Source organism: Loxodonta africana, chromosome 10, assembly GCF_030014295.1.
Source record: "Loxodonta africana isolate mLoxAfr1 chromosome 10, mLoxAfr1.hap2, whole genome shotgun sequence".
NCBI lineage: Eukaryota > Metazoa > Chordata > Mammalia > Proboscidea > Elephantidae > Loxodonta > Loxodonta africana.
Window position 1 is genome coordinate 88,760,779 of NC_087351.1, and position 144,179 is coordinate 88,904,957.

The following is a 144,179-nucleotide window of genomic DNA, read 5'->3' on the forward strand; positions in this document are numbered from 1 at the left end:
ATTTATCAGGGACTCCTTCACCTCTACACCAGTTCATGAGGGCAAGGGACAGAGGGAGTCGAGTGAGTCCTTGCCTGTTTTATTGGTATCTTGTGAATGGCCGCCTGCTGCCCACATTGCCACTGGGCACTGTTTGTGTGTGTGTGTGTGTGTGTGCACGACGTGGGTGACAATGGTAGCATGTGACAAAAAATAAGTGTGGGCATCAAAATTTAGGGTCAAAACTTAATGGTCTGACTGAGACTGGAGGAATCCCGGCGGCCATGCTCCCCAGACCTTCTGTTGACACAGGACAGGAACCATCCCCGAAGACAACTCATCAGAAATGAAAGGGACTGGTCAGCGGGTGGGAGAGAGACGCTGATGAAGAGTGAGCTAATTATATCAGGTGGACACTTGAGATTGTGTTGGCAACTCTTGCCTGGAGGGGGGATGGGAGGATAGAGAGAGAGGGAAGCCGGCAAAATTGTCAAGAAAGGAGAGACTGAAAGGGCTGACTCAAGACGGGGAGAGTAAGTGGGAGTAGGGAGTGAGATGTATGTAAACTTATATGTGACAGACTGATTGGATTTGTAAACGTTCACTTGAAGCTTAATAAAAGTTATTATAAAAAAAAAAAAAAAAAGATTAAAAAAAAAAAAATTTTTTGCCTAATTGTGGAACTACTTTTAGCATGTAAGGCCAAGTAATGATTACCAAATAAAAGGGTCTGAAATTGTTACTAAAAAAAAAAAAAGCCATCCACTTGTGGTATTTCTATTACAGATAACTAAGACACATGGCAATGTATAATCTTATAAATCCCTATAAATGGTGATGTTGTAAAAAAAAAAAAAAAAATTTAGGGTCAGCAGTCAGCTTCACTCATAATGTTGTTGGGAGGTCTGAATGATACAATGACATGGTACCTGGTACAGGTAAGTTCTCAATAAATACTAACCCAGTAAACCCTACGACTAATATCATTAGGAGCCCTGACGCAGCACTTAAAGTGCTCGGCTGCTAACCAAAAAAGGTCGGCAGTTAAACCCACCAGCTGCTCCGTGGGAGAAAGATGTGGCAATCTGCTTCTGTAAAGCCGTAGCCTTGGAAGCCCTATGGGGGCAGTTCTACTCAGTCCTATAGGGTCACTGTGAGTCAGAATTGACTTGATGGCAATGGGTTTGGTTTTGGTAATATCATTAGCAGGACAACCTTTAATCCTCTACTCATCCTCTCTGTGCAAATGACCTTGATTAGAATGTAAGAATAGTGTTGTTCTTATATTTTTATGCTATTATTTATTAACTAATACTATTTAAAATATAATTCTGTTTACATAATAAAATAGTATTTTGTTTTAAATAGAATTAACATAATGCCAGGCATAGAAGAGAGGCTCCATGAATGTGATATCCCGTTTTTTGTTCCCTTTACTTAAATCAAGATCTCAGTTCTCCATTAGCCCTGTTCTGAATCCATTTTGTTAAGTGAACTAATTTTAATTCCATGTCAGAAAGTGTTTACTCAACACACATTTTTTGAGCACCTGCTGTTTACTTGGTACTCTGTTATGTGCTGAGGCATGAAGAGGAATAGGCCATGGACCCTGCCCTTAAGGGGCTGATAATCCACTAGTGGAAACTGACAGAGAACAGAGGAATCGAAGTCCAACCTGTTTGGCGGTGGGGTGGGGGGTAGGTTCAGGGTGCCAGAGAGGTGAAGGGATGGACCTCCTGGCTTCACTCCCTCCAGTGCCTCAGTTTCCCCTTCTAAGGAATGGAGCTATCTTCGTTCATTGTTCCTTGGTATTTGGAAGATGTAGAACCACCTGGCTGATGGAGATTCAGTCTTGTGGGGGCCAGAAGGTTGAGCTCCTTCTTCTTCCCATTCACCTGCCCCCCAACTCCCCCCACCAGCAAGTACCCCAAGGCCTCTGCTGGAAGCCATGACATGCTGGCACATTTGAAGGGCTTTCCCACCAAAGCCCCTCCAACAAGCTACACCTTTTAACCAGATTTTTTTTCTTTTAATTTTCATTTTTTAAAACCAAATATTTATCCTAGCCCTTTCCTCTCCCCGCAAAGAAGGCTTTATAGGGACCAGAATACCTGGGCCCGAGGCTGTGCTGTAAAATCCAGAATTATATAACAGCTGGATTAGGGGGTGATTATTAGCTTTGCTTAAAGATTTTCCGTTTACACAGGGATTAGCTGCGGGGTTCCTTTAAATAGCTAGCTTTGCTAATGCCTTTTCACTGCAAAGAAAGGGCGGGTGGGAAAAAATAGGACTGGACTGTGAGGCAGAAGGCTGAGTTCTAAAGCCACTGTAGGATGGCCCTTTTATCTCTTTGAGCTTTAGTTTCCTTGTTGGTGAAAGTGAGCAGCGGCGGCCTGCCTAGCTCTGAGGATTGTTGGCCGGAGGACCATTAGGGCGGTTAGTAGCGCCGGTCTGTACACAGGTCTGAGCCGGCTGCGCACAGGTCTGAGCTAGTGGAGGCTCTGATTACGTGGTCTTGGTGGGTCAGGTGGTCTGCAGTGGTGCAGGGTGCGATTCAACCAGCCCGCAGACACTGCCAGGATAGAGAGTTTGGCCCCGCAGAGGTTCCAAAGTCCGAACTCCTTAACTTAGCACCCAGGGATTTTCTGGAGCTGATCCCTGCCCACTTCTCCATCCTGTCCTCTTCCTGGCCCCTCCCTCTGCCACAGTCCCCGTCCCAAACCTCCCTAACTACCTCCAGTTCCCCCGATGTGAACTGCTGTTTCCTACTTCTGCACTTTGTGCGTGCTGGTCCCGCTGTCTAGAATTCTCTCCCCTTCTCGCCATGGCCGACACCTACTTGGCCTTCGAGACATAGCTTAGAGGACTCCTCCTCCAGGAAGCCTTTCCTGACCCTCTTCAACTAAGGAGGGTTAGACACTGTTTCTCTGTGCTTCATGGGTTCCATGGATCTCTGTGTGTCCCTATCATAGCACTTTTGGACCCAGTATTGTCATTGTCTTTTCACTTATTTGTATCCGCTATGAGCTGCTGGAGCCCTGGTGGTGCGGTGGTTAAGAGTTAGGCAGCTAACAAAAAGGTTGGCAGTTTGACTCCACCAGCCACTCCCTGGAAACCCTGTGGGGGCAGTTCTACTCTGTCCTATAGGGATGCTATGAGTCAGAATCTGTTCGACAGCAATGGGTTTGGTTTTTTGGTTTTTGAGCTGATGAGTTTAAGAGCAGGGCCCCTGTCATGTTGACTCAATAAATGTGTGGTAAGTGAAATAAACGAATGACCATTTTTCATGTGAGATACATGCATCTCCTCACTAGGCACATGGAACACACACACACACCCCCGGCCCCCAGGAAGTGTATAGTGTTTGCTTAACAGCAAAACCCTGCTGTTAGACTAAACCAAAAAACCTAACCCATTGCCATCGAGTCAATTCAGACTCATGGTGACCCTATAGGACAGAGTAGAACTGCCCGATAGGGTTTCCAAGGCTGTAATCGTTACTATGGAAGCAGACTGCTACATCTTTCCTCCCCCCGGGGCAGCTGGTGGGTTCAAACTACCAACCTTTCATTTAGCAGCCGAACATTTAACCACTTTGCCACCAAGGCTTCTTGCTGTTAGGCTACCTGGGTCCAAATCCTGGCCCTACCCCAGCTGTGTGACCTTAGCCAAATTACTTTGCCTTCTTGGTGTCTCAGTTTCCCCATCTGTAAAAGGGGATCATAATAGTTCTGACCTCTGAGGATTGCTGTGAAAATGAAGGGAGTTAATATGTGTGCCACACTTGGAACAGTGCCTGGACACGGTAAGTTCCACGTTTGGTTGCTGTTTGTATTATTGAGGGCCCGGAATTCTAGCCCTGTGGCTCCTTCCATCCCTCCACTCCAGCCTCCCCCAGGTTGCTGCTGAGCTGGCTGTTTCTGCCTCTTTGCTTGCTCCGGTGAACCTTACTTCCCACCCACCCCAACCAGTCAGCACAGAAATAATCCAATTTTACTTGATTATTAGTCATTAATTTCTGCTGTTGTTTTTGTTGGATATTTTTTTTTTTTTAGCATTTTAGATTTAATTGAGCTGATTGATTAGCGCAATTACTGATTGGGAGGGGCGTACCCTGTAACCCTTTGCTCTCTCTGTCTACAGGCTAACTGCTGGCACCCACGGCTCAGCCCTCCCAGGGCTCATGACCTGGAAGTGAAATGCCTGGCTCGGTGGGCTGGGAGCCAGCACCTGGCCTGGATTGGCTGTGTGACCTGGCACAAGCCCTTGCCCTCTCTGAGCTTAGTTTCTTCATCTGTAAAAAGGGGATTTTTTTAGGATTGCTAAATGCGTCTTCTGATCCCTTCTTGCTCTAAAATCCCACAAAAGCTCAACATCTAAGGTCCCCACCCTCCTTGTCTGTGAATCATTCATTCATTCCTGAGAGCCTACTCTATGCCAGTCACTGAGCTGGGGGTTTGGATGTGAGCAAGTGAGCAAAGCAAGAGCCCTGACTTCTAGGAGTTAGTGGGGGACCCTATCAAGCAGCAAATCGAAACGTTTATAAGTTAAGTGTGTTCCAAGCTCAACAGGGTTTCAGAGGAGGAGTCCCTAAGTCTGGAAATTTGCAGAGGGTATGATGTTTGGGTTCAGTTTGGTGGAGAGTAGTGACGTTTATGGAGCCTTCCCATGTGCCAAGTATTGTGCTAAGCACATTCTTCTCATTTCCTCTTTAATCCTCACAGCAACCCTCTGAGTAAGGGAATGTGATATCATTTTGTGGACAAAAACCCTGAAGCCCAGAGAGGTTAAGCACCTTGCTTAAAATCACAAGGCAAGTGAGTGGGAGAGGTAGACTTTGAACAGAGATCTGAACAGTGTCAAAGCTTGTGCTCTTTACACAGTTTGACACCATGTTCCACAACACACTGCCGTCAAGCCTTGCAACCGTGTAGGACAGAGTAGAAATGCCACATAGAGTTTCCAAGGCTGGAATCTTTACAGAAGCAGACTGCCACATCTTCTTTCCCATGGAACCACTGGTGGGTTTGAACCACTGATCTTTCAGTTAGCAGCCGAGTGCTTAACCACTGCACCACCAGGGCTCCTTTCACACCATGTTATAATATTAAATACAATATTAAATAATTTGAGAAGATAGAAAACTCCAGCTAATTTCCCCACATATCACCTCTATTTTAATTTTTTGCACATTATTTTCCGTATGTAGCTTTTTCACGTGGTGTGAGCATAGTGACATGACATTTTTTGTTTTTCACTGATAGTATTTGTATTTTTTCTGGATTTCACTCATTGATTCATGAATTTATGGAGCACCTACCCTGTGTCTTGGCTGTGGAGATAAAAGTATAAGTCCAATAAAGTCCCTGCCCTCATGGTGCTTACTGTCTACTGGGTGAACAGATTAGAAACAGATAAACAGACATGTAGTATAATGACGGGTACTAAGAAGGGCTATGAAGAAGATAAAGCAGGTAACAAGGTAGAGTATATGGTGGGCGCCATTGCGGAAATAGTGGTCAGGCCGTCCTCTCTGAGGAGCTGATATCTCAACAGAGAATGGGCTGAAGTGAGGGAAGGAGCCATGTGGGTATCTGGTGGGACAGGGGAACAGCAAGGGCAAAGGCCCTGAGGTAGTAATGTGCTTGGTGTATTTGAGGAAGAATAAAGAGGCCAGTTGGCTGGAACATGGGAAGAGGGAGGAAAGTGAGGTTGGAAAGGTAGCTGGGGTCAGGTACAGAGAGTTTTGTGACCATATATGGACCAAATTTTATCCCCAGTGTGTCTCTCTGTTGTCTTCTAATTCCCATTTCAACAACTACACACACAATTCAAACCAGTGGTTGTGGTGTTATTTACCAACATTGAGGTTGCTTCCAGCTGTGCTTGTGTGCGTGGGTGTGTATGTGCACACGTGTGCATGTTGTGTATTCAAGTTAGTACTACAGGGCACATTTAAGCATGTGGCTTTGTGCTTCTGATGAATTATTTCCTTTGGCTAAACCTGTGGGAGAGAGATAACTGGTTCAAAGTGTTCAACCACTTTTATGGTTCTTGACCAGTAAGGTCTTATTGTGACTCGGGAGAGGAGTGAAATCACCCCAGGCAGTGGACCTATCCTACAAAGGTGCAGAGACAGGGAAGGGCAAGGTCTGTCCTGAGGCCCCATGCCAACAACCTCTGGCTTGAAGGAGGAGCCAGAGGTTGTAATGCAAATGTCGCCTAAGAACAGGTCAGCTGGAGGGACACACCTCATCCTCCCTTCAAGAGGCAGGGCTAGGGCTTTTATACTTTTTTTTCTCCTAGCTTTTTATTTTAGAATAGTGTTGCATGTAGTGAGAAGTTGCAGACAGTACAGAGCGTTCCTGTACGCCCCTCAGCCAGGTGTCCCTTCTGTAACATCTGACATTACCATGGTACCTTTGTCGCACTAAGAAGCTGGCATGCACGTGTCACTATTAACTGAGCTCCACACTTCATTTAGTTTGCACTTGTTTTCCTGTTAATGTCCTCTCTGCGCTCCAGGATTCAGTCCAAGATCCTGCTTTGCGTCACCTTAGTCCCCTCTGGTCTGGGGCAGTTTCTCAGACTTCCCTTGGTTTCATGACTTTGTGAATTTTGAGTACTGGGCAGGTATTTAGCTTTTGGATTTTTAAACTTTCTTTTTCCATTTGGCGTTGTGATGTAGAGAGGCTGTGAAATCCGAGTTCAGAGCTCTGGAGGTGGAAGGATCTGGATTCAAATCCTGGCTCTGTTGTCCACTGGGGAAACCCTGGTGGTGAAGTGGTTAAGTGCTATAGCTGCTAACCAAACGGTCGGCAGTTCAAATCTGCCAGGCGCTCCTTGGAAACTCTATGGGTCGCTATGAGTTGGAATCGACTCTATGGCACTGGGTTTGGTTTTTTGGGCCCTCCACTGTCTGGTGGGTGGACAGATGATAAACAGACATGTAATATAAGCTATGCTGAGCAAGGAAGCCTTCCATGCCTCAGCTCCTTCATCCGTACTGAAACCAAAACCCATTGTCATTGAGCCGATTCCAATTCATGGCAACCCCGTGTGTTTCAGGGTAGAACGGCTCCATAGGGTTTTCTTGGCTGCAATGTTTATGGAGGCAGTTTGCCAGACCTTTCTTCCATGGAGCTGCTGGGTGGGTTCAGACCTTTAGGTTGATTGTCTATTGCAAACCACTTGCACTATCCAGAGACATTTCCATTCATACCGCCCACTGCCATGGAGTCGATTCTGACTCATAATGACTCTCTAGTACAGGGTAGAACTGCCCCATAGGCTTTCCAAGGAGCACCTGGTGGATTCAAACTGCTGACCTTTTGGTTAGCAAATGTAGCTCTTAACCACTACGCCACCAGAGTTTCCTTCCATCCATACAGTGGGGGGATAGCGTTTGCTCTGGTGATCTGGTGGGAGTTAACTGGGAGGGACATGCAAGTGTTCTAAATCTGGGGTTCTTCTCATCATGTGGGTGGACACCTGGTGGCACTGAGTAGCCTGAAGACATTTCCCTTCCTCTCCTGAGCCAGGGGTGAAACGCCAGGGAGAGGATGGCCATGAGGTTGGGACAACTTTGCATGAGATGGTGGTTTACAAAAGTTTTGAAATAAGATCCTAATTTGATCCTCACAGTAATCCCAGGAGGTAGTGAAATGGGCTGTCCCTGTTTTAGAGGTGAAGAAACTGAGGCTCAGAGAAGGTAGAGAACTTGCCCAAGGTCACAGGAGAAGGAGATGGCAAAGCCAGGACTTGAACCTGAACCTTGAGAGTCCAGATTTGGTACTCATTGCAGCCTAGCCTGGCCCGAGCTGGCCGGCAGATGGGGAGGCAGCTCTAGGGGGAAGCCCCGCTCTCCTGGATCCTGGGATGGAGCGGGTGGGTCATAAGTGGCAGGAAGACTGGGGTCTGACCAGGCAGACAGATCAGAGTGGGAGACTGGAGAGTTATGGGTTCCCAGTCTTTACACGTCATATTGATCTCAGGCCATTGTATTACAATGAGGTTTTCATTTTGTAATGTGGGGTTTTTTTTTTCCCCTTTAGTTAATTTAATTTTAACCTGTGATTTACTGCTGAAACCAGCCTGAGCAAGAAGCTCAGGACAGGTGCCCAGGCTTCCTGTGCTTCCCAGTGGCATAGCCGGTAAACGTTGAGATCAGTGGTCCAGCTTTCTTCCCGAGGCCCACTGAGCTACCTCCTGCTTCCTGTCCTGGGTCTTCAGGCCTCTCTGCAGATGGGTAGAGTGGTCTCTATTTGCCAGAAAGGGAAGTAAAAAGACTGAGACCAGACAGGGCAAGCGACTGTCTCAAGGACACACAGCCTCTGAGCTGGGGCAGAAGTCTCAGCAGGTAGTGCTTGGGCTTTTTCTAGCAGGCTTAATAAGAACTCAGAAGAAACCTGTGCTGTTTTAATTCTTTTAAAGCTGCTGTGTAAGCTGGGAAGTTATAATTCCATTATCCATTTCCAAATTTCACCATCACTTTTGAGGCTGTTTTCTCTTCTGGTCCTCTTAAAATCCCACCTTAAAAGGCCAGTCTGGCCAGAAGAAGGGGGAAGCCACTGTGTTTGAGTCACCTCGCTTCTCCAGAGATGATCCTCAGTCTTCTGGGGGTACAGAAGAGTGGCTAAACCCCCAGACATTAGTGTCAGGGCGTTTGGTGTTCAAGGCAAAGTACTGTGAAGCTGTGTGACCCGTGAGACTCACCACCTATGTGCCTCGATTTTCCCATCTGTAAAATAGGGCTTAAAGTGGCAGCCCTACCTTCCAGAGCTGTTTTGAGGATTAAATACACTTACATGTATAAAGTGCTTTGCCCATGTTGTTGGCCCTGACTCATGGTGACCTCATGAACAAGGGAAGAAAATGCTGCCTGGTCCTGCGCCGCCCTCATGATTGGTCTCTGATGGGACCCTTGTGCTCCACGGGGTTCTCACTGACTACTTTTTGGAAGTAAAACACCTGGACTTTCTTCCTAGTCTGTCTTAGTCTGGCATCTCCACTGAAACCCGTTCTGCATCATAACAACACTCAAGCCGCGACCGACAGACGGGTGGTAACTGTGCATGGGGTCCATCAGCCAGGAATTGAACCCGAATCTCCTGCATGGAAGGTGAAGATTCCCCACTGAATCGCCAATGCCCCATACTTTGCTGATGCTGTTGTGGCTGTCATGTGCCACCAAATTGGTTCTGACTCATAGCGACCCTAGATGAGAGAGTACAACTTCCTTATAGGGATTCCTAGACTGTAATCTTTACAGGAGCAGATCGCCAGGCCTTTTCTCCTGCAGAGTTGTTGGTGGGTTCGAACCACTGACCTTTTGGTTAGCAGCCAAGCACTTAACCGTTGAGCCAGCGGGGCTCCTTACTTTGCTCATAAACCGGACCAAACTTGTTGCAGTCGAGTCGATTCTGACTCATAGCAACCCTGTGGGACAGAGTAGAACTGCCCCAAAGGGTTTCCAAGAAACGGCTGGTAGATTCAAACAACCAACCTCTTGGTTAGCAAGTGAATGCTTAACCACTGGCCACTAGGGCTCTACTTTGCTCATAGTAAGTGCTTAAAAAAAAGAAAGAAAGAAAAAGGGCTCCCGCATCTGTTTTCTCATGGTCTCCTTACAACAACCCTGTGAAGTAGGGCGCTTTTTCTTGGTTCCAGTCTACAGATGGAGGGAAGAGATGTAGAGGGTGCTGCTAGGTCAACTGGACCCCTATTTGGCACAACTGTGGCCACAAGGACCCTTCCTGGCAGGCATGCCGCAGCTGGGGAAGGCAGCCCCTGCCCCCACATCTGCCCTGCCAGTTCTACGCTTGTTCCCAGGATGTCTCCTCTCCTCCTCCTCCTTCCCCCTGCCTATGAACCACTGCCTTCTTGTCCACCCCTGCTCTGTCTTTCTATGGTGGAGGGAGAGCCGTAATCCAGTTTGGTGCCGGCAGAGGTGGCCCCAGCTCTCCGGCCAGTGGTGGGGTGGTGGCATCTCCAGCAGCATCTTGTCGGGATGAAGGTTGCCTTAGTGAGCAGTAATTGAAATGCAAAATAACATTTTAATCGAGCCACCAGGCTGTTTATTTATCAGATCAATAGTCAAAATGCCCCATCTGGAGAAGTCAGCGTGACAAGCGACAGCCTTTACAAGCGACAGCCTTTACAAGGGCAAGCCGTGTGGGAAGAATCTAGCCCCCACCCTCAACAGCCCAGATAAGGGGAGGGCCAAGTAGCCTGGGAGTGACCCCACCTCTGCTGCCCTTTGTAAAGCGTGTGCACACACACCCCTTTCCTCATTTCCTTCTTATACCCAGTTTGCAGAGGAGACAACTGAGACCCAAATTGTCATGGACTATCCTTACTGTAGAAAGAACCTGCACCCAAGAGAGCTGAGGAATGGTATAGTCATAGCCAATATTCATTGTCTCCCTTACTTTGGATGCATCATCAGGAGGGAGCGATCGCTGGAGATGGACATCATGTTTGGTAAAGCAGAGGGCTAGCAGAGGTGAAGGAAACCCTCAATGAGATGGATTGACACAATGGCTGCAACAATGGCATGGGACTGGGCTACCTTTTATTCTGTTATGTGTAAGGTTGCTGTGAGCCTACTCGACAGTAACGACATTCACTGAGCTCTTACTATCTGTAGGCTCTGCTTTTGGTACTTTATGTTTATTATGTCTTTAATCCTCAGAGAAAATGCCACGAGGTAGATGTTTCTATAGTACCCATTTTGCAGATGAGGAAACTGAGGCATGGAGAGGTCAAACAACTGGTTGCACAGCCGGTAAGTGACAGAGGCTGATTCAAGCCCAAGTCGGCTGATCCCGAATCCTCCTGCCAGGTCGTGTCTGCCCCCTTCCCCGCCAGCACCAGGGCGGGGAGGGCTGTGTCTGGTTTTCGTGTACACAGGGAGGCAGCACCATGGTGCTCAGAGGTTCCTGCTCTGAAGTCAGGCCACCTTTTCTTAACCCTACTTCCCACAAGTTTTCATGAATTCCATTAATTTTTGTGTTAACATATATTTTTAACATTTTGAATCCAGATTTCTCGATAAGTAGGTCTCAGACTCAACCTTTCTAAGTTGCTTGCCAAAAATATCACGTAGTTTTTGGATGCTTTAAAACAAACAGATAGAAAATAAGAAAAATCCATACACAGTTCGTACGGTCTTTAAGTTGAATTAGCAGAATTCGTTCGGAACTGATTGTGAGATTGCTCCTTTGGGGGCCTGCCCTAGGTCTCTGTGGGTTCTGCTCCTGGGCACCACCTGGCTCCCTCTCTGACGCTGGTCCTGCCCTGTGACTCAGACCTAGGGCTGTCACATCCCGAGAGGGTGTTGGGCTTGGAGGCTATCTGACGCTGGTTTTGTTGGGCATCCTCACATCCCATCCAGCTCTTGGACTTCATTCAGTACCTTTGTTGATTCAACAAATATTTATTGAGCACCTACTGTGTGCCTGGCAAGGTACTGCAGGAAACACAACAGACAAAACCATATGGGGGCAAAGACACCTCACAGGGGGCAAAGACTCCGAATGGGGAGCATGACCCGTGCAGTCAAGAAACAGCAGGAGGCCCGTGTGGCTGGAATGGAGTGACCACAGAGAGTGGGCAGGAGATGGCATCAGAGAGGTGGCAGGGTCAGATCCTAGGGGGCCTTTCAAGCTGCAGTAAGGAGGTGAGGACTCACGCTTCTACTGTGTCGTAATCTCCTAGAGCTGCTCTAACACAGATACACATGTGGGTGGCTTTGAAGAAGAGAAATTTATTTTCTCACTGTTTAGGAGGTTCAAAGTCCAAATCAGGGTCTTGGCTCCATTGAGCCAATCATATTGGTGGCATTGGGCATTCTTTGGTTCCTTGGTGGTCCTCGCATGACATCTGTCTTCCTCTGTGTGTGTGTGTGTGTGTCTAATCTGCTCCTTATATAACTCAGAAGTGATTAGGCTTATGATACAACCTACCCTGGTATGGCCTCAACCGATCAATTGACCACCTTATATTAGACGACATTATGGCAGATTACATTACACTGCATCCACAGGCATAGGGGCTAGGATTTCAATACATATTTTGGGGGACACAATGCAATCTATACCACACTGGGTGCGTGACGGGAAGCCCCTGGCAGTTTCCAGCAGAGGAGTGTGATGACTCCTTCCCCTGTGCATCATAACTTACTCCAGCACTTTCTGGCTGAGTGATCCCTTCCAAGATGCTTGCCACCTCTGGGCCTCCATTTCCTTATCTGTAAAATGGGAGAACGAAAGTATCTGCTTCAACAGGTGCTTCTCAGGACTAAACAACTTAGCACGTATAGACCCACACCTAGCATAGAGGAAGCCCTCCAGAGGTGGGCACTATTATCGTTGCAGACGTCAGGACCAGGTTCCCACTTGGCTGCAGTGCCAGGTCCCCACCTGTCCACCTGAGTTAAGATGTCTCTATGTCATCCACCCAGACTGTGCATTAACACAAAGACTGAAAAAAGGAGTCAGGAAGTGACATAGATGGTGGGGGCCCAAGCTTCCCACGTCATCCCCGCTGTGCATAAGCCCACATAGGAAGGGCCACTGTCGAGACCAGGGGGTGGATGGGAGTACTACCTCTTTACTGAGTCTGCACGCAGCCCTGTGGGAACACACATGGGGAGGGGGCAGTCAAGCTCAGCAACAACACACACCAAAGATGCTTTATCGCATTAAGGAGTGGAGTGGAAGTCAGCAGCGCTGATTCCATCTTGTGTTGCATAAATAGAAGCATAGTGTCTAGGATGAGGGAGGTGGCACCGCTCTCATGCGCTCAGTTCTGAGGCCCCTCCTTTAGAGGAGTAGGCAGGCCAGATGGATTGTTCTCCTTAGAGGACAACCAGTGTGAGGAGCAATGATTCTAGGCCCAGGGGATGTTGCTCCTGGGGAGGAGAGGGCTCACCAGGGAGCAGGAAACAGCCCGCAGCAATCTAGAGGGCTGTCAGGTGGGAGGGAGTCAGACTTGTTCCATAGGTTCTGAGGGGTAGAGGTGTATAACTATAACTGGAAGCTCCAGAAAGAAGAGTTTGGATCTAGACAAAGAAGAAAAGTTTATTTTTCCCTTTTAACAATCTGTTGTTGTCCCATGCTGTCAACCACTGTGCCATCGGGGCCCCTTTTTAACAATCTAAAGTGGTTGAAAGTTTGAGGCGCATGGAAGAAAGGCCTAGAAATCTGCTTCTGAAAAATCAGTCATTGAAAACCCTACAGAGCACAGTTCTACTCTGACATACATGGGGTTGCCATGAGTCGGAATTCAACTCGATGGCAACTTTTTAAAAAAGAAAACACAATTAAAGTTTACATCTTGCCCACATAATATTTTGGTGAGAGTGTTCAGCAGCAGCTTTTCATGAGGTAGTTTAAGGGCCCAGATTCCTTTTAATTTGTGGCTCTCCTGTCCCCCAGGACCTTGGAGTCCCCTTCTAGATCCTCTGCCTGCTGCTTGCAGATGGGGGGTAGGGGGAAGAGAGGGAGGAGGAGCATCATGGGGGATTTTTGTGGACCAGACGGGGGAGCGGCTTACATCACTCCTGCCCACATTTCATTGACGATGGCCTAGCCACATGGCCATAGCTAACTGCAAAGGTAACTGGGAAATGTAGTCTTTCTGGTGTCCAAGAAGAAAATGAAATGGCCTTTGGTGAACTCCTAACAGTCTTGCCACACTAATTTATCATATATCTTTGAGTCAATGACATCATCTATTGTAAGACACACCATTATTTTTGGATCCACTAATTAAATTAAACTATGGCATGCCATAAATTTAAGATGCATTCTGATTGCCAAGATGTTAAAATGTGAAAGATGGTGTAGCTTAGAGTCAATGAAATATGGTATTGTCTCTCCTTGAGGGCAGGGACCTTGTCCACCTTGTTCAGCAATGTGTCCCCAGGGCTAGACCAGTGTTTGTGACATGGCAGATATTCAAAGGACAATAACTGGATGAATGTGTGAGTAAGTGGGTGAAGGAATGAATGACATGGTGTATGAGTTACCGTTTTGGTCCAGTGTCAGATGCCCCCTTGTGTGAGCCAAGGCATCAGAGACAATCAGGCTGTGTGCGCTCTCCTCGACAGAGGTGCTGCTGGGGATTGAGACAATTGCCAGCAGCAGCTCAGGCTCCCAGGAGGCTCTGCCTCTGGCCGTTGCTCTTCTCTGTTGCCTTCTTCTATATTTTCCTCTCTCAGTGCACATTGATCAGCTCTTGAGTTATCCATCTTACTGTTTCTGTCCCTGAAGAGGTAGCCCTGATGCTGAAAATCTCATGGATGGGACTCAGTGACCCAGCTTGGGTCAGGTGCATACCCCTAACTAATCAGCTGGGCCAAGGGATAGAGGTCTGTAAGAATGTGGTAATTCCCGTGCAAGCTCTGTGCATCTGTGCATAGGAGAAAGACAGAGGGAATGCACTAGTGTGACTAGCGTGTACGTGTGTGTGTTCCCAGGAGACAGGTTAGTGCTGGGCAGTTTGCTTCAGTGGTGCCGGAATAAGGGACACTGGAAACTCTGGTGGCATAGTGGTTAAGAGCTACAGCTGCTAACCAAAAGGCTGGCAGTTTGAATCCACCGGGTTCTCCTTAGAAACCCTATGGGGCAGTTCTGCTCTGTCCTGCTGGGTCACTATGAGTTGGAATCAACTTGACGGCAAAGGGTTTTTTTTGTTTTTTTGTTTTGTTTTGCTTGAAAAGAGTCCCTGGGTAGTGCAAACAGTTAACACATTTGGCTGCTAACTGAAAGCTTAGAGGTTTGAGTCTACCAGAGGTGCCTTGGGTAAAAGGCTTGGTGAGCTACTTCAGAAAAATCAGCCATTGAGAACCCTATTGTCTTAACTATCTAGAGTTGCTATAACAGAAATACCACAAGTGGATGGCTTTAACAGAAATGTATTCTCTCATAAGTCCAGCAGGCTATTAGTCTGAATTCAGGGTGCCGGCTCCAAGGGAAGGCTTTCTCTCTCTGTTGGATCTGGAGGAAGGTCCTTGTCATCAATCTTCCCCTGGTCTAGGAGCTTCTCAGTGCAAGGACCCTGGGTCCAAAGGATGCGCTCTGCTGCTGGCACTACTTTCTTTGTGGTGTGAGGCCCCTCCATCTCTCTGCTTGATTCTCTCCTTTGTATCTCAAAAGAGATTGACTCAAGATACAACCTAATTTTGTAGATTGAGTCCCACTTCATTAACATAACTGCCTCTAATCTTGCCTTATTAACACCATAGAGGTGGGATTTACAACAGATAGAAAAATCACATCAGATGACAAAATGGTGGACAATCACAATATTGGGAATCATGACCTAGCCAAGTTAACACACATTTTTGGGAGACACAATTCAATCCATACCACATATGAAGCCCATTTCTACTCTGACACACATGGCATCACAATGAGTTGGAATCAACTCAATGGCAACTGGTTTTTTTTGTTTTGCCTGAAAAGAGACTTTCCAGGTGGAAGGTCCAGCACATGGAGCAGGCACGAAAATGCATGATAAAATGAGTGGATGGGTAGATGTGTGGATGGATAAATGATGGAAGGAGAGAGGGAGTAAGACACTCTGGCTTGCTGTGGGATTGAACTCTTTAAGGAATATAAATATAAACTGAATGGGAGTGCTAGTAACCATTGCTAACATTTATTGAGCACTTACTGTGTACCAGGCACTGTTCTAAGCTCTTTTCTATATTAACTCTCTAATCCTCAAGACCACCCTATGAGATGAGCACTGTAATTATCATCCCCATTTTACAGATAAGGAAACTGAGGCACAGAGAGATTAAATGGTGCAGAACTGGGATTCAAATCTAGGCAGTCCAGCTCTTAACCACTAAGCTATATGGCCTAGCACCTATGGTTACTCTGACGATTAAATGGGATCTGAAAATGGCTGAGTTTGTCCAATGAGAGTAGGTTGGATGTTTATGCCACATCACTGCTTAATATAGGATAACAATAAAGTTAGATTTAAGAAGAGTTAAGAGAGACTCAGAATCCCCGGGTGGTGTGAAAGACTAACACACTTGGTTGCTCACCAAAAGGTTGGAGGCTTGAGTCCACCCAGCGGTGCCTTGAAAGGAAGGCGTGGTGATCTACCACCAAAAAATCAGCCATTGAAAACCCTATGGAGCACAGCTGTACTTGGATACACGGAGGGTTGCCGTGCATCAGAGTCTACACAACGACAACTAGAAAGATAGATTCACAGATGTCAGATCTCCAAAAGCTATTGAGACGAAGGGTGTTAGAACTGTGTTTGGGGCATAGTCTGAATTTTTAATGCTGTCCATTCCCCAAACCCATACCTTCATGGTGATCAGAGCCCAGACCTGGCAGCGTGGGCTGAAGAGGGAGCCACCAGGTACTGTTGTGCTTTGCATGAGGGCACTTGGTGAGAAGACCAAGGGACGGGCTGAAATTCAGAACTGGTTTCCTCAGAGGGGGCATCTCTTTCTTTTTTTTAATTGTATTTTATTGTGTTTTAGGTGAAAGTTCACACAACAAATTAGGTTCCCATTTAACAATTTTTATACAAATTGCTCCACGTCATTGGTTATAATTTTTACAATGCATCAGCATTCTCATTATTTTCATTCTGTTTGTTCTATTCACATTGATCTAGCTTCCCTTCCCCTCTTTGCCTTCTCACCTTTGCTTTTTTGGGTAAATGTTGACCATTTGGTCTCGTATAGTTGATCGTTTAAGGGAGCACACCATTCACAGGTGATATTGTTTATTTGATAAGCCAATCTATTATTTGGCTGAAAGGTGACCTACAGAAATAGCTTCAGTTCCAAGTTCAAAGGTTATCTTTGGGTGATAGTTTTGAGGGTTCCTCTATGCTCTATCGGTCCAGTAGGTCTGACCTTTTTTTAGGAATTTGAATTTTGTTCTATGTTTTTCTCCCATTCTATCCGGGACCTTCTATTGTATCCCCTGAGCAGAATGGTCAGTGGTGGTAGCTGGGCACAATCTAGTTCTGGTCTCAGGCTAGAGGAGGTTGTGCTTAATGTGGGCTGTTAGTTCTGTAGCCTAGTTTCTCCTTAGAGCCTTTGATTCCCTTTGATTCTCTTTTGCTCCATAAGAGTAGAGACCAAGAGTTGTATCCTAGATGGCTGCTTGCAAGCTTTAAGACCCCAGATGCTACTCACCAAACTACGATGTAGAGCATTATCTTATGAACTCAGTTATGCCAATTGATTAAGTTTTGGGGGGCGCCTCTTTCTAATTTGCGCAAAGTGTGTCCCAGCAGTGGCCCTCCCCACGGATCTGAGCTCAGGACTTTGCTGGTGGACTGGACCCTCCCAGTTGTCCCCGGCGGCCACTCCTCACCCAGTCTGTCTCCTTCTGGTTGACAGAGCCCCTCTTCTCATTGTGATGGATGCTGCCTGGAAAATCATGGATAAAAAGCCCCGATTGAAAGGCACTAATTACCCATCATTATTTTCCATGCCGCAATTTGTGTGGAACGAGATTTCCATCAGCTGTCCGGGGTCAGCCTGGTTTTGACTAATCTTTCTAACGACAAGATGTTTAATTACCGATTTTTGCCTGAGCTCCAGTGGGCGCCGAGGGAGGCAGGCACTCAACTGAAGCCAGTTTGCTGTTGGGTCATTTTGCAGCCACGGACCCCAGAAGGGCCCCCAAAAGGAGGAAAAGAAAGAGAATATGAGGAAGGTATTTGTGAGGAAGCCAAATAAAATCCAACCACCACAGGAATATTCCTCAGCCATAAAGAGAAATGAAGTCCTGATACATGCTACAACATGGATGAACCCTGAAAACATTATGCTGAGTGAAATAAACCAGTCAGAAAAGGACAAATATTATACGATCCCACTTATATGAAATATCCAGAATAGGCAAATGTACAGAGACTAAAGTCTATTAGTGGTTACTAAGGCTGGATGGGGGGAGGGGAAAAGGAGGACTCAATGCTTAGGTGACACTGAGCTTCTGTTAAAGTGGATGGTACAATTTGGGAACAGATAAGGGTGATGGTTGAACAATGTAATGAACATAATTAATGACACTGAACTGTACATCTGAAATGTCAAATGTTTTTTACATATATACCTACCACAATTAAAAAAAAAAATTCAACCACTGCAGAGAAGGGGGCCGGGGTACCAACAGGGTGATGGACTGTGGCAGGTGGACTGCTACCCTGAGTCTCTCACTTTCTCTGAGCCGTTCTCTAACTCACTGTGTCTCTAAACCTCCAACCAGATTCTCAACCAGTCTTGCCCTTCATTTAGTGACTTTGAGGACTATGGGCTTTGGTTTCATCATCTAAAAAGACACCAGGGTACAGAGGAGAATCTCTGAAAAATTCTGACTCGAGATCCCAGCTGGCCTGGTGTGTCTGTCCAGAAAAATGTATCTATGACTGAAAGTTAAAAGGTATACATGTGCAAGATTTTAGTTATACAGAAATGATTTAAAAAAAAAAAAAGACCATTTATGAAAACAGGCAATTCAGACCACTTGGGAGAAAGGTTAATTTGAATTAGTGATATATGAATTTAGGAAAATAAATATATCACGACCGGACCTCAGATGCATAAAATTGGATTAACTGGAATCCTTGGTTCTTGACACTCTTCATCAATGAACTGCTCCTTCCTCCTTTCCTCTCTCCCTCCTTTCCGCTCTCCTTCTCTTCCTCCCCTTCATCTCTCCGTCCTTCCCTCCCTCCCTCTCTCCCATCTTCCCCCTTTCCCTCCGTCCTTCCATGTCATAGATAGATAGATAGATAAATAGCTGCCATGGAGTCAACTCTGACTTACAATGACCCTATGTACAACAGAACAAAATGTTGTCTGGACCTGTGCCATCCTCACGATCGCTGGCATATGCAAATTCATTTTTTGAGGTTACTGTGCCAATCCGTCTCAACAAAGGTCTCCCTTGCCCTCGTTGGCCCTCTAGTTCACCAAACATGATGTTCTCTAGGATTCATTCCTTCTGATAACATGTCCAAGGCAAGCGAATTAGATAATGTTCTGTTGTGAGCTATAAAGTTTTCATTGGCTAATTTTCAGAAGTAGATCACCAGGCCTTTATTCCTAGTCTCTCTTAATCTGGAAGCCCCACTGAAACCTGCCCACCATGGGTGACCCTGCTGGTATTTAAATTATTCTGGTGGCATAGCTTGTAGCATCACAGTGACATGCAAGCCACCACAGTACAACAAATTGACAGATGGGTGTTGACCTTGCATGTAATAAAACCAAAACCAAACCCATTGCTGTCAAGTCGATTTCAACTCATAGCAACCCTATAGGAAAGACTAGAACTGCCCCACAGGGCTTCCAAGGAGTGGCTGGTGGATTTGAACTGCCGACCTTTTGGTTAGCAGCCAAGCTCTTAACTACTGCTCTACCAGGGCCCCTTCCATGTAATAAATACCATGAACCCATGTTCCAACAGTAAAGCTGGAGCCTGGATATTGACTCGCATTTAGCCATATGGTCTTCCCCATCCCATCCCCCTACTAAAGAATCAGCCTGCCTTCTTTAACTCTATTTTTCAAGGAAGTTTATCTGTGTTACTTGCAGGTGCCCAGGAACTGATTTCTGACAAGATCTTGCTGGAGTATCTGAGAATCTGCTTTAACGGATAACTCTGGTGGCCCCTGGTTAGCAAATTAATTATTTAAATGTGCGTAAGAGTCTCTCAAGTGTTTAGAAACCATTTTTCTTCTGTAGAGTGGATTGCTGTCTCAGGATTGTTTGTCCTCTTCATTTGCCTATCCAGGCCCTTTCCCTCCTGGTAAATAACAGGTTCCTCTGGGAATTGTCCTCAGTTCTAAACTGGAGGAGGGAGATGTTTTGCTGGGTTTAAACACAGGCAGCCAGCTCCAGGATTTTCCAAGAGGGGTTTCTTGGTAGAATCACAAGAGCAACCAACATCCATTGAATGCTTACTTAGGGCCAGCGTGGTTGTATGCATTTTACCTACATTATCTCACTCACAGCCAGAACAGCTCCATGAGGGAAGTGCTGTGAGGAAGCCCATTTTACAGATGAGGACACTGAGACCCAGAAAGGGTACCTATTTACTCAAAGTCAACAGCCACCGATACATGGTAGAGCTGGCTTGTGTGACACTAGAGCACAAGCTCTTAACCATCACGTGTCCAGGATGCTTGTTTCTATCCTCACAGTTGCTCTGTGTGTGACCCAGATTGTTGCATGTTGTGCGTATACTCTACCCAGCAGAGGAGAGCAAACCAGGCCTTAGGCTTTCTAGGCCTGACCTTTCCTCTTTCCTCTAGGAGTGTCTGAACATCAGGAAGCTTGTCTCTTGCCTCCGTTCCCAGATAGGCCACCTCAAGGGGGACAGAGCTCTGGGATTCCAGCTTTAGTGTTTATGATTGTCTCTTGCTAGTACCCTGGAATTTCTCTTCTCCTAGAAATTCATGGTAAAATAGTTCAATAGTTTGGGTTTCTCAGAACCTCCAATGTTCTTTTGAAGGAAGAAACAAAATTTTGTTGGTCTCCGGGTAAAGAAAACTTCAACCCACATCATTTGGGCAATATACGGCAGAGGCAGGAAGAGTCCATGATAAGCTCAGGTATCCCTGCAGATCAGTCCCCTCTAGAGAACAGGGCCCCACACCGGCAGCTAAGAGGGCCAGGAGCAGAGCTGGTGGGGGCGGGGGAGGCAGGCCATGTCTAATCAGATGGTGGTGAAATTGAGGCTAGGGCAGCTCTCGCTGAGCTTGTTACGCATGGGTCAAAGGGAAAGGGATGCCTCCAGGGGCTTCGACCACTGACTATTGCTCTTTCAAAAGCTGCTTAGATGGGGCATCCCTACCCTCCTGGTAAAGTCGATAGTCATTGACCAAAGACAACTCCAGATGATTGACTCCTCTGGGGAGGAGTCACAACGTGTCCCCCTCCTCCCCAGAACACACCTGTCTGTCAGCTGCCCTCCACCCTTAACCTGAGACTTCACTCTCCCTGGACACCATCTCGGCCACTCTCCCCACGGCAACATCCTGGACTTAGCATCAAGGCTCCACCTCTGACACCTGAAGTCCCAGATTCTCAAGGCCTGACCCAATCTCCCTTCCTTCTGGCTTTCCCACTCCTTCCTCCTGCTGTCCCTCAGGCTCCACCTTCTGGAGACTTCCATGCCCTTGGCCCCTCCGTTTTCTCTATCCAGTGACTGCATAATTCATTTTGCCCAACCCTGGCTCCCATCCTCTTGCCCATCCTCTTCTCTTGACAGCTAAGTCAGTGCTTCTCAACTGAGGAGATTTTTCTCCCCCCCCTCCCCGCCCCCAGCCCCTGCCGAGGGCACATGTGATGATGTCTGGAGAAGTGTTTGGTTGTCACATCTGGGTGGAGGGGCCTTACTGGCATCTAGTGAGTAGAGGCCAGGGATGCTGCTAAACATCTTACAGTGCACAAGGTAGCCCCTCAACCAACAATTTTCCAGCCTCCAATGTCAACAGTGCTGCGTCAGAGAAACTCAGGCTCCCCGTGAGCTGTGGCCCCTGCAGAGTGTGCTAAGGTGGCCCTGATTTCTCCTCTCCCCTCCACCCGCAGTTGCTGTTTCAGACTTTCTGCCTTTTCCTAGACCTCCTGCCCTCTGGCTCTCAGCCTTCGCTTTCTGCATCTCCCACTTGAACTGAGGGGAGTGTGGAAGGTGAGGAGGGGTCTCTGCTTGTTCAGCTCTCGCCTCTACACCTACAAACTTCCCATCTGCATGTCCCATTTTCCCTCCCCTTCTTACTGCTTGAGCTCATTTCTCTACCTGCATGTCAGACTCCTTTCACATCCCAACTGGGTCCCCTACTCCATCAGGCGTTCCAGTCGTCCTCACAAGTAATGCCCACAAGAATCACAACTGGGGAGCTTAAAAACAAACAAACAAACAAACGAACAAACAATTTCTGGGTCCCACCTGCAGAAATGCATGTTCAGGTCAGGCCCAGGAAGTTACCTGTTCAACGAGTGCCTCAGCCAACTCAGATGAAGTTTGAACTACAATTTGAGAAAACCTGACTTATTTGTATTTGTTTCTTCAATCTTTCCCTCTTGGTTTGCTGGTTACCATTAGCGTTTAAAAGAGTAACTGTAATTCATTATTCACTTTGCAGAGAGAAAGAGGGAGCTCTTGGTAAAGATCCTGATTTAGTGGGTGGAACCAGGATTGCCCAGGCAAAACTGGAAAGTAAGGTTACTGTAATTTTTAAATACCTTAAATTCCATCCATTCTTAAATAACACACCTCGTCCCCATTAAAGAAGCCCACAAAACTGACAATAACACCAAAAACATTCCTTCTCCACTCCCATATCTCCCAGATCGCCCATATCACCCAAGTCCAGGGCGGGTGGCCAGAGTATACCTTGTGGATGGTGCTGCCTGGAGGGCAAAAAGAGGCACCCCACCCTCTTCGCTACACTCCAGGCCAAACTTCTCAAAAGAATTGTCTGCATTTACCATCTCTCCTGGCCTTTGCAGCATGGCTTCCATCCCCATCACTGCCCTGGTGAAGGCTACCAGTGACCTCCTGGCTGCTCAATGCAGTGGGCAGTTAAAATGTGCCAAGTGTATTCCAACTCATGGCGACCCCATGTGTGTCAGAGTAGAACTGAGTCCCATGGGATTTTCAATGGCTGATCTGTTGGAAGAGGATTGCCAAGTTTTTCTTCTGAGATGCAATGGGGTGGACTTCAGGTAGACCCCAACCTCCAACCTCCCAGTTAACAGCCAAGCGAGTTAACTGTTAGCACCACCCAGTGACTTCAGTGGGCACTTGCCCCTTCTTATTTCACCTGATCTTGTAGCCATGTGTAACCTGTTGCCTGCTCTCCATCTAGATATGCTCTCCTCATCACATTTGAGAGGCCTTCTTGGAAGAGGGGATGGCAAGACTTTGTCTCATGTACTTTGGACATGTTACCAGGAGGGACCAGTCCCTGGAGAAGGACATCATGCTTAGTAAAGTAGAGGGTCAGCGAAAAACAGGAAGACCCTCAAGGAGATGGATTGACACACTGGCTGCAACAATGGGCTCGAACATAGCAAGGATTGTGAGGATGGCGCAGGAATGGGCAGTGTTTCGTTCTGTTGTACATGGGGTCACTATGAGTTGGAACCGACTTGACGGCACCTAACAACAACATCACATTTCTAGGGCATGCTCTCTTTTTAGTCTTCTCCAATGAAGAGAATACCTCTGGCCACTTTTTGCTTCTTTCTTTTCCCCTGTTATTCTTTTAAATTTTGCCTTTGAACGAATGAATGATGGTGTCCTGGAGGTCCAGTACAGATAGAGGGAGTGGGCAGAGGGAAGATTTCCAGAGGGTCTGGGGTCTTCAGCAACTCTCCTTCTCCTGCCTGGTGAACCAAGAGCCAGGCAGTGCAGAAGGGCCCGGTGCCCTCCGCCCCGAGAGTTCTCTACTTTCACATCTTATGGGTCAGAAATGACAGTGAGGAAGGTCCCAGGGTTCGAACCTTCTGGGACAGTCAGACATTGTCTAGCCAGGGGCAGGTGGGTAGGGCCTGCATTCTTAGAGGGCTGCAAGGAGGAGGCCTCTGCCATGGCAGATCCTCCTGAAGTTTCATATCAGGGGCAGCTTGGATCTGCAGATTGACAGCCCCAGTCTGAATCCCAGCTTCTCCTACCACTCAGGTGGCCTGGGAAAAACTCCGAGCTTCAGCTTTTCTGTAAAATAGAGATAACAGTGTCTGGCAGACAGGTCATGAGGATTAAATAAGATGGTACAAAGGAAGGTGCTGGGCACGTGACCGATGCTCGATGAACGGTCACTGGTATCGCACAGCCTCATGAACAAAGGGGTAGCCGGACAGCTCCTGAGAGTGGAAAGACAAGGAGAAGACTCTGGAAGGAAATGTCAACACAGAAAAAAAGCTGTGACCTCCTGGGGGTCTTCATATGTTGATATGAATGAATGAATGAATGAATGAATGAATGAATGAAAGAAACAAGCAAGGACCAAAGGGGCACAGCAGGTGAGTGCCCACACTTCTCCTTTTGGCTCTCTGCACACTCGTGTGTGTTTAATGTCTGTCAATCCTATAGGCACAGAGCCTATGCCTGTCCTGTTACCTTTATCTGGCCAGTACTTGGCACGTCATTGTTGTTGTTAGTTGCTGTTATGGACCAAATTGTGTCCTCCAAAAATATATGTTATAAATCCTAACGTCTATGCTTGTGCTAACCAAAAGGTTGGCAGTTCGAATCCACCAGGTGCTCCTTGGAAACCCTATGGGGCAGTTCTACTCTGTCCTATAGAGTCTCTATGAGTCGGAATCAACACAACGGCAATGGGTTTTTTTGGGTTTTATGCCTGTGGTTATAATTTCATTTGTGAATGGGTTGTCTTTGTTATGTTAATGAAGCATGATTAGTGTAGAGTGTATCCTGAGTCAATCTCTTTTGAGATATAAAAGAGATTAAACAAGCAAGCAGAGGAGAGCTGGGGTAAGATAGTTGCCAAGACACATGGAGATCTCCAAGGAACCAGGAAGCAGAAGCTGAAGAGACAAGGACCTCCCTCCAGAGCCCACAGAGAGAGAAAGCTTTTCCCTAGACCCGATGCTCTGAATTTGGACGTCTAGCCTCCTAAACTCTGAGAAAATAAATTTCTGTTTGTTAAAGCCACCCACTTGTGGTATTCCTGTTATAGCAGCACTAGGTAACTAAGACAGTTGGCATTGAGTCAGCTCTGGCTTGTGGCCACCTTATGTGTAACAGAAGGAAACATTGCCCAGTCCTGTGCCATCTTCATGGTAGTTGGTATGTTTGAATCTATCGCTATGTCTGTGGTGTCATTGAGGGCTTCCCTTGTTTTTGTTGATCCTCTACCAAACATGATGTCGTCTTCTAGTGATTGGTCTTTCTCGATGACGTGTCCAAAATAAGCAAGACAAAGTCTCACCACTTTCTTCTCTAAGGAGCATTCTGGTTGTATCTTCTAAGACTGATTTGTTCATTCTCTTGGCAGTTCACAGTATATTCGATATTCTTTGCCAACACTACAGTTCGAACGCACCCACTCTTCTTCTGTTTCCTGTTTTCTTTGTCTGTTTTTCCCAAGCAGGTTAGGTGATTGAAAAGACCATGACTTGGTTCAGTTGCACCTTAGTTATCAAAGTGACATCTTTGCTTATTAAAACTTTAAAGTGGTCTTTTGCAGCAGATTTGCCCAATGCAATATGTTGATCTCTTGATTGCTACTTCCGTGGACATTGATGGTTGCCCCAAAATATGTGTAGACTATTCCCAGAAGAGATATTCTGGTGGGCCCCAAATAAGAGTCACAAAGATAAAGCTGAAGAAAATGATGTTGTTAGACACCCCTCAGCTGGGACTGGGGCACCAAGTCAGCAGCAGGCTTCCCCGGCAAGCTATGACTGAGCCAAGGTCAAACTTGCCTCTGCCTCGGCCCCAGGGTCCCTGACCAGGGGCTAGGGGCAAGGCACAGCTTGTTTACACAAGCGTGTTTCGTGTTCTCCTAAGTCAAGAAGGAGACGGACAGAGTGGGAGACCAAGGTTTGGGGACAAAACCTTGTGTCCTTCAGGGTTGGCTGAGCTATGAGGCTGGGGGAAGACAGTTGGTGAAATTATGGCTTGATCTCTCTGGGAGTGGCTATGGGGCTTTCCATCTGTGTCCTTCAGGGCAAATGCTTCTAGTATGCCCCCTCCTTCAAACAAAGGCTTGAAGGAGGGGGTATATAATACAAGCTTACAAAATAAAGGCTGTGGTAATTATTGTTTATGCCAAGTGTATCTTCTAAAATCTCTATGGCTCTCCTGAGCCTAGGGGAAAGGTGGAGATGGAAGGCCTGGGGTCTGGGAGCTGCCTGTCTTATCCCAGCCATCTTGGGCTGGTCCTGTGAATAGCGGAGTCTAAAACCACAAGCTAAAACAAAACAGAAACCAAAAGCCAGTTGCTGTAGAGCTGATTCCTACTCATGGCGACCCACCGTATGTCAGAGTAGAACTGGGCTGCGCAGGGTTTTCAGTGGCTGATTCCTACTCATGGCGACCTCGTATGTCAGAGTAGAACTGGGCTGCACAGGGTTTTCAGTGGCTGATTCCTACTCATGGCGACCCCGCGTATGTCAGAGTAGGACTGGGCTGCACAGGGTTTTCAGTGGCTGATTCCTACTCATGGCGACCCCGCGCCTCCGTATGTCAGAGTAGAACTGGGCTGCACAGGGTTTTCAGTGGCTGATTCCTACTTACGGCAACCCCCCGTATGTCAGAGTAGGACTGGGCTGCACAGGGTTTTCAGTGGCTGATTCCTACTCATGGCGACCCCATATGTCAGAGTAGAACTAGGCTGCACAAGGTTTTCAGTGGCTGGTTTTTTAGAAGTAGATCTCCAGACTTTTCTTCTGAGACTCCTCTGAATGAACTCGAACCTCCAACTTTCGGCTAGCAGGCCAGCACGTTAACGGTAGGTACCACCCAGGGCCTACAAAGCAGCAAGCAGGAGGGGATTAAAATGAAAGCGCATCTGGTCAGCTCTCCTCTTCCGGAGCTGGCAAAGGCCTTCTGGGGAGGAAATCAGAAGTGCGCTCGTCCTTGCTCTGTTAAAATTGCCTCTGGATTACGTTCTGCTAGGCTACTGGGAGAATGTTGGCATTTCCTGCAGACACACCAAGGCTCTGGTGGTTTGAGGGAAGAAGGGTAGCAGTGTGGGTATCAGGGTACTGACAGAGTACCAGCTAGAGATGTAAAAGTGCCCAGAGGAGACCCTCAAGCAGGGGACCCTCTGCCAATGCAAGGCCATCTGCAGTTGGGCCTTGTAGTGGAGATGTCTCAGAGGACAAGGGAACATTCAATTCAGAACAAAAGAGTCTTGGGGGCTACGGTCTCTAATCTTCAAACACTGCATTCCAATAGATTATAAACTTCTTGAGAGTAGGAGCCGTGTATGTATCTTTTATCTTTGTATCCAAAACACCCAGCTCAGTCTCTGGTACAGAGTCCATGCTCAATAAATGACTTTGTTAAATGAATGAATGAAACCTTTGAAGGACTGACAGGGGAGAGGACTGCAAATATGTTCTGAGTAGCCCCACGGGGCAAAACTTGGACCAATGGCTGAGAGCTCCAGAGGAAGGGAAAAAAAATGGAAAACAGGTTCTGGTTAAAACTGTCTAAACCAAACCAAACCCGTTTGCCAAGTCAATTCCGACTCCTGGCACCCCCATGTGTTACAGAGCAGAACTGCTCCATAGAGTTTTCTTGGCTATAACCTTTATAGAAGCGGATTGACAGCCTTTTTTCTGCAGTACCAGTGGGTGGCTTCAAACTGTCGACCTTTAGGTTAGTAGACAAGCATGAACTGTTTGTGCCTATAGGGCAATGAATTCCGTCACTGGACATGTTCAAGTGTAGATAGGATGACCCCTTGGGAGGTATATTAACTATGAAATCATTCATGGAACCGGAGACATTGGAGGCGCCTCCATCGTAAGAATCCAGACACATTTTGTGGTATTGGTTTGTGGCCCAGTTTGTGATGTAGAGGTCCGCTTTGAGGGTGTGGTAAGGCAGCCCCTTCCCCAGGTGGTTGCTCACAAGACAGAGACTATCATACAGCATTACTGCTACCTCTGAGCAATGTTGGAGGTAGGGCTGCTCCTTGGCTGGGTCCTCAAGCACTGAGACGCTCCCAACCATGAGTTATCTTTCCATTAATGGGGCTATACTCTCTGGGTGGCGCAAAAGGTTAACACCCTCTGCTGCTAACAGAAGGTTGGAGGTTTGAGTTTGCCCAGAGGTATCTTGGAAGAAAGGCCTGGCAATCTACTTCTGAAAAATCAGCCATTGAAAACCCTACAGAACACAGTTCTGCCCTGACACGCATGGGGTTGCCATGAATCAGAGTTGACACGAGAGCAACTGGCTTTGCTACTCCCCTCTCTAGCCCTTTGCAGTTCTCCAAGATCTTTCCCTCTTTCCTTTCACCTGCTTCTTAGTCATAAGTATTATCAACTGTCTACTCCACAGAGGAGGCTCAGAGAGTGAAGCGACCTGCTCAGGTCATGTGTCTGACACCAGATCCCAGTCCGGGCTGGCCCAGGGGCCTTGAGTTTGGTCTGTGACTAGGGCCGAGTTTTCCAAAACACATGCCTTGACCTGACTGCTATTAGCTCCTGTTGCTTTTCTTGCCCATGCTGACAGAGATACAAGCCCCCTCCCCTCACCCAGGAGGTGGTGTGTGGGAGGGTCACACCCTTCCTAGCTTTTCCACCCACCCAGCATGGTTCTGGGAGGAGGGGCTTTCATTTATGGAAATCACTTTATCCCTCTTTGCAGTGTTCCTGCCATGTTGGTAGGATCCCTCTACTGTGTAGATGAAGCAACCAGAGCTCAGAGGGGTTAAGAAATGTGCTGGGGGATGCACAGGGCTGGGGTTGAAAGGCTTACCCATGCTGCCTGATGGAGGTGGTCTCTTGAAGGGGAGGTGGAGTGGGCCAGTGGAAGATGGCCTGCTCAGGGTCTAGGAAGGGATTGAGAAAGGCAGCCAGGGAGCCGCCCTCCATATTTGCCCTCTGTTTCCAAGCCTGGGTCAGAGACAAAACCCAGAGGGCAGCCACAAGCTGCGCCTCTTGCTCTGACTAGGTTCCTTAGCACCTCTGGTTCCAATTTCGGTGATGGTGGGTTTAGAGGGGAAGTTCCAAGCTCGGGTTTACCAGAGGCCCCAGTGGGGACCCCATCAGGAATGAAGGATGCCATGAAATGGGTTATCAAGCCATTGTGAGATCCCAGGCCTGACACATCAGAAGTGTTAAATTATAGCCACCGTGTATTATTGCTGTGGAAGAAGGTTGGCCAAATATTTTGGCTGTATAAAGAGTTATCATCTTGTGTCGCTCAAGCCAGGAATTCTCAAAGTGCCTAATCTGAAGTTTATTGATCAACACATAGTTTCTTTAATGACTCTGAAGGTTCTGAAACTTATTTAGGGCTGTGCTCTTTTGTGACCCATTGGCCTTCTCAGCCATCATTCTATCCCATCAAGACCTTAGCATAGAGCCCCTCCCAGCCACTCCGCCCAGTGGGAGCCCAGAGCCACACCCACCACGCCCTCGTCAGAACTGACTCCTCCGCCTCTGTGTCCACAGGCTGCTGAACAGAATGTCCACGGACGACCGACACCTGGGCTCCAGCTGCGGCTCCTTTATCAAGACTGAGCCGTCCAGCCCATCCTCGGGCATTGATGCCCTCAGCCACCACAGCCCCAGTGGCTCGTCCGACGCCAGTGGCGGCTTTGGCATGGCACTGGGCGCCCATGCCAACGGCCTAGACTCGCCACCCATGTTTGCCGGCGCGGGTCTGGGAGGCACCCCGTGTCGCAAAAACTACGAGGACTGTGCCAGTGGCATCATGGAGGACTCGGCCATCAAGTGCGAGTACATGCTCAACGCCATCCCCAAGCGCCTGTGCCTAGTCTGCGGGGACATTGCCTCTGGCTACCACTACGGCGTGGCTTCCTGCGAGGCCTGCAAGGCTTTCTTCAAGAGAACCATCCAAGGTGCGTGTGGGTGGGGCGGGCCTTGGCTCTGGGATGTAGGTGGGGCGCCCCAGCCTGTCCTAATAGGAAGCCCAGGGGGTTCCCGTGAGCTGCCATGTCTGGGCGCCCTTGGAGCAGAGCTTCCGAAGGACCCCTTTGCTGTCAGGGTTTCTCTTTCTGGCATTCTGGACAACGACTCCGACTGCAAGACTTGTTGAAGCTGACATGCACCCCACGCATGCTCCCCACACCCACCCAAAGAAAATCCACGCAAATGCCTCACCACGTGTGTGCCTCTCACTAGTGTGGGCAACCTGGCAAATGTGCGCCTCTCAAAAAGCTTATTTTGGGGAAGGAATTGCATCATTTGCCCTGCGATTCTAGACCTGTGGAGGTATAAAGGGACCCTCGCTTTCTTTTTATCTTTTTTAATTACACAAGTAAAACGTGGATATTTTCTCACTGTAAAAGGGCCAGGCCAACGGATGAAGGGAACGCTGCTTGAGCACTCACTCCCAGTCCCAGTCTGGGCAGGTTTCCAGGCCTTATCAAGTGCGTGTGTGTATTAGCTGAGTCCCCTTCTAATGGGAATGTGGCTGGCTGCTCTTTCAATGAGTTCTAGAATGCATTATTCTGATAAAAACGCAAAAGAGCCCTAGTGGTGCCCTCTGTAAAGTCATCCCTGGGTTAATTGAGGATAATGATGGGTCGGACTTCTGGACTGGTATAAAGTGTCTGGCAGCTATGATACTTCTTGGATTGGCCGGACCAGAGCACTTGCTTCCTTCATTCATTCAGGTATCTATGAGCGTCTGCTGAGAGCCAGGCATTGTTCTAGGTGCTGGTGATCGGCAGTGAGCAAAACAGACAAGAATCCCTGCTCATGCAGTTCCCATCCCACTGGGACAGAAACTGCAAACCAGGTTGGAGAATACCCGGGAACACCTGTCCTGCTCCCTGCCCAGTCTCTCTTGGTTCAGGGCCCTGTCTGACTGTCCAGAGAGTGACCCTCCTTTTCCCTCCTTCTCCACCTCTCATTTGGAAGAGACAGACTGAGCTTGCCTGGGATGATTCGCAGTTTATTCATTCAGCAAATATCTACTTGCTTACATGTCTTCAGTTGATAGTCTATTTATTAACCTAATGGAGGCGTTAGGATTGGACTTGTCTCCAATTCTGCAATTGAGGTGGTGTCGTATAGTGGCTAATCACCTGGGCTCCTGGGTCAGACAACCGATCAGTTACCTTTGGTTAAGAGCTACGGCTGCTAACCAAAAGGTTGGCAGTATGAATCCACCAGGCGCTCCTATAGGGTCGCTATGAGTTGGAATTGACTCGACGACAACGGGTATAGTTGAATGACCTCAGGCATACTGCCTCAGCTTCTCTGTGCTTTGGGTTCCTCATCTGTAAAGTGAGACGACATTGCCCCTGCCTCCCATAGAGCAGTCAGGAGGAATTAAGTGACTTAATGTATATATTAAGCACTTAGACTGTTGCCTGTCACCCAGTAAGTGCTAAATAAATGTTTGCAATCATTATTTTCATTTTTATAATTTAAGACAAACAGTATTACTAAAGCAACAGACATATAATTTGTTTTATGTACAGAGCAAGCTGTTGTAATTTATATAGATTTAAATGGAACAGTATAATTATTATTTTGACCTGAGAGGATTTAAATTATTTTAGCCATTTTGTTATAAATAATATTTATTTTTAAAATGAACCCTTAAATGAAAATAAACATGGTGAAAAATCAGAAGTGCAGAAGAGTAAACAGCAAAAAGCAAATTTTCGTACATCTCCAGACCTGGTTCCCTATACTTGCCCCAGAAGGAGCCACGTTACCCATTTCTTTCAGCAAATACTTACTGAGCACCTGTGTCAAGCACTCTGCTAGCTTCCAGGACATAAAAATGAATTGTTCTAAAAGAGAGAATCACATTTTCGTCTGTCTAGATTGTTCTTAAAAGGACTGGAGTATTCTGGATCCAATTTTCTGAAAACAGAGGCCGATGTAGACTCAGAAACCCTACTGCACCTGTGGCAGAAGCTGGAATGTTCTCAGCAAGTCAGGAGCCACATGAAGGATTTGTAAATAATCTTAATTATTTGCTACCACGAATAGGATAATGATCTCTTCGTGGAAGTCAGAAGACAAACGGTAGTATTTAGTGCAATCAGAGCTGAACGGCTTCCACCTCTTCCCTTTCTCACAAAAAGGGGCCCATGTTTAAAACCAGACAGTGGTTTGTATCAGAGTAGATTGTTCCAGTCACATTATTAACTCCTTGGTTTGACTCTAACAAAGGTTTTCTTATTGTTGCTTTTGAACATGATAGTTGTAGAAATTTGGAAAAATAGGAAAGATATTAAGAAAAAAGAAATGCTATGCCAACTATCATTGGACAATTCCAGAGATCAGCTAGAATTGAGTGAGAGGATTTGTTGAGTCCCTGCTCCGTGTAAGATTGCCATTCTTCGGTGCCCGTTCCGACTTAGAGTGAGTCTGTGTGACAGAGCAGAACTTCCCCATAGGGTTTTCTAGGCTGTAATCTTTCTAACAGTAGATCGCCAGGCCTTTCTCCCTTGAAGACACTGAGTGGGTTTGAACCACCAACCTTTCAGTTAGCAGCTGAGCACTTAACCATTGGACCACCAGTGCTCCTCCGAGTAAAATAATGGAGGGGAAACAGGAAGGAGATACCTGCCCTCCAGGAGCAAAATTGAACGTTTGGTGCACATGGAATCGGCAGGCACAGTGTTAGACCCCAAACCAGAGTGTCTCCTAAACATCTACTCAATTAAAGAGAACATTCAGGCTACTGTTTAAAGTCCAATAACTTGGACCCAGGGCCTTTAGTCGTGGAATGATTCATTCACAAATAGACGCAAATTCTCAAGACTTGGAAAGCCTAGAAAATCATGCCAGCTTCACACCCCACCTCACTCCTTAGCTTGCTTCAGGCTGCTCAATTCAGAGGTTGTACCAATGTGGGAAAGGAGCCCTGGTGGTGCAGAGGTAAAGCTCTTGGCTGATAACCAAAAGGTTGGTGGCTCGAACTCACGCAGTGGCTCCGTGGGAGAGAAGACTTGGTGATCTGCTTGCATAAAAATTATAGCCTAGGAAACCCTATGGGGTAGTTCTGCTCTGTCATATGGACTCACTCTGAGTTAGAATTGACTGGACAGCACCTAACAACAACACTAATGTGGGAAGAAGTTTTGCAGAAACAAGGATGTTGCGTTGGGCTTAGAGAGGAAGCGCTGGTAGGCTTTCCTTCTCTGCAAATATTTATTGAGCACTCACTGTATGCTGGTCTGTGCTAGGTGCTAGCACCATGGGAGGCAAGAAGGAGGGAGGGAAGGGAAATACAGGCCACCACCTGTTTTTGTAAAGTAAGTTTTAGTGGAAAACAGCCACACCTGTATTTACATATCTGTGGCTGCTTTGGTGCCGCAGAGTTGAGTAGTTGCCACTGAGGCCACCTGGCTCTCAAAGGCTGAAACATTTACTCTCTGGTCCTTTACAGACACAGTTTACTTTTCCCTGCAATGCAGCATCCAACAGGATGCTGTCTCCCTGCCCTCTTGGGGCTTCTTTCTGATCAACCCCTCATAGTGCATTGTAAGTATTTATTATACCTTTGCCCAGTTCCCTGCTATGAAAGGGAGTTTATTGTCAGTGCTGGGGGCTCTGTGCTAGCCCAGAACAGATGAACTCAGACATAGACAAAGGCACCTTCCTGAATGGACAGAAGTCTCCCTGGCAAGGGAGATAGCCCTCAACCAGACTGAATTTACTAGCATATCAAAAGGAAAAAACTGTATCCAACCAAAGAGAATTGATCAGCCCTGGGGCATAGAAAAAGAAGGCAAACTTTGGCAATGGTCTCCTCCCTAAGAAAAAGGAGTCTTAGCCAATGAACTTAGCCTGATGCAATTAAACATTAAATTTATCTGATTAAGATCTTTCTGATTATGATCTAGTTCCCCTGTAGGTCTCCTGCAGGGAGAGAATGTACTAGTCAGGCAGACTGTGCATGGCAGATCGATTCCCGGGCTTATACATCAGGCTTCTGGATTTGGGCAATGTGAGTTTAGTCCTGAGAGACAGACCGCTTCCTGTGGCTCGCAAAGTCAGGATTCCGGATCATAGGGCTGGGTGCTGGATATGGGACTGTGGTATTGACCCCAAAGTGAAGAATATCATGTGAGGTGGCCTTTGGGGAACAGGCTGGTGGCCTTTTCCAAGCTAGACCACAAACCTTGACCGTACCACCCTGCCTCTCATTCTCAGCAATGACCTCATCTCCTGTTTCATTGAGAAACTAGAAGCCTTCAGAAATACCTCAGTTCTTTGCCACCAAACCTACCCACACTCTCCCATATCTGTGTATCTTCCACTCATCGATTCCATTGATGTTTATTGCTACCCATTCACTCCTGGAAGAGATGTCTTCCTACCCCCAACTCAGCTCTTCTCTGCTTTGAATTCCTTCTCCTCCTGCCTGCCCAGAGACCCTCTTACTGGTTATTTCCTCTCCTTTATCCCCCGCCCCGCACCCCTTCTCACTCTCTACAGCCTCCTTCCTCCCATCAGCATTTAATATCTCTAGTCTCTCTAATGATTCCGCGGTAGAATTCTCACCTTTCATGCAGGAGACCCGGGTTCGATTCCCAGCCAATGCACCTCATGTTCAGCCGCCATGTGGCTGTCATGCTGAACAGGTTTCAGCAGAGCTTCCAGGCTAAGACAGACTAGGAAGAAAGGCCTAGGGATCTACTTCTGAAAATCAGCCGATGAAAACTCGGTGGATCACAGTGATCTGAGCATGGGCGTGGTGCAGGACCGGACGGTGTTTTGGTCCTTTGTGCATGGGTTCACCATGAGTTAGGGATCGACTCAAGGGCAGCTAACAGCAACAACATTTGAGCTTATGTAGTAGTTGTTCAGGTTTTTGGTGCACTTGTATTGAGTACCAAGCATTGTGAGTTGGAGTTAGAGAAGTAGCCCAGTTTTTTTTTTGCGGGGGGTAGGGAGGCAGGTCGTGGCAGACAGTACATATGATAACAAATAAAGAAACATAATGACTGATTCTGATAGGTGCTATGAGGATAAAAACCACTGATGAGACCAAAGATGATGGGGGGATGCGGGGGAAGGTCTCCTGCATGAAAGGTGAGAATTCTACCATGGAATCGTTGGAGAGGCTGATGGAAGGAAGGAGACTGTAGAGAGTGAGAAGGGGGGATAAAGGAGAGGAAATAATCAGTAAGCGGGTGCGGGGGCGATCTCATGTAGATGGAGTGGTTAGGGAAGGCCATGCTGAGAAGGGGAAAGTTGAGCTAAGTCAAAGCGTCTAAAGAAGTCCTGGGAACAGCATTCCAAATGGAGGACTGTGTTTCAGCAAGTGTTTCAGAACCAGAAAGAGGCCCAGTGTAACTGAGTGATGAGAGCAAAGTGGAAGGAGCTGGGGCTGGCGAGGTCAGTGACACCTCGGGGCCATGGTAAGTGCAGCAGGTGAATTTTCATCTAGGTGGCATGGAAAGCTGTTGAAAATAAAGGCTGGATGATCGTGAGGGACTGTGCCGAGTCTCCTCACCTATGGCCCCCGGCGCATGGCCAGTGTTGCAGGTCACTGGGCAGCCCCTGGAGCAGCTCCCAGGTCTGTGACAGAGAAGATGAGGAAGAAGCCCTGGCACCTACTTCCTCAGTTCATTTGGGGCCCAGATGCAGGCTGGGAAGGAAACTCCAAGGAGAGGCCTGAAGATGATTGATGGGTTATCCCTGCCTTGGACTGCATCCAAGCCTTTTGTCATGGAGAACAGGATCCCAGGAGATACAGGCTTTGGTGCAGAGACAAAACCCTGGAGTGGGTGGGAGTCAGCAGGGGTGCTGGTCCCCAAGCTGCCACTCACTAACCCCCTGACCTTGAGCAGCGTCAGTTTTCTCATCTGTGCAAAAAGAGTCAATTCAGCCCACAGGGCTTTCAGGGAACGAAGGAGGACAAGTCACAATTCCTCTTTTCCGAGGCATGCATAGTGCAGAGGGAAGTCCCCTAAGGCCACAGCCAGGGTGTGTCAGCATGTGGTCTGTGACCAGGTGGGCTACAGAGCCCAGGGGAAGCTCATAGGTTCTGGAGGGCAGGGGGATTTCACAGAAGAAGGGACACGGAAGCAGGAGTTGAAGGTGAGCCTGCTTGGCAGAAAGAAGAGTGTGAACAAGGCTGCAGCTCGGTAGTAGGTGTTAGGCTGGAAATCCACCTGGGGCTAGATTACCTACTTACCTAAGGCATCAGGGGCTGGGCTCAGGAAAACGGTGCCGTAATAGTTAACATTTGGGGGCTGTGTAACCTGGTTTAGGAGTCCCTGAGTGGCACAGATGGTTAAGCGCTAGACTGTTCATCAAAGGGTTGGTAATTTGAACCCACCCAGAGGCACCTCGGAAGAAAGGCCCAGTGATCTGCTTCTGAAAGGTCACAGCCTTGAAAACCCTATGGAGTGCAGTTCTGCTCTAAAACACATGGGGTCACCATGAGTCAGAATTGACTCGATGACAACTTAATTATTTATTTATTTTTAACCTGGTTAAGAATCCAACTTTACCATTTCTTAGTTGTGTCACCTCGAGCACGTTATTTGGCTTCTCTGAACCTTAATTTCCTTATCAGTAAAATCGGGTTAGTAAATATTTCTTGCCCCAGAGTGTTATTGCAAGAGTTCAAGGAGACAGCGCATGTACAGCATTTAGCTTAGTGCCTGGTACATGATAACCCTGAAATAAATATTATTAGTGTTTATCGTTGGCAGCAGGAAGCTATTGAAGGTTTCGGAGCAACGAATTAATCAGATCTCCTTTTAGCAAGATGCTGTTGGTAGGTGCCCTTGAGTCGATTTCTACTCATAGTGACCCCATGTGACAGAGTAGAGCTCCCCATAGGGTTTTCTTGGCTGTAATCTTTACATAACAGATTGCCAGGTCATTCTCCTTCAGAGCCGCTAGGTGGGTTCAAACCACCAACCTTTCAGTTTGCAGTCAAGGGCTTAACCTTTTAAGCCATCAGGGCTCCTTTAGCAAGATAGTCTGGCAATGGTAGTTAAGGTGGTCTACCAAAAAAAAGCAAACCCACTGCCGTTGAGTCAATTCCCACTCATGGCGACCCTATAGAACAGAGTAGAACTGCCCCATAGAGTTTCCAAGGAGTGCCTGGTAAATTTGAACTGCTGACCTCTTGGTTAGCAGCCATAGCACTTAACCACCACGCCACCAGGGTTTCAGAAGGTGGTCTGGGAGGGGGAAAGTCTGGAGTGAGAGGAGTTAGGGAGACCAGTTAGGAGGAAATTTTAACAGTCCAGTTCAGGGAACTAGAACGTCCAGTTAAGGGCATCCAAACCAGGACACTGATGACCAGTTAAAAACAGCAACAACTAGTTGCCGTTGAGTAGATTCCCACTCACGGTGCTCCCACGTATGTCAAAGTAGAACTGTGCTCCGTAGGGTTTTTAATGGCTGATTTCTTAGAAATAGGTTGCCAGGCCTTTCTTCTGAGGTACATCTAGGTGGAGTTGAACCACCAACCTTGCAGTTAGCAGTTGAGTTCGTTAACCCTTTGCACCACCCAGGGAATCCAGGACAGTGATAGAAGTGTAAAAAGGTGAGGTTAGGCTTGAGAAACTTTTGAAAGTGGACGCAGTATTAAAAGGGCATAATGATTGGCTTGCGGAGACTGAGAGAAGGAGGACAGATTTCTAGTTGAGGCTGCTGGGAAGATGATGAAGCCATTAAGGGAAAAGAAAGAAGGAAGAATTTGCCAGGAGAGGAGGACGGGGCTGGGATAGTGGATAATGTTTTGGACACCTTCAGTCTGATCGGTTTACAGGACTTACTCCGTTAAGTTGGAAGTTGGGGCTAGAGGCCAGCAGTGGAATCTGATGCTTTGGGTCTATGGTAATGAGATCTTCTAGGGCAGTGGTTCTCAAAGTGTGGTCCCCAGACCAGCTTCTCTGGCTTCACCTGAGAGCTTGTTAGAAATGCAGATTTGGGGCCCCACTGCTTCCTCTCTGGGCGAGGGGGGCCTAGCATCTGTTTTAACAAGCCCTCCAGGGGAGCTTACTGCTTGCTCAAGTTTGAGAACCTGGGAAGGCAGTGCTAGAGAAAGTTCTTCTGAAGGGAAAAGGGGCAGGGAGGAGGGGCCCTGGTGAAAGAAAGGGGACAAGAGGAGCCTTCAAAGGAGACTGAGCAGCACCCTTATTCATCAGTTCTAAGATGCGCATTCTCCACGCTTTAACGTGTCCCAGTCAGTCTGCGTGTCACAGTTCCTGTTGACCAGGCAGCAGTTGTACCTTGGTCGTCATTGCCCTCACGCCCATCAAAACTTCCAGAACATCGGGGCGCTTTCCTTAAAAAACAGCATCATCAGCTTCCTTGTTAGGAGAGAAGAAGACGACAGAGAAAAAAAATGAAAATGATTAACTTTGATCAAACGCCAATTCAGGAGAGTCAGACTCCAACTGAGAAGTTTTAGCAATATCTGAAGCCGTTTGTTTTTCTTATATTTTCTATTTCATGCATGCACAAGACTAAGGTCCAGCGCTATGGTATCATGTCTAAATAAATCTAAGTCTTTTAAGTAGAATAAAATGAAAATGCTAGTGACAAGGGAACAGAGTCAAAGTTTAGTTGATGGTGTTTTTTTCTCTTGGAGGTACATCAAATAATGGCGCATCTTGCCACCGAAAGCATGTTAGAGCTGATGAAATAAATATAGACCAGAGAAGTTGCATGAGTCCCTGCAGAGAGAAGGGAGATGAACTCTAACAGGGGAGTCAGTTTAAGGGAGTGATTATCGGTGTCTGCTGCTTCAGGAAGGACCAGGAGGAAGAGGACCAAGAGGTCCAACTGGGACGTCACTGTTGCAAAATTTGAGGATTTTTTAGGGAAGGGAGGTTCTTGCTTTCAATTCATTCACTTTGATCCATCCAACAGATGCTTAATCATGTGCCAGGCACTGTGTTTTAGATACAGAAATGAAGGGCATTGCAGTCTCTATCCCTGATAAGCACGCAGTTCAGTAAGGAGAACAGCACACAAAGTCCTAATGACGGAACATTAAACTAATTGTGGGAATCCCTGGGCGGTGCACGTGGTTAACACCCTCGGCTGCTAACAGAAAGATTGGGGGTTCAAGTCAACCCAGAGGCACCTTGGAAGAAAGGTCTGACTGGAACCTTCAACCTTTCCCTTAGCAGCTGAGAGCATTAACTATTCAGGCCACCCAGAGACTCCATGAGATATTGAGTCACCTAGTTACCAGCCTCAGCTTCCCTTCTGCCCTCAGCTGGGCCCCGGGGTCCCTGAGTTGAGAACCACACCTGCTCATTTTCTCCAGAGATTAAATCCACTTCCTCGTGTGTGGGTCATGGAGGGAACCTGGTGGCCATGTGGAAGTGGGAGTGGGGATCTGGGCAGCTACCACTCCTTAAATACGCACTTTTGACAAAATTTTCCTGCTTTCAGCTCCATGCCCACCTGTGCTCCCTCTTCTGCTCCATCTTGGAGTCTTCAGTGTCTGAAGCTTTCTGATCAGGGTTCTGAAGTACAAATGACTTATTTATCTGTATACCCCTCTTTAGCCACTTACATTTCTACTTTCTCCATTTTTCTGAGGCAGTTAACACCCTTTGGGCCTTTGGAGAGCTCAAGTAGGCAGACATATGGGTTCAGTCTGCCGTGATGAGCTAGAAGTCCATCGCAGAGTTTTGCACAGGAAAGTTATTAAGGCACCTCTAGGGGCAGTGTGGGAGGTTCCTGGGTGGCACCAATGGTTTGCACTGAGCTACTAACCATTTGCATTGGGCAAATCTGCTGCAAAAGACCCCTTTCAAGTGTTAAAAAGCAAAGCTCTCACTTTGAGGGCTAAGGTGCGCCTGACCCAAGCCAGGGTATTTTTAATCGCCTCATAGGCATGCAAAAGCTGGACAATGAATAAGGAAGACCGAAGAAGAATTGATGCCTTTAAATTATGATGTTGGCAAAGAATATTGAGTATGCCGTGGACTGCCAGAAGAACAAACAAATCTGTCTTGGAAGAAGTACAGCCGGAATGCTCCTTAGAAACAAGGATGGCAAGACTTCATCTCACCTACTTGGACATGTTATCAGGAGGGACCAGTCCCTGGAAAAGGACATCATGCTTGGTAAAGTAGAGGATCAGCAAAAAAGAGGAAGACCTCTAATGAGACTGATTGACCCAGTGGCTGCAACAATGGGCTCAATCAAACATGGCAAGGATTGTGAGGATGGTGCAGGACCGGGTAGTGTTTCATTCTGTTGTACATGGGGTCACTATGAGTTGGAACCAACTCGTCAGCACTTACGACAACAACAGCACTAACCAAAAGGTTGGCCTTTCACATTCACCCGGCGATGCTGCGGAAGAAAAGCCTGGTGATCTACTTGCATAAGATTATGGAAACCTTTGAAAACCTATGGAGCCCTGGTGGTGCAGTGGTTAAGAGCTTGGCTGCTAAACAAAAGACTGGCAGTTCGAATCCACCAGCCACTCCTTGGAAACCCTGTGGGGCAGCCCTGTAGGGTCTCTATAAGTTAGAAGCAACTTGATGGCAATGGTTTGGGTTTTTTTGTTTGTTTTGAAAACCTCTGGTGCAGTTCTATTCAGTAACACATGGGGTCACCATGAGTCAGAGTTGACTTGACAGCAATGGGTTTGGTTGTTTTTTTAATTTTTTTGAAGGAGCAGTATGAGGGCATTCTCACCTTCCATGCGGGAGACCTGGGTTCGATTCCCAGTCAGTGCACCTCAAGTGCAGCCACCACCTATCTGTCAGTGGAGGCTTGCCTGTTGCTATGATTCTGAACAGGTTTCAGCGAAGCTTCCAGACTAAGACAGACTAGGAGGAAAGACCTGGAGATCTATTTCCAAAAACCAGCCAGTGAAAACCCTGTGGATCACAATGGTCCGACCTTGTCATGCATGGGGTTGCTGTGAGTTGGGGGCTGACTTAATGGCAGCTGACAATGACAACAACAGGGGAAGTGTGTGTGTGTGAGGGGGGTGGATTCAAAAGGAAGAGGAGACTAGAGGAGGCTAAGGTATTACAGTTGAGGCACGACATGAGAAGTACTGGAACTAGGAGCATGGCAGGAGGGGAAGGAGGAAGGAAATGTCCACAAAGTAGAATGAAAAGGATCTTAGGAGTAGAGGAGAAGGAAGAGACCACTGACTTAGACAGTGAGGTGGCTAGTGGTCCCTTCCCTGAGTAAGGCATGCAGTGAGAGAAGCAGGTTGGGTGAGGATAAGTCCAGTTCAAGAAAGTGTAAGGAACCCAAGGGAAACCCGGTGGAGATATCTAGCAGCCAGGTGGATCTCAGGGTGTGAAGCACAGGCAGTAGGTGGGTCTTGCTGCAGACCTTGGCCAAATACATGATTGCCAAGGCCAGTGGCACCGATGAGATCATCCAGCCAGCAGCTAAGGAGGAGGGAAGGACAGAAAGCTGAGGACAGCGGGGGCCACTGAGAGGAAAGGGACATTCTGTGTCTTTAGGAGTGAGATGAAGAAGAAAGCTTAACTGGCTGATTGCCAGCCCAGCCCTTTAACACCAGCAGCTTCAAATGGTGACTCTGCAGGCTCAGATGTTAACCAGCAAGCAGCCTTGTCGCCTGAGACCAGATTCCAGTCCTCCCTCTGAGCCCACCGGTTCCCCAAGAGCTGTTTTTGTCTAAGCTCGGCAACCCTCTTCCCTGAGCCCCAGGCCAGGGCTGCCTGCTCCCCTGCAGCTGTTCGTGGACAGCTGATGAGGATGCCCTGGGATTTCCTTCTCCTGGGACAGCCCGGGATCAAAGAGAGTTGGTGGAGGGCAGGCAGCTCGCTATAGTCACCCTCTTGGATCCTCTCCTCTCTCTATGTAGATTTCCCCTTCACCTTGCACTCACACTGAAATCCAGGGTGGGTTCTGGGCCTTTCTGCCTTCTCGCAGACACAACCACCAGCTTTGAGGTCTGACTGCGGGAAACATCTTCGTGTTTGTAATGTCAAAATGTGTTGTCCACCTCGGGTCTGACACCTAGAATGGATTTGTCCTCGTGTCTTCTGGCTGGCTGTTCCCAGGCAGCCATGGCATAGTAACCTTGATGTTACTAAGCCTTTCATGTGTTTTCTGTTACTGAATCCACACAGCTCTCTGAGATGGGCATGTACTGTACCCATTTTACAGATGAGGAAACTGAGGCTCAGAGAGATTAGATGACTTGCCCAAAGTCTATATGGTACACACTTGCAGGTTAGAACCCTGAATTTTACGACAGCCTTTAGCTATCCATGTCTTGTGAGAGCCCACTCCTAAACTTGCCACACCTCAGTTGGTGTGTATATTACTGTGCAGGTGTGTGTGTGTATGTGTGTTTGCATCACACGTGCCCCGTCCCTGCTCCTGAGCTCTCCTAGGCTGCCCTCAAGAGACCATAGGAATTCTGATGAATTAATCTCATCACTTTATCGAGGAGGCACTTACAGAAATTACACAGCAAGGCCACCAGTCTGGCCTTGCTGGCAGCCAGCCTCTGGGGCCATAAAACAAATTGAAAGGAACAAAAATAAATAAATAAAATTAGAACTCAGTCTCTCTTACGTGCACGCGCACACACACGGGTACAATCCCAAAGGGTCAAGAACATTCCTGGGGCTCTTGCTGTTAGCACTCGATGCCCTTGTTCTGATGCCAAATCCACAGACGCTGATTGACCCCTGCTCTGAGCAACAGCCCTGCAGAGCTGTGGCTCTGTCCTCCTTCCGGGGGATGACGGGCAGGCTGAGCAGCTCGGACGAGGACACATGAGAAGTTCGCGTCGTGCAGTTGGCATTCAAGGCTGCGTGAGTGACAATAGCCCAGGAACGTGGGGCCAGGAAGGGCCCTATAGCTCCCTCCCCAGCGGCTCAGAGCAGAGACTTGGGCTGGATTGCCAGGGTGCCAGTCCCTGCTCTGCTGCATCCTAGCCACTGCCTCACCTTTCTCACCTGTAAGAACTGTAGCTGTTTTATAATAAGCTCTCAGTCTTGATTCTTAATGTATTGAGCACCTGTTGTTGCTAGTTGCTGTCAAGTTGATTCCGACTCATGGTGACGCCAAGTATGCAGAGTAGAAGTGCTCCTTAGGATTTTCAAGGCTTTGACCCTTCAGAAGCAGATTGCCAGCCCTGTCTGTCCAGGCATCTCTGAGTGGTTTTGAACTGTTCGAACCTTTCAACTAGCAGTCAAGTGCTTAATCGTTTGTGCCACTCAGGGGCTCCTATAAACCTGTATATATTGACCAGTAAACCAGCTGCCATTAAGTCAGTTTTGACTTATGGCAACCCCACAACTGTCACTGTAGAACTGCTCCATAGGGTTTTCAAGGCTGTTGTCTTTTGGAAGCAGATCACCAGACCTGTCTTCCAAGGTGCCTCTGTGTGGGTTCACATCGCCAACCTTGCAGCTAGCTGTAGAGTGCTTACCTGTTTGCAGTGCACCTATTGCCTGAGACCAGGTTTCAGTCCTTCCTCTGAGCCCACAAGTTCCCCCAAGAGCTGTTTAATCTTGGCAGACCCATCCCTGAGCCCAGGCCAGGGCTTCCTGCTTCCCTGCAGCTGTTCATGAACAGCTGATGAGGAGATGTGCACTGGGATTTCCTTCTAGGACAGCCTGGGATCAAAGACAGTTGACAGATACCCATGAGCTTGCCACAGAGTTACCCTCCTCAATGTATTGAGCACCTACTGTGTGCCAACCACTTGGAACACAGAGCAGCCAGTTAGGTGAAGACAGGTACAGGGTGATGGGCAAGTGGTGGGTGGTCAACTCACCTAAGTGGGCCTTGGGGATTTAGGACTGGCCAGGCAGGGAGGTGGAGGGAGCACAGGAGGCTCGCCCAAGGCAGCAGAAGCCTGGAAGCCTGAGAGAGCTCCAGGAACTGATGGCTATGCAGAGTGACGGGGGAATGGAGGAAAAGAGGCTTGCTGAAGCTGGAGAGAGAGAAGGAGCCGGGGCAAATCCTACAGAGCCTTCTAAGCCAAGATAAGGATTTGGATGAATTAGTTCGTATGTGTTTTCCTCTCTTCTGCTTGTTTATCTTTTAAATTTTACCTCGCTTATGTGACTATTGGAATGATTTCCTGAGAAACCACACAGGCCAGAGTGACAGAAGAAATGGTTTAAAAAAAAAAAAACAAGTTGCCATCAAGTTAGCTAGGACTCATGGCGACCCATGTGTGTCAGAGTAGAACTGTGCTTCATAGGATTTTCAGTGGCTGCCTTTCTGGAAGTAGATTGCCACGCCTTTCTTCCAAGGCACCCCTGGGTGGACAACTTTTTGGTTAGTAGCCAAGCATGTTAACCCTTTAAACCATTCATGGATTCTGAGAGAAGAGTAGGGGCAATATCCTAGGGGTGTACTTCTCCCAGGTCCCTTGGGGGTCCCAGCTGGGTACAGACGGGGAGGGGGAAGATGTACTAGTTTAGAGAGTCTGCACTGGTGTTCTGGTCAGCACAGGGGGTGTTCTGTTCCAGGGATAAAATGCCAGCTCTGGGTTTTGATGTCCCAACCCAGGGTGACAGTTCTCAGAACAGTGTTTTCCCGAGTGGCTGCCTGCTTCAACCAGACCTACAGAAGAGAGTTTGAAACATTTGTTTTTGACCCTTAGGGATCGTGTGTGCGTGTAAGAGAGAGCACCTCAGAGCACCTGCTTTGAGAACCACTGCCTTAGGGGAACCCAGGGTTGGGTTGGGGGTGGGAGTTGTAGGTCCACTGGTTAATCCCCATTCAGCTTTGGACTAGCCAGTTGGCCAGCAGGGGCCCTGGGACAGTACCTGGCAACCCTCTCTGTGTCTGGTTGTAGGAAACATCGAGTACAGCTGCCCAGCCACCAACGAATGTGAGATCACGAAACGGAGGCGCAAGTCCTGCCAGGCCTGTCGCTTCATGAAATGCCTCAAAGTGGGGATGCTGAAGGAAGGTAAGAGGCCCACAGGCCCACCGAGGCTTCAAGTGGGCCCAGAGACTGGGCCAGGCTCTTCTCTTTTGGGATTTTCACACGCCAGGCAGGGTGTGGACCTGCTTCCGGGACAGTGCGTGCACACCCAGCACCGTGGGCCGCAGACCCTAGAAACCACCCACAGGTCTCAGGTTAGGATGCAGCCTCCTGGGTGAGCACCTTTCTGTTCCACTTACCCTGCAATCCGGTTTTGAGCCTGCAGCTGCATATAGCTCTCTTTTCTCCTCTATGGTAGGCGTAGCCTTAGGCAGCCAGATGTTGAAAGTTCTCCATTAAGGATCTTTTGGGAAGTGGCCTGGGGACTCCTAACCCCACTTGGGACCAAGAAAGTTGTCTTGATGTGCTGGGGAAGGCTCTCCTGGGGAAAGTCCCCTCTCCATCTTGCTGTTTTACCTCCCAGTGCTCCATAGGGTTTAGAGTGAAAAGACGTTAAGGCCCAGAAAGGTCAATAACTGACTCTTTACCTGCAAAGAGTGGCCTTTGTGTCCCCGCAGTGGACATCCCTGTCACCTTGTGAATACTTTCCCCCTTCCTCTGTTTCCTGGTCTCCCTATCTTCCCCTTTCCCTTTCCTTTCTCTCCTTTTCGCCTCTCTTTATCCCCATGAGCTGTGCTGTCCAATATGGTAGTCGCAATGCAGCTGTTGGGCACTTGAAATGTGGCAAATCCAGATTGAGATGTGCTGTGGGTGTAAAACACACGCTGGCTTTTGAAGACGTAGGAGCCCTGGTAGGGCAACGGTTAAGCGCTCGGCTGCTAACCAAAAGGTAGGCTGTTGAAACTTACCCACTGGTTCAGTGGGAGAAAGCCTGTTGATCAGCTGCCGGAAAGATTACAGCCTAGAAAACCGTGTGGAACAGTTCTACGCTGTCACATGGGGTCCCTATGCATTGAAATTGGCTCCACAGCACTCAACAAAAACAATAGAACGATTTAAAAAAAAAAAAAGACCAAACCCATTGCGGTCAAGTTGATTCCGGTTCATAGCGACCCTGTAGGACAGAGTAGAACTGTCCCATAGGGTTTCCAAGGAGCACCTGGTGGATTCGAACCACCAACTTTCTGGTTAACCACTATGCTACCATGGTTTCCAGAACAATAAAGGAAGTGTAAAATATTGCAGTAATAATTTTAAAAAATATACAACATGTTGAATTGATAATATTCTGGATATATTGGGGTAAATAAAAATATTTTGTGAAATGAATGTCACATGCTTCTTCTTACCTTTTTTTAATGAGGCTACCAGAAAATTTAAAACGAAGTGTGTGGCTTACGCTTTTGTTGAGCAGCACTGCTCTGGGGTGCCTTCCTCACCATCCGTATTCACCTGCGCAGTGTTCTGAATCCCTTTCAGGACCGCTTTGAGACGGGGAGAGTGTGTGTGTGTGTGTGTGTGCGCGCGTGTTCCTCCTCCACCAGCTTTTATGAAGAGCCAGTGGAAATTCCTACAGATTAGCTTTTATGCTTCTGGGCCCTGGGATTCTTCCAGAAATGGGAGAGGCAGGAAAAGAGGTGTGTGTGGATGAATAGAAGGAGCTGGGGGAGAAAAGAAGCCCTGGGGGCACAGTGGTTAAGTGCTCGGTTGTTAACCAAAAGGTCAGCAGTTCAAACCCATCACCTGCTCCTGGGGAGAAAGGTGTGGCAGTCTGCTCCTATAAAGATTACAGCCTTGGAAACCTTGTGGGGCAGTTCTGCTCTGTCCTGTAGGGTCACTAGGAGCCGGAATTGACTCAGTGGGACTTAGAGCAGAAGGAATCTTCACTGGCCATCAGTATACCCTGAATGTAAAAAAAAAAAAAAAAAAAAAAGAATGTGAGGGATGACAAAATTGAGTCCTGGAGGGTTGGGGCGAGGCGGCGCTCCCACCATCAGTCACACGTTGGTTTGGGCGGAGCTGGGCACAGAGCCTGGAGCTTTCCATGTTGTGCCCGTGCCCCCTCAGCCGGTGTCAGGGATGTGCCAGGCTTCTGACCCCAGGCCCTCCCCCTGCAGAAGGACTGAGCTCAGGAGCAGGGGAGGGAGAAGGAGCAGTGAGGAGAAAGCAGGGCAGGGTGAAGAGGGGAGCACTGCCCAAACCCCCTGAGCCTTCTTGCAACACTGAATAGAGAGGGACTACACAGTGCTGGGAAGAAAGCAAGGGTGCTCTCTGGTGCCCCACAGAAAGGGGGCCATGACCAGGGGATGCACTGAGGCAGGGAAGCAGCTTGCCAAGCATATGATTGATGGCTAACAGCAGCTCAGGGATCCGGCCGGGCCCCCTCTGGGAGCAGTGAGATCCACGCTGTGTCCCAGGATGATGGTGTGGGGCTGCTGGGGGCACTCGGGCCTGAGAGTGGGGCTGCCTCGTGTGGGGAGGATGGGCAGGGTGAGCCCCCGTGTTGCCCTGGATGCCCCCAACCATCCTCCGCTGTAAGTAGCCTGTGGTCAGCCCACTTGGGAGCACAGGAAGCCCTCTAACTTGGGGTGGAAGCCCGGGGGTGGTGAAGCTGTTCTAGGAGCTGGGCAGACGCTGAGGTGAACGCACTGTTCCTCTGTGGCCCAGCCTGAGGAGGCACTCTGCGGAGCTCAGCCTGGAGGAGGAAGGGATGGTCACCAGAAGACACCCCCGCCACACACACCACGAGTGCTGGCAGTCCTAAATCCAAAGGGGAAAGATGACACAAAGGCTTGAGTGAGGACAAAGCCTAGCTCCTCCATTTAGTTTCTGTCCCCCTCAGAGCCTGAGGAAGATCCTGGGATCTGAAGCTCCACAGGGACCGGCCCCTTAGGAAGTGCGAGCCTCATTCAGGAGCCTGGGTCCCTGCCAGGCAGGGGTTCTTGGCAGCTGCTGTGGCTCCTGCTTTTGTTTGGGTGTCCCCTCCCCTCCTCGTCTTGGGGGGCCCAGGCCCCCGGGACCATCTCGGGCTCCGTGCCTCCCTCTCGTCCTTCCTCTTCAGCTGACTTAACTCTGAAAGGAAAACTTCAGCCTCCCTCCAGGCCACTGCCCCTCTTTACAGGCCTCAGGCATTGGGGGTTGGGGGGTCCCGGGTCTTACAGGAGGGGGTGGGAGGCTAGGGAAGGAGAGGATGTGAATGCTATCTTCCTTCATCCCCCCTCTTCTTACCCACACATCCGCAGGCCTTGTTTCCCTCTCATCTACAGCTCTAGATATCTTTAATAATTTTTCCTTTCTTAAGTAAAACAATCAGAGGGCCTATTTCATGATTTGGGGAGCCCAGCAGCTGCTAAGGAAAACGTCAGATGTGCAGCTTCCTCTGGCTCACCCTCACCCTTGAGGCTGCTGTCCACCCAGGCATCAAAGCTTCTTCCATACTCAGAATGGCCAGCACGTCCTGTGCCACTTCTAGGACTGCTCACCCCCTGCACTGCCCTTGGCCGTTCAAGTAGTCGATGTCTAAAGTTCTGTCTTGCCTTAAGCAAATCTAGTGTATGACAATCTGTATTTTCATTAAAAAAATTATTCTCTCTACAAAAGAATTATGCACAAAATCTGAGCTGGGTTAGGAGTCGGTGCCTTGCATTCTTACTACTGGTTTTGCAGTATTCTGCTGTGTACTTTGTTCACACTTGACCTTGTGCAAAGCAGCGGTGTTTATACCTACTCAGTATCACCAGATCAAGGTGGGGATCATGTGGGACCTCTCCTTTCAGTGAATCCGCTGTGGAATTACTTTAAGATGTCAGCTTTCTGGTGTGTTAAAATATTGTTGGATTCAAAGATATTCTTGTTTGCACTTAACTTCTCAGCAGCCTGCCTGGTGTATTGGGTAAGGCACACGGTGTCCAGTGGCCCTGATTTTCTTCCTGGATTTGCTGGTGAGAATCTTAGAGGGTGGTGTCCATCTCGGGCTGGTCCCCTGTCTGGGTTCCAAAAGCAGGAAGAGAGGTTCCTCTGGGAAGACAGTGGAGAAACTCTTCCTGGGAGGTAGGCTCACAACCTGGCTAGGATGCAGACAGACTTGGCCTTGAAGTCGAGTTCCAGAAGAACCTGGAACACCATCTGCTGCATTTCACAGGGCAGGGAGTGGGGGAGGGGGTGCCCCAAGTCTTCAGGATGGCTTCGGGCTTCCAGCAGCTCTCCCCAATCAGCTTGTCCCTGCAGACCTCACCTTCTCCTTACCTCACTTCACCCCCCTCAAGGTACCAGCCTCCCAGGCCTGCTTCATTTCCCTCCCCCGCACCCCTACCTACTTTTCCCCAAGTGTTTTCTAAAAGATATTTGATTTCAGTGAAAGCTGGGCTGACATCCATGCAATATTCTCTCACTCCCTCTTTGTGCTTGTTGGGAAGGCGGAGGGCTCCTTCGGGGATTCTGGGTAATTGGGTTAGTGGCCAGCTCATGTCAGGAAATTAAAAGGAGGCCCTGATCAGGTTCCCGCTGCATGGGATTTAATGGCTTTGTATTTATAGAGTATTCTGCCTCTAGCCCATGCCAGAAATACCACTTTTGTGGCCCTGTGAATGAAGAAAGAGAATGAGAGATGACTTGCTTTTAAAACTTCTTTTTCTTTTTCAAAACACATTAGTGTTCTGAAACAAACCAACTCTCTAGCACTTCAGAGAAGAGTTTTGAACTACACTCAGGAATTCTGATGTCTGTCTATCCCCCCATTCCCCCCTCCCTGCCACACACACACACGCACACGTCTGGCAGCTCACCAGGTCTTCCCGTGTGCCTCTGGACCACTCCGCCACGTCGACCTCTGGTTGGGGAAGTGTTGATGGAATTAATACGTAGGAGATGATTCTGTCTGTTGAATCTGTATTGCCATTCGATGGGAGCTTTTGGTGTTTCAAAGCATTGGATAACAGGTTCATTGGTCATACAGATCTTGTAAAACCCCAGCTTCACCACTTATCAGCTCCTTGAGCCAATGATTTAAACCTCTTCAAGCCTTCCTTTCCTCCTCTGTAAAATGGAATAATAATGGTGGCCATTTTCAACTTGCTCCTGACTCTTCATGGAAACCCTTAGAGTTGTACCATGAAGTATGATGGTGGTCTTTGATTTGAGAGGATATTTGTCTGTGGTCCAGAGGGCAGTTTTGAATCTCCTATAGCCTCTCTCCCAACTCCTTGATTGATGACCTTTCTTCATATTTTCTTCAGAAAATAGAAACAAACGGGAAATTCCTTGCCTAGTGAATCTACAAACCCATCTGCTCGTGTGTATGTGTTTTCTGGAGACTAGTCCTTTTTCAGGTGTGTTGCAAAACTCTTCTCCCTCTTTGTGCCTTGCTTTTTCCTTTTTATTATGGGACCTTTTGATGAACAGAAGTTAGTAATTTTAATAAATTGAATTTTTCACCCTTTTCATTTATGGTTTATGCTTTTATGTCTGGTTTAAATACTCTTCCTAAACTACTATTGTAAAGCTGTTACCCTCTAGTCAATTCCAGCTCATGGTGAGCCTATAGGACAGAGCAGAACTGCCCCACAGGGTTTCCAAAGCTATAATCTTTACCACATCTTTCCTGTGGAGCATCTGGTGGGTTTGAACCACCGACTTTTTGGTTAGCAGCCTAGTGCTTTAACCACTGCACCACCAGGGCTGCCTTACATATTTAGGTGTTTAATCCTCCTGGGGTTGCTTTTTGAGTGTGATGAACTGGTCATCCCTCAGTCCAATTCATTCAGGTGTCAAACCTGACCGTACCCCTGGTCTAGACCCCCACAGCCTCTGAGTTATCAAACCCGGCACTTTTCTGTCTTCAGCTTACTCAGCCTCTTGGCAGTATTCCAAGCAGTTGACCAGTCCTCCTTATACCCCTTTTCCCTTAACTTCTGTTACATCACGTTCAGCTAGTTTTCTCCTTACTTCTCTGCCCATGCTTTATTCTCCTTTGCAGGGTCCTCCTCTTCCTTGCCTTTGTATTTTGGAGTTATTCAGAGCTTGGGATCGAGCCCACTTCTCCACCTATGCCCTGCAGATGATCTCTTCCAGACACATGAGTAGATATAGGAGACTCTTAATTTTAATCCTCCAGCCCCAACTTCTTCCCTGAACTTTAGATTCTAATATCTTATTGCTTTATTGGCATCTCCACTTGGGTTCCTTATGGAGTATCACAAATTAAACTTTTTTTTTTTTTTAGAGAGGGAAGCTGGATTTGTACCACCCCTCCCTTCCATCAGAGCCCTGGTGGTGCAGTGGTACATAGCTTGGCTGGTAACTAAAAGGCTGGCAGTTCGAATCCACCAGCTGCTCTTTGGAAACTCTATAATGCGGTTCTACTCTGTCCTATAGGGTCGCTATGAGTGGAAATTGACTCCATGGTGATGGGTTTGGTTTGGTTCTGGTTTTCCCTTCCATCACTCCCAGCCTTCGCCATCTCAGAAATCACACTTCACCCATTGCTCAAGCAAAAACCCAGACGTTATCCTTAATTCCACTCAGTTCAGTGTCCAAAATATATTGCAGATCGTCTTAACCTCTCTCCATCTCCATGGCTATGACACTGGTCCAAGGAAGCACCATCTTTCTCCTAGATCATTGCAAAAATTTTCTAACTGAACATCTGTTTCTACGCTTGGTCCTACTTAAGCCAACCCCCACAGAATTCAGAGAGATCTCTTCAAAGCAGTAATAAAATTCTTTCATTTTACTTAACCTCTGTCTTTGTTATCTAGTGCTGCTATAACTAAAATACCAAAAATCGATGGCTTTAACCAAACAAATGTATTTTCTCAAGAGTTTAGGAGGCTAGAAGTCTGAATTCAGGGTGCTGGCTCTAGAGGAAGGCTTCCTTTCTGTGTAGGCTCTGAGGAAGGTCCTTGTCTCTTTGAACTTCTGCTTCTTGGTGATCTTCATGTGATTTGGCATCTCTCTTCCCCCATTGCTGCTGCTTTTGCTTGCTTGTTTAATCCCTTTTACATCTCAAAAGAGACTGACTCAAGATATACCCTAATCCTGCCCCATTAACGTAATAAAATAACCTGATCCTCATTGACATAACCTAATCCTGCTTCATTAACATAACAAACAACCCATTCACAAATGGGATTATAACCACAGGGAGAGGTTAGGATTTACAACACACATTTTGGGGGAACAAAATTCGGTCCATAACATTCCTCCCTTTGGCCTCCCAAAATGCATGTCCTTCCCACATGCAAAACACATTCACTCCATTGCATCATCCAAAAAGTCTTAAATCAACTTTAAGTCCAATCTCATCTTCTGAATCACATGGGTGAGACTTTAGACATATTCTATCCTGGGGCAAAATTCCTCTTCATCTGTGAACCTGTGAAATCTAGACTATAAGTTTTCTGTTTCCAAGGTACAATGGTAGATTAGGCCAGGCACAAGGTAGACATTTCCATTACAAATGGGAGAAATTGGAGGGAAAGAAGAGATAACAGGCACCAAGCACGTCCAAAACCCTGCAGAACAAATTATGTTAGCTCTCTTGAAAATAATCCTTCCTTCTCTGAGACCATCTAGGCAATGGCCCTGTCCTCCAGACTCTGGGTGTTGGCCAAGCCCTCTAGATTCTGGGTGGAGGCCCCTTGGCCCTGGGCTTCAACTCAGCCCTTCAGGCCCACTGGGAGGGCAACTCAGTTCCCTCTGCTCTGGGAAGCCTCATTCTCCTAGTCCATCTGAGTGTTGGCGTGGCAGCCTCACCCCCTCAGCTTTGGGCAGCAGCGGCCCCATTCCCCAGGCACACTGTAACAGCAGCCCACACTCCAAAGATCTGACTCTTTGAAACCTAGGAGGCTATGGTCCCATCCTTTGAGACCCAGAAGACTGTGGCCCACCGCTTGAAACCAAGAAGGCCCTACTTTCCATGCTTCTTCCAACAGTTTTGCTGATCTGTGATGCTCCGGGGATGGTGCTTTTCTTAGAGGACAACCTATGTAGCTCCTTTGGCCTGTTTCCTGTCTGTAGAATTCCAAGAGGCAGACAGCATTCTCTCCTTTTGGTCTTTCTCTGTCCCATTCAGTCTAAGCTAATGGGTTTTCTGCTGTGGTAGCTGGTGAGATCCATCAGTCACAAAAGATTGTATAGTCATAGCCTTGGTAAAAATTCCAGGACACACGTCCTTAGGTTGTACAACAGAATTTTCCAAATCTTTAAGTTTTGTTTTCATTTTGTACAGTTCCTTTTTCATCCATCTCTTTCCTCTTGCATTTTACTATAAGCAGCAAGGAGAAACCACGAGGCCCTTTAAGATTTTCCTTAGAAATCTCCTTAGTCAAATATCCAAGTTCATCACTTCCAAGTTCCAGCTTCCTCCAAACATTTGAACGTAATTCAGGCAAGTTTTTTGCCACTCAGTGAAAAAGCATTGCCCTTACCCTGTTATCCAGTCACATGTTCACCATTATCTTTTAAAGTCTCACCAGAAACACATTTAAGGTCCACATTGTTAGCAACGTTCTGTTGCTAGTGCCATATGTATTCTCTAAGATGATAGAGACTTTCTCTATAGCTCTCCTCCCTTTCTCCTGAGCCCTCATCAGAATCACCTTTGACATCCATAATTCTACCAACAGTATCTTCAAGGCAATCTAAGCTTTTACTATTAATTTAAAAAACAAACAAACAAAAAAGCCAAACCCATTGCCGTCGAGTCAATTCCGACTCATAGTGACCCTATAGGACAGAGTAGAACTGTCCCATATGGTTTTCAAGGAGCAACTGGTGGATTCAAACTGCCAACCTTTTGGTTAGCAGCCTGAGCTCCTAACCACTGAGCTACCAGGGCTACCTTTTACTATGAGGCACCTTAAAATTCTTCCAGCCTTTACCCATTACCCTATTCCAAAACCGCTTCCACATTTTAGGTATCTCTTAGAGCAGCACCCCATTCTTCTGGCAGCAAACTCTGTCTTAGTTATCTAGTGCTGCTGTCATAGAAATACCACAAAGCGAATGGCTTTAACAAACAGAAATTAATTTTCTCATAGCCTAGGAGGCTAGAAGTCTAAATTCAGGGTGCCGGCTCTGAAGAGTGGCTTTTGCTCTCTGGCAGCTCTGAGGAAGGTCCCTGTCTCTCTGAGCTTCTGCTCCTGGGTGATCTTCATATGGGTTGGCATCTCTCTTCCTCTATCTCTGCTTCTCTGGCTTGCTTGTTTAATCTCTTTTATGTCTCAAAAGAGATTGACTCAAGAAACACCCTGATCCTGCCTCATTAACATGGTAAACAAAACTTAATCCTCATTGGCATAACTTAATCCTGCTTCGTTAGCATAACAAACACAACACATTCACAAATGGGATTATAACCACAGGCAGAGGTTAGGATTTACAACACATGTTTTGGGGGGGAAACAATTCAGTTCATAGCAACATACCTCAATGGCTTTTCATTGCACTTAGAGTAAAATCCAAGCACTTTAATTTACTCTGGTTTTCAAGACCCTGCATGATCTAGCCGCTCCCTACCGCTTCCGCCATCTTATACATCTCCTGACCCTCACTCACCCTTACCCGCTCTCCTCCAGGCACGCTGTCTTCAGATCCTCAAACATGGCAAACTCTTTCCCACCTTAGGACCTTCACTTGCTGTGGAATGGCTGACTCCTTCTTATCCTTCCAATCTCAACTTCAATGTCATCTTCTCAGAAACGACTTCCTGACCACCCTGGCTAAAGTTGGTCTCCCCTCCCGCTCCATTAATTTCTATCATACCCCATTGTTTACTTCCTCAGTGAACTTCTCCCAGTCTGAAATGATCTTTTTTCTTTTTTTGACTTGTTTATTCTGGTAGCCTCTAACACAGTGGTTCTTGATTTAAAAAAACAAAAGCAGCTGTTGTCAAGTTGATTTCCACTCATGGCGGCCCTGTGTGTACAGAGTAGAACTGTGCTCCCCAGGGCTTTTAAGGTTGTGACCTTTCAGGAGCAGATTGCCAGGCCTTTCCTCCAAGGTTTCTCTGGGTATGTTCAAGCCACCAACCTTTTGGTTAGCAGTCGAGTGCTTAACTGTTTGTGCTTCCCAGGGATACCTGTTCTTGATTTAGGGACTTATAAATTATCTTGTAAATCTAGTGAAAACTCTACTGAAAAATATATATGAGTACATATACACAATATTTTACAGACAGTTTCAGGAACTTCACAGGTCCCCTGAAGCCCATCTGAAAGGTTTCTGAAGAGTCAGAATTTTAGAGCTGGAAAGAACCTTAGCAACCATCCAGCCCAAGGATGGTCAAGTCTCTTTTTCTGGACCATCAGCTCTAAGGTGGGAAGTGGCTGCCTAGAGTAGGTGAAAAGACTTCTTAGGTAGCATCTGGGACCAGTAAGCAAGAGTGCTATGTTTGATTAGCACTGTCTGACACAGACTAGGTAACAGAGAGTGGTGGCACGTATGACAGGTATTTACTGTGTCTGATCTGGTCCAACTGAGTTTAAGTGATTTGCCCTAGCCACAGAGCCAGTAAGCGTCAGAGCTGTATAGAATCTTGTCTTTTCCTTCTAAGGAGCCCTGTCCAACTTCAGTGTAGATGCCTTGGCCAGTAGCAAAGCCCTTGGCTTCACTAAGGAAATTTAGGAAGGGAAGGCTAGGCTGAAATACATTTTGCCTGTAGGGTGTACAGTTTCAGGAGGCTTCCTGGCTGTTGGGAATGCAGCATACTGCAGGCTTGTAGAAATGTCCTTGGGGCCTGGGGACTTGGTGCCCTGGGTGAGAAGGTTCCAGAGGAGAGAGCAGCGTGAGAGTGGACACTCCTATAGCAGGCAGAATGCCAGGCCTCCTCACCCATTACCACCCACCTAGCCTGGTGCCCAGGGCCCACAGAGCAGTTGGTGCAGGCCCCAGATTATTAGGTGGCATGTGTATTTATCCATGCACAAGACTCTTGCTTTGGCTCTTAGCAAGTCATGCGTGAGCTACTCTTTACTCTTATGATATGTCACCAGGGAAAAGGCAGCCAAAAATAGCCATTGTGTCTGAGACAGCAAGGTGAGCTCACCTGCCACACGGAAACCCCTGCAGGACAGGTGGCCAAAGGAAGGCTGGCGTGTGGATGAGCGTTTAGAACTTCACGCTGGCTTGGAGCACCTGTCAGCATGACTGCAGGACCTACAGCCTCTGGGCCCTCGGGAGGCCAGGTTCCACACCATCTCTTGTGTGGTTTTCCCCTTCTGGACATGGGTCAACTGTAACTCAGTAGACATTATGGGCAGAGAGTCAACCGCCAAAACCTCTAATAAGAACCCAAGTCAGATAAAACTATTAAATAAAATAGGTTTAGTGCATTGCTCCCCAGGCCTGGTGAGTCATCAGAGAAGCTTTTAAAAAATATCAATTCGTGGACACCACCCCAGTCCTACTGACTCAGAACCTTTGCGGGGTAACTCCTCAACATCTGCATTGTTCAAAGGCTTTCCAGGGCATTCTGAGGATGGTATTGGGCTGGCAGCCCCAAGTGTAGAGCAAAGGGAGCAGGACTTGGAGAGCTGTAGATCAAAGTTCAGATCCTCCCACTGACAGTTCCTGGCTGTGTGACTCTGAGGAAGTTGCCTGACCTTTCTGAGCCTCAGTTTTCACATGGAATAATAATAATGGTGTGTCCTCCCTTCCCCAACATTGTTATGCAGATCAAATGAGACAGGAGAATGAAGTAGTTATCTAAACTGAAATGTGACACAAATATAGACCTGCTCATATCATTAATAAAACAGGGACATTGGATTTGGGGGAAGAGGAGGGACTTCTGGGTAGCGAGAAGAGAAGGGTCTTTAAAAAAAAAATTGTTGTGTTTTTGGTGAAAGTTTACCCAGGAAATTAGGTTCTCATTTAACAATTTCTATCCATATTGTTCAGTGACAGTTGGTTACGTTCTTCACAACGTATCAGCATTCTCATTATTTCCATTTTGGTTGTTCTGTTTCCGTTAATCTAGCTTCCCTGTTCCCCCTAGCCTTCTCATCCCTGGTCTAGGGTAAATGTTAACCATTTGGCTGCATCTGGACGATTATTTTGAGGAGCGCAGTGCTTGGAAGTGATATTTATTTTATGGGCCAATCTGTCATTCGGTTGAAAGGTGACCGCTGGAAGTAATTTAAAAAGTATCTCAGAGTAGTAGTTTTGGTGGCTCATCTAGTCTCTACCCATCCAGTAAGTTGGGCCTCATTTTTAGGAATTTGAGTTTTGTTCTACATTTTAAGAGGAGGATCTCGACCGTTAAAAAATCGCAGACTGTGACCTGGGCAGCAGCTCCGCAGAGGCGGTGGTGGGAGGACGTGATGCCACCCCCTGCCCTGTCTGAGCCTTTCCTGGGGAAGAGAAATGACATGGGGCAGTGCCGGGGCAGGCTTGACCCAGGTGCCGGGGCAGGCTTGACCCAGGTGCAGGGCCAGGCTTTGCGGAGAGCATTAGCTGGTTATTTTTAGAGACTGAGTACAAAAGAGAGAAACTTAAGCTGCTTCCCACTGCTGTGGCCCCTGCACACTCGGCTATTTTTACTTCTGAAAGCCTGGGATCTGGTCCAGCTTACGAGTGAAAATGAGAAGAAAGGAGGGAGGTGGGTGGAAGCAGGAATTATTTTACTTCCATTAAGAAAAAAAGTCAGAAGCCTGATCTTACGAAGTCAGCAAGTGGACATCTGATCGCAGCTGGCTCTGGACGCCTCTGATGCTCCACAGGGTGGGCTGGGGAGTTAGTAGGTGGGGCATAGGGTTGAGAGGCTTTGGAAGTTTGTGCTCCGCAGTGGCCCCTCAGCTTCTTTGCTATTTATGATAGGGGGCTTCTGAAGATCTTACAGGACTGGTGGTCCCAAGTTTAGGGCAAAGGAGGTAGGACTTAGAGAGCTGTAGATGAAGATTTAGATCCTCCTGCTGACATTTCCTGGCTGTGTGGCGCTGAGCAAGTTGCCTGACCGTTCTGAGCCTCAGTTATCACGTGGGAATAATAATAATGATAATAATATACATCTCCCTCTGCCCACATTGTTATGCAGATCTAATGAGCTATGGGTATGGGATAGCCCTGTGCTAGGAAGTAGGATTGGCTACTGCAGGCACAGGGTCACCAACCCAGATGAGACTGGGGTGGGGGGTGGTTAACCACTGCAGCCAAGGGCAGCTTCTCTGTCCTCCTGTTGGCCAGAGACACCCACTCGGTCCTAATAGGATATTCAAGAGAGCACCAGCTTTGGAATAGGAAAGACTTATGTCGGAGCTAGCTCTGGTGGCGCAGTGATTAAGTGCTAACTAAAATGTCAGTGGTTTGAACCCAGCAGCTGATCTGTGGGAGAAAGACGTGGCAATCTGTTCCTGTCAAGATTGCAGCCTTGGAAACCCTATGAGGCTTCAAATGGACTCAATGGCAATGGGTTTGGTTTTTTTTGGTTTGGTATCAGAGCTGTGTGATCCTGAGCACAGTATTTAACCTCTCTGAACCTTAGTTTATTGAGTGTTTTTGTCTAAAGTACTTGATACGCAATAGTTAGAATTACAGGAACATATTTGTCTCCCTCTTCCCATGAGGAAAGCTGGTGGTTCAAGTTAGGATCTACCACCTCAGGTAGACAGATGAAAGGAAAGAAATTATTACTGCGTTCCTACTAGGAGCCCTAGTGGTGCAGTGGTTAAGAGCTCGGCTGCTAACCGAAAGGTCAGCAGTTCGAATCCACCAGGCGCTCCTTGGAAACCCTATGGGGCAGGTCTACTCTGTTTTATAGGGTCACTGTGAGTCAGAATCAACTTGACGGCAGTGGGTTTTGCTTTTGGTACTGTATACTAAGTACTCTGTTATGTGTTTCACAAATTTTATGTTATCTAGTTCCAGTAACCTGAAAAGTGAATTTTTTTAATTTTTATTTTCTTCTTTTTTAATTATTTTTTTTGTGTGAAAATATACACAGCAAAGACTACGCCATTTCAACAAACTTCACGTGTACAATTCAGTGACGTTGTTTACGTTCTTCAAGTTGTGTACCAGTTGTCACCATCCTTTCCCAAGTCATTCCCCCCCATTAACATAGGCTTACTGCTCCCTGAGCTTCTCATCTAACCTTCTGAGACATCAGTTTAATCCCACATAGATAGATTTTAAGCTTTTTATTTTGAGGTAATTGTGGGTTCATGTGGAGCCCTGGTAGCACAGTGGCTAAGAGCTCAGCTGCTAACCAACAAAGGTTTGCAGTTCGAATCTACCAGCTGCACCTTGGAAACATTATGGGCCAGTTTTACTTCTGTCCTATGGGGTCACTATGAGTCAGAACCAACTTGACTCCAACAGGTAGGTTCATTTGCAGTGTTGTTGTTGTCGGGTGCCATTGAGTCAGTTCCGACTGATAGCAACCCCATGTACAACAGAACCAAACAACTGCCAGGTCCAACAGAACCAAACAACTGCCAGGTCCTGCACCATCCTCATAATTGTTATGCTTGAGCCCATTGTTGCAGCCACTATGTTAATCCATCTCCTTGAGGGACTTCCTCTTTTTCACTGACCCTCTACTTTACCAAGCATGAAGTATTATTAATAGGTATTTTCAGCTGTTTCTTCTCATCTTGAGTGGTGCCACATCAGCAAATGAAGGTCCCGAAACCTTGGCTTCATTCACATCATTAAGGTCGGCTCTACTTTGAGGAGGCAGCTCTTCCCTAGTCGTCTTTTGAGTGCTTGCCAGCTTGAGGGGCTCATCTTCAGGCACTCTATCAGGCAATGTTCCACTGCTATTCATAAGGTTTTCACCGGCTCCTTTTTTTCAGAAGTAGACTGCCAGGTCCTTCTTCCTAGTTTGTCCTAGTCTGGAAGCTCAGCTGAATCCATTCCATCACGGTGACCTTGCTGGTATTTGATACTGGTGGCATAGCTTCCAGCATCACAGCAACATGCAAGCCCCTGCAGTACAACAAACTGACAGACGTGTGGGGTTCATGTGCAGTAGTAAGAAGCAATACAGAGAGATCTCATGTACCCTTAACCCAGGTTCCCCCAATGGCAATGTTATGAATTGAATAGTGTCCCCCAAAAATGTGTGTCAACTCGGCTAGGCCACAATTCCTGGAATTGTTTTGTCCTCCACTTTGTAATATGATGTAATTGCCTAGATGTAATTGCCTAAAAAATTGTATTGTCCTCCACTTTGTAATATGATGTAATTGACTAGGTGTTGTAAATCCTAGCCTCTATGAGGTTAATGAGGCAGGATTAGAAGCAGTTATGTTAATGAGGCAGGAAGCAATCTACAGGATTAGATTGTATCTTGAGTCAGTCTCTTTGGAGATAACAAAAGCAGAGAGGAAAGAAACCCCATACTACCAAGAAAGAAGCACTGGAAGCAGAGAGCATCCCTTGGACCAGGGGTCCCTGTGCTGAGAAGCTCCTAGACCAGAGGAAGACTGATGCCGAGGACCTTCCCCTAGAGCTGATAGGGAAAGTGTCCTAGAGCTGGCACTCTGAATTTGGACTTCTAACCTCCTAAACTGTGAGAGAATAAAACACTCTTTGTTAAAACCATCCACTTGTGGAATTTTTGTTATAGCAACACTAGATAACTAAGACAGGTAACATCTTGCTGAACTATAGTACAGTATCACAATGAGGATATTGATGTTGGGACAGTCAAGATATAGAACCGCTCCAAGAGTGTAAGTTTTTTTAACCATAGTAATATTGCCTAACATTAATTGAGCACTTACTGTGTGCCATCTACAATATTTTAAGAGTTTCACATGTCTTAGCTCGTTTAACCCTTACAGTAGCCCTGTAAGATAGGTACTGTCATTATCCCCATCTCACAGATGCAGCAACTGAGGCACAGAGAGATGAAGAAGCTTGTTCAAGCTCACACAGGTAGCAAAGGGAGATTCGAGGATTACACCCAGGTCTGACCTTAAAGCTAGTGTTTGTTTCTTCTGCTTTCAACGCACTGAACTTCCGGGCCACAGCACAGTTGCCACTCTCAAAACAAACACAGTGAGCAAAGCAAGCCACAGCCAGGAAGGCCCCTGGGCATTTGCATCTAGAGACTACTATCGAGCATCTCAACATGGACTTGGTTACTCCTTCTGATCACATGTCTCTCCCTCGGTCCTTGTGAGGCTAATGAAACACATCCTACTTCTTGCTGTCTCAGAGCCCAGCAGGAAAGGATGGCTCCTCACAGGGGCCACTGAAGGGGGTTTAATGAAGAGGCAATTTACAGAGGGGTGAGTAGAGTCAAGGGAACCCGCAACAGGTGCTGATGCACCCCAGGGGTAGCAACAGTGAGAGCCTTTAGCTCCCCCGGGCCTGAAGGGACCAGCATGGGAACTGTTTCAGGAAGCTGGTGAGAGCTGTGGCTGTACTTACAGGGCAAAGCCTTGGCCAAACTGCAGCTTCCAGAAAGGGAAGGAAGTAGGTTAACCAGGCTGCCATTGAGTCAATCTTGACTCATGGTGATCCCATGTGTAAGCAGAACTGTGCTTTGTAGGGTTTTCAGTGGATACATTTTTGGAAATAGATGGCCAGGCACCAACAGAAGTTTGGAGAGCAGGGAAGTCGGGGATTGATCTCTTCTACCCACTTCTTGGAGTCCCTGGGTGGTGCAAATGGTTAATTCCTTGACTAGTAACCAAAAGGTTGGTGGTTCGAACCCACCCAGAGGCACCTTAGAAGAAAAGCTTGGTGACCTGCTTCTGAAAGGTTGTTGCCTTGAAAACCTATGGAACAATTCTACTCTGCACACACTGGGTCACCATGAGTTGGAATCAACTCGATGGTAACTACTTTGATTGCAGATTATATACATGTAGTTCCCAGACAGGCTCGGGCAGAATCCTCCCGTCATCAAAGAGGGAGTTCGTTTTCCACTGAGTCCCGTGCAGGCCAGAGTGGTACCACCATGAGACACATCTCCAGGGGACATCATTCAGATTGTGTTCCAGGTGAACGGTACCCCTGGAGGTGTGCAACGTGGCTTTGGTTCAGGGTCCCCCTGCTGCTTTTTCCTACCAACTGAGACTCTTCTGGTCACTTTGAGAGAGCCCCTAAGCCGCAGTGGTTGAAAAACCTTGGCTCAGGAGCCAGACTGCCCTCCTACTGGTGTAACCTGGGGCAAGTTATTCAGTGGCTCTTAGCCTCACTTCCCTGTTCTATAAAATGGGATAATAGAACCTCCCTTATAGGGTTGTTGCATGCCCAGAGTGAGATAATACACATCCAATGCTTAGAGCAGGAACCAGCACAGGTAACTGGTCAGTGGATGTGAGCGTCTGCTTATAGTTGTGTTTGTAAGATTTAGGAGTTTATCATGCTGCCCAAAACAGAGTCAGCTCCCTATCTGGTCCTGGACTCAAGGACAGTCTGCACAGGATCATGTATTCCAGTGATTATCCATCTTTTTTTGTATTCATAGCACACTTCTTTTTAAAAATTGTGGCAAAAATAACAAAACATTTGAATGGCACACTTTGGAATATTAAAATTGACCCGCACGTTTAGAGGGATTGGTGTTGACAGTGGCTCAAACAAAGGACGTGTATTTACGACGATATTTGGACATCTGAGACACTTCACATATGAGTATCATTAATGCTTCTTTAAATCCAGACAACGTCAATACAATTTAATAATCCCAGGCAGTAATTGTAAGTTAACGTGCTTCCTGAGTCTACTTTTTGGATATTTTGCTAGTGTAAGGACATAAGCGATATGTCTCTCATTCCATGTTCAAGGCTCCTCCTTTTTTTTCATTTGGGGTTGGTAAGACTTAAGCGTTCTGACTTGAAAAGCAATTGCCCATCAGATCAGTGAAAATTGCTTTCTGCTGCAAGTTACAGAGCACCTGACTGCTCGTGGTAGAGCATCAGTGAATGAGGTAGATTTCCCATCTAACAACAAGTCCCGAGGTGGGCGATTGCTGGCACTGCATGGGCTTCTGGGCAATCTTATCAAGGTCTTAGGCTCCTTCTGCTCTTCTTCTCTGGTGTTCTTTGTGTCCTCAACATGGCTGCCTCATGGTCACAAGGAGGTTGCCACAGCTCTAAGCTTCACCTTCCAGGTCAAGGCCGAGAAGTAGAAAAACACATCTGCCCCTTTTATCAGAAAAGCAAAACCCATCCCAGAAGCTTCCTCCATGGACTTCTGCTTACGTCCCATTAACCAGACCAGGTCATATGCCCAGCCCTAGCTACCAGGGAAGGGATTGCTAGAGCAGGGACTGGTGAGGCCAAGTTGTCTGTATGAACAAAATCCGGGTTCTGATAGCAAGGAAGAGGGAGGAATGGAATGGAAATGGGGTAGAAAACCTAAATGTTAAAATTTGGTGATCCATTTCGAAAGGATTCATGATACAGTATTTTGCCATAGCACTCAGGTTGAGAGCCCATTCTATACCATTGTCTCATGTGTATGTGTGCGGGAGGGTGGGATCTTCTTTTTGTTTATTAAAATTGTGAGCAGCTTATTTAAGAAAATACAAAAGCGAATTATCAGATAATAAGTAGAAATATAGTTATCCAATGTCTGCTGAGGCTGAGTGCAAAGGAATTCAGACAGATGTCCGAGGCCTCTGCTCTTGAAGGAACTGACAGTTCTCAGTTCAGAGCAGACCCCATCGATAGAGACAGATGCATAGAAGGCAGGGAGGTGACTGGCCTGAAAGCACAGTGTAAATGTAGAAGTTAAAGGCACTGAGGATGCTTGGCCATGGAAGGAAGATTCCTCAAAGATATCTGGATTCCATGAAGGGTTGTCATGTGGAAGGGGAGTAGTCTTGTTGAATGGGCTCCTAGGGGCAGAGCTGGAATGGAGGGTAGGAATTCAGGAGACAGAATTGAGCTCAGTTCAAGGAGAAACTTTCATGAGGAATGGCTGCCTTGAGGGGGTGAATTTCTGGAGGATGGAGGATGGGTAGTGCAGACGGTTAATGTGCTCAGCTGCTAATTGAAAGATTGGTGGTTCGATCTACCTGTGGAAAATCAGCCATAGACAACTCTGTGGAGCACAGTTTTACTCTGACACAGATGGGATAGCCCTGAGTCTGAATCAACCCTAGAGCAACAGGGTGGGAGGATTAAAGGGAAGCTCTGGAAGGGGACAGACCCTGGGCCAGATGTCCTTCGCTACTTTGAGATTCTTTTGTTTCCCAGATCTAAGGGGCTTCATTTTAACTCAGCACATCATTTTATTTGGACACTTGATTGCCTACCATGGGCTGGGTGCTGAGCTTGGGCTACAAAGATGAATGAAAGTCTTTGCCCAGGAGATGCCCACAGTCTACCAGGGAGATGAGTGTATGGCGTATTGTGACGTGGTAGTGTTTTTACCATAATTGCTCTAATGCACAATGAGCAAAGGGAACCCAGAAAGGGCATGATCAACTTTGCCTGGGAGAGCAGGGCCTGGTCTGGAAGTACTGACTCGAAAGAGTTAATACTTTAACTAGGACTTCAAGGGTGAGTCCAGGATATTAACTGTCTCTGGGAGCAGTGTGGGGAAGAAGGATAAGACCACTTCGCTTAGGGGAGCCATAGGTTGGGAAGCACAGGCCTGTACCACAGGACCATCCCCCCTCACCACAGGATCATTAGCAAACCCTGACTGTGTGACAGTGTAGGGGAGAGAGAGTACCAGGAAATGTAGCAGACATGGGCCTTGTCCTGGAAGAACCCATTTAATCCAAAAGCTGATGGGAGGTGGTATGTGAAGTGCCAGGTGAATGCCAAACTGTGGAGCGATGAGAAAGATGGCCACACCTGTCCTACTGGGCTTGCTTTCCAATTTCTGAAGCATTTTCCCACCATTACGTCATTTGATTTTCACAAAAGCTACATGTGGTGAGCAGAGTTGGTGTTATCATTGCCTCCTCCTCTTACCCTGATGATAAAACAGGCTATGAGGGTCAACTTGTGCAGAGCTACAGAACCCATAAGGGGCAGCCTGGGACCTTGATCTTTGGGTCCCATAGGCTGAAGCAGTTACAGGCTCGTGGCACTTAACCACCATACCACCAGGGTTTCCGATGCGTAGGGCAGGACTCAGAAAAGCAGAGGGGAAGCAAGGAGGGTGAGCATATCTCACACCAGGTATCAATTTGTGCATAATTAAAACTAACAGGCTACTTAAAAAAAAAAAAACAGAATAATCTAATAATCAATACATTTATTGATTGGAGTTATTGACCACTATGTAACTGGAGGAGAAAGTTTAGAGGAGACTACTGCATACCTACTGTGCTCTAGGAGGAAACCCCGGAGGCGGAGTGGTTAAGAGTTCGGCTGCTAACCAAAAAGTCGGCAGTTTGAATCCACCAGGTGCTCCTTGGAAACCCTATGGGGCAGTTCTACTCTGTCCTGTAGTTGGAATTAACACGACGTTTTTTTTGTGTGTGTGTGTGTGTGCTCCAGGAGGTCATACCCTAGAATGACAAAGAACTTGGGCATTGGCTGTTTCGTTGGGCAGATTACTAAATCTCTACAAGCTTCAGTTTTTCTCACCTGTAAAATGAGATTAGTAGCACCTACTTTACGTTCTGTGAATTAAGTAGGGTAAACATACAGAATGTCCTCAATAAGTGCTGTTAGCATTGTCGTTATTAGCATCACTGACCAGGAAGTTGTACACAATACTAGAGAAGTGTTATAGTGGCGATGATATGATATATATGATAAAAAAAATTTTTTTTTATGATAGGTTATCATTATTATAATAATGATAATCGTAGTGCTAGCTCCCAATCCTTGAGCACCCATTGCGTGTCAGATGCCATGGCAGACACTGAAGGAGGACCCCGAGCAGTCCCTGGCCTTATGGGACACGTGGTCAACAGGAGAAGCCCAGTGCACTATTCAGACACCAGAGGAAGCACTGGCCTGATGGGGAAGTGGGGAGGAGGGAGGCACATCCTCTCCTGTATTATCAAATCTTTTCTGAACACCCACTAAGGGCCCTGAGTCAGGACAGAGAACGTTCCAGATGGTAGCAGTGGCAGAGGTAGTACCTGCCCCTCTCCTTGCCTTGCTGTGGGGATGAGTCCCTTTTTTTATCGTTAGCTGGGCAGTCCCTACTCTGGTAGACCAGTTACCACCCTGGTTGACCACTGCCTGGGGTAAGGTAGGTGGGGGTTGGGCGCAAGGGAGGGCTCATTAGGTTAGCTTCTAGGCGAGAAGGTCAGTGAAGTGAGGAGGGGGCTCATCCTGGCACATAGTAGGTGCTCAGTAAGTGGGGGTCCTCACCATCCTTCACCAATGAAGCTTGGCATTTCCTTTTGTGGTCTTATTGGCACCCCACGGGGAAGCAGAGCTTGGTGGTGGGTTTGGTTCACCTCTGGTGCGGAAAGGAAGGGTGGACTTTTTTGTAGCAGTGTCACACACAGGTCGGGGTCAGGACAACTCTTCTGAACAGGGAACTTTTCCGCAAAAACTTTCAAGGGAGAAACCATCCTTCCTGCATTTGTGTGCCTACTTCTTCTGCTCTTACTGAAGGGGGCAGGAGGATTTGTTGTTGTTGTCATTGTTGTGTGCCATTTCATAGTGACCCTATAGGGTGGAGTAGAACTGCCTCATAGGGTTTCCTAGGCTGAAATCTTTATGGAAGCAGATTGCCGCATCTTTCTTCTGCGGAGCAGCTGGTGGGCTCGAACCTCCGACCTTTTGGTTAGCAGCCTAGCGCTTAACCACGGCGCCACTGGTGCTCCTTTGACGAGGTTAGGAGTGCCAAGGTAAGGGGGCAGATGTGAGCCAGCCTTACCAGCAGATGGATTCAGGTCTGTGTGGGAGAGAATTCAGCTGTCCCCTTTAGTGTCCGAGGTACTAGTGGAAGCTGGTTTTCTGCTAGACACTGTACCGCAGCATCTCTAGCCTTTAATTTGCATAGGAATCACCTTGTTGAAATGCGGATCCTGATTCTTCTGGGGCCAGGCCTGAGATTTTGTTTCTAACAAGCTCCCAGGTAATGCTGATGCTGCTACCCTTGGACTAGCTGTGGGTAGTAATTGAATGCAGAACAGTTTCTGTCCTAGGGCTGGATGTAAATGTGGTGTAGATGTTTCCTGCATGGAGCAGCCACAATTGCTTTTGCACCTGCTTTTGAAGTACTTCTAGTCATTGATTTTTTAGGTGTGGACAGGACCACCTACATCCTTATCCCATAGCGGAGTTTACGTAGAAGTTTCTAGAACTCCAACTTAGAATGTCTGAGGATGGGATCCAGAAATTGACATTTTTATTGTGTGCCCACCCAGATGCTTCTTATGCAAGGGATTTGAAAATCTGTGGTTTGGCTCTTTCAGAGTATCTGGCAATGGAATGGTTTTCTGTCCTATCTTGGCAAGTTGACTCGACCTTCCCTGGATTTGGAGCAGATCTAGAATAATGTGACTTCTTTCCCTAACACCATTAGGTGGAGTGTTTTGTTGTGCTTTCCCTTTTAGAAACAGAAAGACTCAAGGGCTGAAGGTTGCTTGTGATGGATTTCAGGAGGATGCTGAATCCAGAGAGACAGGACCACGCCTGGGGTAAAAGTGATGGGCTGTCACTGTTAGATAATTGTTTTAGGACTGTCCAGCCAACTGGCCTGCAGCTGGCCATGAGGCAGCTGTAGAAGGCCCCCTTGGGCTTGGCCCTAAAGAATTTGGCCAATGCTGGAATTCAGAAGTCAGTACCGCACACGAGTAATGTTGAACGACTCTTGAGACCTTCTCCCTTTCCTCCCAACAGGTGTGCGTCTTGACCGAGTACGTGGAGGCCGCCAGAAATACAAGCGGCGGCTGGACTCAGAGAGCAGTCCTTACCTGAGCTTACAGATTTCTCCGCCCGCTAAGAAGCCATGTGAGTGCCTGGAATGTGCCTGCCCCTTGCCAGCGCCTGCACCTGGAACATCTGGTGTCACTTGGGGAAATGCCACTTTCCCAGTGCTGAGTGATGGGGTGCTGGATCTCGGGGAGATGACATTGGTGCCTGGCCTTGGTTTGGGGTACTTCATTCAAAGCCATTCCATGCAGAACATCACAGATGGGTCCCAAACAAAGTGTGTGGTTCTAAGAAGCCATGGGCCTCATCCTTCAGAACAAGGCCTCCCTCACCATCCACCCAAAGTTGCTCCGCAGGCTCCTCTCAGGAGAATTCACCAAGCCCTTTCTCAACAGACTGAGTCACCTCTGCCAGCAACTCTGTGAAGTCAGAAAGGGGACCTTCTAGCCACGTGTGACCTTTATGGGGGTATAGGAACCCAACTTTTCTTCCATCCTAGGCCACACCCCTGACCTTGTCTTCTTTTCCCAGGCATTTACCTTTCCCTCTTTGTCCTTGCAGTGACCAAGATTGTCTCATATCTGCTGGTGGCTGAGCCAGACAAGCTGTACGCCATGCCTCCCCCTGGCATGCCTGAGGGGGACATCAAGGCCCTGACCACCCTTTGTGACCTGGCAGACAGGGAGCTCGTGGTCATCATTGGCTGGGCCAAGCACATCCCAGGTGAGTCATGTAGGACCAGGAGCATAAGCAGGGGCTTTCAGCCAGTCTGCCCACTGCCTGACCAGCAGTGATGGTTCTGACAAGTGAAAGCCTGGAACCAGGAGGCCCGTGACATCTTGCTACACCCATTTTACTTTTTCTCTTCCTGTGGGATTGGAGGGGAACAGGTGTTTGGAAGGTCTGGTAATGCATATGAAGTCCTGGGGACTCCTCAGAACCAGCTATCCTTCTAGAAGGGCCTGTGATTGATCTAATTAAAAAAAAAAAAAATTGCCATTGAGTCAGAATTGATCAATTTTGATGCACAGCAACTCTGTATGTGTCAGAGTAAGGTCTTCAAAGCCTGAATTTTTCATAAGTAGATTGCCAGGCCTCTCTTCACAGGTGCTCTGGGTGAACTTGAATCTCCAACCTTTTAGTTAACAGCCAAGTGCATTAAGCATTGGCACTACCCAGGCAAGGACTCTGGTCGGGATGATTGGATCTACAATAAGTAACGTTCAAAGAGCAAGTTCCTTGAACTCTTGGAGGCAAAGGAGTAGTGTTTTCTTATAAGACCTTATTGGGATTATGTTGACATACAACTCAAAAGGATGATCGACTCTCTTTCTTCATATTAGAGTCAGGTAGAGAGGAGCAGTTAGGAGCATGGGCTTTGAAGTCAGATCTGGATTCAAATTCTGGGTCTGTAACTTACTAGCTGTGTGACCCTGGGCAGGTCACTTGACCATTCTATAAAATGGGAGTAATAGTTATGCCTCCTTTGTGGGGTTTGAGCTGAGGATGAAATGAGATCGTGTGTGTGGAGCATTTGCCTGGCCTGTGCTAACACCATCTGCATGCTTGCTGTTGCTGCTTGCCTGATCTCTAAAGGAAGCCTGTCACTTTATTTGGGTTCTCAGATTTTAAGAGCATTCCTAGTACAGAAAGTATGTATCACACATTTGAAGCGATAGGGACTTCTCCATTGCATGTGGACCCAAGCCTCTCTTTCGGCCTTTCTAGTTCTGCGTAAATGGCGCGAGCTTGTTTTTATTTTTATTTTTGTAGATATTGACACCCACATATTCTATGTTATACACATTTGGGGGCCTTTCTACAGTTTGTGCCTTAATTCCTTTTACTTTACCCCTTAACCTCCTGTTTAACTCCTTTAAGGTTCTGACAGCTTGGTTCCCAGAGTTGTAGACATCCTGTAATCCTTCTGGGGACGATCCACCGTGGTCTTGGATTCTTCCTAGCTGTGTGGCATGGGACAGCTTATCTTCCTGTCTGTCAATCTGTTGTTTTTGTTTGTCATGGGCTCTGGAAGATGAAGCCAACACGCATGATCATGTGACAAAAGTGCCCTATAGGTTAGATGCCAAGGCCCGTTGTTGATGGGCTGAGCCAGAAAGAATTCCTTATGTGTGAGACCCTGCATGCATTGCTTACAGGACGGAGCCTGTGTGTGGAGAGCGGCTGGAAGAGGCCAGGCGGCAGGGTCTGCATGGAGTAGACTGTAACTCAGCTGGCAGGAAACCTGGAATTCCCTCTGCAGGGAATTCCTGGTGGCCCCTGGGCATTCTGACTGGGGAGGGGGGTCCTCAGGGACCGGGGCTGGTGTGCCCTTACTAAGGAGCTCAGCCTCCCGAGATTACACACTCAGTACATTTTGAATCTGCCCGGTGCTGGTTCAGCACAGACATGGGGTCAGGCCACTGCTTAAGACACCTCAGCCCGGATTGCTCCACTGACCCAGGGCCAAATCAGGCACAGCTGCCCTTCCCCGCCCGCCCGCCCAATCTCTTACATTTCAGTTCCTGACTTAGACCCACGGCCTGTCAATGGCTCAGGAGCGGCAGCTGGCGGTCCTCCAGGTCACTGCTTCCGTCTCCCACCTTGCCTCCCCTGCAGCACCTCTGAGGGAGTGGACAGGCACTGTCTCCCCTGAACCCGTTCTTCCCTGTGCCTTCCTGGCTCACAGCTGCATCTCCTGTCTGGCTTTCAAACCAAGAGTGCAGTGAGTGGGTAAAGTGTGGCTTTGAGCACCGACTCCGGAATCCGGCCAACCTGGGCCCTGATCCCAGTTCTGCCTTTACTGGCCTTGTGCAAGTGGCCTCGTTTTCGTGGGCTTCAGTGTCCTCATCTGTAAAATGGGAACACTAATAGAGCTCCCCCCATGTGGGGAGGGTATAGCACACCTAGCCCAGCGCCCGCACCCCACACATAGTGAGTACTTGATAAATGGCGGAGGCTGGTCCCACAGTGGTGGCCAATGCTAACAGTAAATCAAGGCCTCCTTTCATATCATCATTTCTCCTTGTCCAAAGCTGAATTCTTTTTGATTAGAAAATAAGATAAATATCGGGGCTCATTTGACTGTCTCAAATACGAATTTGCCTATTTTGCATAAATCTGCATACAGAATTCTTTGGGCCTGACTTTCCAGTGTTGAAGGTAAAATTAATTAGTAGAGTTTCCTGCCACTGCATGTAAACCTCTTATGAAGGACAGTGACACATCAAGTGTCTGACATTTTTAAACGAATCGACTTAATTCCATCCCACATTAGATGGAGAGCTCCCGAAGGCCTGTCCACTAGCCCTATGGGGCAGAGAGACTGAGAGAGAGGGAGAGAGCACAAGCGAGCAGGTAGGGTAGGGAGGAGGCAAGTGGGAGCCCCACCTTGGGACCCCTATGTTGGCTCCAGTCTGTCCTGGTTCCTGGACAGACAAAAGGAAGGACTGTTGGGACCACTTCCAACTGCTTAGGAACAGAACTGTGAGGAGGCTCTCAGGCCCCCATCCTGCAGTACAGCAATACACCTCTCATGCCGTAAGCATCACTCAGCCTCTAGCCCAGGGCCTGGCACATGAAGGCACGTCATACTTGGCCTTTGCAGGCTTTTACTGAACATGCACGGGGAGGAAGGGCTCTTGCTAGGAGCTGGGGCTGCTACAAAGAATTAAGACAATTTCTGCCCCAGGGATCCAATTTGGGAATAAGATGGAAAACTAAAACCAAAACAGAAACTTTTGATTATAGAAAATTTCAAACATATATAAAAGTAGGCAGAACAGTGTAATGCATTCCTAGGTACTCATGCCACAATAGTTACCAGCCCATGGCCAATCTTATTTCATCTCCTATTGTTTTATTGTTGTTAGTTGCCAGCAAGTTGGTTCCGACACGTGGTGACCACATGTACAACAGAATGAAACATTGCCTGGTCCTACACCATCTACATGATTGTTGGTAACCTCAAGCCCATTGTTGTGTCCACTGTGTATTCCAAGTGCCTTCCAACCTAGGGGCCTCATCTTCCAGCACTATATCTGACAGTATTCTGTTGTGATCCATAGGGTTTTCAATGACCAGTTTTCAGAAATAGATTACCAGGCCTTTCTTCCTAGTCTGTCTTAGTCTGGAAGCTCCGCTGAAACCTGCCCACCATGGGTGACACAGTTGGTATTTGAAATACCAGTGGCGTAGCTTCCAGCATCATAGCAACACACAAGCCACCAAGGTACAGCACACTTACAAATGGGTGGTGAGTTTCATCTGTCCCCACCCATTTGCTGACCTCCTGTATGGTTTGTATCTCCATATATGATAAGGCAGATACAGGGTGGAGTTCAGGGCAGGAGGAGGAAAGAGCAGAACATGTGTTAGGCCTTCAGGACTGATGGACAGTGGCCTGGTAGAAAAGTCCAGAAAGACATTAGGATGCTGAGAACGTAAGTTTCCTTGCTACTACACAGATGTCGACATATTCTTGTGGGCTCTGGGCAGATCAGTTTAGCCAGAAGGATGGACCCTTTGAGTGCAAACGCATTCCTCCTCTTTTTGGCGTGTAGTTTTGAACACACAGGACACTTCTCACAGGATGAGTTCCATGGGGAGCTTGAAGCTGATGTCATTCGCTCAGAATGGCAGCCACTCTTTTGTTCCAGCCGGTCTGAAGTTGCCCTGCCCCTAACACAGGTTTTACCTTGAGTTGAATTTGCCAAGTATTGGAATACCCGGAGGACAAGCCTGAACCTTTAGAGTATCCAGTTCTTGTTCCCCAAGAGCGGGAGATTAGAAAGAGAGCTAGCAGCCTGTAATAGGCTATGGGTATCACTTGATGAATTGCAGGCTCCACACCTTATTAGCTCGTTAGCCTCCTCCCAAGCGGCCCAGAGGCAGCCCAGCCAGGAGAGCCTTCTGCTGGCCCCTGGGAGTCACCGTCACCCCTGCCAGGTCCGGCTGACATTTGCACAGACTCAGCAGGGGACCCCCAGAGGCCTCCTCACCAAGGGTCCCTCAACAGGCCCTGCTCCCAGGTAGCCAGCCTCTGGCTCACACTGGGAAGAGGGGAACGCCAGCGGCTGATGAAATATGGGCTGCCGAGTGACAGCAGCTGTGTCTGGAGTGGCCTCAGATCCTATAATTACATCTCCCTTTATTACCTCTGCTAATGGCCCTCCAGGTCGACAGAAACGATAATAAATTAACAGATTATGAACTCCACTTGCCACAAATTATGTGCCTTTTTTTTTTTTTTTTTTTTAATTCTAGGAGCTCATGCTACCAGCTCACTGGGGGATGGGCAGGCTTGGGAAGGGCCTGATGGTATTAGATCAGTTGGCGCAGATACAGCAACTTTACTGGGGCAGCAAGCTCACGGTGGGAGATGGGGAGGAGCAGCCAGCTTGGTTTGCTCCCCGGGGCACAGGCCAGATCCCAGCCTCTCCCAGCAGCCCTCCGAGAGGGGCCCCTCTGTCCCAGAATAGCTGATTACTTGATGGAGAAGAAGGTCTAGCCATCACATCAGAACAGAAAGTGAAGGGTGCTTTATGGAAGGACAGGAGGAATTTTGCACGTCTTTTGTTTGTTTTAAAATAAAAGAATATATGCTGCTAGTAAAGACGTCTGGAGTTCCCGAGTGGCGCAAGTGGGTAATGCACTTGCTGCAAAACGAAAGGTTGGAGGTTCAAGCCCACCCAGAGGCATCTCAGAAGAAAGGCCTGGCAATCTAGTTCTGAAAAACCAGCCTTTGAAACCCCTGTGGAGCACAGTTCTACTCTGACACACGTGGGCTACCCCACGTTGGCGTCAACTCGACTGCAGCTGGCTGGCTGGCTGGTTGGAGTGAAGATGCCAGATCACGGGGACGGCACCGAACAGGCAACGTTTCGCTCCGTTGTGCATGGGGTCCCTGTGAGTCAGGGGCTGGCTTCACAGCAGCTAACAGCAAGAACAAAGATGTCAGATGTGACAGGAGGGCGGGAATTAAGAGTTCCTAATCCCCCCCCATCCCCTCATCCTAACTTCCTAGGTGCTCTTCCCAGGGTTTCCTGTGCTTGTGTAAACCTGTGTGTGTGTGTGTGTGTGTGTGTGTGTGCGCGCTTCCCCCTCCCACAGTGGGGTTATATTATAACACTGCTTAAAGCCTCCCCCCCTTTTTTTTCATTTAATTCTGCAAAATAGTGGCACTTACCATGTGCTGAGCGGAAACCTCCTTGGCGTCGTGGTTAAGAGCTCAGGCTGCTTACCAAAAGGTTGGCAGTTTAAATCCACCAGGCGCTCCTTGGAAACCCTACGGGACAGTTCTACTCTGTCCTTTAGGGTCACTATCAGTCGGAAATGATTCGACGGCAACGGGTACCATGTGCTAAACTGTCCCAAGTGCTCCACGCATTTAATCCGAACAAATCCATGAGGCAAGTAGTATTGTTATTATTCCCATTTCACAGATGAGAAGATTGGGGTTGACTTGCTCTGAGTCACAGCCCGTGATTAGCAGAGCTAGGATTCTAACAGACCACCTGGCTCTGGCATCTGTGCTCTGACCCACTCCATCTGCCTTAGGCTCTTGGTTATCTTTCCATATCAGCACAAACAGTTCCAGCCCTTTATAGTGACTCCTAAGTGTGCCGTTCATCTAACTAATAATTACACTTATTGCATTTAATATAATAATTACATGTATTACATTAATTACATTTAGTTTGTTTCCCGCTTTGGGCTATTGCAATGATCTAACAAACACCCTTTGACATTTCTCTTTGCGCATTTACACACGGTTTTCTTTTTAGGAGAAATCCCTAGCAGTGGAATTGCTAGGGTCAAGGGAGCATGTGTTTTGTTTTATGTTTTATTTCATTGTTTTTCATTTAATTTTATTCTTGGGTATCTTAAACATTGGCATGGTTCAAAGCCAAAACTAGACAAACACGTTTTCACAAAAGTCTCATGTCCATCTCTGTCGCCTGCCCCTCTTACCTTCTACAGGCAACCATTTTTCTGTTTCTTATTTTTTCCTTCTCATGTTTCTTTTTTCAAACATTAGAAAATATTTTAACTATTATTATTGGGTGCCGTCCAGTCAATTCCAACTCATAGCAACCCCATGCGACAGAGTAGAACTGCCCCATAGGGTTTCCTAGGCTGTAATCTTTATGGACTAAAGTATGCCTGACCCAAGCCACAGTATTTTCAATCACATTGTATGCATGTGAAAGCTGGACAATGAATAAGGAAGACCGAAGAATTGATGCCTTTGAATTGTGGTGTTGGCAAAGAGTATTAAATATACCGTGGACTACCAGAAGAATGAACAAATCTGTCTCGGAGGAAGTACAGCCAGAATGCTCCTTAGAAGCAAGGATGGCGAGCCTGAGTTTTACATACTTCGGACATGTTATCAGGAGGGATCAGTCCCTGGAGAAGGACATCATGCTTGGCAGAGTACAGGGTCGGTGGAAAAGAGGAAGACCCTCAAACAGATGGATTGACACAGTGGCTGCAACAATGGACTCAAGCATAACAACGATTGTGAGCATGGTGCAGGGCCAGTGTTTCATTATGCAGTACGTAGGGAACCAACTTGATGGCATCTAACAACAACAATCTTTATGGAAGCAGATCACCAAGTCTTTCTCCCACAGAGCCGTTGGATGGGTTCAAACCGCCAACCTTTCAGTTAGCAGCTGAGCGCTTAACCATTGTGCCGTCAGAACTCTTTATTTAAGATATTAGAAAATATCATCTCCCCCTTTCTTGCACAAAATGAAGCAGAAGGTATACACAGTCAACACTTTGGAGTGTGCATTCAGATTTTCAAAGCTATTTCTAGCTTCTGTCGAAGATGCTCAAGTGGAAGAGAGAAGTCAGATTTGAGTCCACTACTTAGACAGGCTGGCAGAGAGGTCTAGGCACAGGCCTCACAGTGCACCCTCCGATGGAGCACAGAACTTTCTACGTCGCCGTCTCCTCCCTCCCGTCCCCCAAAGGGGCAAAGGCAGCTAGTTCTGAACTTGAGCCCAAAGACTAAGAGGGTCTAACCGAGTTTCTTGGCAAGTTTTCTTAGCTCCTGGGGACAAGGCCTGGTGGCATTTGTCCGTTCTTTCCTCTGTGTTGCATGGGTTTATGGGGCACCATTTTTGCACCAGGCATGGTGCTAGGCAGTGGGGTATGTAGATAAACAGCAAGGTGTCCACCTTCCCAGGAGCTCAGGGCATAGGGAGCAGTTCGTTCAGATGCATGGCAGGCAGACGTGCCCTTGTCAGCCCCTGCAGAGCTCCGACCCACCCTTCAGAGCTCAGCCCCGGGTCGCCTCCTCTGCAAAGCCTCCCCAGCTCTCTTGTTTGGGCCAAATTCCCCTGTTGCGTGTTTTCCGATAGCTCTTCTTACAGTCAGAACTTTACATTGACCTGTGGTCCTTGTAAATGGGGACTCTTCCCCTCTTGACTATAACTCTTGAAGGCAGGGGCTATTCCATCCCCAGTGCTTAGCACAGGGCCTGGTATGTAGTAGGTGCTCAGTATTTGTCAAGTGAATACAGGGGCAGAAGCACGCCAATAGCAGTCATCTCGTGATTGCGTCTGTGTGATCACAGGCCTCCCACGGGTCTTTTCTCCTTCGTTGTCAGAAGTCTAGTTCTTACCTTCACTCTCCTGTCAGCTACCTTCCAATTCAGTTGTCTATTAATTTCTCCCCTGCCCACCTCCTACATCTTCCCTCCCCGTCAGTCTGCTTTCAGACCCTCTAGTCCAGTCCAACACTTCCCTTCAAACACACACCCTCGTGTGCTGGCTGATTGGTATCTGTTAATTAATGTCGCCCAAGGCCTCTCTTCTCCTCGGAGGCCTGATAAGGGAAATTGGATGTCCATTTCTATCTATCTATTATTACCTCCTGGCTCCCCCGACCACACAGGCAGACTCACACCCTCTCCCATGTGTGGAATCAGCACGTGAACACACACACACGCACACACACACACCCGGCCTCTCTACACCACAGCCTCTCCCCCCCACTGTTGCATCCATCAAAGCTTACCCCGTGTCAGGCCAGTGTAATTGCTCCAGCTCTTGCTGACCACCCATGGGTGCCAGTTGGTGACCCAAGGCCCAGATTGTACAGCTTGGGCCAGGATCCACAATGATCACACTAGGAGGATGCTCACGGGTAACGGGCAGCCTGCTGAGTGAAGGGGGCGTTGGCCCCGGGGATGCCCCCTAACAGTCATGTACTGGGTGGGAAACACGGAACGGCAGTGGCATTTAGAGACAGAGGACAACAGATGAGAGGTGGGTTGGAGTCCACAGAAGCCCAGAGATGGGCCAGTTCAGAAGCCCAGGCCTCCAGACATGTCCAGAGTTGAGGAGAGAGTGATCCCAATGGCATGCCAACAACAACAGCAGTAATAGTAACCACAGCCATTACTGCTACAATATCTAAGATTTGTGTGGGATTGATTGGTGCTAAGTGTGTCATCTGCATCATTTCTTCATCCTCCTGGCACCCACATGGGGCAGCACATCTTAAAACTGCACCCAGGCAGAGTTAGCTTCTAAGTCAGCATATGAAAAAAAAAGTCTGACATAGGCAAAATGACCCTGGAAATCCAGTCAGTTGCTCGTGACAGATGGTACAAATGGTTTTGTGGATACTCATCCTTCTTCCAATAAACCCAGCGCAGTCAGTTTAGTTCTCCACTGTCGGAATACATCAGTGAGTTTCTGGGTGAGTCCCCAGTGAAGTTACTGACTTCTGTGGTCAAGATGTTTGAAAATCCCTTCTTTCCTCCCTCCCTCCCTCTCTTTCTTCCTTCCTTTTCTTTCTCTCTCTCTCTTCTAAATCGAGATGTTAATTGAGTTCACCAAAGTTAAGTACATAGTTGTTGCAATTCCAGTATACAGCATTATTCATATTTTACAGATGAAGACTTTTATCTCATCATAATAGCAAGAGCTCAGTAAACACTTTGTGTGTTCTACAAATCCTTGTCTTATTTAGACTTCACAGCCACTCTCTGAAGTGAGCTCTACTACTAGTGTACCCATTTCATAGATGAGGAAGTTGAGGTTTGGAGAAGTTTCATGACTTTGACCAGGTCAGTCTACAGCCAGGAAATGGAGAGTGGGGACTCAAACCCAGGTACTCTCCAGAACACATTGGACAAGGCAGTGTCATCATTCTGAGCCATCCCTACCCAACCTTCTTCACTGTGGGGTCAGCCTTCTCCTCACCAGCAGGGAGGCGGAAACTCGCATGCTCCCACGTTCACCAGATACTGGACTGCTGGGTCATTGTTAGGTGGAGAGTGATGGTACAGGCAGAAGGGGTCTGAACCTGGGAGGACAGGCTGCCCTGTGAGGAAGTGCCCCGACACCACCCTGGGGGCCCTTTAGCTCTTAGCAGCCGCGGGCTGTGCTCCCTGGGACCTATGTCTTTCTGCCTCAGCCAGGGACAGCTTAGTCCCTGTTCCAGCTGGGCCCGTGGGACTCAGCACAGCTGAGACTCTGCTTTGAGCTTCAGGTGTCACTTTAAAACACCAAAGCCTGCTCTGGTTTGAGCAGAGAGGGGAGCCTGGAAACTCCCCCGGGGCAGGGGGCGGGGGGTGGGAACCTGTGCGGCTGTCTCCTGCTTCTATTATGAATTCAGTAGTTCCTACAATTACACATGCATTTAATTAATCAAAAAGCCTTCACAGACATTTGAAAAATTCCTTAGAACTAGCAATAATAATGATAATAACAACTGTCAGCATTGACTGAGCTCTTTCAGTGAATTCCAGATCACACGTGTTCACCAGGAGAAGCAGGTACACAGGGAAGGGTGCCCCAGCAGGATCCTGAGGTGCCTGGGCCAAGCCCACCGGCAGCGGGCCCCGGGGTGGCCCTGACCCGCCCCCTCTCCCTGCAGGCTTCTCGAACCTCTCTCTGGGGGACCAGATGAGCCTGCTGCAGAGTGCCTGGATGGAGATCCTCATCCTGGGCATCGTGTACCGCTCGCTGCCCTACGACGACAAGCTGGTGTACGCCGAGGACTACATCATGGACGAGGAGCACTCCCGCCTGGCGGGGCTGCTGGAGCTCTACCGGGCCATCCTGCAGCTGGTGCGCAGGTACAAGAAGCTCAAGGTGGAGAAGGAGGAGTTCGTGACGCTCAAGGCCCTGGCCCTCGCCAACTCAGGTAAGGACAGGTGTGGGGGGCTCAGAGGGCGGAAATGGGGGAGGTCTGCTGGGGCTTGGGGAGCATGGCCCTGGGGCCTGTGAGTAGGGCCGGCTGCCAGGGCCATGGATGATGCGAAGACACTGGAGCTTCTTGTCACCAAAGACTGGCACAAGGGGTGGACTGGAGTTAAATGAGATGGCAGTGATGGCTAGCATTGGTTCAGTATTATTATAAACCCCTGATTTGCTGGGCACCAGGCTTGCTGGGAAACCCTGGTTTGCTGGGAAACCTTGGTGGTATAGTAGTTAAGTGCTATGGCTGCTAGCCAAAAGGTCAGCAGTTCGAATCCACCAGGTGCTCCTTGGAAACTCTATGAAGCAGTTCTACCCTGTCCTATATGGTTGCTATGAGTTAGAAATCAACTTGATGGCAATGGGTTTGGTTTGGTTTGGTTTGGTTTGGAAGCTAGGCCCTTGGGACTCTGGGGCCAGGCTGCTAGGGTCAAATCCTATCACTTGGGCAAGTTGTTTCATTCTGTGCTTCAGTTTCTTCATCAGTACCCCACAAAATTATTGAAGGGATTTATTTATGTATAATTATAGTGTGCTTACAACTTGCTTGGCACATAGTAAGCATTCAATAAATGGGAGCTATGAGCTCATTTGGAGTCCCTGGGTGGTGCTTATGGTTAACACTCTCAGTTGCTAACCAAAGGTTGGAGGTTCGAGTCCATCCAGAGGCACCTTGGAAGAAAGGCCTGATCTACTTCTGAAAAATGAGCCATTGGGAATCAGGGCGAGCACATTTCTGCTCTGGCACACGTGAGGTTGCCATGAGTCGGAATCAACTTGATGGCAACTGGTGTGAACTTATTTAATTCTTGAAAACAACCCTATGATTGAAGTTCTATTCTTTTAACCCCATTTTACAGATGTGCAAACTGAGGCTTGGAAAGGAAGCAAATTGCTCAGGGTCACGCAATTAAAAAGTGTTAGAGCCAGGACTCAAACCAAAGTGATCTGATTTCAAAATCAACCTGAGCTTAGACCTACTCCTTGATTTTTCCCAATCGAATTGCTCAGGCACAAGAGAGAATATCTTCCCAACCGAGTTATTTAAACTGACATTAAAAAGGAGGCCGTGTTCTATTTCTTTAGCACCTATCAACTTCTGGCTAGATTACCTGGGGAGAGGGGCTGGGCATAGGGCAATGTAGGTGCGTGAGCTTGAATTTAATGGGTGTCTACACCTAGTAGTGCCCACCCCCTGCAGGGCCCTGGGCTGGTGCTGGAGGAATGCAGAGGGAGGAGAAAGACAGGATTCCTGCCCTGAAGAGTGTGTGTCAGGAATGCACACTCACAGAGTTCTGCTGTAGGGCAGGGGGTGGTGGAGTTCACTGCTCAGACCTGGGGTCAGATGGACCCAAGTTCAAATACTACCTCTGACACTTACTAGTACTGTGGCCTTGACTCTGTGTCCTCCTTGTGTGTAAAATGGGGATGTTCCAGGACGTCCTCCAAGGACTTCTCCGAGTACTCAGTGATCAGCCGAAGATAAAGCACTTAGCCCAGTGCCTGGCCTGGAGGAAATGTTCAATAAATATTAATTATTACCATTATTAATATTAGAGGAAACAGTATTATCAGCATATGGAAGAGGGAGAGCTGGCTCTCAGATGGAGACAGTACAAATAGGGTACCCACCTGGTTTCCCCTGTACCACCATGTTTTTGGAAGCCCTGGTGGCTTGGTGGTTAAGAGCTACTGCTGCTAACCAAAAGGTCAGCAGTTCAAATCCACCAGACCCTCCTTGGAAACTCTATGGGGCAGTTTTACTCTGCCTGTAGGGTCGCTATGAGTCAGAATCGACTCAACGGCCACAGGTTTGGTTTTTGCTCTGTTTTTAGTACATCCTTCGGTCTCTAGGAAACCAGGATGGCCGATCCCTTAACAAGTGGCTTTGTGGAGAGTGTAGGGGCACTGTTGATGCCCTGCTCAGATCCTTTTTACTAGGTTTCTGCATCCATCCCCCAATGCTGAGCTTTGCTGCCAGCAGCTCACAGTGGACCCTTCTGCAGAGAATTACCCACAGTGCCTTGCCCAGAGGGTTCTGGGCCCCCATAACCCTCTCAGAGCCTTCAGCCAACGACAGACCCGCACGAGGTACAAAAGGCCAAGTTCCTTGTGTGGTAGGATCAGAGCTCCACATAGGATCAGGCTGAAGCTGAAGTACCCCAGTCTCGCTTATTCCTTCCCTGCCCTGTCCTGCTTCCCTCACACCCTTCTAAGATCACGCCCTCAACACACCCCAAAAACCTGAACCCCTGCCTCAGGCTCTACTCCTGGGGAACCTGACTGAACCCAGAGAGGGAAGCATTGTTATTTTCCCCCAAATCCCTTTACTAAACAATAAATGAATACAAAATGAAAATTAAAACCTTACATGCTTCTGCAGAGACCATTTAGATCTTAGGATCCCAAAATTGTAATGTGTTCATTGTTGGGGAGTGCTAATGCTGAGTTTATTGTTTGTTTTTTTAAGTGTAGTTTTAGATTTACAGAATAATTGAGCAGACAGTACGAGTTTCATACACCCATCTCACCTTACTTCCCCACTCCAGCACATTTTCTGTGTATGCTTCAGTCAGATCTCTTGAGGGCAACAGGTATTTTTGTTATTAGTGTGGTACATTTGTTACAATTAATGAACCAATATCGATACATTGTTATTAACTAAAGTCCATATTTCGCATTCAGATTCACCTTTTGTTTTGTATGGCCCAAGGAACCCTGGTGGTACAATGGTTAAGCACCTGGCTGTTAACGGAGAGATTGGTGGTTCTGACCCACCCAGTGGGTCCTCAGGAGAAAGACCTGGCTATCCGCTTCCATAAAGATTACGCCAAGAAAATCCTACGGGGCAGTCCTACTCACATGGGCTGGCTATGAATCAGAACCGACTCGACGGCACCCAACCACATGAGTTTTGACAAATGCATGATGTCATGTGTCCATCATTATAGTTTCATGCAGAACAGTTTCACCACCCTAACAATGCCCTGTGCTTCACCTCTTCAGAGGGAAGCACGTAACCAACCTCTGCAGAGGGGCGGGGGCTTTTGATGGGCAGAGGAGGAGAAAAGCAGTTCAGGCTGAGGAAACAGGGTGAGCAAAGCAAGGGGCAGGAAAGCGGAGACCAAGAAGGCTGGTCAGGCCTCGGAGGTCCTCTCGTCGATTTTGGACTCTCCCAACTCATACCAGGTGGAAGTCAAGCTGACCCATGCTGGCAGAGGAAAATGAAGAGGTGGGAGGCCACTTCTGCCCGCCACAATCCCCACCGCCCCACACCAAACTGCACCAGCCTTCAGATTGCTCCTGGGCTCCCTTGTTCTCAGGCATGCGTTTCTCTCTCTCTCTCTCACACGCACGCGCGCACACACACACACACACACACACGCACAGTGGTTTGGTGACATGAACTCATCAGTTGCTTCTAGCTGGGGTCTAGCCTTGCCCAAGTACACACCCTGCCATGGGGATCGAGGTTCCAGGAACCCAGACTTCTTAACCCAATAGGAGTTCAAGTTTGAGGGTAGACCTCGGTCCCCAAGAAGGGCCAAAACTACAGCCAGTTCCCATCAGGTAGATGCCTGCTCATGGCGACCCCGGTGTGTCATGCTCGTGGCGACCCCTGTGTGTCATGCTCGTGGCGACCCCTGTGTGTCATGCTCACGGCGACCCCTGTGTGTCATGCTCATGGCGACCCCTGTGTGTCAGAGTCGGACTGTGCCGGAAGTGGTTATTTGGAAGTAGGTCACCAGGACTTTGTTCTGAGGTGCCTCTGGGTAGACTCGAACTGCCAACCTTTTGGTTAATAGCAAGCACATTAACCACTCGCACTATCCCCAAGGGACTCCCTGAGAGAGGCCACACGTCCCCTATTCCACAGTGTCGCAGGCCTTGATGGGCCAGCAAGGTGAAGAATGTTCCCTCCCCAGCACTGAAGATTGAGTACAAGGCCCAGTGCCACTAAGCAGGTACTCAGTGAGCAGAGCGCTGATTCATTTTTTTTCCATATTTTTAAAAATTTTTTTTAAATAATTTTTATTGTGTTTTTTTTTCTTTAAGTGAAAGTTTACAAATCAACTCAGTCTGTCACATATAAACTTATATACACCTTACTCCATACTCCCACTTATTCTCCCCCTAATGAGTCAGCCCTTCCAGTCTCTCCTTTCGTGACCATTTTGCCAGTTTCTAACCCTCTCTACCCTCCCATCTCCCCTCCAGACAGGAGATGCCAACATAGTCTCAAGTGTCCACCTGATACAAGTAGCTCACTCTTCATCAGTATCTCTCTCCTACCCATTGTCCAGTCTCTTTCATGTCTGATGAGTTGGCTTCGGGAATGGTTCCTGTCCTGGGCCAACAGAGGGTTTGGGGACCATGACCACCAGGATTCTTCTAGTCTCAGTCAGACTATTAAGTCTGGTCTTTTTATGAGAATTTGGGGTCTGCATCCCACTGTTCTCCTGCTCCCTCAGGGGTTCTCTGTTGTGCTCCCTGTCAGGGCAGTCATCGGTTGTGGCCGGGCACCATCTAGTTCTTCTGGTCTCAGGATGATGTAGTCTCTAGTTCATGTAGCCCTTTCTGTCTCCTGGGCTCATAATTAACTTGTGACCTTGCTATTCTTCCTTCTCCTTTGATCCAGGTGGGTTGAGACTCATTGATGCATCTTAGATGGCCACTTGTTAGCATTTAAGACCCCAGACGCCACACTTCAAAGTGGGATGTAGAATGTTTTCTTAATAGAATTTATTTTGCCAATTGACTTCGATGTCCCCTGAAGCTATAGTCCCCAAACCCCCACTCCTGCTCCGCTGACCTTTGAAGCATTCAGTTTATTCAGGAAACTTTGTTGCTTTTGGTCCAGTCCAGTTGTGCTGACCTCCTCTGTATTGAGTGTTGTCCTTCCCTTCACCTAAAGTAGTTCTTATCTAGTAACTAATCAGTAAATAACCCTCTCCCGCCCTCCCTCCCTCCCCGCCTCGTAACCACAAAAGTATGTGTTCTTCTCAGTTTAACTATTTCTCAAGATCTTATAATAGTGCTCTTATACAATATTTGTCCTTTTGCCTCTGACTAATTTCACTCAGCATAATGCCTTCCAGGTTCCTCCATGTTATGAAATGTTTCACAGATTTGTCACTGTTCTTTATCGATGCGTAGTATTCCATTGTGTGAATATATCACAATGTATTTCACCATTCATCCATTGATGGACACCTTGGTTGCTTCCAGCTTTTTGCTGTTGTAAACAGTGCTGCAATAAACATGGGTGTAAAATAATGGTTTTTTAAAACCATGTGGTGAAAAACAGGTGAAATTGTGCACTACAGATTAGTAAGTAAGCACAAGTTAGCCTGTTCTTACCTCACCGGGTAATTCATCCTTGTCAGGTACTGTAAATTTGACGAGGCTTTGATTCTGTAGGAAGGTGCTGTGGGGTTGAAAGAGAGATGGATGCCAGCCACACTTAGAAGCAGAATCTTTGATGTAGCGAAAAAATGTGAAATTGTTCACTAGAGATGATCTGGTAAGCAAGGTAAGCATCGTGCTTACCTTGCCTACTGGATAATCTGCCCCTGGTGGTAAGACATGAACATAAACATATGCGGCAAGGCAGAACATGATCTGAGGCACAAGGAAGGTTCAGGTAAAGGGCTCAGGTGTTCAAGGAACCAAAAACCAAACCCACTGCCGGCGAGTCTTTTCAGCTGGGGAGATAGACGCTGAGCTGTACTTTAAAGCAAGGGAGGATTCATAGGGCGGGAGGAGGGAGGAGGGGAGTCCACTTTCATAGTGGATCCATCAGCTTAACACAGGACATGGGGAAAGGACAGGCCTGCTTGGAAATAATGCTGGAAAAGCAACGTGCTCCCAAGCCAGAGGCTCTGGGGCTGTGAAGGGATTGGACTGTAATAGGGTCAGTACAAGGGAGCCGTGAAACGCTGCAGAGGAGTGACCTGTCTGAATTGGCAAGGTAAGAAAATCACCCAGGCAGTGATAGAGGGAGTGTGTTGGTTGGAGGAGAGACTGGGGGGAAGGAAACCGTCAAGGTGGTCCTGGTACACAGCCCCAAGGGCCCCATGGGCGCCACTGCTAAGGTCGAGCGAGACAGGACGTCTCAGCTACCTCTGTGGTTGAGTGACTCAAGGTGCTGAGGCTAGGTAGAAGAGCAAAGCATACCAGAGGCAGGCTGTGGCCACCAACCTTGGCCCCTTGGGAGCCTGCTGGCCGTCTGTCACCCCGTGTCCCGGCCATCTCAAGGCACCCTGACAGCAGAAAAATTCATAGCCATTGATTTTGTAATTAACAGTTTATCAATGCCATCAATACAGGCTCGCTGATGGATTGCAAAGAAATTAATCTTGCAATGTTATTTTATTTCATTTTTGGTTGAAGGCAGCTGCCAATTTTGGCCTCCTTGGGGAGGATGGGGGAGGGCAGGAGGATGGGGAGAGGGAGCTGGCGGGAGTCAGGGAGTCTGGACAGCCATTCAGAGCCTTGCAGGGACCAGCTTAGGTGAGCACTCTGAAAATGCTGCAAGGGTAGGATGGAGCCACGCTTCATCTCCAACTGGCAAAGAAGGAGTCCTCAGGGCCGTGGTAACTACAGAAAAATGTGGAGGAGACGCAGGTGTGGGGCCAGTAAAACACCAGCCACTCAAGGGCACTTGCTCCCAGTCTGAGTCCCCACAATAGGGATATAATAGCTGACATTGACATTGATTAGGCATGTATTAAGTGCCAGGTAATGTTTTTTTAATGTTCTGTTTCATTTACTCCTCAGCACCACCCTATGAGGTACCCACTGAAACCAGTATACACTCTTATTTGCTCTGTTTTACAGAGGAGGAAACAATCTCAGAGAGGCTAAGTAACTTGGCCAAGGTCACACAGCACCTAAGACTCCAGAGTCTTACCTACCCCATTCTGTTGCAGTCCTCTAAGAGGCGGCAATGAAGGTACCTACCAAGTGGAGACCCAGAGGGTTGGGGGAGACCTCTGGCGTCAGCCAGTTGCTGTAGCTTCCCTTTGCAATCTGGTATCTAAACCAACCCAGCGTACAAAGGCATGGCCCTTTCTCTTTTGAGGAATTCAGGAAACTCACCAAGCCTTCCTTGGCAATCCCTCCCCCAGAGCTTGCATTCTCCCCGTTCACATGCACAGCTGCCCTCTCACCTTTGACACGCCTTGGGTGGTGCAGTTCAGGATGGTGGCCTAGGATCATTAAGGAATGTCCAAAGAACTTTTGTTATCACCCCCCTACCCCACTACCCAGCCCACCGCCCCAGGCCAGAGAGCAGGTTGATTCCCTTTGCCTGGCTCTGACCTGACTGTAACCCTGCTGGCAGCTGGTGCCTCCCTGCCTCTCTGAGATTTAGGTAAATTTCATTTGAACCCCAATTCCTGGTCTGAGCCTAAAGCCCACCCCGGGATTCCAGAGAAGAGCCCCCTCCAGCACCATGCCCCGTGCCCAGCAATGCCCTTCACCAGCAGGCACCCGATGCCCAGCTCGACCCATTTATCTGTGTCCGAGTTCTGTAACCAGAGTTTTGTAAGGTCAGTGCACTGAGGGTCTGAGGAGGGGATGCTTGGCAGCCTCAGTGATGGTAGTGGCGGTTCTGCTGCTGGCCAGGTACCTGCTTTGTGCCAAGTGCTATTCTAAGCACTTGCCTTGCATTAAGTCATTTAACCCGTTCAGGTAGCTATGGCTATTGTTCCATTTCCCAAATGAGGAAAATGAGGCACAGAGAAGTTAAGTAACTTAAAATCACACAGCTAGCAAGTGAGAAAGGCAGGATTCCAACTTGGCAGTCTGTCTCCCCCAGGGTGACCAGCAGGTCTGCTCATGTTCAAGCCCCTCGGGTCTCCACTGCCACCGTTGGTGGTTCCTCAAGAAGTATCTTATGTAGATGCATGTCTTTGCCTGGGTTCGAGCCCCAGCTCTGTCGTTAGCCTCTGAGTCCCCCAAGTGGCAGTTTTACCTCTCTGAGCCTTGGTTTCCCTCTCTTTCAAATGAGGATGATGGATCAGAAGCGGAGGCCCAAGCGCCCCAGAATGGCAGGGCCCCCAGGCCGCACTCCCTGGCCCCTCCCTGCCCCCCGCCTCACACCTGCCCTTGTGCCTGCAGATTCCATGTACATCGAGGACCTGGAGGCTGTCCAGAAGCTGCAGGACCTGCTGCATGAGGCGCTGCAGGACTACGAGCTGAGCCAGCGCCACGAGGAGCCGCGGAGGACGGGCAAGCTGCTGCTGACACTGCCCCTGCTGCGGCAGACGGCGGCCAAGGCTGTGCAGCACTTCTACAGCGTCAAACTGCAGGGCAAGGTGCCCATGCACAAACTCTTCCTGGAGATGCTGGAGGCCAAGGTCTGACGGCCAGCCCGCAGACAGACAGACGGACCGCCGAGGAGACCTCCACAGCCACCAGCCTCGCCCTTCAGTCCCTGTGTCACAGCTACGAGCAGTCCCAGGGGAAGGGGCTCCTTGGCTCCGGCTGTGTGTGCGCAGACTCCTGGTGCAGGGGGTAGGGCATGGGGTGGGGGGCAGGGGTGTGGGGCTCATCTGTAACCTGCTTTTTCTTTGGTATGTTTCCCCTCTCCATGGGCAATGCTGAGGCCTGGGCCAGGGCTGACTCCCCTTGGGACTGGTGGCCGCTGGAGGAAGTGCCCCTGGTCCCCCAACAGACCACCAAGAGGCAGCACGTACGTTTCCTCACTCCCCCCTTCTGCCTCCCCATCCATGGCTGGGTGGGCAGTGCTCAGGGCCCAGGATGCTGGTAATCTCTAGTGGGTGTCACCTGGAGGTCTTCCTTTCTCAGAAGGCAGGTGGGACAAGGGCATCTGTCTCCAAAGGACCTGCCTACTCTGAGGCCCAGCACCTTTCACAGTCCAGAGGCTTTCCTTCCTCCCTCTGCTGGCTCATCTCCCAAACAGGACTCGCCCACAGGAGAAAAGCAGTCTGGGCACGTGTATTCTCCTGGCACTCCACCCCTTGGTGACCTGCCTGTCACCACCTGCACCAATGCCCACCTGTCCTCCTCCTCTCCACTCCCAGTAACCTCCCGGCTGCCTCCTGCCCCTACCTCAGAGCTCGCTCAGACAGGGGGTGCAGCCAACAAGGTGACTTCTGGGCCTTTAGAAGGGAACAGCACTAGCTCAGAGAAGAGTAGGGTCCAGGCAACACTCTCCAGAACACCTGCCTTCTGCTTCATCCTCAGTACCACCGCCCCCGCCCGGCCCAGCAGTCTTAGGGCAGGTCCAGACCAGGTGAGCCTGAAGGCAGTAGGGATGTTCAGGAGCCTGGCCCCATCCAAGGGCACCCTGGGGCTCTCAGTCGAGGTTGGCAGTCCTGGAAGGAGGGGGCAGGATGAAGTGAGGCCCGAATCAATCTAAGATGAGCACAGAAAGCCCAGCAGCAGAGACAAGCAGGCCAGGGAACCCTGAAGAGGGAGCTCAGTGGGGGTTGGCAGCCTACCTAGTCCATCCTGACTTCCAGGGACAGTTGATACCAGAAACACCCCCTCCCCTGCATTCCAAAGGGCTGGCCTGACTGCCCCCTGGAGGCCTGTCTCCTGCCCCTGGAACTTAAAGGTTTGGTACCGCTCCTCTGGGCACTCTGGGCCCAGCTCTCTAGTGGGACTCTGTAGTGCTCCTGGCCAATTTGTAGGGTGACAGCTGTCTCAGTTTGCCCAGGGTGTCCTCTTTTGAGCACTGAAAGTCACATGTCCCAGAAAACCCCTCAGTCCTGAACAAACCTCTGTAGGGGGCTGTGGAAGTCAGCTTTAGCCCACTTAAGGGGCGCCCTGAGCCCCCAATCTGGTGCTTGTGGGCTGGCCAAGGGTAACTTAGAGGATCTCCCTAGGATGAAGGCGTATCAAGCCAAAATGGCTTTGAAAAATATTCCTTCCAATGAGATGCCTCTAAAGCCAGGATCAAAGCAACCCCAGTTGGGGTACTTTTCTTGGGGACCCCAATTCACATCTCATTCCAACCCATCCTCCCCTCACCGTGGAGAGGCAGACGGGCCCCATCTTGTCACTAGGGCACGAGGGCAGAAGCAACAAGTACCCAGGTGTCCTCTTGGTCCTGCCCAGGGGGCCAGGTGCCCTCTTCACCTTCACTGCATTAGAAGGGACATCCTGGTTCAGAAAAGAGCAGGATCTGCTGGTCCTGCCTCCTTGGCTCTGTGCCCTGAAACCACTCGGCCTGAACTTCATGTTGAGGTCTTCCGAGACAGGAGGGCTTGCTGTGAAACCCAGCAGCTGCAGAGCGGCTCTGATTTTGTGCTCATGTAGACAGTTTCAAGGATTCCAAGAGACCTCACACTCTGGTGAAGTGGGTCCCCTTCTCACCACTTTTGTCTATGGGGAATCCAAGGCCTAAATCATTTGGCAAGTCGACATTGAACTACAATCCAGGACGCTTCCTCCCTGGCTCCTGCAACCCTCACAAAGGTCCTGTTGTCCCTGATCTGGGTGGACACATGCAAGGCCGAACTCCTTTCTGCACTAAGGAACATTCCGGGGATGTGCCCTACGGAGTCTGAGCTGGAAAAAGCTCACATGAAAGAATGTGGGGTGTGCCTGTGGGAGTCTCCAAGCCCCTCGTCCTGTGTACTCATTAGTGGAGGCAGGACAGTGGTAGGGCAGGGTCACCTTCCCTGTATTCCATTTCTGTACAAGCATGAGGCCCTGGGCCACCAGCCAGTGCAGGCAGGGGCTTGTGCACAGCTGGCCTTTGACCCATCTTCTCTAGGAAGAGCCTAACCGTGCAACCATCAGGTTCAGCTCAGTGGGTAGTAGTGGATGGGTGTCTGAACATAGGACCTAGGGCTTCTGCAGTGACCAGAGTTACAGCCCATTCTTCCAGAAGGGCACTGTGATCCTGATGGTTTGGTGCTGGTGAGGTGGAAACTGCTTTTACACATAAAGCAAACCCTATTGTAAAAGTGAATTATTGGTAGCAGTGGGAACTCCATCCAATGGCAAAGGCCCTGGCGTGTACTTACAGACCCACTGGGCGTTTAGACAAAGGGTTAGGGGTACCTTAGTTGGAAGCTGAGATAGATGTAGGACCTATCAGGGGTAAGAGGGGGCTGACTTTGTATTGGGAGATGATGGTGAAGTGAGAGTTTATGAGGTCCTACCCCCTACAAACAATGAAACTCAAGCTTACCCCCAAATTCTGCTGTTCTTGGGGAATCTGTAAAGATGAAATCACCCTTCTCAGCTGTACACTCATGATACAGGTCATTTGAAACAAACCAAGAAATAAAATATAAAAGTCCAACTGTGGAGAAGATGATATTGGCTGGGTTTTATTTGGTCCCCTTGTCCCCATCCTTTCTGAAGGTTTCATACTGGTTTGTCACATGGACCCTGACAGTGTCTCCCAGTTTTTACATACAGGAAACTGATATTTCCCAGGCCCCAATTTAAGACTAAAGCCAGAGGCTCTTAAGACCAGAGCAGGGTGTTGGTTGAGAGGCCATGGCTGGGCCTAAAGGAGCCACAGCCTGCACTTCTGGGTTGGGGGCCACCCCTCCCTCCAGACTCGCCTTCCCCTGTGCAGAGGGGAGAAGTGGGAGGGAGACAGGCTCCTGACAAGGAAATGGAAGGGCCCAGAGCCCACGCCTATGGAACAGCACCAAAGAAAAGCTCTATGTGGAAAGATCGTTTTATTTTCTAATAATGATAATACGGCTGGAATGGCTTCTTAAGATGTATATATATTTTTAAGATGGCAGTCCCTCATTGCAGCGTCACTCATCCATACATATCCCTGCCTCTGTATATGTTCTCCCAAAGACCCCTGTGTAAATCCACCGCCCTGGGATTCTTCCGTCTTGGTCCCATGTATCTGGAATCTAATAAATAAGGAAAGGCCGATTGGAGAGTTTCTTCACACATCATCTTCTGGGGCTCACTGTGCCCTGGACAGCACTGCCCTTGGGTCTCAGACCAATTCAGCCTTGGATTTACCTGGGGATTCATGTGGGCATTTTAAAAGTGTGTTCAGCAGCAAAGCCCAGGAATGCAATATGAGGTGTATGATGCAAGTCTGAGGAAATCTCCCTACTGCCCCCGACCCCTCCCCAGGGCAACCCCATGTGTTACAGAATAGAACTGCTTCATAGGGTTTTCTTGGCTGTAATCTTTACAGAAGCAGTTTGCCAGGCCTTTCTTCCATGGAGCCGCTGGGTGGTTGAACCACCAACCTTTAGTAGCCAATCTCAAACCTCTTGCGCTACTCAGGTATGCTTTTAATATTAACAGTGAGACACTTTATTAATGCTGGAGAAATGGAACATCAGATACATGTGAACCAAAAGCAATTGGTTGCCTTGGGATTGTGAAATGGGCATGTTCTTATGCACATACGCTGACTGCACAGGATCCACATGTCCCACGACCCAGTGAGGACCAGAGAGAGGCAGAGAGGGGGAGCTGAAAGAGATCAATATGTCTTCTGTGCCAAGTAGGAGACACCTCAGCTTCTACTGGCTTATTGGATTTATTGCCTTGAATGTATGTGAAGTCAGAAATGGAAGGTCTTCAGGCAAGGTTTGATCCAGAGGTTCACAAAGTAGAGTCCAGAGGCTCTATTTCTCTGATTCTCTCAGTTCGGCCCTCTTCTATTTACTATGTTCTCAAGCTAGCCCCCTTGATGGCAGCAAGAAGGATGGTGGGACATCTTTTCCACAGAATCCTCATTTCACATCCTAGGGAGCTTTTTATTTCACATCCTGGGGCCAGAAAAAGACAATTTCTTCCCACAATCATGGAAAATTTCTGAGTTTCACTCTAAACCCTTATGGTTTTTGTGCCTATCCCTTAACAAATCACTGACCAGCTGAGAGTGAGACCAGTCCCACCCAAAGCCTAGCTGCTACATAACCAGAAAGGCATGGGTTGGAAGTCTGGGAGACAACCAGGCAACCATGATGCCCACAGAACCCACATATATGGACAACTCAGGGTCTAGCCAACTTTCAATGAGCCGAACTTCCCAGCTCCTAAAGATGGGAACCATATGGTAGTCTTTGAACTCAAAGCCTAGCAAGCCTAATACACAACATGTGTTAAGTACTTGTGGGGGTGCAATTATACAGTTTGTGGATTATTTTTAAGTAATTTTCCAATTTATCTTCACATCTGGTACATGTGTATGCATGTAAAAAAACATACAGCTCGTATTCATACGGCTACCTTAAGAAAAGAATATATAAGACCATACAATGCAATCGAAATAGAATTTTTTTTTTTAGTTGTGATTTAGGTGAAAGTTCACAGAGCAAATTAGTTTCTCATTCAAAAATTTATACACAAATTGTTTCATGGCATTGGCTGCAATCCCACATTGTGTCAGCACCCTCCCCCTTTCCCTTTCTACCTCAGGTTCAATGTGCCCATTCGTCCAGTTTTCCTGTCCTCTCCTGCCTTCTCGCCTTTGTTCCTGGGCAGGTGTTGCCTACTTGAAGAAGCATGTTCTTCACGTGTGTTGTTGTTTGTCTTACAGGCCTGCCTAACCTTTGGTTGAAAGGTGAACTTCAGGAGTTGCTTCGAGTCTGTTTTAGAAGGGTGTCCAGGGACCATAGTCTTGAGGGTTCCTCTAGCCTCTGTCAGACCAGTAAATCTGGTCTTTTTTGTGAATTTGGTCATTTGTTCTACATTTTTCTCCCGCTCTGTCTGGTACCCACTATTGTAATCCCATTCAGAGCATTTGGTAGTGGTAGCCCAGCAACATTGAGTTCTTCTCATCTCAGGGTTGTATAGGCTGTGGTCCATGTACCCCATTAGTCCTTTGGACTAATTGCTCCCTTAGGTCTTTAGTTTTTTTCCCTCTCCTTTGCTCTGGACTAGAAGAGACCAATAGTTGTATCTTAGATGGCCACTCGCGAGCTTTTAAGACCCCATATGCTACTCACCAAAGTAGGATGTACAACATTATCTTTAAGAATTATGTTGTGCCAATTGACATACACGTCCCCTGAGTCTATGGTCCTTTGCCCTCGAGCCTGGGAACTTCAACCTGTGAGGTGTTATGTCTAAAAGGTTTCCCCGACTGTCCCACCTGTGTGCTCTATTGTCTATGTTAATATATGAGGAGCACCTGCAGTTATGTGTTTAGAAATTTCCACCTCCGAACTTGTATCTGCCGGTGGGTGTATTCCCTTACTCCATCCCTCAGCTCTTGACATTTCTATGTATCAGTTCATGGATTATTGTTTGCTGATTCTATTCTTGCAGGATTGTCTATGCTATAGTAGTTACCGTAAAACAAAACAAAACAAAAAAACCAAACCCGCCCTTATCGAGTCAGTTGCAATTCACAGTGACCCTACAGCACAGAGTAGAACTGCCCCATAGGGTTTCCAAGGAGCTCTTGGTGGATTCGAACTGCTGACCTTTTGGTTAGCAGCTGTAGCTCTTAACTACTACACCACCAGGCCTCCATACCCCCCCCAAAAAAACAAACCCATTGCCATCAAGCCAATTCCAACTCACAGCTACCCACTAGGATAGAGTAGAACTGCCCCGCAGGGTTTCCAAGGAGTGCCTGGTGGGTTCGAACTGCCACCCTTATGGGTAGCAGGCATAGCTCTTAACCACTATACCACCAGAGTTTCCAGTGCCTCATGGTTGCACTTTTCCCTCCATTCCTCTCAGTGTCCTCTCTTGCCTTGGGTCTTGTGCTGACTTCTCTGATATTTTGTATTGCCTTTTCCTTTATCGATATTAATTGGTGTCTACTATCTCTTTGGAGCCCTGGTGGTGTAGTGGTTTAGAGCTCAGCTGCTAACCAAAAGGTCAGCAGTCTGAATCCACCAGCTGCCCCTTGGGATCACTATGGGGCAGCTCTACTCTGTCCTGTAAGGTCGCTATGAGTCAGAATTGATTATGAGTCAGAATTGACTTGATGGCAATGGGTTTTGTTTTGTGTTTTTGGACTATCTCTTGGGTAATTTTCCCTCCCTCCCTCTCCAATCCCCGGTAACCATCAAAGAATCTTTTTTTCTTTTTTCCTCGTGTGTAAACCTTTTGTTGTTATTTTATAAAAGCAGTCTCATACAATATTTGTCTTTTTGTGATTGACTTATTTGACTCAGCATAATGCTCTCCAGATTCATCCATGTTGTGAGATGTTTCACAGATGCATCATTATTCTTTACTGTTGCATGGTATTCCACTGTGTGTATGTACCACAGTTTGTTAATCTATTCATCTGTTGATGGGCACTTAGGTTACTTCCGCCTTTTTGCTGTTGTAAATGATGGTGCAATGAACATGGGTGTGCATATGTCTATTTGTGTTACAGCTCTTATTTCTTTAGGCTATATACCTAGGAGTGGGATTACTGGATCATATGGTATTTCCATTCTTAGCTTTTTGAGAAAGAACCATACTGTTTCCCATAGTGGTTTACCATTTTACATTCCCACCAGCAGTGTATAAGAGCTCCAATCTCCCTACAACCTCACTAACATTTGTTATTTTCTGTTTTTTTAATTAGTGCCAGTAATGTTGGGGTGAGGTCGCATCTCGTTGTAGTTTTGATTTCCATCTCTCTAATTGCTAATGATCGTGAGCTTTTCTTCATATGTTTGTTAGCTGCCTGAATGTCTTCTTTGGTCAAGTGTTTGTTCATTTCCTTTGCCCATTTTTAGTTGGATTTATTTGTCGTCGTTGTTGTGGTGGTGGTGCTGAAGTTTTCTATAAATTTTAGAGATTAGACCTTTGTCTGATATGTCTTAGCCAAAAAATTTTTTTCCTAGGGTTCTCTTTTTACTCTTTTGGAAAAGTCTTTTGTTGAGCATAAGTGTTTAATTTTTAGGAGGTCCCATTTATCTAGTTCATTTTGTTCTGTGTGTTCAATTTTAGCTATGTTTAGTAATCTATTTATGCCATATATTAAGGCCCCTAGCATTGTCCCTAAATTTTCCTCCATGATCTTTATAGTTTTACATTTTGTATTTAGGTCTTTGATTCATTTTGAGTTAGTTTTTGTGTATGGTATAAGGCATGGATCCTGTTTCATTTTTCTACAGATACCCAATTTGGCCAGTGCCATTTGTTGAAGAGACTGTTTCTTTCCCATTCAATAACCTTTGGTCCTTTGTCAAAGATCAACTGTCCACAGGTGGGATGGATTTACTTCTGGGTTCTCAATTCTGTTCCATTGGTCTATGTGTCTGTTATCATACCAGTTACCAGGCCGTTTTGACTACTGTGGCTGTATAGTAGGTTCTGAGATCAGGTAGCGTGAGGCCTTCTACTTTGTTCTTTTTTTAATAAGGCTTTATTTATTCGGGGCTTCTTTCCCTTCCATATAAAGTTAGTGATTAGTTTTTCCATCTCAGTGAAGTTGGGATTTGAATCAGGATTGCATTATATCTATATATCGCTTTGGGTAGTATTGACATTTTCACAATGTTGAGTCTTCGTATCCATTTATGTACATCTCTTTTGGTTTCTTGCAGTAGTGTTTTGTAGTTTTCTTTGTATGTCTTTTACATCCCTGGTTAGATTTATCCCTAAGTATTTTTATCCTTTTGGGGTCTAAATAAATATTCCTATTGGGTTACTATATTTTATGATTTTCCGGGCTACTTCTATTTGTACAGATAACTGTGATCAGACTAGCTAATAGCTCATTGTCTTAAAGATTTAACCCTCATCCACCTCTCTTCATTCATTGTCCAAATATTCTCCCCTTTTTGTTAGTGAAAGAAGTAGAGCTTCAAACAAAGGGAGAAAACACAAATAAGAATCATTTATTCGTTTAACAAATAACTTGCTGAGGGTCTACCCTGGTCTGAGTACTGAGACTGCAGTGTAGCAAATTACTTACCATGGCCCTTCTAGCCAGGCATGGTTTGTAACTCCCACAAAATGATGGGGTGGGACTATGCAAATAAGGTACACAGACCCCTGTGGGGGTGAGACCATGCAGATAAAGCATATGAAACCCTAATGAGGGGATTGGTCAGTTTTGCCCTCCTGCTAGGCTTAAAACCCCTAAACCAAACCTGTGGATATCAAGTCGATTCCATCTCATAGCAACCCTATAGGACAGAATAGAACTGCCCTGCAGGGTTTCTAAGGATCAGCTGGTGGATTTGAATTGCCAACCTTCTGGTTAGCAGCCAAGGTCTTAACCAGTGCATCACCAGGGCTCCCTGCTAGGTTTAAAGGGAGCCAATCCCAGAAGTGGAGAAGGGACCTTATTATTACGAAGAAGAAGAGCCAAGACTGGAGGGTGTCCTTTGGACCTGAGGTCCCCATGCTGAAAACCTCCTAGACCCAGGGGACAGACACAGCTGTAAAACCAGAGATGACTTGAGATGGCAAGAAGTGGTGGCAGAGAAGTGGCAACAGCGGAACCAGGAGGCTTGTATGAGTTGGTGCAGTAGGCTTCCCAGCCCATGGAGCAAGGTGGCTACTGTCGGTGTGCTGATCCACAGAGCAAGAGAGTTGAGCGCCTTCAGGCTGAGGCTAACTGGCAGAGTGGGGTGCCCCTGGGCACTTATTGGCAGAGCTAAAGAGCTTCGTAACACTTGCCGGAGCAGGGCAGAGGCCAGGCCTCGGGTCAAGGGGTTGACGGGCTGAGAGAGAGAGGCCTGCCTTCCAGCACACCCGAGAAGCTGTCCTAACTAAAGAACTATATCCTGAGTTGTTCCTGATCCTAAATTGTAACCTTCTACTTCTTTAATAAACCCATTATCGTGAGTATGGCCTGTGAGTTCTGTGTGGCCATTGCAATGAATTAATGAACACAGCAGAGTAGTAGAGAGTGTTCTGGGAGGGACGGCTGGCGTCAGAATTGGTAAAAAGGTTGGAAAGACCAGGTATATCTGACCTCCACCCCGTAGGAATCAGCCTTGGGCTGATGCTGAGGACCTTGAGTCTTTCTCCTCCCCCTTGTGAAGTTAGACAAGGTCTGACACCACCGTGACATTTTTCACGGGGCTATATCAGTAAAGAAAACAGAATGTGGGGAGCAGGAGTGGATTACCCAATAAGCAAGGTACACATGGGCTTACTTACTAATCTGTAGTGAACTGTTTTTCACTATATTAAGGATGTGGTGAAACTCGTGAAATTTTTAACTACACATCAGTAAGTAAACACAAGAAAGCCCGTGCATACCTTGCTTACTGGTTAATCCGCCCTTGGTGGGGAATCAGGACAGGCTGCTGGGTGGTGCAAATGGTTTGCATACAACTACTAACCTAAAGGTTGACAGTTTGAACCTACCCAGTGGCACTAAGAATAAAAGGCGTGGTGATCTGCTTCCATAAAGATTACAACAAAGAAAACTCTATGGAGCATTTCTACTCTGTCACGTGAGGTCGCCATGAGTAGGAATCAACAGCAGCAACTAACAAGAAGAAGAGACATTTGGGTTGTCACAACCAGGAGGGGGCTGTACAACTGGCATCTAGTGTGTAGAAGTCAGGGATGCTGCTCAACATCACACAATGCACAGGACAGACCGCACAACAAATAATGACAATAACATCTTGTGGAACTCCACCTGCTCCCAACTCTCCCTAACTCAGCCTCCTCAAGCTCCATTTCTGTTCTTCCTTCCCCTCCCTAATTCTGCTCTTTTTACCTAGATCAGTTTAGCCTCTCTAACTTCTATCCATCTTCCTTTACAAGTCAAAGAAGGACTAGAAGCTGGTGCGCTAAGCAAAAAACTCTTCTTTAGCAGAGGATATGGGGTGGAGGCAGGAGTTTTTGTTGTTAGGTGGTTCCTACTCATAGCGACCCTATGTACCACAGAACAAAACACTGCCCGGTCCTGCACCATGCTCACGATCGTTGTTATGCTTGAGCCCATTGTTGCAGCCACTGTGTCAATCCATCTCATTGAGGGTCTTCCTCTTTTCCGCTGACCCTGTGCTTTACCAAGCATGATGTCCTTCTCCAGGGACTGATCCCTCCTGACAACATGTCCAAAGTATGTAAGACGCAGTCTCACCATCCTTTCTCCTAAGAAGCATTCTGACTGTACTTCTTCCAAGACGGATTTGTTCATTCTTTTGGCAGTCAATGGTGTATTCAATATTCTTTGCCAACACCACAATTCAAAGGCATCAATTCTTCTTCAATCTTCCTTATTCATTGTCCAGCTTTCACATGCATATGATGTGATTGAAAATACCACGGCTTGGGTCAGGACACCTTAGTCTTTGAGGAGACATCTTTCCTTTTGAACACTTTAAAGAGGTCCTTTGCAGCCGATTTGCTGCAAATCTTTTGATTCCTTGGCTGCTGCTTCCATGGGTGTTGATTGTGGATCCAAGTAAAATGAAATTCTTGACCTGGGGCAGCAGAGGAAGACTGAAAACCTCACCACCTCATGTATTTTAAAGAGCCCTGGTGGTACAGTGGTTAAGCACTTGGCTGCTAGCCACAAGATCAGTGGTTCGAACCCACCAGTTGCTCCGTGGGAGCAGTCCACTTCTGTAAAGATTTACTGGGGCAGTTCTACTCTGTCCTGTAGGGTCTCTGTGAGTCAGAATCGACTTAATGGCAACAAGCTTGGTGTTTTGGTTTTCATATATTTTATTTTGCCTCATTGTAAATTTGCTTCTCACCTCGAGAACAGAAACCACCTGGAATCCAAGAGAGCAGCAGCTTGCCTGCCCTTTGGCTTTGCCATGCAAACTCCAGTTCCACAGAACCGGGACCTGCCTTTCAGGGACATCTCCAGGCTCAAAGACTGGCAGTTGCTGTAAGTCTTATTTCAGCAAACACCAGATAGGCAAATCCTTTCCAACCTAGGGCCTGCTCCCTCCTCGGTTGTTGGTGTTAGTTGCCATCAAGTTGCTCTGACGCATGGCGACCTTATGTATAACAGAACAAAACATTGCCCAGTCCTGCACCATCTTCATGATTGTCGGCACATCTGAGTCCGTTGTTGTAGCTTGTGTTAGCCCTTATTTTTTTTCTGATCAGTTCTAGTCGCTTCGGCCCAGTCTCTTTTCACATTCATCCATCACCTGGCATGGGGCTAGATTTTGGAGGGTATCGTGGAGTTCATAGTTTAGCAGAGAAGATAAGACTTTGAACGAGTGCTTTACAAGTATATCCTACACAGGAGGATTTCAGCAATATACAGGAGCAGGTAAAAAGGGAGCCAACTAGACCTTTGGTGGTGGTGAGGATGGGGAAGCATTGTCCAAAGAAATCATCCCTGTGCAAGCAGATTTAGGCTGAGACCTGAAGGAGTGGAAGTAGCCAGGTGAGCCTGGGGGAGGTGTGTTTGAGGAAGAGGGAATTGAAGTCTTGGTATGAGAGAGAGAGAGAAAAGACTAAAGCTCAGAAAGGTTAATCAGCTTGCTCCAGGTCACACAGAGCCCAGACTGGAAGAGAACAGAAGGGAAGAAAAGGGCAAGGAAGGGGAGAGGAGAAGGCAGGAGGGGAGGGAAGGGGAGAGAAGGGAAGGGAATGAGAGGAGAAAAAAGGATGCTGATATGCTCCAGGCTTACTCAAGAAATTGGAAGAGGACCATCCGATAAGTGGCAGAGAGTGGGGAAGAGGAGGTTGGAAATTGGAGGGGCCAGATGGTGTAGGGCTTTGTCAGCCATGTTGAAGCTGTTACTCTCAATCCCAAAGATAATGGGAAACACTGGCAGGGTTTTAAGCAAGAGAGTGATGTGGTGAGATAGATCTCTCCTGTCTGGCGAGAGTAGGTCAAGCTTTCTGTCCTCCATAGGCCGAATGGTAGGGAGACTCATGAGCTTTGGATTCAGACTGGCCTAGGCTCAGAAGTCCTACTCTGCACTTGGTGTTGTGGCTATGGACCAGGCACCTCCCCTCCCTATCTGCCCAATGGAGTTGATCATACCTGGTAAAAATACTAATGGTAACATTAGTAGGGTGCTCGTTATACCCCAGACACTTTGCACATAGAATCCTATTCATTCCTCACAACAAATGTTTCATATAGATGCCTAGATGCCACTGCCTTCATTTTATGGGAGAATGGAGCTCAGAAATGTTAGTCAACTTGTCCAAGGTCACACAGAGTACAGATTTGAATCCAGATTGGTATTACTTCAATTAAAGTCACTTCTCTTAATCACTACACCATATTTCAGACTGGTAATCTAAAGGGTCGGCACATAGTGGGCACTCAGCCAAGTGTCCATTCCTTTCCCCACCCCTCTCCCACTATAAGGAACCACATGGCCCCATATGAACCATCCCCAGGCACAGGTGTCTGCTCCCAGCCCTGCCAGGGATAGCTTGTTGTAAGGCTTCTGCTCAGATATTTGGAGCCCCCATCCAGGTCAGCTCACTGATGTTTCTGGGTGAGCAGGAAGGGGAGGAGCAAATATTTCTTACCTTATGTGCACTATTAGCAATGGGGACTCTGGGGTGATATGTGGGCTTAACAAATAAAGAAACTGAGGCTCCTTAGGATGTGTCTTAGTTATCTAGTGCTGCTGTACAAGAAATACCACAGGTGGATATTAACAAAGAGAAGCTTATTCTCTCACAGTCTAGGAGGCTAGAAGTCTGAATTGAGGGTGCCGGCTCCATGGGAAGGCTTTCTCTCTTGGTCAGCTCTAAGTGAAGGCCCTTGTCATCAATCTTCTCTGGTCAAGGACTTCTCAGTGCAGAGACCCCAGGTCCAAAGGACACTGTATCTCCTGGCTCTTGTTTCTTGGTGGTATGAAGTCCCCTGGTCTCTCTGCTTACTTCTTTCTTTTGTATGTCAAAAGAGATTGACTTAAAACACAACCTAATCTTGGAGATTGAGTCCTGCCTCATTAACATAGGGGCCCTGATGACTGCTAATTAAAAGGTCAGCAGTTTGAATCCACCAGCCACTCCTTGGAAACCCTATGGAGCAGTTCTGCTCTGTCCTATAAGGTTGCTGTGAGTTGGAATTGACTGGACAGCAACCAGTTTTTTGGGTTTTTTTTTCCTCATTAACATAACTGCCTCTAATCCTAACTCATTAGTATTATAGAGTTAAGATTTACAACATATAGGAAAATCACATCAGATGACAAAATGGTGGACAGTAACCCAATACTGGGAATCATGGCCTATCCAAGTTGACACACATTTTGGAGGACCACAATTCAATCCATAACAGATGGTTCAGTGACTTTACCCAAAGTCACACCCTATAACTGAGCTGAAATGATGCTTTAGACAGTATTACTGGGGACAAGAATTCAGGAAATTCCTATCTCTTTTTTTCCTGCTTGTCTTTGGAAAAAAAAAAAAAACAGCCTAAACTATGGGCCAAAATTATGGTGATATTTTTATCATTATCTGTCTTAGTTACCTAATGCTGCCATAACATAATACCACAGAAGTTTATTTTCTCGTAGTTCTCGGGGCTAAAAGTCCAAATCAGGGTCTCAGTAGTGTTGATTCCTGCCTTGTTGGTAACCCCAGTTGTTTTGTGGTTCCTTGGCATTTCTTGGCTTGTAGACAATCCTCACATGGCATCTGTCTTTCCCCGTGTATCTGTGTGTGTGTCTATTCTGCTCTTTTTATAACTCAGAATTTATTAGGTTTAGTGCCCACCCTACATTGGTATGTCCTCATTAACATAACTAAAGAAAAAACCCTGTTTCCCAACAGGATCACATCCACAGGTTCAAGGACCATGAATTCAATACTTATTTAGGAAGACACGATTTAATCCATAATGTCACCCTAAAAGTCCCTGGGGTGGGGTGCTCATTAAGAGGAAAGATCTCAGCTGGACGATATCAGAGGTCAGAGCTTAGACAGAAGAAAGCCCCTGACCCCAGACAAAACAGGGAAGGATCTTAGGGGACAATTCTTGGCTTGCACAGTGGCAGGTACAGGTGGGCATCTCAGAGGTGGTTGGTCCTGGCTAAGGTCACTTTCTTAGTCACAAGTCTCTTGAAGGAGGGGTACCAGTGTCAGGGGCAGAGAAGGGGACCAAGTAACTGCTGCCTTCCTCACCTTACATCCTTTGTAAGCCCTGCTCTGCACCTTGGTCACCACTGTATTTAGAATGGGGGCATGAGGCCAGTAGACAAGCGGGACCTAAGACAGAGGTAGAAAGTGCTGGAAGAAAGGAAAGAGAATTTGACTGAGAGGAAATCTTCCTGGAAGGAAACCAAGCTCCCCCAGCTTCCTCTGGAATTGCTTTGTTTAAAATGCAAAGTGCGGATGTGTTTAGATGACATCTCCGCATCCATCACCCTATGCAAATACCGACCCTGGGGAAGAGGGGCTCCTGTAAGTCACTCAGTCCCCTAATCTAGTGTATGTGGGTGACAGCAGGCCAAGGGAGAAGCACGGGGTGTGAGACAGCTTGCCACCCAGAGAGAGGCTTGATACAGGGTGGTGGGGTGGGAGCAGGCCCTGGAGGTGGTGGGTGGGTAGGCAGTCTGCATCTGTGCCCAGTGGTCGGGATGAGCTTGGGCAACTGCTCCATCCCTACCCCCAGGCTAGTGAGATGTAGGATTCACTGATGCTTTAGGGATTAAAGGACAGAGCTCCAAACAAGGAGTTGCTGGGCTCAGGGACAGTGACTTAAATGCCTTCTCTGGTGAGCAGGGAGGTGCCCCTTGCCTGAACACTCTGCACTGGGAAAATTGCTGAATCGAAAGGCCTAGTAGGGAGGGGCCGGTCTTAAACTCAAGCCTGCCATCTGATACGTCAGTCAATCACCGTACAAAATCCTCCCCCGTGGTTTTTCAACCTCAGTGACAAAAACTCATTATCCTGGTAGGATTTCTAGATCAAATACAGGATTCCCAGTTAAATTTGAATTTCAGATAAAGAATGAATGCTTTTTTACTCTAAGTATGTCCCAAATAGTGTACGGAGTTATTTGGTATTTATCTAAAGTTCAAATTGAACTGGTGTCCTGTGTTTCCATCTGCTAAATCTGGCAACCTTACATCCTGGATAATCCATTCCATTTTGTGCATAGGTTGGTCCGATTCGAAGCCTATCATGGGGACGGTACAGGACCAGGCAGCATTTCATTCCGTTCTGCATGGGGTTGCCATGAGTTGGGGGCCGACTCAAAGGCAAGTAACGGCAACAGCAACAATCATTAAATCATGGATTGAGCCCACCTCTGTTTCAGTCGTCCTTTCTTTTCTACCCACCCCACTCCACCCTCACCCTGGTTCTGCCTTCTCCGGCTGCACAGAACAAGCCATACGCTTCTTCTCCCCACAGTCTTTCAGGAACAGAACCAGACTTGCCGGTACTCTTTGGGCCCTTGATTCTGAACTCGCAGCTGCTCTGTGGTTGCTTCCTGGGTATCAACTTCAGGCTGGATTCAGGAGCCCAAGTTGGAGCCTGGCTCGGCTACTATCTGAATGGGTAAACTTGGGCAACACCTCAGTCTATCAGAGACTGTTTCCTTAGGAGGGTGGCTTTTAAATACAATAAAACACATCCACATCCACTCGCCGCACACCAACACCCACCTATCATTTTCTAGAATTTGATTGGAAAATGCCAGAAATTACAGAGAAAAACCAATGCAAGGGAATTAATTAGGCAGAATAAGTAAGCACTTCGTGCACTTTCACATTAATAACAACAAGCCATTTGCCAAACTGGAGTAAAAGTGAGTGGAATCCTTCTTATTTTCAAGTAACCAGCAGAATCTTCTCCTAAGCTTTGTGTGGCCATCTCCACAGATCCAGCTATGTCTCCAGCACGCTAAGCATAGACACGGAGCTGCCTTCAGAGGCACTGTTGTAGCTGAGGTTGTCGTTGTTAGGTGCCCTCGAGTTGATTTTGACTCATAGTGACCCCGTGTGACAGAGAATTCTCTATAGGGCTTCCTAGGCTGTAATCTTTTCATGAGCAGATTGCCAGATCATTCTCTCTCAGAGCTGCTGGGTAGGCTTGGTTACCAGTCGAGCACCTAATTGTTGCGCCACCAGGGCTCCTTTGTAGCTGAGGGTGTATGTCTAGAGATTGTCTTAAGCAAACAGTAGTGACTTATAAGGAGTCCCTGGGTGGCTCAAATGGTTAAGCTCTCGACTACTGGCCCAAGTTTGGCGGTTTGAAACCACCCAGAGGTGCCTCGAAAGACGGGCGTGGAGATCTGCTTCTGAAAGATCACAGTCTTGAAAACCCTGTGGAGTGGTTCTACTCTGCGCACATGGGGTCACCATGAGTCAGAGCTGACTTGACAGCAACTAACAACAACCACAATGTGACTTATGTAGAGGGAAGTGTTGGCTCAGTGGTAGACTGTGGGAGACCTGGGTTTGACTTCTGGCCAACGCGTCTCAAGCACAGCCACCACCTGTCTGTTAGTGGAGGCTTTCGTGTTGCTCCAAGGCTGAACAGGTTTCAGCAGAGCTTCCGTCAATGAAAAGCTTCTGGATCACAGTGATCTGACTGTACATAGGGCCCCATGTTGGGGGCTGACTCCATGGCTGCTAACAACAACGGTGACTTATATGGAAATTGCTACCCGTGCCCCAGGAATAAATTAATAATTCAACCAATAAAAAAACCAAAAATTCAACCAATAGGAGGAGAATAAATTTCAAGCAATTCTGAGATATAGATACAAATTCTGGGAGCTCCATCCATTTACCATATGGACAACTTTATGTACCAAATAATACAAGATGCCAAATGCAAGAAGGATAAGGGAGGGATTTGCTAGTAAGGATCAACTTATTTTCCAGGTGTATGTCTTGCCTTCCTTTTTTTTTTTTTTTTATGTCTTGCCTTCCTAGGGAGGGTGGTCCTACAGCGTTCTGTATTCCCAGCATCTTGCCCAGTACACAGTAAGTACCTAATTTGCTGTGGAGACACAAAGATGAGACTTCGATTTACCAATTGCCTTCAGTTTTATCCATAGTCCCATCTTTCCAAAGTTTATAGCTATAATACATGTTTGTTGATAACAATGATGTGATTGCTCCCAACAATATGTCAAAAGAGCAAAGAGTTAAGGAAGGAAAGAAGCAGAACACAGCAGTGGGAAGCCATGGTCCCTCGTGACTCCTAAGAAGAGTGTAGACCAGCAGGCAAGTCCAATTTGTTCTCTGGATGCATCCATGCTGATGACCCATCTCAGCCTCTCCTCTGCTCTTTCTGCCCTCATCTGCCCACTACAGCTTACTCTAGCAACCCCCACACACCCAGTGCCACCTTGGATGTTACCACCAAGATTGCAAGCTCTGGAATTTTCCCTAAGCAATAAATAAATGTTTACTGAATGAATGGATAAGTAAATCTCCTATGTTTCCATCTCTCTGCCATACATGCAAACCATGGAACCTGCTCTTGGTTCTAAATACAACTCTCAGCCTGCCAATGGGTTGGTTTTGTTCTTCCAATGAGTAGACTCTGAGATAGAGTTAGGAAGCAAGAGGTTTATTGGTGGGGTGTAATGGTTAAATAGTGCCCCCTACCCCCAAAGTTCATGTCCACCCAGAACCTCAGAATGTGACTTTATTGGAAGTTGGGTCTTTGCAGATGTAATTAATTAAGGATCTCAATATGACTATGAGATTATCCTGGATTTAGGGTAGATTCTAAATCCAGTAAACGGTTTCCTAAGAAGAGAAGACAGACAGGCAGACTCAAGAGATGAAGGCAGTGTGAAGATGGAGGCAAAGATGGAAGTGATGCAGCTACAAGTTAAGAAACACCAAGGATTGCTGACAACTACCAGAAGCAGGGAGAGAGGCATAGCATGGTTTGTGCCTCAGAGCCTCCAGAAAGAATCAACACTGCCAGCACCTTAATTCTGTACTTCTGCATCCAGAGCTGTGGGAGAACAAATTTCATTTGTTTTAAGACACCCAACTTGTAGCAATTTTTCGGGCAGCCCTAGGAAACTAAAGAGGGGGTAACTCCTGTGAAACATAAAGGGAGAGAAGGCAGAATTGTTCAGGGAGTCCCTCAGGTTACAACCCAGGTTTCTCTGTCCAATCCTGCTTCCTTCCCCTTTATCTTCCACAAGTTACCACCTCCCCCATACTCCCATAAACCACTTGCACTCCTAACTGCATCTCAGCCTCTGCTCGCTGGAAGACTTGCACTGACAAAGCCTTGGCCAACCCAATGGGGAGTCCTGGAGCAAAGATCGTCCATTCAAGGAGCCCCACACTGGGGAGAAATTGTCAGTCCCCCACCATGCTCAATCATTAGCTGGTGCTGTCCTGGGAGAGCATGGCCTCAACTCAAACTGTTGGCGAGCTGCACTCCTCACAGTAGACAGTTGCCTCTGGCAGGAGATGAGAGCAGGACACCTCCACGGCTACTCCAGCCAGGATTTCTCATGCCCAATCTTAGCTTTCCTCTATTTTCCCCTTCGTCAAACATTTCAACCATTTCTCACTAGGACCCTGGATTCCTGGTATTGTGGCCTTTCTGCTGGAGACTTCCTGCCATCCCCAACCCTGGCCAAATAACTCTACTACAAACACCACTCTTCAATAGTCATTCCTGTACTCAAGTGTTCATTGAGTTCGTCCTATGCATCTGAGCCTGAGGATACAGTAGTAAACAAGGCAGATGTGGTCTACAGTCCCATAGGGCTTATATACCAGTTGGGCAAGACATAAGTTGAAAGAAAGAAAGAAAGAAAGAAGCTAATAAAAAAATTACAAGTCTCAGTGCTATGAGGGAATAAAGAAGAGGCTGAGACAGAGAATCATGAGGGGTGGTAAGGGTGGCAGGGAACCTGCTTCAGACGGAATTATTGAGAAGATGAAGTTTAAGTCCAGATCTGAAAGATGAGAAAATGCTAACCACACCAAAAGTGTGTAAAAGTATGTTCTAAACAGAGGAGATGACGTGTGCAAAGGCTCTAGAGTGAGACAGAATCTCAGTAGGGGCCTGATGCCCTAGACAGCACTTTTACTTCTCTGTAGTTCCACTGTGGGTATTCCAACTTCCAGTGCTCTTAAGGTCCCAAGTCCATCCCATTCTTCACCATTCTAAGCAGATGGCCTCACCTCTGAGATTCGCCTCCCTGAGAAGATGAAGTCAACTCAGGTTCCCTTTACCTCAAATACCCCCACTCCTACCCTAAGGTTACACATCAATTTCTGCCTTTCCTCTGCTCTTGGAATGTGTTCTGACTCCCCTCTTGAGCCATCCATTCCCCCATCTTCACCTTGCCTCACCAGTCCCTTTTGGGGCTTTTGTCCATCAAGTATCTCCTCTCTCCTACACCTTCAACCCTACCCGTTCCACTGGCTCCTTCTCTTTCACCTTTAACCCAGCCATTTTTTTCTGAAGATATTTGATGCTGCCATTGTCTCTTCCACTCAGTCATTCTCCATGCTTTCTGTCTTCCACTGTCTCCCACCCAACTGCACCTGCTCTTTCAAAGGGTATCAGTGCTGCCTTTCCCAACTTGTCGTTCACTTCTCCCAAGCGCTCTGGGCTTGCCTGTGTTTTGCCTATAATACTGTCTGCCTGGGACTTCATAGTCATTTCCTTACTGTAATGCAAAGTCCTTGAAGGTAGGGTTTTGTCTTACTTCTCCTCTACCAGCCAAGCTCCCAAGTGCAGTACTTTGCCCAGAAGAATTGCTCAGCAAATGTTTACTGAGTTGAATTCAATTGGGGTGTCCTTGAGCCACTGGGAACCAACGTGGGAGAGTTTCTTCAGGGGTAAATACAAGAGTGGACTCACCTCAGTGATGGGGGCAGACAGAATGAGGAGGTTGGGTTGGAGGTGAGGGTTGGCAGAGGGTGAGAAGGAAGGGGGAGCAGGCGGAGGGTGCCAGCTTTTACAAAAGGATGATAAATGATAACAGCACTGGGAACAAAACCAAACATCCTTCATGCTGTCAGAGCAATGAAGCCAGCACATTGCGAGATGCGGGCACTAGGCAGTGCCTTGCTTTAAGAAGAGGCACAGGCTTTAAGTCCCCTTCTGCTCAGAGTCAACAGCCTAATTCATCTTCCTTGGGGTGTCTCCTGAAAATGGGGGGAGATGGGTACCCTGGGATTGGTGAGAGGGGGAGAAGTCAACCTGAGCCAGATGTCCTCCTCAACGTCTCCTCTCTGGAACAGCAGCGGTCTCATGTGACGCCCCGACCCCTCCCATGCCCAGAGTCAACCAAATGGCCTTGGCATCCATTTGTGTTGAGGGGTTTTGTCTCACTGTCTTCCAGAGGCACTAAAATATTAAGGTAAAGACACTCTAAGAATAAGCAAACTGACGCACACCTATCAGGGTCATGAGAAGATCCCAGAGTCTTAAGTTTCCCATATTTTCTTTGCTCATAGAGACTGTGGAAGTAAAAGAAGCCTTGCTTTGAAAGTTAGGGAATCTGCCTGGATTTGGGGCCCAGCCTTGCCACTGATGAGCGAGAGACTGAAAAGTCATTTAAGCTCTTTGGGTCTTGATTTTCTAATTCCTAATTTGTTGGGTGGAGTAAGTCAATTCTGAGTTATCTTCCAATTTTCTCATTCTGTTTTCTGGTGTGATCAGTAAAGGACATCAGCAGATTTTCAAGGCTGGCAGCCCTTTCCTCTTTTTATGGTAATTCACCCCACTTCTCTATTCCCTTTCTACATGGTCCAGTGAAGCTGTCAACCACACTGTCCTCCCCCAACACACACAAGGGATGGAGCCAGGACTTAAGCTCAGCCAATCAGATGCTAGAACAGGGTCACATGATGGCAGCCCCCTTGGTGATCTGCTGTGGTGCCTACCACTGGGATTCTCAGAGCTGTTCAGGTTCCTGCCCTATCCACCTCCTCCTTAGTTCTGTGAACTTCCAGTGTTACTCTAATAAAATCCCCTCTTCTGCAGCGTCAGTTTCTGGTGTTTTTGATCAGTGACCTTGATAACACTCTTTCAGAATCCTGAATGCAGGTTCAGGAATGGTCTGTTTGTATACGATATGGGTAGGTTTGTCATCAAAGTTGCCTCTCAGCTGGGGAGGCTGTTAGTGGAAAAAAGAGGGAGGGACCTTGCTGAGCTTCACTGCCTGCTTCCCAAGAGAAAAAGGTACAGTTCCAGCAAATGGAGATCTCTTGGAAAACTCCAAGAGACCTGTGAGGACCCTTGAGAGCTTGCCATGAGCTTTAATGACTTCTGGCATTTCAAGCCAAGTGCTGTGTAGTACCTGTGGCCTGCACGATTCTGCCTATCCCGGTTGGTAGGGCCAGGTAAGTGAGCCGTTCACATAATGTCAGCAAACCCTCTTGAGCCAACACTGTCCAATCACATCCAACAAGTCAGCAAGGAAGTAGTGGTTGAGGGACCTCCATGTGCTTAGTAGAGTGAACCTCGCCCAGCCTTTAACAAGTGTACTGTTGAATGTTTAAAGCCTTGGGCAGCTGAAGAAAAAAACTTGAGCAGGAGAGGTCACAAGCATTCCCAATGCTAAAAGGATTGGAGTGTAAAATGATGAAGGGAGGTTGTCTGGCCACCTACACAGCAGACTGTATTAGTTCCCCAGAGCTGCTGTAACCAAGTACCACAAACCGAGTGGCTTAAAACTACAAATATTTATTGTGCTGGAGCCTAGAAGTCAAAAATCAAGGTGTCAACAGGGCCATGCTCCCTCCAAAGGCTCCAAAGGGGAAGAATCCTTCCCTGGCTTTTCCAGTTTCTGGTGGTTGCCAGCAATTCTTGGTATTCCTTGGCTTGTAGCCCATCATTCCAGTTTCTGACTCTGTCTTCATATGGCTGCTTTCCCTCTGTGTGTCTGTGTGGGTGTCTACATTGCCTTCTGATAAGTACGCTAGTCATTGGATTTAGGGCTCACTCTAGTCCAGTATGACCTCATCTTAACTTGTTTACATCTGCAAAGATCTTATTTCCAAATAAGGTCACTTTCACGTGTAATAGGAATTAGGATTTAAACATATCTTTTTATTGGCCGGGGGGGAGGGGGACACAATTCAATCCATAATACAGATCTTAAAAGAAGTACAATTTTGGACTTACCTCAGGTCTTCCTTATAGGACAATGTTTCTCAAAGGATGGTTGCAAGACGATTTTTTATGTATTTGGACATTCGTTTTTTGACTTTTAAATTCTGTTTTGTTTTATATTTTTATTAATTTATTTTATTTTGTTGTTCTTGAGAATATACACAGCAGAACATACATCAATACAACAATTTCTACATGTACAATTCAGTGACATTGATGACAGTCTTCAAAATGTGCAACCATTCTCACTCTCCTTTTCCAAATTATTGCTCCCCCGTTAACATAAACTCGCTGCTCTGTTTTGTTTTAATAGCATTTATTTTAATGAGTATTTGAAAATATATCACTAACATATTCAAAAGTATGATCTCACAAATATTTTACTCAGGAACAAGCTAATGTAGTGTTATAAAGCTAAAAACTGAGTTGGTTTAAATAAAATCGTTAAGTAAATAACAAAATAGATGGTACATGGATTTGATGAACTTTGTGAAGGGGGGCTAGCATAAGTGGAGCTGGGCAGCACTTCTGTAAGAGAAACCTAGGGTGCCTCCACCCATGTCCCCAGCCAGCCCTGACCTTTCTCAGCATGGCTGGGTGAGGAGCCCACCTTGAGACTGTGACCTTCACCAGGGCATGGACTGGGCCTTGTTCACACTGAATCCTCTGTGTCTAGCACAAAGCCAGCAAATAGGAAGTACTGACCGATTGAATGAAAGTGTTATGCCCTGTCTTGTTCTAGAAAATAATTAAAGCAGCCAACGTGGAGGAGAATTTCACAGAGACAAGAAATGACAAAAAATCTCTAGTACTTCTTTCATAACATGCTTCCCGCATCTAACTGGTCAACCAGTCCTGTCCATTGAGTACACCAAAAAAACCAAACCCGTTGCCATCAAGTCGATTCTGCCTCATAGCGACTCTATAGGACAAAGTAGAATTCCTCCATAGAATTTCCAAGGAGCACCTTGGGGATTCAAACTGCCCATCTTTTGGTTAGCAGCTGTAGCTTTTAACCACTACTCCACTAGGGTTTCCGTCCACTGAGTAAGTGTCTAAATATTATTCCCTCTGTCCACTGCCATCTACCCACTGCCATTGTCTGGGTCGGGCACCAATATCTCTCACTTGAATTACTGTCTGCCACAGTTGCCCAGCTTTTCTCCTTTTCTCTAGTCTTGTCCTATCTAATTGATTTTTTTCATAAAACAACCAATGGAATGTTTCTAAAATGCAGATTAATCCCCCAATGGCTTCCTATTGCTCACAGGATAGAATGGCATAGAAGGTGTTTATGACATGGCCGCTGCCCACCTCTCCAGCATCATCTCTTATCTACTACATTCCACACCTCTCACGCCAGCCATATTCTATTCTTCTTTGAAAGCATCTTGCCTCTGGGCCTTTGTACACACCATTCCTCCTTCTTGGAATGCCCTTCCCCCTTCTTCTCCTGCCTCACTCCTCCTCTATCTTCAGGGTCCAGTCAAGCATTGCCTCCTTTAAGGAGCTGGCCCAGACTTCTCAGTCTGGGTCTTATGTCTCCACAGAATCTATTTTTGCTTGATTATCACTATGGTGGGTCTCACTTGTTTGCTTTACTTGTCCATCTGCCTTAAGAGTCCATGCTTATAGATCTGCCATGCTTATTCATTTTTGTAGCTCCAGAAGCCAGCACAATGATGAACTGAGAATAGGTCCTCTGCAAATGTTTGTTGATTGAGTAGTTGATGGTCATGGGCCTGGGCAAGGTCATGCCAAATGGGCTCGGGACCATGGAACCTCTAACATCATTAGTGCTGTTAACCAAGTATTTCTAAATTCCCACCTGCTGGGCACATAGTAGGACTGGCCCCCTTGTAGTTGGGTGGGGACCATGTGACCCTTCTGGTCCTTAGTTATGAGAAGAAACATATCTCACTTCTAAGCTGAAGCATTTAATTGCCAGAGCTCTCTCTGCTTTGACAACCTGCAGTAATCCAGATGGTAGCTGCTCCATCAGCAAGGGTCCTGGACTGACTACAATACCAAGTAGAGCCCCCAGCTGACCTATGAATCACTTGTAGAATAAATGTGAAAAAGCCTTTCTAATATTAAGCCTCTGAGATTCTTTTTTTTAACCAACATAATTTACATATCTTGATATCACTCTCTTCTGACATACTCACCCAGCCCATAGGTCTCCAAGGACCTAATTTAAACTATGTTCTATCGTCATTCCCTCATCCTGGTCCAGTTCAACGCCCCTGCTGACCCCAACCTGATTAGTCCCTCTCTCTGCTTGAAGAAGGAAGGAATGAATGGAGGGAGGGAGAGAGGGGGAATGGGAAAGAGGAAGGAAGGAAGGGCCCCTAAAACTGACAGGGTGTTACCCCCTAAATCTCTCCCCTTTATCCCTGCCCCATTTCTAAGTCATGTATCCTAAGATCCCCTACACAGGTATACACACCCCACGGAGGGATGTTACACCTCACACAATATTATACCCTTGCCACCTACCAGCTTGCCTCTCCCAGCAAAGATCCACACTACTCACAGTTCAAAAAATGTCCTCTCCACTGGCCCCCTCTCTTCACCTGTCAAGACTCTGTTCTTTACTACACTGAGTAAACATAGATCCCCAGATAATCAATCCTCTCAACCCACGCATGTCAGGAATTATGTTTGCACACCAGCTGCCCAACCTCCATGACCTGGGGTCCCAGTTGTGCTTCCCTGCTTCCCTTCCTGGGGAGTATGTACACCACATAAAACTATATATGTTCCAGGCCTTCTCTTACACCCATTACTCTTCATTAGGCCTAATTAAAATGCCCCTGAATAATCATATTATTCTAATGCACCATGTAATGATTAAGAATAATGGTGATTTCCACTTCTCTTCTTTCCCAACACCTCCTTTTTCTTCCTCACACAGAAAAGCTACATCTTTGGTTCTTTAAGATTCCTTGCTTGAGAAGTTCCCTGAATAAACCAATTGCTTCAAAGGCCAGAGTAGCAGGGGTGGGGGTCTGGGGACCATGGTTTCAGGTGACATCTAGGTCAATTGGCATAATAAAATCTATTAAGAAAACACTCTGCATCCCACTTTGGTGAGTGATGTCTGGGGTCTTAAACATTAGCAAGCTGCCGTCTAAGATGCATCAATTGGTCTCAACCCATCTGGAGCAAAGGAGAATGAAGAACACCAAAGATACAGGGTAATTATGAGCCCGAGAGAGAAGGGGCCACATAAATCAGAGACTACATCAGCCTGAGACCAGAAGAACTAGATGGTGCCCAGCTACAACTGATAACTGCCCTGACAGGGAACACAACAGAGAATCCCTGATGGAACAGGAGAGCAGTGGGATGCAGACCTCAAATTCTCATAAAAAGACCAGACTTAATGGTCTGACTGAGACTAGAAGGACCCTGGAGGTCATGGTCCCCAGACCTTCTGTTAGCCTAAGACTGGAACCATTCCCAAAGCCAACTCTTCACAGAGGGATTGGACTGGACTATAAGATAGAAAATGATACTGGTAAAGAGCGAGCTTCTTGGCTCAAGTAGACACATGAGACTATGTGGGCAGCTCCTGTCTAGAGGAGAAATGAGAAGGCAGAGGGGACAGAAGCTGACTGAATGGACATGGGGAATACAGGGTGGAGTGAAGGAGTGTGCTGTCTCATTAGGTGTAGAGCAACTGGGAGCACATAGCAAGATGTATATAAATTTTTATATGAGAGACTGACTTCATTTATAAATTTTCACTGAAAGCACACACACAAAAAAAGATTCCTTGCTTCACTTTATTACTTCTTTCCACTGGGGACTGAAAGAGCCTTGGCTGCATGATGACCTTCTCCATGATGGCCATTCCATTCTGGCATTTTTGTCACTGGATTCTCAGTGCCATTATCAGAACATGGCATCAAATGTTGCCCATGGGAATGGGGACAGGACAGAGAGGAGGTGAGGAAGCTTCATGTGGTATACATGGTGAGGGGTCCTCTCCTGGACATTTGCCCATTTAATTTGCATAGCAACCCTACAAGGGAGAAAACATTCTAACTATCATCCCAATTTTTATAAATGAGAAATTTAAGATTCTGTTGCATGAGATAATGTGGGGGGGGGGGAAGCATTTTTACTGGAAAAGCATCATACATGTGTGAAGGATGATACACAGATTGGGAACTGGGGGATCTCAAGGACCCCAAGGAAATGCCGGCAGATTACAGAGGCTGGAGTCTAATTCTCTCCATCTCTCTGTAGGTTTATGTGCGGTGCTCATGCTCTCTCTCTTCCCTTCACCTCACATCCCTTCTCTTCTCCTCACATCCCCTCTCCTCTCCTACCTTCTCTGCTTTCTCTTCTTTTGTTGCCTCCTCAGCTTTTTCATGACCCAACATGGCTACCAGCCCCAACCTGCACCAAGACTTCCCAGCTCTAGCATCCGTCACCAAAAATTTCAGTTCATTAGCCTCACCCCCCCATTCCAAAACTCTCCAAAGACGAATCTGATTGACTCAGTTCATCCTTTTCAAGTCATAGTTCACTAGTCCAGGAAATGGATTGGAATGAGGTGCCCGTTCTCTGTCCACTGGGGGGATGGGAAGGAGGAGAATAGGTCATGTGTTATATAGTCTTTCAGGGACAATGGTCTTAGTAAGTGTCATAAAACATGTATATACAAATCGACAACAACAACTTGAAAGGTTAGATAGGAAGCTTGGGGTGCAGTGAGTTTATGCTAATGGGGGAGGAACAATTTGGAAAAGAAAGATGAGAATTGTTGCACAACTTGAAGAATTTACTCAGTGTCACCAAACTGTACATGTAGAAGCTATTGAATTGCTGTATGTTTTGCTCTGTATATTTTCAACAACAATCTTAAAAATATGTATATTATAGGGGTGAACTGAAGCTCAGCTAATGCTCTAAATTTGTTGTCAAGTGATTGAGGGGCTGGAGAAAGAAAGGATTAGAGGATCTCATAAAAAGACCAGACTTAATGGTCTGACTAAGACTAGAAGAATCCCAGCGCTCATGGTCCCCAAACCTTCTGTTGGCACAGGACAGGAACCATTTCCGAAGCCAACTCATCAGACATGGATTGGACTGGACAATGGGTTGGAGAGAGATGCTGATGAGGAGTGAGCTACTTGCATCAGGTGGATACTTGAGACTATGTTGGCATCTCCTGACTGGAGGAGAGATGGGAGGGTAGAGGAGGTTAGAAACTGGCAAAACAGTCACAAAAGGAGAGACTGGAAGGAGGGAGTGGACTGACTCATTAGGGGGAGAGTAAGTGGGAGTATGTAGTAAGGTGTATATAAGTTTATATGTGAGAGACTGACTTGATTTGTAAACTTTAACTTAAAGCAAAATAAAAATTATTTTTTTTTTTAAAAAAAGAAAGGATTAGAGGATGGGTAGAGAGGTGTTAGTGTGGAGAAGACCCTAAAAAGTGAGGCTTAGGTAAGGCTACAAGGCAAAGGCTCCAAAGGCTTATAGGGGATCGTAGGCAATTTGGGGAACTCTGTCCTTTGAGGTTTGCCAAGTGTACTGATCCGTCCCACCTGTTGTGGGCCAGTTGAGTGGTCTTTGTGGTTTTGGATATTCACTGTCATAGAAGTGGAGCAGACAGACATACAGAAGGGATGAAGACAGGAGGAGAAGAAACAGTAGGACTGTCCAATCTAGACAGCTCCTACTTGTAAGGTGGACGTGACAGGGCAAAGCAGAAGAGAGTACAGGGACAAGGAGAATGGAAACACGTGGCTCTTTCGAGAACACTCCTCCTCTGAGTACCGTGCATCACACAGGACATTACCACTTGTAGAAAGCTCTTTCTCCCAAAATCCTGATCATTTGTTTGCACAAACTTACCCACATTTGCCTCCTGGAAATGGTAAGATCTTGAGATCTGGGAGTTTGTAGATCCCTCTCCTTAAATAGGTAGCCTTCTGTCCTCAAAATGTCTATCCCGAATCCAGCCTCTGAAATAAAACATCTAGGGAAGCTCACTGTCAGTCTATGATATATCTCCTTTTTGTAGGGGAAAGAGCATGGATTATGGAATCAGAAGGACCTGGAAAAGTCTCTTAGCCTAAGTTTCCCTATGTGTGTTGTTGTTGTTAGGTGCGATTGAGTTGGTTCCGACTCATAGCGACCCTATGCACAACAGAATGAAACACTGCCCAGTCCTCCGGCATCCTTACAATTGTTATGCTTGACCTTATTGTTGCAGCCACTGTGTCAATCCACCTCATTGAGGGTCTTCCTCTTTTCCGCTGACCCTGTACTCTGCCAAGCATGATGTTTTTCTCCAGGAACTCATCCCTCCTGACAACATGTCCAAAGTATGTAAGACGCAGTCTCGCCATCCTTGCCTCTAAGGAGCATTCTGGCCACACTTCTTCCAAGACAGATTTGTTCATTCTTTTGGCAGTCCATGGTATCATTCAATATTCTTCGCCAACACCACAGTTCAAAGGCATCAATTCTTCTTCGGTCTTCCTTATTCATCGTCCAGCTTTCACATGCATATGATGTGATTGAAAATACCATGGCTTGGGTCAGGCTCACCTTAGTCTTCATGGTGACATCTTTGCTCTTCAACACTTTGAAGAGGTCCTCTGCAGCAGATTTACCCCATGCTGTGCGTCTTTTGATTTCTTGACTGCTGCTTCCATGGCTGTTGATTGTGGATCCAAGTAAAATGAAATCTTTGACAATTTCAATCTTTTCTCCATTTATCGTGATGTTGCTCATTGGTCCAGTTGTGAGGATTTTTGTTTTCTTTCTGTTGAGGTGTAATCCATACTGAAGGCTGTGGTCTTTGATCTTCATTAGTAAGTGCTTCAAGTCCTCTTCACTTTCAGCAAGGAAGGTTGTGTCATCTGCACAACGCAGGTTATTAATGAGTCTTCCTCCAATCCTGATGCCCCGTTCTTCTTCATATAGTCCAGCTTCTCGGTTTGCATAGTCAATAAAACACAGGTAAACATCCTTCTGGTATTCTCTGCTTTCAGCCAGGATCCAGCTGACATCAGCAATGATATCCCTGGTTCCACGTCCTCTCCTGAATTTCTGGCAGTTCCCTGTTGATATACTGCTGCAGCTGTTTTTGAATGATCTTCAGCAGAATTTTGCTTGCCTGTGATATTAATGATATTGTTCTATAATTTCCACATTCTGTTGGATCACCTTTCTTGGGAATAGGCATAAATATGGATCTCTTCCAGTCAGTTGGCCAGGAAGCTGTCTTCCAGATTTCTTGGCATAGACGAGTGAGCACCTCCAGCCCTGCATCTGTTTGTTGAAACATCTCAATTGATATTCCATCAATTCCTGGAGCCTTGTTTTTCACCAATGCCTTCAGGGCAGCTTGGACTTCTTCCTTCAATACTGTCGGTTCCTGATCATATGCTACCTCTTGAAATGGTTGAACATCAAATAATTCTTTTTGGTATAATGACTCTGTGTATTCCTTTCATCTTCTTTTGATGCTTCCTGCATCGTTTAATATTTTCCCCATAGAATCCTTCTCTATTGCAACTCAAGGCTTGAATTTTTTCTTCAGTTCTTTCAGCTTGAGAAACCCCGAGCGTGTTCTTCCCTTTTGGTTTTCCATCTCCAGCTCTTTGCACATGTCATTATAATACTTTACTTTGTCTTCTCGAGATGCCCTTTGAAATCTTCTGTTCAGTTCTTTTACTTCATGAATTCTTCCTTTTACTTTAGCTGCTCGATGTTGAAGAGCAAGTTTCAGAGTCTCCTCTGACATCCACCTTGGTCTTTTCTTTCTTTCCTGTCTTTTCAATGACCTCTTGCTTTCTTCATGGATGGTATCCTTGATGTCATTCCACAACTCGTCTGGTCTTCGGTCACTAGTGTTCAATGCGTCAAATCTATTCTTGAGATGGTCTCTAAATTCAGGTGGGATATTCTCAAGGTCATATTTTGGCTCTTGTGGACTTGCTCTGATTTTCTTCAGTTTCAACTTGAACTTGCATATGAACAACTGATGGTCTGTTCCACAGTCAGCCTCTGGCCTTGTTCTGACTGATGATATTGAGCTTTTACATCGTCTCTTTCCACAGATGTAGTCAATTTGATTTCTGTGTGTTCCATCTGGCGAGGTCCATGTGTATAGTTGCCCTTTATGTTGGTGAAAGAAGGTATTTGCAATGAAGAAGTCGTTGGTCTTGCAAAATTCTATCATTCCATCTCCAGCATTGTTTCTATCCCCAAGGCCATATTTTCCAGCTACTGATCGTTCTTTGTTTCCATCTTTCTCATTCCAATCGCCAGTAATTATCAATGCATCTTGATTGCATGTTCGATCAATTTCAGACTGCAGCAGCTGATAAAAATCTTCTATTTCTTCATCTTTGGCCCTAGTGGTTGGTGTGTAAATTTGAATAATAGTTGTATTAACTGGTCTTCCTTGTATGCATATGGATATTATCCTATCACTGACAGCGTTATACTTCAGGATAGATCTTGAAACGTTCTTTTTGACGATGAATGCAACACCATTCCTCTTTGAGTCATTCCCAGCATAGTAGACTATATGATTGTCCAGTTCAAAACAGCCAATACCAGTCCATTTCAGCTCACTAATGCCTGGGATATCGATGTTTATGCTTTCCATTTCATTTTTGACGATTTCCAATTTTCCTAGATTCATACTTTGTACATTCCAGGTTCCGATTATTAATGGATGTTTGCAGCTGTTTCTTCTTATTTTGAGTCATGCCACATCAGCAAATGAAGGTCCCAAAAGCTTTACTCCATCCACGTCATTAAGGTTGACTCTACTTTGAGGAGGCAGCTTTTCCCCAGTCATATTTTAAGTGCCTTCCAACCTGGGGGGCTCATCTCCCAGCACTATATCAGATAATGTTCTGCTGCTATTCTTAAGGTTTTCACTAGCTAATGCTTTTCAGAAGTAGACTGCCAGGTCCTTCTTCCTAGTCTGTCTTAGTCTGGAAGCTCAGCTGAAACCTCTCCTCCATGGGTGACCCTGCTGGTATCTGAATGCTGGTGGCATAGCTTCCAGCATCACATCAACACACAAGCCCCCACAGTACGACAAACTGACAGATACGTGGGGGTCCCGATGTGTAAAATAGGAATTATCAAGCTTACCTTGAAATACTGTGACCATTCATAGACAGTACCTAGCACATAGCAGACATATACTAAAATGTAAATTGGAGGTAAACTCAGTTTTTATTCAACTGAAAAAGTATTATTTAACTTGGGCTCTTCAAAGATAGTTTCCCTGGGTATAGATTTTCATTTGAGAGTTGTTTTTTCTCTATATATTGAAGATAATATTTTGACTGTCTTTTAGCTTCTCTGACTTCTATTGATAAGTAAGCTATCATTGAACTGATGTTCTTTTGAAAGTGTGATCTATCTTTTCTCTGGCTAATTTAAAAATCTCCGTTTCTTTGATGTTTCTCAATTTTACTGTGATGCACTAAGTATGGATTTTTAAAAATTTATAATACTTTGGGGTTTGTTGGACATCTAGAACATGAGGATTGAACAACCCTGGGAAATCCTCAGAACAACCCTGGGAAATCCTCAGGCACTATCTCTTCAAATATTGCCTCTTTCCTAGTTTCCTTATCCCCTTTTGTGACTTCCATTAGACCTTTGTTAGACCTTCTCCCTCATGCTCTTAATCTCTCTTTCCTATTGTCCATGTCTTTATCTCTTTGAGCTAAATACTGGAAAATATTTGAATATTTTATCTAACAGTATCAGTTTTTTTCTCTTCAGTTGTGTCTAATCTTCTGTTTAATTCTTCCATTGAGGCTTTAAGTTTAATTATTATGTTTCCTGTATACAAGTTTCATTTGGTTTTTTTCCAGTTGTTCTTTATACTTTCATATTCCTTGCTCTTATTTTAACACCTTTCTTTTATTTCTTTAGATACATTTGTGGTAGGCAGAATAATGGCCTCCCAATGATATCCACATCCTAATCTCTGGAAACTGTAAATATGTTAGATTAAATGATAAAGGGGAATTAAGATCTCAGATGGAATTAAGGTTGCTGATCAGTTGACTTTAGGATAAGAAGCATACCCTGTTTTATCCAGGTGGGTTGAATATAATCAAAGGGTCATTAAAAGTAGAAGAGAAAGGTAAAATTGTGTCAGAATGATATGATGTGAGTAAAACTCAGTGAGCCATTGATTTGAAAATGGAAGGGCCCGCAAGGGAAGGAATGTAGGTATCATCTAGAAGCTGGAATAGGAAAGAAAACAAATTCTTCCCTAAAGTTTCCAGAAAAGAACACAGGCCTGCTGAACATTGATTTAAGCCCAATGGGACTCATTTTGGCTCCAGGACTGTAAGACAATAAATTTATGTTTTTTTCAGCTACTAATTTGTCACAACAACAATAGGAAATTGACACAGTATTAACCATAAACCAAAAACCAAAATAAATCAATTGCTGTTAAAATGATACCAACTCATGGTGACCCCATGTGTTGCAAAGTAGAACTGTGCTCAACAGGGTTTTCATGGCTATGACCTTTTGGAAGCAGATTGCCAGGCGTTTCTTTCAAGGCACGTCTGGGTGGGTTTGAACCACTAACCTTTTGGTTAGAAGCCAATTGCTTCACCATTTGTGCCACTCAGAGACTCCTCAGTATTAAACATCAAAACCAAAAAAATCAAGCCCGTTACCGTCAAGTTGATCCCAGCTCATAAAAAAAAAATAGTGACCTTATATTAAACATACCTACCTAGTTTTTTTTTTTTACCTAGTGTGAGATATTATATATTCTGACAATTTTGATATTTGGATTCTTTACTATGAGTTGACTCTGCTGCCGCACTCATGATATCTTATTTCCTTGTGAGCTTTTGGTATTTCGTTTTGTTAGCTGTTCATTTTCCCTGAAGTTTGTCTGTGGGAATTCCCAGGGGCCTGGGATGAAGTTTTTTTCTTCCGGAGAAGATCTTTGTTTGCATCCTCTGGTTCCTGGGGCACTATCAATCTGTAAAAACTTTAAATTCTTGACTTGAGGTTTTCAGGCCACATAGACAGCATGAATTAGAACAGAAAAACTCACAAGCCAGTCAGCTGGTACTTATAAATTATCAGAGGAGACATCAAATTATTTTTTTTCTTAACCTAGCGACAAGGCTAAGGCAGGTAAAGTTTCTTGCTGTCCCCTTCTGCATGCTGGGTTTATTTCTAATTCATCTGCATCCTGAAGGTGTGACCCTTTGGGGCCCCAGCTTTATGTCCTTTAGACTTCCCATTTGTGGAAGCTCCTAAGCTTTGTCTCCTGCCTCTCTCATGCCATCCAGCCTCCAAATGGAAGTTCAGATCTAAGATTCAAAAAATATTCTCAAAGAGGAAGGTGACTTTGGGCTTTCTTACCTCTTAGATCTCCTATTTTCAGTTCATCTTTGGCTTCTGGAAATCCCTTGTCATCTGTATCAATTATCTACTGCTGTGTAAAAAACCACCCGAAAACTTAGTGGCTTGAAGCAACAACCATTTATTTTACTCACAGCTCTTTGGGTTGGCAAGTTGAGTTGGGTTCAGGTGATCGGTTCTTCTGCTAGTCTTGGCTAGGCTCACTCATGCATGTCTGGAAGTTGACTAGTCAGCTGGATCAAAGAAGATAACTGGGCCATTTATATTCCATTATAGGAGCGGGCTATCCTTGGCTTCTTCAAATGGTGGCAGTGGCAAGTTGTCCCAAGGGCAACAAGTAAGGAAGTTCCCATGTATAAACACTTTTCGAGCCTCTGCTTGCAACACATTTGCTAATGTCCCATTGGCCAAAGAAAATCACATGCCGAACTCGGCTTCAAGAGGTGCAGAAATAGACTTCACCTTGTGATGCGAAGGGAGGAAATTGTAGCCAATTTAAACTACTATGTCATTGTGTCAGCTCAACAATGTGCTGGAAATAGACCCCACTTGGTCATGGTGTTTAATTTTCTTATATATTTCCCATATTTAGGAAGTTTTGAGCTACTATTTCTTTGGGGACTTTTTTCAGCTCCATCCTTCATCTCCTGTCCTTCTAGAACTTCAATGACATGGATGTTAGGTCTCTTGTTTTAGTCTCACAGGTCCTTGAGTCTTTGTTTCTTTCTTTCTTTTTTTTTTTTTTAGTCTAGTTTCTTTCTGTTGTTCATATTGGGTGATTTCTATTCTATCTTTGAGTTCACTGGTTCTTTCTTTTGTTCCCTCTATTCTCCTGTTGAGCCCATCAACTGAGCTTTTTATTTTGGTTATTGTATTTTTCTGTTCTAAAATTTACATTTTGTTCTTCTTTATATCTTTTATTACTTTGCCAATACTTCCTATTTCTTTGCTGGGGCTTTCTATTTTTTCATTTGTTACAAATGCATTTGTTGCTTATTGAGGTATTTTTGGGATGGATAACTTAAAATCTTTAATCAGACGATTCTAACATCTCTGTAATCTTGATGTTGGCATCTATTGATTGTCTTTTTTTTAAATTCAGTTTGAGGTTTTCCTGGTTCTTAGTATGATGACAGTTTTTTTTTATTTGAATCCTTTAAAATTTTTTCATTCTTTTTTTATAATAATTTTATTTTTTTCTTGTTGAGAATATGCACAGCAAAACATACACTAATACAGCTGTTCCTACATGTACAATCCAGTGACATTAATTATATTCTTTGATTTGTGCAACCATTCTCACTCTCCTTTTGAGTTGTTCCTTCCTCATTAATGTAAACTCACTCACTGCCCCTTAAGTTTTCTGTCTAATCTTTCAAGTTGCTGTCGTCAACTTGATCCCATGTATATAGATTTTAAAATAATACAGTGCTCAAGGCAGACATTCTTTACTAGTTCAGCTAAACTATTTGGTTTTAAGTAGACTTCAGGGGATATTTTTGAAGCCCGGACATTTTGAGTATTATATGGTTAAACTCTGGATCTTATTTAAACCTTCTTTTTTCACTGGCTTTCTGCAACACTGTTCAACAAGGGAAAGTGGTGGCAGGGAGTAGTGATGCTTCATTACCGTCAAGTGGAGATAGAAGTTCAAGTTTCTTATCAACCTCTATTGACACCCAAGAGGGGGTTCCTCTTTACTACTGGAAGGGTTTAGGAGTTCTGGCTCCCCAGTAGGCCTCCACTGATACCTCCCTGACTGGGAGTGGTAGAAGTGACTCATTAGTGCTCTCTACACAGCCTCTTCTGACATCATGGGTTAGGAGTCCTAGTTACTGATTCATAGGGATAAAACTCCCCACTCCTTACAGCTTTCTCTGACACCACCCTGGTGCGGAGTGTTAGGGAGCCTTTCTACAACTGATAGGGAGGGAAGTATAGGCTCCCCACTTAGCCTTTGCTGGTGTCAGTAGGGGTGAGACCTCAGTTTTTCTGTGTTGTTTGATTAGAATAGACTGTTCATTACCTAAAATTGTTTTGTTTTGCTAACATGTCCTTTTCCTAGTCCTTTGTCAAGAGGAAGCAGACTTTTGGGCAGAGGGGTTTTTTTTTTATCTGCACCCATTAATTTTTCCAGGTTGTCACCTTCTTCAACTTCAAGTCTGGGACATATAAGGTAAAAAAAGATCCCAGAGAACTCAGAACCATGTCAATCTTTGTGTCCTGAAGTCTCTAGCTGTTCTGTCTTCTTTTGACCTTTCAGAGTCTTCCTATGATTGTCTTGTATATAATGTTTAAGGCTTTTATTTTTAACTCAGCATAAGCAATAGGGAAAAGTATGTTTCTTCCAATGTCCCAGAATCAGAAATCTTGCTGTAGAACTTCTATAATTTAAAAAAATGTGAGTATGTATGGTTGTAAGTGTGTATATATTCATGTGTGTGTGTTTTCAGGACCATTAAGAGTATATAATCTCATACAGTCTCCCTGTCAGTCTTTTGGTTAACTTTTTAAGGGCTTGAGAAGGTGGAGGAAATTTACTGATCATCTTTTAGGTATCAGGCAACTCCAGTCTCAAGGAGAAGTGAAGCAGGCGTGCAGGTAAATAAGTTCAATACTTATTACACTTGCTCTGATAGAAAATGAGACCCAGTGTCACAGAGGAGCAGATGCTTGAGCTGAGTCCCCTGGAACTTCTGATCCATCCCCAGTAAAAGTCTCCTCTTGGCAAGTCATGATACGGACATTGAGGTGGCAGGGTGGGGAACAGATGAGAGAGGTTACATCATGGTGGCTTAAACCAGCACTTAAACTTTAAAGTGCATATGAATCACCCGGCTATCTTGTTAAAATGCAGATTTTGATTCAGTAGGTGTAGAGTGGGGTCCAAGGTATCCAACAAGCTCACAGGCAATGCCCATGCCCTTACTGACCCGTGGACCACACTTTGAGTAGCAAGATGAGGGCATGGACTTTGGAGTCAGACAGTGTTTAGATCCCAGCTCTGGTATCAACTAACTGGGCAGGTCACTTAACTGCCCTCAGATTCTGCATTTGTAAAATGAAGATAATAATTCCTGCCGCATAGAGTCGTAGTGAGGATTAAAGAGGCAAGGTGTGAACAGTGCCTGGAACGCAATAAGCCCACAATACAGTCTAGAAAACCAGGCTCGTTTCTCTGCCACGAGCTGCCCCTTAGACCTGACCGCTGGGCTGCACATGGCTGCAGGGACCATAGGGACCTGGCGATGGCACACGCAGGGTTAATGCTCCTGGTCCTGCCCAGAGACAAATGTTTTGTGTTGAGGAGTTGCTGCTGGGAAGAAAAGGGAGGGGGGAAAGAAAGCCCCTTTTTTATTATTCCGAGGTGCATTTTAATTTGCACAAGCTACGTTGTGTCTGTGATAGATGACACAGAGGGAAAAATTACGGCCCAGGGAGCCCAGCAAAGGGGGAAAAAAATAAGAGAGATCTAGCAAGGATTAAAAACAGCCCATTGTGATGCTGCATCCTGATCAGGAGCTGGGGGTGGGGAAGTGGGGAGGGGGCCTGAAGGGGGTAGGGAGGAGAAGAGACTGACAGGGAGAAAGTCCCTTCTTAGCTACCTGTGGTCGCTGGCAGTCCTTGGTGTTCCTCAGTTTGTAGCTCCAGGAGTGGGTGTAGCCTCCAGATGAGACCAGCCTGGACCACATGGGTCCTGGTGCTTCAGGCAGTTTCCTTCTGAGAGCCTGGCAAGGAATGCGCCAGGCAGAACTGGTCTTTGGCAAACTGAGAATTTGTGGGAAGTTTGTTTTTCCTGCCTCTGGCTTCCCCTTTCTGCATTTGTCTCTCTCCTCCACGGCGGCAGCATCATCTATCTCTCCACCATCCAACTTGGAATTTACTTGGGAGCTTCTTAGATCTCTTCTCCCTCTACCAAAACTCAGGAACCTTGGGGCTCCCTTTCTCCTGAGGGCTTTGTACACCATAGCGACCCAGCTCAGGGCAGAATGAGAGCAGCCCAACATTAGGGATCTAAATTGGGCAGCTCATTTCCCGATTGCTCATGAGCAGCTCACTGAAGGCCGCCAAGGGACTGACAGGCATTCTGTTTAACTACTGGTCAGCATAGTAGTTCAGAGCATGGGCTCTGGAATCGGACGGACAGGACTGGGTTCGGAACCTGACTTTTCTACCCGATAGCTGCATGATCTTGGACAAGTTGCTCTCTGTGCCTCCATTTCTTTAAAATAGAGATAAAATAGTACCTACCTCATGGAGGAAATCCTGGTAGCATTTAATATACACCCTCATGGGTTGTATATTAATTTTCTGGGGCTGCCATGAAAAATTATCACAAATTGAATGGCTTAGAACAACGGAAATTTATTCTCTCACAGTTCTGGGGGCTAGAAGTCTGAAATCAAGGTGTCGACAGAGTCACATTCCCTCCAAAAGCTCTAAGGAAGAACCTTCCCTTTCTTCTCCCTAGCTTCTGGTGGTTGCCAGTAATCCTTGACGTTCCTTGGAGCGTAGCTCCATCATTGTAATCTCTGTCTCCGACTTCACATGGCCTTCTTTCTGCGTATACATCTATCTCCAAATCTTTCTCTCCTTACAAGGGCACCAGTCATTGGCCCACACTAATCCAGTATGACCTCATTCTAACTTGATTACATCTGCAAAGACCCTCTTTCCAATAAGGTCACATTCACAGGTAAGAGGGGGCGATTAGGACTTCCAGCTATCTTCTCTCTCCTGTCTAATAGTCCTGGCTGAACTAAGAGGCCACCCACTCTGTTTCCCTTTAGAAGAAGTGAAATTTAAGCAAATCTAAAACTTCTCTCTATGCAAGACACTCACTCCACACCCTAGCATCCCTTAGCTACAGCTGGGCAGGGAAGTAGAGGCAATGTTTCATTGCAGCCAGCTCACTAAATCTTGATGGTGCAGAATAAAAGCAACTGAGAAGTTTATTAAGGAGCCCTCATGGCACACCCCTTCTCCAAATAGCAGCTGTCTTCTAGAATGAGGCACCTTTCACCCATTCACTTATCACTCGCTCACTGGCTTGCTTGCTCGCTCTCTAGCTCACTCATTAATGATGTTATGAATAGCTAACATTTATTGAATACTTGAGATGTGCCAAGCACTGTTTTAAGCACTAACATGTATTCGTTCATTTATCTTCAGAACAATCCAAGAGGCAGGTACTGTTATTATCTGCTTTTCACAGACTAGGAACAAAGGCACACGAGAGATTAAGAATCTTGCCCAAGATCGCAGAGCCAAGGTTCATACCCAGGTAGTCTGGCTTCAGAGCCAAGCATTTACGGAACCTCTGCTACAATGTACAAAGACACACCAGTGTACCGCAAACCCGTACAGGCATGTATGATGGGTATAATTTCTTTTTCTGTAACTGAGGTGCGTGTATATTCTGAATACAAGTGTTGAAGAGCCGATTTGAGCTGTGAGGTTGGTGTGGTTTAGGGTGGAACACAATTTGCTGGTGTGAGTGTCCAGAGGTGTATCTGTCACCGAGAGAGATCCTGTGCTTTCTGGAACATGTGGGAACTTTGCGTTGTGACTATCTAAAGGGACACAGGCAGGAGAAAAATGCCCAATTAAGTGACGATGAAATCATCAACGTGGGCGCTTTTAGAGACTTTACGAGACATTTGTTCTCCTGTCTCCCTAGTCACTGGGGTGACATTGTTATTATTTAGCATTCTCTTGAGTCTGCCTCTACACTGGGCTTTTGGGGGCCCCATGTTTTCCTCCCACTCTGCTCAGTATCATCCTGACAGCAGCCATGTGGGGCTGGGGTTAGGGAGAGGCTAAGAACCACAGGGAAAGTCTTAAAGAGGGGTGATTCTGAGGTGGAGGAAGGAAGCAAGCAAGCACTTCACTGCCAGTGTCTTTTGTCACATCTGGGACAGCAACGGGGGAATATGATTGAAGTGAGATAAACTGGGTTAGAGTCTTGCTGTGCTGTGTCATCCTTTTTTTAAGAACTTTTTTTATGTGGTAAATATAAAGGTAACAAAACATTTGCAATTTCTACAATCCTAGGATCACCTCCCAAATACACGACTTGCATTCGCATCCTTGTCTCAGGGTCTGCCTTTGGAACCCAGCCTAAGACACCACATTTCCCTATTCTTAGTCCATGCTCTTTAGGTAGAACTGATGCTACCCTGGTCCCTAAGGCAGACATCTGAGCCATGGAATGCGAATGAGGGTCATCCCTGGGAAATTTGCTGACACCATTGGGAGAGCAACATAACCTTTTTCACTGGGTTCACTGGCTGCAAGGACCATGATGGCCTGGGGGGTACCAGCTTCAGCTTTGCCACTAAGAAGAGAAAAAAGGAAGCCAAAAAAAGTTGAACGGGCAGTGGAGGGATGAACTCCTGACACCCTTAAGGCACCCAGATCCTCGCTCAGCCTGAAGCCACATCTACCCACGGACCTTTCAATTTCATGAACCAATAAAGCTCCTATCTTTCTCACAACTTTGTGCCTCTCATTGGAACCACACATTCCCACCCCAGTGGGAGGAATGTTCTTAGAAAGGACATCCCAGGCAGGTATTCAGGAGTTTTTCATGCTGTCTCACCAGGCCTGCTGCCTTCAGGGTGGCTTAGCACACAAAAACCATGACAGATCACTATGTCCCCTGAAAGAAAAGTACGCTTCTCCTCATCACGTCTGAGCAGCCCATCTGTGATTAGGATAGAGAAGGACTGGCTTACGTGGGTTATGATCCCGTGGCCCTGGGCTTTCTGTCCCCCACCGGATCCATCTCCTCTCCAGCAGCTCATCAACCTACTGGCATGTTCCCTAGAGTTCAATGCAACTTTTCTTCTCCACGGGCCAGAACTTGTGGTAGGAGCTTTAGGGGGCAAAGTAGAGGTGCTCAAGGCCAGAGCACTGGGCCTGGAGTGTTCGGTCCTAACCTATGTTGTATCTGCATCAGATGACTGCTTTTTAGCCTTGCCCCCTTCTTTCCACTAGGGTATTGTCTGAGTTTTCTAGTGCTGCTGTAACACAAATACCACAAGTGGGTGGCTTTAAAGAACAGAAATTTCTTTTCTTTTTAATATTTTATTGTGATTTTGGGGAAAAGTTACATAGCAAATTAGGTTCTCATTTAGCAATTTCTATACATATTTATTCAGTGACATACACTTTTCACAATGTGTTAGCATTTTCATTATTTCCATTCTGGTTGTTCTGTTTCCATTAACCTAGCTTCCTCGTCCCACCTTACCTTCTTCTCTTTGGTCTAGGGTAAATGTTGACCGGTTAAGTCTCATTTAGATGATTGTTTAGAGGAGCATAGTACTCACAAACATATTGCTATCAAGTCGATTCTGACTCATAGCGATCCTATAGGACAGAGTGGATCTGCCCCTATAGAGTTTCCAAACTACTATGTAGAACATTATCTTTATGGGCTATGTTATGCCTATTGACCTAGTTGCCCCCTGAGACTATGGTCCTAATTCCTCAAACCCAGTGACCCAATCCCAAAAGGTGTTTGGTTATATCTAGGAAGTATCCATAACTCTGGCCCCTATGTGCTTTATTTTATATATGAATGCATATGCAGAACACACAAACATTCGCCTACAGAAACACCTATGCATGTATACCCGTATATTCATATATGCTTACCTATAGATACATACCCACTGCCGTCGAGTTGATTCTGACTCATAGTGACCCTACAGGACAGAGTAGAACTGCCCTGCAGAGTTTCTAAGGAGTGCCTGGTGGATTCAAACTGCCCACCTCTTAGTTAGCAGCCGTAGCACTTAACCACTATGCCATCAGGGTTTCCACCTATAGACATGTAAGCATACATATCTACCTATGTAACCACACACATACGTTTTGGTTGTTATTATTGTTGTAGCAAAATTGTGTATGTTGTGGCTTTTACCAAAAACATCCTTTATTCATCTGTACTTATTAGTATCATCTTTTACCTTTTGTTGTTTTTGTTAGGTGCTGTTGAGTAGGTTCTGACTCATAGCAACCCTATGTACAACAGAACAAAATACTGCCCGTTCTGAGCCACCCTCACAATCATTGTTATGCTTGAGCCCATTGCGGCAGCCACTGTGTCAATCCATCTTGTTGATGGTCTTCCTCTTTTTTGCTGATCCTCTACTTTACCAAGCATGATGTCCTTCTCTAGGGACTGGTCCTTCCTGATAATATGTCCAAAGTAAGTGAGACAAAGTTTTGCCATCCTCCTTTCTAAGGAGTATTTTGGCTGTACTTCTTCCAAGACAGATCTGTTCGTTCTCCTGGCAGTCCATGGTATGTCCAATGCTCTTCGCCAACACTGTAATTCAAAGGCGTCAATTCTTTGAACTTCCTTTCTCACTGTCCAGCTTTTGCATGCATATTAGGTGACTGAAGATATCGATGGCTTGGGTCAGACATACCTTAGTCCTCAAAGTGACATCTTTGCTTTTCAGCAATTACAGAAATCTTTTACAGCAAATTTGCCCAATGCAACACATTGCTTGATTTCCTGACCGCTGCTTCCATGGGCATTGATTGTGGATCCAAGCAAAATAAAATCCTTGACAACTTCAATCTTTTCTTTGTTTATCATGATGTGGTTTAGTGCTCCAGTTGTGAAGATTTTTGTTTTCTTTATGTTGAGGTGCAATCCATATTGAAGGCTGTGGTCTTTGATCTTCATCAGTAAGTTCTTCAAGTTCTCTTCTCTTTCAGCAAGCAAGGTTGTGTCATCTGCATATAAAAAAAGTATAGAAGGTTGTTAATGAGTCTTCCTCCAATCCTGATGCCACATTCTTCTTCATATAGTCCAGCTTCTCAGATTATTTACTCAGCATACAGATTAACTAAGTGTGGTGAAAGAATACAACCCTGACGCACACCTTTCCTGACTTTAAACCACGCAGTATTCCCTTGTTCTGTTCGAACAACTGCCTCCTGGTCTATGTACAGGTTCCTCATGAGCACAATTAAGTGTTCAGGAATTCCCATTCTTTGCAATGTTATCCATAATTTGTCATGATCCACACAGTTGAATGCCTTTGCATTGTCAATAAAACTCAGGTAAACACCTTTCTGGTATCCTCTGCTTTCGGCCAAAATTCATCTGACATCAACAATGATATCTCTTGTTCCATGTCCTCTTCTGAATCCAGCTTGAATTTCTGGCCATTCACTGTCAATGTACTGCTGCAACAGGTTTTGAATGATCTTCAGTAAAATTTTACTTGCATGTGATATTAATAATACCGTTCAATAATTTCCGCATTCTGTTGAATCACCTTTCTTTGGAATGAGCACAAATATGGATCTCTTTCAGTTGGTTGGCCAGGAAGCTGTCTTCCAGATTTCTTGACATAAACAAGTGAGCATTTCTAGCTCTGCATCTGTTTGTGGAAACATCTCAATTTGTATTCTGTCAATTCTTGGAGCCTTGTCTCTCACCGTTCCTTTCATTGCAGCTTGGACCTCTTCCTTCAGTACCATCAGTTCTTGATCATATGCTACCTCCTGAAATGGTTGAATGTCGACCAATTCTTTTTGGTACAGTGACTGTGTATTCCTTCCATCTTCTTTTGATGCTTCCTGTGTCATTCAATATTTTGCCCATAGAATCTTTCAGTATTGCACCACGAGGCTTGAATTTTTTCTTCAGTTCTTTCAGCTTGAGAAATTCTGAGTGTGCTCTTCCCCTTTGGTTTTCTATCTCCAGGTCTTTGCACATTTCATTTTAATACTTTCCTTTGTCTTCTCGAGCCACCCTTTGAAATCTTCTGCTCGGCTCTTTTACTTCATCATTTCTTTCTTTTGCTTTAGGTACTCTACATTCAAGAGCAAGTTTCAGCCTCTTCTGACATCCATTTTAGTCTTTTCTTTCTTTCCTGTCTTTTTAACGACCTTTTGCTTTCTTCATGTATGATATCCTTAATGCCATTCCACAACTCATCTGCTCTTCTGTCAATAGTGTTCAGTGCATCAAATCTACTTTTGATATGGTTTTTAAATTCAGGTGGGATATACTCAAGGTTATATTTTGGCTCTGGCAAACTTGTCCAATTTTCTTCAGCTTCAACTTGAACTTGCATAGGATCAATTGATGGTCTGTTCTACAGTCATCCCCTGGCCTTGTTCTGACTGGTATCGAGCTTTTCTATCATCTCTTTCTTTTTTTTTTTTTTTCTTTCCACAGATATAGTCGATTTAATTCCTGTGTATTCCATCTGGTAAGGCCCATGTGTATAGTTGCTGTTTATGTTGATGACAAAAGGTATTTGCAATGAAGAAGCCATTGGTCTTGCAAAATTCTGTCATGTGATCTCTGGCATTTGTTCTATCACCAAGACCATATTTTCCAACTCCCAATCTTTCTTCTTTGTTTCCAACTTTTGCATTCCAATTGTCAGTAATTATGAATGTACCTTGATTGCATGTTTGATCAATTTCAGACTGCAGAAATTGTTAAAAATATTACATTTTCTCATCTTCAGCATTAGTAGTTGGTGTGTAAATTTGAATAATAGTAGAATTAACTGGTCTTCCTTGTAGGCATCTGTATATTATCCTGTCACTGACAGCTTTGTATTTCAGGATACATTTTGAAGTGTTCTTTTTGATAATAAACACAACACCATTCCTCTTTAATTTCTCCTTCCTGGCATAGTAGACCGTACCATTGTCTGATTCCAAATAGCCAATACCAGTCCATTTCAGTTCATTAAAGCCTGGGATATCAATCTTCAAGCATTTCATTTCATTTTTTGATGATTTCCAATTTTCCTAGATTCATACGTTGTACATTCCATGTTTCAGTTATTAATGGATATTTACAGCTATTCTTCTCATTTTGAGTCTTGCCAGCTCAGCAAATGAAGGTGCCAAAAGCTCCACTCCATTCGCGTCATTGAGGTAGAGTCTTCCTTAAGGAGGCAGCTCTTCCTCAACTGTATTTTGAGCGCCTTCCAACCTGAGGAGCTCATCTTCTGCCACTGTACCAGACAATGTTCCGCTGTTATTTGTAAGGCTTTCACTGGTCATTTTTTTTTGTTGTTGTTGGGAGTTTTTTGATTACCGTTTCAATCTCTTTTTTTGTTATGGGTCTATTTAGTTGTTCTACTTCTGAATGTGTTAGTTTAGGTAGGTAGTGTTTTTCCAGGAATTCATCCATTTCTTCTAGGTTTTCAAATTTGTTAAGAGTATAATTTTTCATAATAATCTGAAATGATTCTTTTAATTTCATTTGGTTCTGTTGTGATGTGGTCCTTCTCGTTTCTTATTCGGGTTATTTGTTTCCTTTCCTGTATTTCTTTAGTCAGTCTAGCCAATGGTTTATCAATTTTGTTAATTTTTTCGAAGAACCAGCTTTTGGCTTTGTTAATTCTTTCAATTGTTTTTCTGTTCTCTAATTCATTTAGTTCAGCTCTAATTTTTATTATTTGTTTTCTTCTGGTGCCTGATAGATTCTTTTGTTGCTCAGTTTCTATTTCTTCAAGTTGTTGGGACAGTTCTCTGATTTTGTCTCTTTCTTCTTTTTGTATGTGTGCATTTATCGATATAAATTGGCCTCTGAGCACTGCTTTTGCTGTGTCCCAGAGGTTTTGATAGGAAGTATTTTCATTCTCGTTGCTTTCTATGAATTTCCTTATTCCCTCCTTGATGTCTTCTATAACCCAGTCTTTTTTCAGGAGGGTATTGTTCATTTTCCAAGTATTTGATTTCTTTTCCCTAGTTTTTCTGTTATTGATCTCTAGTTTTATTGCCTTGTGGTCTGAGAAGATGCTTTGTAATATTTCGATGTTTTGGATTCTGCAAAGGTTTGTTTTATGACCTAATATGTGGTCTATTCTAGAGAATGTTCCATGTGCGCTAGAAAAAAAAGTATATTTTGCAGCAGTTGGGTGGAGAGTTCTGTATAAGTCAATGAGGTCAAGTTGGTTGATTGTTGTAATTAGTTCTTCCGTGTCTCTGTTGAGCTTCTTACTGGATGTCCTGTCCTTCTCCGAAAGTGGTGTGTTGAAGTCTCCTACTATAATTGTGGAGGTATCTATCTCGCTTTTCAATTCTGTTAAAATTTGATTTATGTATCTTGCAGCCCTGTCATTGGGTGCATAAATATTTAATATGGTTATGTCTTCCTGGTCAATTGTCCCTTTTATCATTATATAGTGTCCTTCTTTATCCTTTGTGGTGGATTTAAGTCTAAAGTCTATTTTGTCAGAAATTAATATTGCTACTCCTCTTCTTTTTTGCTTATTGTTTGCTTGATATACTTTTTTCCATCCTTTGAGTTTTAGTTTGTTTGTGTCTCTAAGTCTAAGGTGTGTCTCTTGTAGGCAGCATATAGATGGATCGTGTTTCTTTATCCACTCTGTGACTCTCTGTCTCTTTATTGGTGCTTTTAGTCCATTTACATTCAGGGTAATTATAGATAAATAAGTTTTTAGTGCTGTCATTTTGATGCCTTTTTATGTGTGTTGTTGACAATTTCATTTTTCCACATACTTTTTTGTGCTGAGGCGTTTTTCTTAGTAAATTGTGAGATCCTCATTTTCATAGTGCTTGACTTTATGTTAGTTGAGTCGTTAAGTTTTTCTTGGTTTTTATCTTGAGTTATAGAGTTGTTATACCTTTTTGTGGTTACCTTATTATTTACCCCTATTTTTCTAAGTAAAAACCTAACTTGTATTGTCCTATATCGCCTTGTATCACTCTCCATATGGCAGTTCAATGCCTCCTGTATTTAGTCCCTCTTTTTGATTATTGTGATCTTTTACCTATTGACTTCCATGATTCCCTGTTATGTGTATTTTTTTTTTAATTAATCTTAATTTGTTTGTTTTTGTGATTTCCCTATTTGAGTTGATATCTGGACGTTCTGTTTTGTGACCTTGTGTTGTGCTGATATCTGATATTATTGGTTCTCTGACCAAACAATATCCTTTAGTATTTCTTGTAGCTTTGGTTTGGTTTTTGCAAATTCTCTAAACTTGTGTTTGTCTGTAAATATCTTAATTTCACCTTCATATTTCAGAGAGAGTTTTGCTGGATATATGATCCTTGGCTGACAGTTTTTCTCCTTCAGTGTTCTGTATATGTCGTCCCATTCCCTTCTTGCCTGCATGGTTTCTGCTGAGTAGTCAGAACATATTCTTATTGATTCTCCCTTGAAGGAAACCTTTCTTTTCTCCCTGGCTGCTTTTAAAATTTTCTGTTTATCTTTGGTTTTGGTGAGTTTGATGATAATATGTCTTGGTGTTTTTCTTTTTGTATCAGTCTTAAATGGGGTTCGATGAGCATCTTGGATAGATATCCTTTCGTCTTTCATGATGTCAGGGAAGTTTTCTGTCAGGAGTTCTTCAACTATTTTCTCTGTGTTTTCTGTCCCCCCTCCCTGTTCTGGGACTCCAATCACCCGCTGGTTATCCTTCTTGATAGAGTCCCACATAATTCTTAGGGTTCCTTCATTTTTTTTAATTCTTTTATCTGATTTTTTTTCAGCTATGTTGGTGTTGATTCCCTGGTCCTCCAGATGTCCCAGTCTACATTCTAATTGCTCGAGTCTGCTCCTCTGACTTCCTAGTGCGTTGTCTAATTCTGTTATTTTATTGTTAATCTTTTGGATTTCTACATGTTGTCTCTCTATGGATTCTTGCAACTTATTAATTTTTCCACTATGTTCTTGAATAATCTTTTTGAGTTCTTCAACAGTTTTATCAGTGTGTTCCTTGGCTTTTTCTGCAGTTATCTTAATTTCATTTGTGATATCATTAAGCATTCTGTAAATTAGTTTTTTATATTCTGTATCTAATAATTCCAAGACTGTATCTTCATTTGGGAAAGATTTTGATTCTTTTGTTTGGGGGGTTGGAGAAGCTGTCATGGTCTGCTTCTTTAAGTGGTTTGATATGGATTGTTGTCTCCGAGCCATCACTGGGAAACTAGTTTTTCCAGAAAATCCACTAAAAAAAAAATGCAGTCAGATCCCTATCAGAGTTCTCCCTCTGGCTCAGGCTATTCAGACGTTAATGAAGCCGCCTGGGGAGGGTGGGGGAGGGAACAGAGAGATAGGAGAGTAGCACCTCAGAATATAGCCAGAGTTGCTTCTCTTGCTTGGAATGACTATTATATCTGAGATTCCCGCGGGCGTGTCGCCTATGTGTGCTGGCTGTGTGGAGATTGCCCCCGGGGGGTCTGGCCCGCTGGAGTCACGGTCAGATCCTCCGCTTCCAGCCCCACGCCCAGCGTGAAGGCTCCCCTACTGGGATGGTGCACTCTCGACTCCAAAATCAGTCGCTGCCTCCCGGGGACTTCTCGTCCTTCCAGCCGCGTGGCCGTGCTGCCTCCGAGAACTAGTTGGGCCTCCTCCCGGGGTTAGTTCAGATGGGTGGAGCAGCTCCCCGTGCTTGTGCCGTGACCGAGTGTCCCGGCTGGGACGCTGTTCTCCCCGCTCCAATACCAGTCGCTGCCTCCCAGGGACTTCTCCTACCGGCTGCGTCCCACGCTGCCCACGCAACCCGGTTGGTCCCCTTCCCGGGGTTAGTTCAGGGGGGTGGAGCAACTCTCCGTGTTTATGCCATACCTGCGTCCAGTCCAAATCCCTGCGGGACGGTTCCCCGGCTCGGACGCTGCTCTTTCTGCTCCAAGACCAGTCACTGCCTCCCAGGGACCTCTCCTACCGGCTGCATCCACCGGCTGGTCCCCCTCCCGGGGTTAGTTCAGGGGGGTGGAGCAGCTCTCTGTGCTTGTGCCGTACCTGACTGGTACGCTGGCTCCAGGCTCTGGAAACAATCGCTGCTTCCCCGTATTAGTTCGTTCTCTGTCTCTAAATCTGTGTTTGTTGTTCAGGGTTCGTAGATTGTTATGTATGTGATCGGTTCACTTGTTTTTCCGTGTCTTTGTTGTAAGAGGGATCCGAGGTAGCGTCTGCCTAGTCCACCATCTTGGCTCCGCCCCCCTCACTGGTCATTTTTTTCAGAAGTAGACTACCAGGTCCTTCTTCCTAATCTGTCTTAGTCTGGAAGCTCTGCTGAAACCCTTCCAACGTGGGTGACCCTCTTGGTATTTGAAATACCACTGGCATAGCTTCCAGAATCATAGCAATACGCAAGCCTCCACAGTACTACAAACTGACAGATGTGTAGGGAGTAAGTACTGCTTTACCCATCGCCAAAATTAAAAAGTGTCTACTATCTAGAAAGTGATTCCCCTTCTTCTCCCTCTCATCCTTGGCAACCACCAGAGAATGTTGCTTTCTGTATGTACACCTATTCTTGTCTTTTCATAATAGTGAGATCATACAGTATTTTGTCCTTTTGTGATTGAATTATTTCACCCAGCATAATGTCCTCCAGATTCATCAATATTATAGTATATTTTGAGAACTCATCATTATTCTTTATGGCTGCATAATATTCCATTGTGTGTATGTACCACAGTTTATCCATTCATCTGTTGATCAGCAGTTGTTTCCATCTTTTTGCTATTGTGAATAATGTTGCAATGAACATAAGTGTGCACATATCTGTTCATGTCAGTAGTGTTAGTTCTCTAAGGCATATACTTAGGAGTGGAATTGCTAGATCATAGGGTATTTCTATTTCTAGCTCTTTGAGGACATGCCATACCATTTTCCATAGTGGTTGAGCCAATTTACAATTCCGCCAGCAGTGGAGCAAGGTTTCAGTGTTCCCCCAACCTTGCCAGCATTTACAGAAATTTATTTTCTTGCAGTTCTAGAGGTTAAAAGTCCAAACCAAGGTCTCAGCCATATCAATTCATTCCTTGTCAGTAGGCCCAGGTATTCCTTAGTGCCTTGGCTTGTAGACTATGCTCACATGGCTCTGTCTTCCCCTGTGAATGTCTGTTGTGGTCTTTTTATACGTCAGAAGGGATTAGGTTTAGGATTCACCTTACAGTGGTATGACCTCATTAACATAACAAAAGAAAAATCCTATTTCCAAACTGGATCATATCCATAGATACAAGGGCCAGGAATTTAACACATATTTTAGAGGGACACAATTCAATTCATTAACAGATGTAAAGATAAAGCACTCAGCACAGTCCTTGGCACATTAATTAAGCTTTCATAAATGGTTGCTGTTGTTGTTAGTTGCAGTTGAGTCAATTCTGACTCATGGTGACCCTGTGTGTGCAGAATAAAGCTGCTCCATGGGGTTTTCAAGGCTGTGACCTTTTGGGAGCAGATTGCCAGGCCTCTCTCTGGAGGGACTTTTGGGTGGGTTTGAGCTGACAAACTTTTGGCTAGTAGTCCAAGGGCTTAGCCATTTGTACCACCCAAGTACACCAATCCATAAATGGTAGGTGTTATTACTATTATTACCACTGCTACCACTGCTACAAATATCCTCACAACTGGACCAATGAACATCATGATAAACGGAGAAAATATTTGAGTTGTCAAAGACTTCATTTTACTTGGATCCACACGCCCATGGAAGCAGCAGTCAAGAAATCAAATGACATACTGCATTGGGCAAATAGGCTGCAAAAGACCTCTTTAAAATATTAAAAAGCAAAAATTTCAATTTGAGGACTAAGGTGCTCCTGACTCAAGCCTTGGCATTTTCAATAGCCTCATATGCTTGTGAAACTGGACAATGAATAAGGAAGACTGATGAATTGACGTCTTCGACTAGGCAATGTTTTGTCCCACTATACATAAGGTCCTTATGAGTCAAAGCCAAACTGATGGCACCTAACAGCAGTAAATCATGTCTACCAAACTCTCCATAGAGCAAACGAGAGCACACGTATCTCTTCACCTCTACTATTCACTTGTTAGGCCCAGCTCTCTGGTCACTGATATGACCCACGAATCTGTGTAGGTTCTAGTGAGTTTAGAGACTCATTGGAACTGATTAGCAAATATTGGTCAAACTTAATTTGATGTTGAGTTGATGGTGTTGAGAATGAAGAAACCAGACTCCTCTCTGCCTGTGGATCAGGCATGATTCCTAACTCCACACTGAAACTAACTCTTTGGAGCTGTCTGAATTCTAAGTCTGCACACCCTTATCCCTGCCCTGCCCAACCTGCCTCATCCCTTCCCTATTTCTGGGTGCTCCCTATCCAGAAAAACTTCTCTCTTCGCTCTCCCTCCTTGACACACCTCGTGAGTCTTTCTGGTCATTTTCCTCTTGCCATAAATGAATGAATAGCTCTTCCTGTCTCCCTTTCTAAATAAGCTCTTTATTTGTCCTCCACCCCCCAAAAAAACCCAAACCTGTTGCCACTGAGTCAATTCTGGCTCCTAGCAGCCCTGTAGGACAGAGTAGAAATGCCCCATAGGGTTTCCAAGGAGTGGCTGGTGATTTTGAACTGCAGACATTTTGGTTAGCAGCCGAGCTCTTAGCCATTGCACTACCAGGGCTCCTCTGTTTCCCCACCAGGGCACAATCTGTAGCATGTCTTTGTCCTCCCTATTGTCCTATAGCATCCCTCCCGTTCTGGGCCAGGATAAATAGAACCACTCCCTCATTTCCATCAATCAGTGGCCTTAAAATGCCTTTGGACCTCTAGAATGAAAAAGGCAACATGTGCAGAAGTGGGGAAAAAGCTCCATTCCACCATTCCAAACCATGGATCCTCCTTTTCATGAAAGCTCAGGGCCTGACCATCAGCATCTACCTCATATCCAGACAGAAACTCAAGGGCCTGGGGATTAAGTCTTGGTTCTGCCTCTTCCTAGCTGTGTGATCAGGGAACCAAAAACAAAAAAACAAGGAGCAAAAACCCAGACCTGTTGCTGTTGAGTCTATTCCAGCTCATGATAATCCTTTGTATGTCAAGGGAGAATTATGCTCCATAGGGTTTTCTTGGTTGTAATCTTTACAGAGGCAGATAGCCAGGCCTGTCTTCCATGGCCCCACTGAGTGGGTTCAAACTGCCAACCTTTAGGTTAGCAATCAAGCAGAAACCTTTTGCGCCACCTAGGGACCTGTGCAACCTAGAACGTTACTTAGCTTCCCTGAGCCTCAGTTTCTGCCCTTGTAAAAAGAATAATATCTATCTTTCAGGGTTCTTCTGAGGATTAGAGATTGTGTCTGCAAAGTTCCTAGCACGGTGCTTGGCTCCTAATAGGCACTCAATCAATAGTAGTGATTATTACTGTTACCGCTACTATGTCAGTGGCTTCCAACCTGGAGTCTCTTTACTCCAGGGAACCCCCAGGGGTAGGGAAGTCCTTGGATGTTTTAAAGATGCAAAAATAAATCCCACAACTCTCCCAGATGAGGCCGCAAATGTGGTTACTTAATTTATGAAGTTTGCTTGCTAGGCAAAATCTTTGGAACCATGACATGCAAAAGGGAAACAGTGAAAGAGCTTTGTAGTAGTTCAGTGTTGGGTGTGTGGTGGCTGACATGTGTACAACAAGGTGTAAAGAGAGGCTTGCTTGGGGCTCATGGGGAAGTAGCTTCTTTGCTGTTACCAGCAAACCACACAAGCTAGTCTGCCATGAGCAATGGAGCACCAGCTTCCTAGCAGGCAGTATACTTATGTATTAGGCTGCCATTGCAAATGACCACAAACACGGTGGCTTAAAACAAGAGAAATTTATTCCCTTACAGTTCTGGAGGCCAGAAGTCTGAAATCAAGGTGCTGGCCAGGCCATGCTCCCCCTGAAGTCTTGAGGAGAGGACCCTTTCTTGCGTCTTCCAGCTTCTGGTGGCTCCAGATGGTCCTTGGCTTGTGGCTGCATCACTCCAGTCTTTGCCTGCATCTTCATGTGTCTTCCCTGTGCCTGTGACTTCTCCTCTTCCGTCTAAGGACACTTGTCATTGGATTTAGGACCCATTCAGTCAATCTAGAATGATCTCATCTCAAGACCCTAGATTACATCTGCAGAAACCTTTTATCCAAATAGGGTTGTATTCACAGATTCTGGAGCGCGGACATATCTTTTCGGAAGGCACCGTTCAACCCACTACAGGCATCTTGCAATCTCAGGGGACGCCAGCCTGAGGACAAGGCCAACATGTGGGAGAGCACAAAAACAAAAAATAGCAAAAAAACAAACCAGAGCCCTGATCATCTTGTGCCTGAAGCTCATCCTACCTCTCTAATTCCTATACCCACTGCCTTCTAGTAGATTCCAACTCATAGCGACCCCATAGGGTTTCCAAGGCTGTAAATCTCTATTGAAGCAGACTGCCACATCTTTCTCCCACAGAGCTGCTGGTGGTTTTGAACCTCTGACCTTTTGGTTAGCAGTCGATGGCTTTAACTACTAAGCCACCAGGTCTCCTTCTAATTCCTACCCACCATCCTACATGTGAGATAAATTTGCTGTTGTTCAAGGCAGGAGTATTAGTTTCCTAATACAAATTACCACAAATTAGGTGGCTTAAAACAACAGAAATTTACTCTCTCGTGATTTTAGAGGCTAGAAGTCCAAAATCAAGGTGTTGATAGGGCTATGCTCCCTCCGGAGCCTCTAGGGGAGGCTCTTTCCTTGTCTCTCCCAGCTCCTGGTAGCCCCAGGCATTCCTTGGCTTGTAGCAGCATCACCCCAATCTCGTCACATGGCCATCTTCCCTCTGTGTCTCTCTGTCTCTGGTCTGTTTTTATAAGGGCACCACTTACACTGGATTAGGGCCCACCCTACTCCAGTATGACCTCGTGTTAACTAATAACATCTTCCAAGACCCTATTCCCAAACAAGGTGACATTCACAAGTACCAGGGGTTAGGACTTCAACATATCTTTTCGGGGGAACACATTCAACCCATAAGAGCAGGTTTTCCATTACTGGCAGCCCCTTCCAGCTTTGACTGCCTATTCGTGTCCCTATTCCTTAGGAATCTTGCTGGACATTTACTCGGACTCAGATTTCTCCTGCCAGGTGGACCTGGTACACAGCACACGCTATTTCCTGGCAACAACTCTGTCCTTTCTGAGTCTCTTGGGGTGCCTGATTGTGTCACCCTTACTCAATTATACGTGCAGATTTAATTGATCCTCCAGTAGCCTCACCTTTGTGGAGACCATGAATGTGATCAGGCATCCACTTCTGCTGAGCTTGCCTGGCCTGCCCTCTCGCTCCTCCAATTTGCTGCTACCATTCATCAGCCTCTGTTTATAGCCTTCCCGCTGAGCCCCAGCCCTGAAACAGTCCCTGTCCATGCCAATTTAAATTAATTTGGCCAGTCAGATTTCACGAGACACTGAATCAAAGGCTTTTGTAAAAATCAAAAAGCACTAAATCTTCGGTGGATCCTCTTCCCACTAATATTACAAATTAGTTAGAATGAAAAAGCATTATGGTTTCCCGGCACGACTTCCGCGTAAACCTGCCAGTTCGGTTTATGGCTCAGGATTCTGTTACCCTCCAGCTGCTTACTGGATTTTCTCCTCGTAAAATTTATCGTAAATTTTTAATCATAAAATTTGTTCAATGGCTTGCTTACAAACAGAACGTACGTCTCGCGAGGGGGAAATTGCTGGAATCAGTTTTCTTCCTGTTTTTCAAGCCCAGCCCCCTGTTTTTCCTCTTCATGCAGCCTCCCGTGGTTCACCCTCACTTTTTGAATGTAGACGTCAAGAGTTCCTTAAGTTCATTAGCTAATTCTGGCAAGACCTTTCAGTAGGACCCCCTGATTGATGTCTCTCCCAAGCATTTAATTTTTCTAAGTGACCCTTTACCTGTTTTTTATTATGACTTACTAATTGCGCCCATTTCCTAACTTTATTTTTCTTATTAAAGACAGGTTTTAATAGGTAGTTCATTTCTCAGCCACTTAAGAACCCTGATTAATTTCCCTCACCTCCTAGTCATTCAGGGATGGATCACCTTTATTGCTAATGTTTCTTTGTCCCTGACCTGACAGGTCTGGGTTCTGTACTTGAGAGGCAAGGTAAACGCCTAGGCCCTGGTTCAAATCCCGCCTCCACCATTTCTTAGTTGCATGATGTTACTTACATTGACTGTGCCTTACCTTTCTCATCTATAAACCAAACCAAACAAGTTGCCATCAAGACACCTCTGAGTCATGGCCACCCCATGTGTGTCAGAGTAGAACTATGCTCCATAGGGTTTCCAGTGGTTGATTTTTTCGGAAGTAGATCGCCAGGCTTTTTTCCAATGTGCCTCTGGGTGGACTTGAACTTCCAACCCTTTGGTTAGCAGTGAGCATGTTAACTGCACCACTTAGGTACTCCTTCTTTATCTGTAGAATGAGGATAATAGACCCTGCTTAAAACCCTCAGTGAGGAAGTGCGTATAGACTAAGTCCTGGCCACAGTTAGTGCATAATAAACATTAAACCAGTTGCTGTCAGGCGACTCCGACTCATGGTGGCCCCGTGTGTGTCAAAGTAGAACTGGGCTCCATGGGTTTTACGGCGGCTGATTTTTTGGAAGTAGATTGTCCGCTCTTTCTTCCAAGATGATTGCGAATGAACTTGAACCTCCAACATTTTGGTTAGCAGCCAAGTATGTCACCTATTTGCAACACCCAGGGACTCCTTGATAAAAGTTAAAAAAAAGAAAAAAAATTTTTTTTTTAATGCTTATTTCTGGGAGAGGCTCTTTTGCAACGAAATGCTCTCATGCTGTTATTGTTTGCTGAGCAACTTCTGTGTTTATTGCATTGAGGCAGGCTGAAGAAAAAAAAAAATTTTTTTTTTTTTTTTGAAGAGGGGGTAGTTAAAGAGCTGAATACTATTGCCCAGTCCCTGCTGGAATGGAATGCTCATCCTGGTGACAGACAGCCAAGCAATCAGCTGTATATAAGTCCAGACAGAATGAAATAAATGCTGGAACCCGTGAAAGCAAAGAGTTCAGGGACCCAGTGAAAAGAAGGCTTTGTTCTTGGGAGGGGCTGGAGAAGGCATCACAGAGAAGAGGGTTGAGCTATAAAGGACAAGTGGGGTTTCGGCTGCAGAAGAACAGGAAGAAAGGGCATGGCAAGATGGGGGTCAACCGGGGCAGAGGCTCAGAGGTGCAAACATGTGCGGGGAATTTGGGGGTTCTCCAGCCTGGAGAGCATGGAGAAGAGGGTGCCTGGGAGACTGGGGAGTGGGGAGTCAGGGACAGGGCTGGAAGAGCAATTGGGGTCAGATTGTCATGGGCCCTGATTCTGTAGGGCAGTGATTCTCAAAGTATGACCCGCAGTATCAGCATCACATGAAGCTTGTTAGACATGCAAATTCTCAGGCCCCATCCTAGTCCTACTCGGGTTTTACAAGCCCTCCAGGTGATTCTGATGCACACTCAAGTTGAGGACACTGCTGTAGACAGTGGTGAATAACTGGGCTGATCATTAAGGTAAGCCTTTAAGGATGGCATAATCCTTTCTGTTTAGTAGATAACTACATTCGGCTGCGTGGAACAGAAACCCAAATGCAGTTGCTTAACCAGTTTGGTGTTTATTTTCCTCATGTGACAAAGGGCCCAGAGGTGGGCAGTCCAGGGCTAGAGCTACACAAGAAAATATCTAAAACCTAAGCCCTTAGCATGTGACTTTTATCCTCATGGTTATAAGGTGGCTGCTGTACCTCCAGATTTCTCTACCATGTTCCAGGCAGAAAGGATACGGGAAGAATGGAGAAAAGCTTGTGCCAGTTCCCTCTTTCCTTTTAGTCTTGCTGGAAGTCTTTCTGGATAGAAATAATCTCCCTGGAAGCCCTGTCTTGTAACTTATTTCTATTTACCTAAAACTGGGTCACATGACTACTCTAGCTACAAAGGATTCTGGGAAAGTGAGTATTTTTAGCGGGATAAGTTGTGATCTGGAATAAAATCAGGATTCTGTTAGTAAGGAAGAAATTGTGAATAGATACTAGATGGATAGCTATCCATGTCTACCACAACCCATTTCAAGCATATTTTAGGATAGTGACCCTGGGGAAGAGGAAAGATTAGTAAAGAGGTTTAGTTAAAAAACAAAGACCCAAATCTGATGCCACAGAGTCCATTCCAACTCGTAGTCACCGCATAGGACAGAGTAGAACTGACTCATAGGGTTTCCAAGGAGTGCCTGGTGGTTTCAAACTGCTGACCTTTTGGTTAGCAGCTAAGCTCTTAACCACCATGCCAAGGAGATTTAGTAGAGTGGCTAAAAAATTAAGCTCCAAAGCCAGACAATGCTGGGAAAGTTACCTAATTTCCCTATGCCTCGTTTTTCTTATCTGTAAAATAGAAATAAAAACATTACCTACATCATAAGGCTTTTGTAAGGATTAAGGAAGTTAATAAGTGTAAAGTCCATAGAACAGAGTCAGGCTTATGATGAACACTCAGTAAATACATAGCAGGGAGATGATACGATTGGGGGCTATTGAACAAATCATTCAAGAAATGATGAGGACCTGAACTTGGACATCAGGGATGGGGATGGAGAGAAGGGGGCAAGACAGTGTGTGAGCAAGCGTGACCTAATATTTGCAGCATTGGAAAATGCCCAC

The 144,179-nt window shown here is 46.3% G+C and overlaps 1 protein-coding gene across 2 annotated transcripts; it reads left to right on the top strand.

Moving 5' to 3' along the window:
* Nucleotides 1–29,036: 29,036 nt before the first annotated feature.
* ESRRB (estrogen related receptor beta) lies at nt 29,037–86,801 on the top strand. Of its 2 annotated transcripts, XM_023546402.2 has the most exons (6): nt 29,037–29,544; nt 44,421–44,537; nt 67,178–67,288; nt 67,772–67,933; nt 78,110–78,379; nt 86,557–86,801. In XM_023546402.2, the coding sequence occupies exons 1-6, from the start codon at nt 29,148–29,150 to the stop codon at nt 86,799–86,801; spliced, it is 1,302 nt and encodes a 433-aa protein (XP_023402170.2). In that variant the 5' UTR covers nt 29,037–29,147. The 2 variants fall into 2 exon arrangements, with proteins under 2 accessions (XP_023402170.2, XP_023402171.2); XM_023546403.2 differs by lacking the exon at nt 44,421–44,537.
* The last annotated feature ends 57,378 nt before the right edge of the window (nt 86,802–144,179 follow it).

Coding starts and splice junctions, on each gene's coding strand:
- ESRRB (XM_023546402.2), top strand. CDS start 29,148: ATGTCCACGGACGACCGACACCTGGGCTCCAGCTGCGGCTCCTTTATC. Junction 67,289..67,771: donor TCCGCCCGCTAAGAAGCCAT/GTGAGTGCCTGG, acceptor TTGTCCTTGCAG/TGACCAAGATTGTCTCATAT. Junction 78,380..86,556: donor CCTGGCCCTCGCCAACTCAG/GTAAGGACAGGT, acceptor TTGTGCCTGCAG/ATTCCATGTACATCGAGGAC.